The 144,179-nt window shown below is 45.3% G+C and overlaps 1 protein-coding gene and 1 long non-coding RNA gene across 4 annotated transcripts; one reads left to right on the top strand and one right to left on the bottom strand.

Annotated features, from left to right (window-relative positions):
- Positions 1-503: 503 nt before the first annotated feature.
- Positions 504-6,703, bottom strand: LOC147105086 (uncharacterized). Its single transcript, XR_015081757.1, has 3 exons — positions 6,373-6,703; positions 2,558-2,803; positions 504-1,524 (listed from the first exon to the last, which is right to left on the bottom strand). It is a non-coding gene; the product is annotated as an uncharacterized LOC147105086 (long non-coding RNA).
- Positions 6,704-59,556: 52,853 nt separating this feature from the next.
- Positions 59,557-126,361, top strand: LOC147105085 (solute carrier family 41 member 1-like). Of its 3 annotated transcripts, none has more exons than XM_086011162.1 (11): positions 59,557-59,652; positions 60,316-61,118; positions 91,281-91,388; positions 96,257-96,328; positions 98,311-98,455; positions 99,818-99,964; positions 103,529-103,676; positions 106,522-106,601; positions 109,073-109,207; positions 118,657-118,805; positions 121,757-126,361. In XM_086011162.1, the coding sequence occupies exons 2-11, from the start codon at positions 60,633-60,635 to the stop codon at positions 121,940-121,942; spliced, it is 1,656 nt and encodes a 551-aa protein (XP_085867288.1). In that variant the 5' UTR covers positions 59,557-59,652; positions 60,316-60,632; the 3' UTR covers positions 121,943-126,361. The 3 variants fall into 3 exon arrangements, with proteins under 3 accessions (XP_085867288.1, XP_085867287.1, XP_085867289.1); XM_086011161.1 differs by having other exon boundaries at positions 59,560-59,675; XM_086011163.1 differs by lacking the exon at positions 59,557-59,652 and adding an exon at positions 59,703-59,850.
- The last annotated feature ends 17,818 nt before the right edge of the window (positions 126,362-144,179 follow it).

Here is a 144,179-nt window from a genome sequence, read left to right as displayed (position 1 = left end):
GCCAAAGTTGCATCATGCGATCAGGAGAACGCCATGGAGTTCTACCTCCTACCCTCAGCCATTAAAATCACAGAATCTTACAGCACAGAAGGCGGCCATTTGGCCCATCGTGCCTGCGCCGGTTCTTGGAAAGAGCTCTCCAAATAGTCCCACTCCCCTACTCTTTCCCCATAGCCCTGCAACTTATCCAATTCCCTTTTAAAGGTTACTACTGAATCCACTTCCACCGCCCTTTCGGGCTGTGCATTCCAGATTAAAATAACTCGGTGTTAAAAAAAATTCTCACCATCTCACCTCTTAGATGCAAAACTTTAAGCTCCTCTTTGTGAGCTGGATGGAAGTTTGTGTCTGAGGTAAAACGCAGCCCGTTTCCTTCAAACTACAAATCCTACTGGAAAAAAAAATCTGAAAATGTGGGAATTAACTTTTATTACAAGATTAATTCCCAGTTTGAAACATCTTAGTTACCAAGATAGGCTCAAAGAGCTGGAACGCTAAACTTTAGAGAAGCGCAGACTTCGGGATCATTTGATCAAGGTTTAGCGGATGACGAAGAGATTAGACTGTGTATGCGCAGAGTTTGTTTCAACTAAATAGGTTAGGGAGGACCAGGGGTCACGAAAGTTACGCAAGGCCAGAACTAGGATAGGTGGTTCTTGAGAATAGTGGACCTGTGCGGTGGATACCGATTCTCCGAATTCCTTCAAGCAAGAGCAGGACCTGTATCTGGCTGGGGTGGAGCTCACCTCGTACAAAAAGGTAGGTACTGTATGACATGAATCAGGACCAAAGTGGTCTCCTGGACTCCTTTCAATCGCATAAGGGGGGGGGGGGGAGGAACGGGGAGAAATTTTTCCGATTTCCTCCCTTGATGAGCCATGGCTTTTATCTGTTTTTTCGCCTCTTTCAGGAGATCACACGGCTTTCAACCATTTCCAACTATACACTCGCAAAACACAGCTTCAATTGTGGGGTGTAAACCGGGCATCTGACCCAAACCCTGCCGGGCGGGTTAGGTGCAAATTAGGTCGTGGATGTCTGGACTTGAAGACTTTTACAGTACAAGGTGACAAGTATCAAAATTCTAATTGTTTTACCAGCGTATTTCCAGGTTACGTGAATGGAACATCCCATGTTTTGCTGCCTGTAGTTAGTCGAGAAGATGATTTACTGTTTCTTTTTATAATTTCACTTTATTAACAGATCCCATGTGGACAGAGTTATAGCAATCGTTGGGTTTGGAAACATGTCTAAAGATTTCCCAGCATCTTCCCATTAATCAGGTGCTTCGTTGGGGACATGATCCATAAGTCATCCTCGAAAGGGTTAAAGAAGGTAATGGCTGGAGCATATTTTTGGATGGTTTAGAAGTTTATTATATTATGAATTTTCCCTGAGTAGCTAAAATGGAAGAGAGCTGGTGATTGTTAGGAAAGAATCCTGATATACATGACCGTCGAGCAACACACAGCCAAGGCACAAAAACCAGAAAATGCTGGAAATACTCAGGTGGTCAGGCAGCACCTGTGGAGAGAGAGAAACAGAGTTAACGTTTCAGTTCGATGACCTTTCGTCAGAACTGGAAAAAATTTAGAGATGTAACAGGTTTTAAGCAAGTGCAGAGGCAGGGAAATGGAGGGAGGGAGGGGCGGAGGGAAACAAAAGGGAAGGTTTGCGATAGGGTGGAAGGCAGGAGTGATTATTAAATGACATAAAAGGGATGATGGTGTGAGGCAAAAGGACAAGTAAATAAACAAAAGTTGGGTCTAGTGAAGGTGTAAATGGGAATGGCAGAATCTTCAACAGCTACCGTCCAAAAAGTACTTGTGTTGTTTTCTTAAAGCCTTTCTACAGTAACTGGCAACAACAGGAACAAGCTGGTTTTAATATAATCCTCTCGTTAACGACGTGCTTACACAAGCACAATGTTTCTTGTACTTATTACATGAAACCTTCCATGAAAGAGAAAAAAAAACACCCACCGCTCATCCAAGTAACCAACAGGCCAGAATTCAGCATCAGGATTATGCACATGTGTCTTTTCAACCCAATGTTTAAAGTGGTTAAGGTTAAGGACAATATTAACCAGCGCTGTGGGAGAACAGCTCCACAAGCTGTTCCAGTCCTCTGAGAAACTGGCGAGGACGTGTTGTCCGCACATGTTACACACTTACCAAAAAAAAGGTGACAAGTGTGTTTTTGTAGCAGTTTGGTACAACGGAGCGGCTTGCTCCGCCATTTCAGAGGGTAGTTAAGAGTCAACCACATTGCTGTAGGTCTGGAGTCACATATAGGCCAGACCGGGTAAGGACGGCAGATTTTCTTCCCTAAAAAAGGACATTAGCGAACCAGATGGGTTTTTAATCTGGTAGTTTCATGGTCACCATTACTGATACTAACTTTAATTCCAGATTTATTTAATTTCCCAGCTGTGGTGGGACTTAAACTCATGAGTTCAGGACTTACTGGATTACTAGTCCTGTAACATAACCACTACGCTACTGCACCCCCTACAGTTTTCCCATTGCAGAATTGAGTATTCTTTTTCTTTCCTCACCTGAAGGTACCAACCCAAGCAAGGTTGCAGTTTGACAGGTGCCAGTTGCCACCAGATAGATCGCCAAGGTGGCCATTCCTCACGTGTGAGCCCAGAGAGGGTTGTCAGGCTGTTCAGCTGTGGTAGGGCAGGGGGACAACAACAGCGGAGCCCAATGCAGCCTTCATCCAGTGTCCACGCATGCCAGCACTTTTCAGCAGTAGACCCGGAATGAATAGCGGGAATCCTGGTCCATTTCTTCTTCTCCTAGCCAAAAGGAGCATTGAGCCAATTACAATCTGGTTACCACCATCCCGAGTTGACATGAACACAGACTGGGAATCAAACATTGGACCTTCTAGTTTAGAATGGGTAGTTCACTTCCAAACTGAATCATCAGGGGAGTCAGTCTTTGTAATTGTCTAACATAAACAAGGTAGCTTTCTTTTTTTGTCTGTCTGTTCCTTCATCGGCTAAAGTCATTAGTTCTTCAAACAAGAGCTGGGTAAATATTTAATTAGGAATGGGATTGGAAGTTTTCAGGATAGATACAGCCAGAGGTGGTCGAATATTCTGTAGAACATTTATACAAAAGCAAAATACTGCAGATGCTGGATATCTGAAATAAAAAACAGAAAATGCTGGAAATACTCAGCAGGTCAGGCAACATCTGTAGAGAGAGAGAAACAGAGTCAACATGTCAGACCTGAAAACAGATGCTGCTTGGCCTGCTGAGCATTTCCAGCAATTTCTGTTTTTAATTCTGTAGAACACAATGGCTGCTGTGTCAGTGCGACCAAGGAACTACCATCTTTGGAAAAGGCAGGACAGAAAAGTGGAGACTTGGGGGAGGGACAGATCCCCTGGATTTTTGCTTGCTCATCTTTGGGGGTCAGGGAGCTATTTGCAGAACCAGCCTCGCCAATACTGGCAATTCTCAAATGAAGTCGATATGCAATTTTCAAGTGGCAGTCTTGAAGTAGCGCCAAAGTTGAAGAGGTCAGCCCCTTTAGCTCAAATTCCATACTACCTCTAGCCTCCCTCTTGGACTCTGTCAGGACGCCCTTTGAGAATCGTGAATCTTGGCAGCGACCACAGTACTTTTCCCTCAGGAGATTAAATAAGTAGGGCCGAGTCCGTGAAAGGGCAGATTGTACATAGTCTGTGGAAGAAGCAGGCGTGACAAGCCAAATGGTCGTATCTCATTCTGTGCTCCTTTTATATTCCTTTCGGATAATGCTCTGCCGTTCTGCTTTGAATTTGATGACAGTGTCTGAAAATGCAGGCTTTTTTTTGGCTGAACAAGATCCAATCAAACTCAGCTGAAGACAGTTCAGTCTGACTGAAAACACGAACACTGGGGTGTCAACACAGGGAACCAGAAGGAAGAGCTGACCGAGTAACACCTTGAAAAATAGCATATTTGTGATCTGCTGTTAAAAAAAAACATTTTACTGAAATAAATCTATTATAAAAACAGCAGGAAACATTTTTTTGATAATGCGCAGGTCAATAATTATGGCCAATACTGCCTGGGTGATGTCACAGACCCAGACTGCCGCTTCTGTTGGAGTCATCACCATTCCGAGCTTCGGTGGGGTCAGCTTCTGGGTGGAGTGGCACATCAGCCCCAATACCACTTGGATGTTGATCCAACAATTCCACTGACTCAGCCAGCTAAGGCATCGGGCAAGGTCCGGCCGGAAAACATCTCTGCACCGAGTGGAAGAAGCTGGGCGGTGGAGGAATCGGATGGGTCAGCAGACGAACATGGAGTGCCAATCTGCTCGGCCCTTTGTCCCCAGCTACCTCGTACGCTTGCTGGAACTTTGTACGGTCAATATGAAGGTTGTAGCCTCCTATACATGATCATAGAATCATAGAATAATACAGCACTGAAGCAGGCCATTCGGCCCATCGAGTCTGCGCGGCTCTGTCGAAGAGCAATCCAGTTAGTCCCACTTTTTCCCCCATATCCCTGCAATTCTTTCTCCAAGTATTTATCCAATTTCCTTTTGAAGGCTACTATTGAATCTGTATCACCAGCCTAAGGGTGGTAGAGGCAGAAACCCTCCTCACATTTAAAAAGTACCTGGATATGCACTTAAAGTGCTGTAACCTACAGGGCTACGGACTTAGAGCGCGAAAGTGGGATTAGGCTGGAGAGTTCTTTTTCAGCCGGCACAAACACGATGGGCCGAATGGCCTCCTTCTGTGCTGTAAATTTCTCTTTCTATGATCCTATCAGGCAGCCCATTTCAAATCCTAACCACTCGCTGCGTAAAAAGGTTTTCCTCGTGTTGCCTCTGGTTCTTTAAAATAGGAAAGATGGCTCTGGAATGATCTCAAATAATGATCGGAGTCCTCAGAGCACCCTTCACCCACTGGTGTCCGAAGCTGTCCAAGTGGACGGTCAGCTCTCACTATAGTGGTTGATGTTTTAACAGGACCCTATCCCTTTCTCGTTCTTGCCATGGAAGGAGTGCAGCGAAGATTCACCAGGCTGATACCTGGGATGGCAGGAATGATGTATGAGGAGAGATTGGGTCGATTGGGCTTGTACTCGCTGGAGTTTAGAAGAATGAGAGGGGATCTCATTGAAACTTATAAAATTCTAACAGGACTGGACAGACTAGATGCAGGAAGGATGTTCCTGATGGTCGGGGAGTCCAGAACCAGGGGTCACAGTCTAAGGATAAGGGGTAGGCCATTTAGGACAGAAATTAGGAGGAATTTCCTCACCCAGAGAGTGGTGAACCTGTGGAATTCTCTACCACAGAAGGCAGTAGAGGCCAATACATTAAATATATTCAAGAAGGAGTTGGATATATTCCTTAAGGCTAAAGGGATCAAGGGATATGGGGAGAAGGCAGGGACCGGGTACTGAATTTGGATGATCAGCCATGATCGCATTGAATGGCGGAGCAGGCTTGAGGGGCCGAATGGCCTACTCCTGCTCCTATCTTCTATATTTCTATGTTTCTACGTGGTGGCCACTAGAAGGTCCAGGCAACCAGTTGCCCATTACACACTTCTTTCTGCTTTGGTTGTGCTGAGCCCCTCAGATATTGGATGGTTACTTAAAAAGGTGTCATTTATGTCCTCCGCCTCCTCCTCCTCCTCCTCCTCCTCCCTCCTATCACCAACTTCTTCCTCTTCTTCAGATTGGTGTCACCTGAAGTGCTCTCAAATGTGGAGAAGTCAAAATTAGGCACAAATTATTGAGTATTGCCTTTGGTTATTGCCACTTTACCATAATACCAGCATGACTCATTACTGTAATTAATGTATTTTATAATCTTTTTTTATTTCAAGTTTTCTTTCCCCTTCTCTCTAGAAAGAGGCAATTCCTGCCAGGATACAGCGTTACATGTGTCAGAAGTCCTCCAAAACTTCATCAAAGTGAACATTCTTCATGGGTCAACTGAAACAGCCAGTGTGGTCTTGGCAATTTGACCATGAAGGCATCACACACACAAGCCTGTCTGCCCCAATGTCCGCACGTGCACTTTTTAAAAAGTGCAGATGGATAGCAATCAAGAGCGTGAGCACAAGTTAATCTTTACTCTCCCCCGCACAGGGACCCTAACCCTAATCCAACTGCTACCCTGTCAGCGATCAACTAATTGAAACTGGAATTAAAGCAGAGCCTCCCTGAACTGTATGGGTTAGTAACACTTCGTGCAGTGCACTTACCCAGCAGAAGCCATCGGGAGAGCTACTCTACAATCTCGAAGGAGAATACATAACTTCCTGCCATAAAGTAAATTAATCAAAAATAACCAAACATTCATAATACGCATGTAACTTCTGCAAACATGAGTACTCATCAGAACCTGAGGGCCCTGTCGATATGGTCTCCTCCTCCCTCAGCATCTGGAAGCTTGAATCGACCTTCCTTTCTGAAGCTGGCCACTGATTATCTTTCTAACCAGCTGCACTCCCTTCGCCATTGCCTCTCAGTTAATTGTGCGGCCTAGCATCTCCTGCAGCCTATTTTAAGCTCTTGAGCTGCTTCCTATGGTCCTTGGCTTCCCTCTTTTGTCAATAAGGCTTTGTTTACTGTGCAGGCGATTTTTGTTTTCAGAGGCTTCACAGCTCCAGCTGCCAGGAACACATGGGATCTGAAGCCCTTGACTGCCTCTTTCCTTTTAATGAAGCTCCTGACTGAAATGTCAAATTTGATCTCCTTGGAAAAGGTCAAGTGGCTCATTTCTAATTGTTGAGTTGATAATTTGCCTGATTGCATCTTGCAATCAATTGCATGACTTAACTTACTGCCAGTTATTTTACTGCACTTGCAAAAGCTAATGTTAGTGCTTGGCACTACTATTAATTGTCCAAATACCCTTAATGCTCAACCAATGCCAAAGTCAGCTTTAAGGTGCTTCAATAGACTTGGAACTATGCAAGGGGCTTCCTGTCACTAGAGCCTGAGTAACCTTTGAAACATTCTGGGAACTACCTTTGTGTTAATCTTGTGCATCTGTTTAATCTTGTGATCATTTGATTTTCACCACACTTCTTGTATTTAACAGGAATCCAGATGTGAGCAGCAAAAAGGGTAACTAAGCATCAAACCCAGATGTTCAATGCTGTGTATTAATACTGTTGTTTATCCAGTTTAGTTTCAAAATGGCCACCAAGGTGATGCAAGGACTTCAAAACTTGATGGCCGCGACTGCTGGGTCACATGATCGAGACTGCATTGGGCAGAGCAAGGAAAGTTCAGGGTTCAACAGGAGGCAGACAGAGAGTGAGAAGCAAAAGAGAGAGAGAAAGAGAAAGAGAGAAAGAAACTAAAGCATTGGATAATCAGGGTAGAATTGAGTTGGAAATGGAACAAGCCAATTAATCTGGGCTCACAACATTAACCTGGTTATGAAATCTTCTTTGCCATTTTCAACAAATACTTTCTAACTTCTAATATTTTCAACACATATCTACAATAATGAGCTGGTGCAAAGAGTATGAGGACATGAAGCAAAAGAGATCCAGAAACACAGAAAGAAAAGCAAGAAAGTGTGAGAGAAGGAATGCGGGCAAGAGAGAGAGACTGGGAGAATGGAGATAAAGATCACAGAGATGAGGGATTTTAACCTAAAAAAAATGGGTGGGTTGGGGGGCGTGTGGGAAGTTAAAGTGTTAAAAACCTGAACCCGCCTCCACCCCGCCCACTTCCGGTTTCAACGGGGGCGGGCAGCCAATCCGCTGCCAGGAGGCGGGCCGTCTATTTAAATATTATAATGAAGCTGGAATCCTCTGCTTTTACCTTCATTTTGAATTTAACTTTAGCTGGTTGGGTTTTGCACGCCTCGTGAAACCCGCCAGCTAATGCAAGGCGAGGACTGCTGGAGCCAGCAGGTAAGTGCCTTTACACTTACCACCTGAATCCAGCGTTCCTACCGAGCCCACCCCCCATGTTCGGAGACCCCACCATGAGGCCTCCGCCGCCCCCCCAGGCCTCCGATTTCCCCCCTACGAGGCCTTCCACCCCCCCGCCCCCGCCACACCACCATGCTCCAAAACCGCCGATCTTAAACTGACAACCCCCACTCCCGTTCCTACGGCCAACCCCGTGCTGCGCCTGGCGCCCGATAACTTCAGATCGACCCCCCGGCCCCGTGCTGCTCCCAGCCCATGATCACTTAAGACCCCTCCCCCGAGCTGGTTCTGGCCTCCGATCTTCAGCAACCCCCGATCCTCTTCCAATGCCCCCCCCACCCCGCTTACCCGGCCGACCCCCCGATGTTCAGCAACCCCTGCCCCGCTCCTCCCGCCAGCCCTCTTCCGACGCCCTCCTCATGCTCCTCCAGTTACCCGCCCGGAGCCAGCCAGATAGCCTCTCAATCTGGCTGGCTGCAAGTAGGAAACAGAGGCTGCCCATGCAAATCAGGCCCTGCCGTTAAGTGTCCTAGGCCCACCCATCTTCAGCTGTTTCATCAATGACCTTCCCTCCATCATAAGGTCAAAAATGGGGATGTTCGCTGATGACTGCACAGTGTTCAGTGCCATTCACAACTCCACAGATAATGAAGCAGTCCATGCCCGCATGCAACAAGACCCGGACGACATTCAGGCTTGGGATGATAAGTGGCAGGTAACATTCGCGCCACACAAGTGCCAGGCAATGACTATCTCCAACAACCAGTGTCTAACCACCGCCCCTTGACATTCAATGGCATTAAGATCGCCAAATCCCCCACCATCACTGATGCGCTATCAATTCTAATAAGAGGCCGAGCAGAGTTCAGAACGACAGGCTTTTATTAACTACTGAATTGCACTTCAGACAGATCAGGACTATGCCTCTAGTGGACGACCGAATGCCTGGAGCTGCCATGCGGCCGTCCTTATACTCGGTAGCCGAGGGCGGAGTCAGCTGAGGCATAGTCAGACGTAACAGTGAAACAAGAGTGAACGACAACAACAACAGCAACAACAACAACAACAAGTGAACACAGTGAACTACAGTGGTTTACCACATTCACCCCTCGTTTAAAATTAAGTCCGGCGGGGTGAAGTGTATCAAAAGTTCGAGTAGGCGTGTCTGTCGGGCGGCCTCGTTTGCCGTCGAGATCTTCGTGGCGACGGTTGCGATGTTACAGCTTCCAACGACGCGTCTTGAGCGGGGTCGGGCACCGGTGTATCGTCCCCTTTGGTGTTGGGTGGGCGAGTGGACTCCGGCTGGTCCTGGGGTCGCGGCATGCCGTCTACTGGGGTGGAATGGATAGGGGTGAGAATTTGGTCTACTGAATTTTGGGCCGTGTCGAAGGGGGTCGTGGTGGAGGGCAATGGTGATGGGTCAGTGGACCCCGAGGGTGCCAGATCTCTAATGGAGACTGTATCCTCCCGCCCGTCCGAGTATGCCACGTAGGCATACTGGGGGTTGGCATGGAGGAGGTGAACCTTCTCTACCAGGGGAGCCGTTTTGTGGGACCTTACATGCTTCCTCAGCAGGACGGGCCCTGGAGACGTCAGCCAGTGTGGTAGTGAGGTACCGGATGTGGACCTCCGGGGAAAAACGAACATTCGCTCATGGGGGGTGGTGTTGGTGGCCGTACACAGCAGTGACCGGATGGAGTGGAGCGCATCAGGTAGGACATCCTGCCAACGGGAGGTCGGAAGGCCCCTAGATTTTAAGGCTAGGAGGGCCGCCTTCCAAACCGTCGCGTTTTCTCTTTCAACCTGTCCGTTCCCCCGGGGGTTGTAGCTGGTGGTCCGGCTTGAGGCAATACCTCTCATGAGCAGGTACTGACGGAGTTCGTCGCTCATGAAGGACGAGCCCCGGTCGCTATGAATATAGCTGGGAAAACCGAACAGAGCAAAGAGGTTGTGCAGGCATTTAATGACCGTAGCGGTGGTCGTGTCCGGGCAGGGGATGGCGAAAGGGAAACGGGAGTACTCATCAACTATGTTGAGGAAGTACACATTACGGTCAGAGGAGGGGAGGGGCCCTTTAAAGTCGACACTCAGGCGCTCAAAAGGGCGGGTGGCCTTGATCAGGTTTGCTCTGTCAGGCGTATAGAAGCGCGGCTTGCACTCTGCACAGACTGGGCAGCTCCTGGTCATGGTCCTGACCTCCTCGATGGAGTAAGGCAGGTTGCGGCCTTTAATGAAATGGAAGAACCTGGTGACCCCCGGGTGGCAGAGGTCATTGTGGAGGCCCCGTAGTCTATCGATCTGCGCGGTGGCGCATGTGCCTCGCGATAGAGCATCTGAGGGTTCGTTGAGTTTCCCGGGCCGGTACAAGATCTTGTCATTTTTGATTTTGCCCCTCTGCTTGTTGTTGAACATGAAAGCGACTGAACGTTGGTCAGTAAGCAGGGTAAATCGTTTTCCAGCCAGGTAGTGCCGCCAGTGGCGCACCGCCTCCACAATGGCCTGGGCCTCTTTTTCCACAGAGGAGTGTCTGAGTTCGGAGCCCTGGAGGGTTCGTGAAAAAAAGGCCACGGGTCTTCCCGCCTGGTTAAGGGTAGCGGCCAGGGCAAAGTCGGATGCATCGCTCTCCACCTGGAAGGGGATGGACTCGTCTACCGAGTGCATGGTGGCCTTGGCAATGTCGTCTTTTATACGGTGAAAGGCTGAGCGGGCCTCCGCCGTCAGGGGGAAGGAGGTGGACTTGATAAGTGGACGGGCTTTGTCCGCATAATGAGGGACCCACTGGGCGTAATAGGAAAAGAAGCCCAGGCACCTTTTGAGGGCCTTGAGACAGTGGGGCAGGGGAAGTTCCATCAATGGGCGCATCCGGTCAGGGTCAGGGCCGATGACTCCGTGTTCCACCACGCAACCAAGGATAGCGAGGCGGGCTGTGCGGAATATGCACTTTTCCTTGTTGTATGTGAGGTTTAGGAGTTGGGCCGTGCGAAGGAACTTATCAAGATTGGCGTCATGGTCCTGCAGGTCATGGCCGCAGATGGTCACGTTGTCCAGGTAGGGAAACGTGGCCTGTAACGCATTCTCGTCGACCATCCGGTCCATCTCCCTCTGGAAGACGGAGACACCGTTGGTGACGCCGAAAGGAACCCTGAGGAAGTGAAAAAGACGGCCGTTTGCCTCGAAAGCTGTGTACTGGCGGTCCTCGGGGCGGATAGGGATTTGGTGGTATGCTGCCTTGAGGTCAATGGTCGAGAAAACGCGATATTGCGCTATCTTATTAACCATGTCGGCTATGCGGGGGAGAGGGTATGCGTCCAACTGGGTGTACTTGTTGATAGTCTGGCTGTAGTCAATGACCAGGCGCTGCTTGTTGCCAGTCTTAACGACTACCACCTGAGCTCGCCAGGGGCTGGTACTATCCTCAATAATCCCCTCTTTCAGGAGCCGCGTCACCTCAGATCTTATGAAGGATCTGTCCCCGGTGCTGTATCGCCTGCTCTTTGTGGCGATAGGCTTGCAGTCGTGGGTGAGGTTGGCGAACGGGGGGGGGGGTGATTTTGAGGGTGGAGAGACTACAGGTGGGGCGCGGCGGGCAATTTAAAAACTGCTGGTTGCAGACAGTGAGCGGGGGAAGAGGTCCACCGTATGTCAAGGTGACGCTCTTAAAGTGACAATGAAAGTCCAACCCCAGCAGAACGGCAGCGCAGAGATGTGGCAGGACGAATAGCTTTACATTTTTATAAACGGAGCCCTTCACCGAGAGGGTCACTACGCAGTAGCCGCCGACGTCTGCTGAGTGAGATTTTGAGGCCATGGAGATCCGATGGCGCGTTGGCCGGACCGAGAGGGAATAATGCCGTACCGTATCAGGGTGTATGAAGCTCTCCGTGCTCCCGGAATCAAAAAGGCAAGTTGTGGCGCGGCCATTTACCTGGATGTCCATCGTGGACCTGGCTAGCTGATGGGGTCTGGATTGATCCAGCATAATGGAGGCCGCTGTGGAGTCGGGAGCGTCGCTGTAGAACCCCGGTGAGGCGGCGGTGGGTGAGTCGGGGGCCCGTTGGCAAAATGGTGGACAAAATGGCGGCGTCGGAGAAGAAGGACAAAATGGCGGCGCCCATGACGATCCCGATCCCCACGAGGCTGGAGGAAGGCAAGATGGCCGCTCCCACGAATCGCACGCGGCGCTGCTGGAGGTAGGGGTCTTCTGACTTCTGCAGACGCCAGCGTAGTGTCCCTTCTTACCGCAGGCAGAGCAGACCGCGTTTTTCGCCGGGCAGCGCGCCCTGGGGTGTTTGGTTTGGACACAGAAATAACATTTCTGGCTCGGGCGGGACATCGCTGCAGCAGTTGAGGCCGGGGCCCGTGGCGGCGCCGCGTCCCAAGATGGCGGCGGCTGCGGCATCCATGAGGCGGCCGCGCGGTCCGGGGAGTAGGCCTCCATGTTCCGGTGGGCTACGTCCAACGAAAGGGTGAGTGAAATCGCCTTCTTCAGGTCGAGCTTGCTACTTTCCAGCAGTCGCTGCCGTGTGTGAGTGGACCTGAGGCCCGCAACGAGGGCGTCACGGATGAGCTCCTCCGTATGTTCCGTGGCTGATACTTGCTTGCATTCGCAGGCTCGGCCGAGTTCCTTCAGCGCCCGTATGTATGCTTCTGTGGGTTCCCCGGGCTGTTGTTTGCGAGACCCCAGGAGATGTCTTGCGTAAACATAGTTGACCGGGCGTGCGTATTGCTCCTTCAAAATGTCGATAGCCCCCTGGTAGCTCGTAGCATCCCGGATAAGGGCAAAAGCTCGGTGGTTTACTTTAGAATTCAGCACCCTGAGCTTGTCGGCGTCGGTGGCGACGGTCTCGCCGGATGCAGCCAGAAAGGACTCAAAACAGTTCAGCCAGTGCGAGAACTTAGCAGTCGAGTCCGGTTCTTGCGGGTCGAGTTCCAGGCACTTGATCTTAAGTATCTGCAGCATCGTTATTATTATTATTTTTTTTTTTCAGTAGTTAATAAAATTGATGCGCTATCAATTCTAATAAGAGGCCGAGCAGAGTTCAGAACGACAGGCTTTTATTAACTACTGAATTGCACTTCAGACAGATCAGGACTATTGTAGGGGGTTTTTCTGCTCTCTTGCCCGTTCTGGCCCCCTGCCAGGCTTCGTGCAAGAATTACCCTTGAGTGGTTCGACCCACCCCCCCCTACGGTTCTAGACCTTGGACTTAGATGCAGAGAACAGTAGTGCAGAGAAGAGGACTCAATAGACCAGGCTGAATAGCATGAAATGGATGCTTTTATTTTTGAACAGTTTGAAGCATTACAAAATACATGTCATAGGCACAGATTAAAGTAACTACAATCATGCACAAATTTATGAACTTGACTCTATGGAAATGGGGAACACACGGCACATCGTAAAAGGGGGAACACATTACGATTTCCCTTAACTCCCTCCCCTATACCTAAACTAAGTTTCGACCTGGGGAACTTGGGATCATGCTCACCACTCTCGAAATCGCGAAAAGGGGTTCGCAGACTTTTTGACACCGCTTCCCATCGTCACGTGGATTGGAAGCTTCTGGCGCAGTCGATATTCTCTCCTCCCTCGAGGCGGTGGGGTAGACCCAGCCTCGATGAGCGCTCGTCAAGGTTGAGATCCACAATCGTGGATTTTGGTTCATGGAGTAGACCTAGATGCAGGTTATGCACATGGGAGAATCTTGTGGCATCGATCGCCGGTTCTCCAGAGGGTTTCTTCTCCGTCGGCCTGGGTCGTCGATGATCTCCCGACCCCAGTACCCAGGCCACCCTTGTCGTCTTCTCATCGTGGCCAAGCCTTGTTTGGCTGAACACCGGCCACGTTGTCCTTTTTCCGAAAACGTCCGTCTTTAAAAAGACGAAAACGTTTTCATCGATCTGCCGAAGTGGAAGAGGCGCCGATCCGGGCACCGTCCGCCCTTCGTTCGTTCCTCGTAGAAGAAAGTTCTTGAAGAAATGGAAGCCTGAAGTCGCCCAACAAGAAGCCGTAGCAGTGAAGAAGTGACTTAGATGGACTTTCAATCCATAGTTATACTCTTTTGGGACAGTCTTATCTCCCGCCAAATCATAGTCCTGTCTTTGTATTAATTTTGGCGGGCAGGAATCTCTGCAGGGGCGCTTTGTCTTGTAACGGAGCCGGTGATAACTTGAACTGGCCTTCCTGGCCGATAATGTCTGTTAATGTCCTTTGCATTGTCACCGCGGCTCGGTTCGCATATTGATCGGTCCGGACATTTTCCTTGATGGCTGCTAAACGGTTTTTCCTTTGTACGATAAATGGGTATAAGTGTTTTTACATTGTCCGCCCATATCTTGATGGGCCCCATCCTGTACTTATAATCCATTGAATATGTATGCTGTTGCTCTGAGTTTCGGTTCCCAGATACTGGCTTTCGCGGGCTCACTGTCTTCAATCCACAAGCCTGTCTGGCTTGCAGTAACAGAAATAAAATGGTTCATAAACTGATCACGGGGCCTGGCGGCCATTTTGTATGCCCTTTTATCAAAGGTTTTTCTGTGCAAGCTTACTTTGGTCAATAAACAGTCTTATTTTATCCAGTTTTCTTGCGTGATTTTTTTGCTGAAAATTGCGAATCTTATACTATGCCTCTAGTGGACGACCGAATGCCTGGAGCTGCCATGCGGCCGTCCTTATACTCGGTAGCCGAGGGCGGAGTCAGCTGAGGCATAGTCAGACGTAACAGTGAAACAAGAGTGAACGACAACAACAACAACAACAAGTGAACACTGAACTACAGTGGTTTACCACAATCACCATCCTGGGGGGTCACCATTGACTAGAAACTTAACTGGACCAGCCACATAAATATTGTGGCAACAAGAGCAGGTCAGAGGCTGGGTATTCTGCGGCGAGTGTCTCACCTCCTGACTCCCCAAAGCCTTTCCACCATCTACAAGGCACAATTCAGGAGTGTGATGGAATACTCTCCACTTGCCTGGATGAGTGCAGCTCCAACAACACTCAAGAAGCTCAACACCATCCAAGACAAAGCAGCCCACTTGATTGGCACCCCATCCACCACCTTAAACATTCACTCCCTCCACCACCGGCGTACCGTGGCTGCACTGTGTACCATCTACAAGATGCACTGCAGCAACTTGCCAAGGCTTCTTCAGCAGCACTTCCCAAACCCGCGACCTCTTCCACCTAGAAGGACAAGGGCAGCAGGCGCATGGGAACATCACCACCTCCAAGTTCCCTTCCAAGTCACACACCATCCTGACTTGGAAGTATATCGGCCGTTCCTTCATCGTCTCTGGGTCAAAATCCTGGAACTCCCTCCCTGACAGCACTGTGGGAGTACCTTCACCAAAAGGACTGCAGCGGTTCAAGAAGGCAGCTCACCACCACCTTCTCGAGGGCAATTAAGGATGGGCAATAAATGCTGGCCCTGCCAGCGATGCCCACATCCCATAAACGAATAAAAAAATAGTCAGGGCCTGTGGGTAACCGTAGACAAATCACAAATGTTTATATGAATGGGGGGTAGAATTTCGAAGCTGGGCCCAGGCTCAGCGTGGTAGGAGCAGCGCGCCCAAACCAAGAGGCCCAAGGGCGGCCCAAAATTGGTCTTGGAGCCTCATTTGCATTTTATGTGCGAGCTGCCAGCCTCTGTTGCGAATCCACAAATGGGTCATGAGTGTCGGGCCACTTGCCTCACCAGCAGTGACCCACAGGTAAGTCCCGGGAGAGAGGTTGGAGCGGGCTGTGGTGGGGAGGCTGATCATAATGAGTATACAGTCGTAAGCGCACGCCTGCTCCTTCTGGCCCCACAGGAAGGTGGGTGTTTTTAAAAATAAACTTTCCTTTCCTTGGTGGCCACGGGGGCTGCTGAAGAGTCCTGAGCGGAACAGGCCCAACGAGAAACAGGCACGACGCCTACCAATATCCACCCTTGGGTTTGCAAGTTTGCTACAATGTGTCGGGTAAATCTTCCCCCCCCCCCCCCACAACTAAAAGGCGCTGGGAGAAGGAAAGTGAGTAACAGGGCGAGAGGCCGCAAAATGTTTGTAAAGGCAGAAAATCAAATTCAAGAGAGAAAGAAACTCAAATTCAAGAGAGAAAGAAACTCAAATTCAAGAGGGAAAGAAACTCAAATTCAAGAGGGAAAGAAACTCAAATTCAAGAGAGAGAGAAAATCTAATTCAAGAGGGAAAGAAACTCAAATTCAAGAGAGAGAGAAACTCAAATTCAAGAGAGAGAGAAAATCAAATTCAAGAGGGAAAGAAACTCAAATTCAAGAGAGAGAGAAAATCAAATTCAAGAGGGAAAGAAACTCAAATTCAAGAGAGAGAGAAAATCAAATTCAAGAGGGAAAGAAACTCAAATTCAAGAGAGAGAGAAAATCAAATTCAAGAGGGAAAGAAACTCAAATTCAAGAGAGAGAGAAAATCAAATTCAAGAGAGAGAGAAAATCAAATTCAAGAGAGAGAGAAAATCAAATTCAAGAGGGAAAGAAACTCAAATTCAAGAGAGAGAGAAAATCAAATTCAAGAGAGAGAGAAAATCAAATTCAAGAGGGAAAGAAACTCAAATTCAAGAGAGAGAGAAAATCAAATTCAAGAGAGAAATACGAATCAAGAAAATGTTAGAGAAAAAAAATCAGACGAGACACAGAAAAGAAAATGAAGTCAGAAACAGTTGCGAACACATTACTTTTCCTTTCTGGTTTCCAAGTTAAACCTGCATTTCTTTTGCAGTTTACATACATGCAAGCACCTTTAGATTTATAAGTCTTTAACAACATAATTCTTCCTATCCTTGTCCAGGTGCGTTCCTACTTGTACGTGATTACAACAAAATATATTCGAAAACCAACAAGGAAATACAGGAAAACAAATTGTCGCCTGCAGGAAAAGCCTGGTCATGACCTGGGAACACTGGGCTTGACAAGCGGCTTCCTCTCAACAGCATCAGGTTCCTTTTGCGAATTGTCCCAGTCAGAATCCTGAGCGTGTCTGGAAAGAGTCAGTCACTGAATATTAGTTTGCGGCAAGCAGTAACTCTGAAACTGGTGATAGGATTGCATTACATAGAATTTTACAGCACAGAAACAGGCCATTCGGCCCAACAGGTCTGTGCCGGTGTTTATGCTCCACGCGAGCCTCCTCCCACCCGACTTCATCTCACCCTATCAACATATCCTTCTATTCCTTTCTCCCTCATGTACTTATCTAGCTTCCCCTGAAATGCTTTTCACCTCAACCACTCCATGTGGTGGCAAGTTCCACATTCTCACCGAGTAAATAATTTAGGAATATTTCACTAAATATAATAGAGGACTTTGTCTCAGGTTTTCACAATTCAGATGGCTGGAAATCATCTCTAAATCTCACCGGACTTAATAAGTCACCTTCTTTAATCAAACTCTTGATATTTTTTTTAAGCGAGCTTACTGAAAAGCAGGTACATGTCAACAAACCTGTTAATGACTAAATGCTGCAGCTGGAGTTTCTCCAAACTATAACGTGATTTCCTCTTGTGAAATTGGGAATTGCTTTTTGTCAATGGACCTGCTGGCCTGAGGTCTTTCGGTAAATTGATTTGTATCTTCGTACAAGTGCATTTATCTTCTCGGAAGCTTAAAAACAATGTTGACTGATTTTTCACCAAACCAATTGATTGAGCAAAAGCTATGCATCTGTGAGCACTGATTTAGCCATCTGATGTGTAAACCCATACTCAATTGTTTCTTTTTCTCTTGGTATTGCCTCCCCTCGGAGTTAGCACTATGAGCAGTTGGGGAGGGTGGTGCATGAGGCGGTGCTGTTTACAACTGACTTGCCTTGATGCCTTTAACATGACAAACGGCCCAGGGTACTTCATAGTTGGGTAAATGAAACCAAACCATTGGAAGGAATGACCAAAATTGAAGCCGTGGGTTGGGAGGACCTTATTGAAAAGCAATTTTCATCGCTTCGCCATCGGCGGCCATGCCTTCAGTGGCCTAGTCCCTAAGCTCTGGAATTCCCTGCCTAAACCTCTCCGCCTCTCCGCCTCTCTTTCCTCCTTTAAGACGCTCCGTAAAATTTACCTCTTTGACCAAGCTTTTGGTCACCTGTTTTAATATCTCCTTATGTGGCTCGGTGTTCAAATTTTGTTTGACGACGCTCCTGTGAAGAGCCTTGGGACGTTTTACCACATTAAAGGCACTAACACTAAGGCTGCAGATCATCTCTTGCAAGTTGTTGTTTTTGCTGGTTCTCATTGGCAAACATGTAGAAGCTGGTGTCTCTGAGAGGCAGCAAAGAGACCAAGGATAGAAACTTGGGGGAGTCCAGAGGCAATGGTGCAGGGATGCAAAGCGAAACCATTGCTGGAGTTGCTATACTGGGATAGGTAGGAGTGGAATCATGCTGGAGCAATCCCATGGAGCTGGAGAGTGAGGGGAGAGGAGTTGGTGGAGGATGGTGTGGTCGAGAGAGGTCAAGGCGGATGTAGATGGACAAAAGATAGGATAATGGATAGGATGAGCTTAGATGGGCCTACAGGACTTTCACAGAAAGAAAGGGAATATCAAGAGACATGTGCGTTTAAAGGCGCTGCACAGTGCCCGTGAATGGGCCTGTAAATTGAGGGGAGTGCTGTGGGGAACAAATGGTCTTTTTAAACCACTTCCTCCTGCAATCTACTGGGCTATCAAATGACTTGGTGGCAACTCTGTGAGCGCCACAAAAAGTGGTGCACATACGGTTAGTCTAAGATATAGAAGAGAGCGTTACTAAGTTATTTAATTTTTGCCTGCCTCCAGTAGAAGTATAATCAAAAGAAGAGCGAGTGTGGTTTGGGTGATTTTTTTTTTTCTTAGCCAACATCAAGACGTACTTCCCATTTCAAGTGGGTGTGCCGGCATTTCCGAGGATGCGAGAGGGAAGCGGGTTGGTGCTTGGGTTGGGGGCCTCTCATTGGAACACCGAGCTGGTGAGGTGGCCTGCAGCCTTGGTGTTGACCTTTTTTTCTTCCACCAGACTTCCGGGCCACTGGGGCCTGCTTCCCCTTTGTCAGTTTTCCATGCTTCCCATTCTACTTATCCATCTGCTGTTAGTCATTCGCATTGTCCGAGGTAAAAATTGATATGTGTTGCACCTTTGCTCCAGGCGCCAAGCAGAACAATTTAGCAGTGGGGTGGCCTGCACCCAAGCTGTACAGACGTTGATCCCACTGCTAAATTCGTGGGGGCACTTTTTTAGGCGTCCTAAAACAAGAATTAAGCCCTTTAAATATGTAAATGTAGGGGCTTAATGCCTGTTGATGGACCCCATAGAGCGATTGGCAATGAGTGCAGCAGGAGTTGGGCCTTCCCCACTCGGGATTCTTCAGTGGCCCCTAACTCCAGGTAAGTGGTTAAAAATGTGATCTGTCAGAAAACTCAAACTTTGGAGCCAGGAGGAGCAGGATAACTCCCCCCTCCACCGACTCCACAGGAGTCACGTTCCCCACATCCTCCCTATAGCTCACTCCAATCCCTCCCCCTTCTGGGACTTACCTGTGGGCCTCTGCTGAGAGGCTGGCAGCCCAGCGTTGATGTCTTCACTCGGGGGAGCTGCCTGTGGAGCCGCGACCAGCCCCAGCAGCTCGTACCGCGAATATTACTGAGCCCTGAGGACCGGCTTACATTGATCCTCGGGCCTCTCGATTCGGGCTCACGCGACTCACGCAGCACCAAGTCCTAGGCCCGAAAATGGGCCAAGACTAATATCTAGGCCCCTGCGTCTTGTAAATGTATTTTATTTCTTTGATTTAGCGTGCAAAGTTAAAGCACATGGGATTGGGGGGTAAGGTACTGACTTGGATAGAAAACTGGTTGGCAGACAGGAAGCAAAGAGTTGGAATAAACGGGACTTTTTCCGAGTGGCAGGCAGTGACTAGTGGGGTACCGCAGGGATCGGTCCTAGGACCCCAGTTATTCACAATATATATTAATGATCTAGGCTAGATGTAATATCTCCAAGTTTGCAGATGACACAAAGCTGGGTGGGCGTGTGTGCTGTGAGGAGGATGCAGAGAAACTCCAGTTTGATTTGGACAGGTTGGGTGATTGGGCAGATGCATGGCAGTATAATGTGGATAAATGCAAGGTTCTCCACTTTGGTGGCAAAAACAGGAAGGCAGATTATTATCTGAACGGCAATAGATTGGGAAAAGGGGAAGTGCAACGAGACCTGGGTGTCCTTGTGCACCAGTCGCTGAAGGTAAGCATGCAGGTGCAGCAGGCGGTTAAGGCAAATGGTATGTTGGCCTTCATAGTGAGAGGATTCGAGTACAGGAGCAAGGATGTCTTGCTGCAGTTGTACAGGGCCTTGGTGAGACCACACCTTGAGTATTGTGTGCAGTTTTGGTCACCTTATCTGAGGAAGGATGTTCTTGCCATGGAGGGAGTGCAGCGAAGATTCACCAGACTGATACCTGGCATGGCAGGAATGACGTATGAAGAGAGATTGGGTCGATTCGGCTTATATTCGCTAGAGTTTAGAAGAATGAGAGGGGATCTCATTGAAACTTATAAAATTCTAACAGGACTAGACGCAGGAAGGATGTTCCCGATGACGGGGGAGTCCAGAACCAGGGGTCACAGTCTAAGGATAAGGGGTAAGCCATTTAGGACTGAGATGAGGAGGAATTTCTTCACCCAGAGAGTGGTGAACCTGTGGAATTCTCTACCACAGAAGACAGTTGAGGCCAATTCATTAAATATATTCAAGATTCAAGAAGGAGTTAGATATATTTCTTAAGGCTAAAGGGATCAAGGGATATGGGGAGAAAACAGGGACAGGGTACTGAATTTGGATGACCAGCCATGATCGCATTGAATGGTGGAGCAGGCTCGAGGGGCTGAATGGCCTACTCCTGCTCCTATCTTCTATGTTTCTATTTCTCTCATCATGTCTCCTGCGCATATCACTTCTGCCAGTTAACTGCATTTAAGCACTTTACAAGTCATTCTATTTATTTTCCTGTGTGTGTGTGGCTGTTCTGTATTTCAACCCTTGTTCTGTTCCTTTTTAACTGCCGTTCATCTGTAATATCTCTCAGTTCTAAGGAAGGGCTCAACACCCAAAATGTCGACTGACTCGTGTTCTCTCTCGACAGAGGCTACCTGACCTACTGAGCGTCTCTAGCATGTTCTGGCCTCCTGAGGCAATACACAATGTTTCAACATAATTAGCGTGTCACCAAGGAGATGGTTAAGCTCCAGTTAATGTTTACAGTTGCTGATGATCAAGGTTCTTTCTACATGTTAATGTGGATTCCAAAAGTCAAACAAAGCAAGGCTTTGAGTACATTATGCACTAATACATCCTTTCATTTCACAATAACAACCACGCCATCATGTACGTTACATCTCGTCACTCTTGCCCTGTTATGAATGATGTCTGAAACTATGTTAGGGAGAGGCGAAAGGTTGTTAGCGTGAAATGTATTGCTGAAAAGATTTAGGTGTATTTCGTTCATCAGAACCAACAGACAAGTCTGACTCCCAACATATGCTTTCCAAAGCCCAATAGAGCAAGTTAGGAATAAGAACTTCTCTCATCTTCTGATTAAGCACTTTACAGCCTTCCGGACTCAATATCGAGTTCAACAATTTCAGATCATAACCTCGGCCCCTATTTGGTTTGTGCCTTTTCCTTTTTCCTCTCTCTCCCGCACGGCAGCTGTCTCTCACTCTGCCAGCGCATTTCACACGTCATCTAGAGCCATTGTTTGTTTCTTTACCTGTCCTATTACCATCTCGTCTCACCTTGAATATCTCTTAATGTCTCTTCTTTCATCCCCTCCCCCATTTCCCAGCCCCCAAACTGCCTTTTAATCTGTTTCATTTCCTGTCTTTTTTTTCTCAGTTCTGACGAAGGGTTTCGACCCGAAACGTTGACTCTGTTTCTCTCTCCACGGATGTTGCCTGGCCTGCTGAGTTTTTCCAGCATTTTCTGTTGTTATTTCTCTTGTCCCTGTTATTCTCCCTACCCTCACAGCCCATCCTCGAACAACTGCCAGCCAAAGCACCTGTAAGTGAGCAGCAAACAATTCATAACCCCCTGACTGTCCCAGATCTTTTGGGGCCATGTAGAGCCAACTTGAACACCCCAACTGCACCACTTCAAAACCTCCTGGATTCTCCAGACTGTCGGGCCTTGCTATTTCATATTTTAAATGAGTTACGAGGAGTCATAACAGCACAGAAGGAGGCCATTCGGCCCATCGAGTCCATGCCGAGTGATTAAGGAAGTTAGGCTTGATCTCTTTGGAAAAGAGGAGACTTTGAGGTGACAGAATTAAGCTTTTCAAGTTTATAAAGGGATAGATAAAGCTGATCAGGGGAAAATGTTAATTCTTATGAAGGGTTAAAAAACCAGGGGATACAGGTTACAAAATGAAGAAGTCAGGAGTGAGAAGGAAGCTAGTTGAACAGTAGCTCTTATGTCCATTAATAAATAGACATTCTTATTATGAACACAGCTAGCTTTTGCTAGACACTTTTATTGAGCACATGTGGACTAGGTACAGTATCTGTAGAGGCATCCCTCTTGACTGCTGCCTTGTGGGTAGCCTACTGCCTCATGGGTAATGTAGTCTTAATATACATACAGCTGGGTAGTGTAGTCTTATATACATACAGCTACATACAGCTCTACACAGCTCTATGGCTCCACCTAGTGCCCACTATAGAATGACATGGTATTGATCATTACATCCCCTTTCTTTGAGGTTTAACAAAATCAATATCAATCAACTTTCAAGAAAACAATAAAAATAATATCAGTAACACTTTTGTTAGTGCTCTATAAACATAAACATTTTCAAAACAGTCAACACATTTTCAAAGCTTTACATTGTACTCAAAGATTAAGTCTATCAGGCTTTTTTACTTCACGTGTGGATCTTCTCAACACTGGTAAGTCTGATGTGTTTTCATGAGATTGTTCTGGCGGTGAATGACAAGATGCAGTTGCGGCATTGTCATCAATCTGGTCTTGAATAGTCTCTTGTGTTTTTAGGAGGGAACGGCGGTTCCTCCTGAGAATCTGTCCTTCCTCAGTTCTAACAGTGTATGACCTTGGTCCTACTTCCTCAAGAACTGTAGCTTTCCTGTTCCATGCATCTGGATCCTCAATCCTGACAACATCATCCCTTGTCAATGGTTTTAGAGTTTTGGATGACTTGTCATAGTATGATTTCTGTTTCAGCTTTAACAGTTGAAGTCTCTGTCTCAGTTCCTCACTTTGCTGTTCTTTTGCACAGCAGGGTAGCGTGGTGCGCAACTTGTGACCCATTAGTAGTTCAGCAGGTGAAGAACCACAGTCTAAAGGTGAGGCTCGGTAGCTCAGCAGGGCGAGATAAGGATCAGACTTGCTTTCTGTCGCTTTCTTCAGTAGCTGCTTGAGCACTTGAACACCTTTCTCTGCCTTACCATTTGACTGAGCATACAAAGGACTGGATGTGATGTGCTGAAAGTCATAATGTGCTGCAAACTGTTGCCACTCCTTACAGTTGAAGCACGGACCATTGTCGCTAACGGCAATCCTGGGAATTCCATGTCTGGCGAAGATGGATTTCACATGCATTATGACACTGCTTGCTGTGGTGCTTGAGAGCAGCGCCATCTCAGGATAGTTAGAATAGTAGTCAATCACTATTAGATAGTCTTTACCATTTAAATGAAAAAGGTCCATACCAACCTTTTGCCATGGTGCTGTTGGTATGTCAGCTACTATCATTGGTTCCTTTGCCTGTTTGTTTTGGTGTTTCTGACATGTCTCACATTTGCCTATCATGTTCTCAATGTCCTTATTTATGCCAGGCCAATAAACAGTGTCTCTTGCTCTCCTTTTGCATTTTTCAATTCCGAGGTGTCCCTCATGAATCCTTTTGAGCATGTCTTGACGTAGAGCCTGTGGAATGACTATTCTGTTCTGTTTTAGTAATAGTCCACTTGTGACACTCAATTCTGACCTTATGTGAAAATATTTTGGACAGGAACCTTTTGGCCAACCATGATGAATGTTCTCTATTACTGTTTGTAATACTGTATCTTTTACTGTTTCTTCTGCTATTTGTTTTGATTTTGTGTCTGACACGGGCAGCGCTGCAGTGACCATACTCACATAAACATCCACGTCTTCTTCAGTAGAGCTCACATGACTCATTGTGGGTGCTCGGGATAGTGCATCTGCTAACACTATGTATTTGCCTGGTGTGTAGATCAGTTCAAAGTCATATCTTTGCAGCTTCATCATGAGTCATTGAATCCTTGGAGACATCTCATTCAGGTTTTTTTTATGATGGCAACCAGAGGGCTGTGGTCTGTCTCAACTGTGAAGGTGGGAAGTCCATATATGTAGCCATGAAACTTTTCTAGTCCAACTACCAAGCCTAGACATTCCTTTTCAATCTGGGCGTATCGACACTCAGTATCAGTCATAGACCTGGAGGCATAGGCAACAGGCTTCCAATCTTCACCCTCTGCTTGTAGCAAGACCGCACCTAGGCCATCTTTTGATGCATCCGTTGACACTTTGATTCTTTTTGTTGGGTCAAAGAAGGTGAGTACAGGTGTGATTGTCAGCACTGTTTTGAGGTTTATCCACTCTTGTTCATGTCTTTCTGTCCATGCGAACTCATTTGTTTTATGTAGCAGGTCTCGCAGACAGGCTGTCTTGGCTGACAAGTTAGGAATGAACTTTCCAATGAAGTTTATCATCCCCATGATGCGTAGCACTCCTTTTTTGTCAGTGGGTCGGGGCATTTTGAGTATGGCGTTTACTTTTTCCATATCTGGCTCTATTCCTTTACCAGATAGATTATCTCCTAGGAAAGTGACTTCCTGGACGCCAAACTGACACTTGGCTTTGTTGAGCTTCAGTCCATTCCGGCGTATGCTCTGTAGCACTTTAGTCAGTCTCTCATTGTGTTCTTTCAGTGCGGAGCCCCAGATGATGATGTCATCAACATAGACCCGAACTCCTTCCAAACCTTCAATTATGTGTTCCATCGCTCTATGAAAGATTTCAGATGCAGATATTATCCCGAAAGGCATTCTGAGGAAACAATACCTGCCAAATGGTGTGTTGAAGGTACAGTATTTGGTGCTCTCTTCATCCAGTTTTAGTTGCCAAAATCCTTGTGAGGCATCGAGCTTTGTGGAGTATCTGGCACCTGACATTTCACTGGTGATTTCTTCTCGCTTGGGAATCTGGTAGTGTTCACGTTTTATGTTTGCATTTAAGTCCTTTGGATCCATGCATATTCTTAGATCATTGTTCTTTTTCTTTACACATACCATGGAGTTAACCCAGTCTGTTGGCTCTTCGACTTTCCTGATGACTCCTAGTGTGGTCATTCTGTCCAGTTCATTCTTGAGCCGGTCACGCAGGGGTGCTGGAACTCTTCGTGGAGCATGTACCACTGGCTGAGCATTCTGCTTTAGCTGGATCTTGTAAGTGAATGGTAGAACTCCAAATCCTTTGAACACATCCTGGAAATTATTCACTACAGAATCCACCAAGTCATCTGGTCTGCTTATGGCACAGTTTATACGGTAGACTCTCTTGACCAGTTCTAAGTCCTCACAAGCTTTGTCACCCAGTAGTGAATCAAGTCTTTCAGCCACAACAGAAAACATGAGATGATGCACTTTGTCTTTGACTGTCACTTTAAGTCTGCATACACCTAAGCTATCTATTTTCTGTCCATTATAGTCCTTCAGTAGTACTGACTTTTTCTGTATTTTGGGCTTTTCTTTCATATTGTTAATGTCACTCATACTGATTAAGTTTGCTTTTGCCCCAGTGTCTAGTTTCAAGGTAACTAATGCTCCATTTACCTGCAGTGGGATCATCCATTTGTCCTCTTTTACTGCATTAACTTTATGTTCAGCATTGTCCATTTCTGAGGGCTGCACATTTTCTGTATCCTTTTTGATATTGTCACATGACACCATTCGTACAAAAAATGTCTCACTTAAATCAGTGTCCTCAATTACATTAACTCGTTGCCCTTTCTTAGTTTGTACTTTTGAAAAGCATTGTTTGGCAAAGTGATTCTTTCCATTACACTTTGTGCACATTTTTCCAAACGCTGGGCATTGTCTTAACTGGTGTTTGTAACCACAGCGTTTACAATTAAAAATGTCATCCTCCGATTGCTTTTCATTTCTGTTCTGCCCACGTTTCTTCCCCTTGTAGGACACAGCACCGACAGCAGCATTATCACTCATTACAATCGCATCATTATTGATTTCACTGAAAGTCTTCGCGTGCTTTCGAGCTAGCTCGCTGGCTTGGCATATTTTCACTGCATTTTCCAAATTTAGTTCGGTTTCTCTCAACAGACGTTCCCTGACTTTTTTATCATGAATACCAAACACAATCTGGTCACGAATCATGGATGATTTCAGCTCAGAGAAATTACATGTCTGTGCTTTCAGTTTCAGATCAGTTATAAAGCTATCAAAAGTCTCATTTTGCTGCTGTGTCCTTGAACAGAACATGTATCTTTCATAGGTCTCATTCTTTTTGGGAGAGCAATGTGCATCAAATTTTATTAGCACATCTCCTAATTTTTCTCTGTTCTCCTCTGGATTAATTACAAATGTATTAAATACCTCTATCGCCTGTGGGCCTGCAACTGTAAGCTGCAACGCTATCTTCCTTGCATCTGGCTTCGTACCGAATCCGATGGCTGCAATGTAGAGTTCGAATTGTTGTTTAAGAGTCTGCCAATTGTAGTCGATATTTCCTGTGAATTTCAAATGCTCTGGTGGCTTCAAATTCTCCATGTCGCTTTTCACAATTTTCAGCAGATCTTCACCATCCTGGTACCATCTTATATTCATTAATAAATAGACATTCTTATTATGAACACAGCTAGCTTTTGCTAGACACTTTTATTGAGCACATGTGGACTAGGTACAGTATCTGTAGAGGCATCCCTCTTGACTGCTGCCTTGTGGGTAGCCTAGTGCCTCATGGGTAATGTAGTCTTAATATACATACAGCTGGGTAGTGTAGTCTTATATACATACAGCTACATACAGCTACATACAGCTCTACGGCTCCACCTTGTGTCCACTATAGAATGACATGTTATTGATCATTACAGTAGGTGTTACATTTGTGGTTTCCTTTTCCCTTTCTACATAAGAACATAAGCATTAGGAGCAGGAGTAGGCCATACGACCCCTCGAGCCTGCTCCGCCATTCAATAAGATCATAGCTGATCTTCGACCTCATCTCCATTTTCCTGCCCGATCTCCATATCCCTTAATTCCCAGAGAGTCCAACAATCTATCATCTCAGCCTCGAATATGCTCATCCACTGCACTTTGGGGCAGAGAATTCCAAAGATTCACAACCCTCTGAGTGAAGAAATTCCTCTTCATCTCAGTCTTAAATGGCCGACCCCTTACCCTGAGACTATGCCCCCTAGTTCTAGACTCTCCAGCCAGGGGAAGCAACCTCTCAGCATCTACCCTGTCGATCCCCCTCAGAATCTTTCTACTCTAGATGCTTTTGTCTTCTATATTTCAGAATATCTCGTCGGTGCACCTTAGTTCCATATGTCCTTGAGAGTGTTTCCACTTGCCCTGATATCTGAGTAAAATATTGTATTGCCCTGAAATAATGAACAGAGAACACTTTTTTAGACAGCTTCAGCCACTGCTATTATTCTGTGCCTCCATGGGATCTTCCTTGTCTTTAAAAGTGGGGGAGTAACACTGCACCAGACTTTGTTTTCAGATTTAACTGCCAAGCAAATGTATTAAACATTAATAGAACAAGCAAATAGTAGCAGGAGCATTGCATTATTTTACATTTGTAGTAATTCTTTGTTAGCTCTTAATATAGTAGAACATAATAAATGGTTCACAACTCTACTAAGACTACGGCTGCAATTATTTTTTATGTAGTGATTCTTCAATCCATCTCTCGCCACTTATAACAATTGTCTGGCTTATCCAGTTCTCGTCAGAGGTTCCAGTCAGCTAACCTCTCGTCGAAGGCTCCAGAGTAAACTCGTTAATTTGAAAAAGGGAGACTGACAAATTCCTCTAAAACAGTAACTGGAGGCTTTGTGAAATTAAATAATTGTCTGTTGCTTTCAAAAGGTTGCCATTCAGACAGATATTTGAACAAATTACACAGCCTGTTTGTCAATCAGTTGAGTGGCTTGGCTCCTGAAGCAAACTGCCCAGAGACCAACCAGCAAATTGTCACCTCATTGCATTGAATTAAATTGGAACACAATTTCTGTGAGTGAAGCTAGTTTCTATACTCCTATGTACCTGGACAGAATTAAAGTAGTCAATAACAAGCTAAATATTAGACAAAACTGCATCATTTTTGTAACAGTAGACTTGTGGATTATATTACCAGGGAATCTTTTTGAAGCGGACTGTGTAACTAGATAATACAATAAATACAGGGATACAGTGAAATGGGTAGCTGAGATTGTCTTTCAATAAAAGGCAGGTTTACATAGAAACATAGAAGATAGGAGCAGGAGTAGGCCTTTCGGCCCCTCGAGCCTGTTCCGCCATTTAATGAGATCATGGCTGATCATCCAAATTCAGTACTCTGTCCCTGCTTTCTCACCATATCCCTTGATCCCTTTAGCCTTAAGAAATATATCGAACTCCTTCTTGAATATATTTAATGAATTGGCCTCAACTGCCTTCTGTGGTAGAGAATTGCACAGGTTCACCACTCTCTGGGTGAAGAAATTCCTCCTCATCTCAGTCCTCAGTTTCTTCAGCCTAATGATCTTTTCCGCTACTCGTGTTCCTAAAAATTGTTGGTCAGGAAATTCTGGAAGTCCTGCTCCGTCGTTGGAAGTATGGTGGGGCAGATCATTTGCCTGCATCCTGACCCCCATCCCAAATCCCAGCATCGACATTATTTGAATAACGGGGGTGAGCACCTGCGCCAGTAATGGCGATACTGAGGTGCCCACCCCACAGAGTCACATTATGCATATCTTGCCAAATTGCTTTCATAACTATTATCTTTATTTTACACATGTAATGAGATTTGCATTCACCCTTTCTCTTGGACACTTATTTAGCAGCACCTTGCCTCTCCACCGGGGAGGGCACAGGGTGGTCTGGTCAAAGTTTCAAGTCCTGGCTGATGCATTGCGCCTGGACTGTGTATTGATTTCTTTGTGGGTTCAATGATGAGACATTTATGAAAGAGAATGTCTTTTAATCTAAAGTCTGTTCAACTCTTTATACAGCTTTACAGGAGACACGATGCTAGTGATGCATCTAGAACGAAACTGAAACTAAACTAAACTGCCTTGCTTGTCTCTGTCACATGACCTCTGCTGGTCAGGCATAAGTAATCAATACATGCAAACATGCTGGTAAGGCATCATAATCAAACAGGCAAATAACATCACTGTTTGCTGATATCATTACATCTCCTTTTCTTAAAACAAAAGTATTTTACTTTTAACTAACAACATGTTTTCTTTGTATTAATCTGCATTTTAACTGTAACACTTAATGAACTTACATTATCATTATCATGATCAAGGTTTTTTAACCTTGCTTTGTGTGTTCACATGAAATATGTCAATACACTAGAACTTGAAGAAAGAATAAGATAACATTACTTCCTTCTATAACAATAGTCCTTAAATTTGCTCAATGAGTCTCTCAGGAGGCTTCACGTGTCTTGAGGATTTTTTGATTGATTGTCCTTGAATCTGAGTTGTTGCCTCAGATGATTGATTCTCAGCTGTGTGATCAGGTTGTTCAACAGTATCAGTCTTTTGACTTGCTGTGGCTGGTCCCATGAGAAGATCTCGATGATTTCTTCTCAGAACAGCACTCTCATCTGTCTGAATGGTGTATGATCTTGGTTGAACTTCACTCAGGACAGTTCCCTTCTGAGTCCATGTGTTTGTTTTGTCTTTGAACCTTACTTGGTCACCAGTGTGGAGTTCAGGTAGGTTTTGTGTTCCTCTGTCATAGTAGTACTTTTGCTTTTCTTTCTGTTGTTCTTTGAACTTCCTCACTTTCTCCCCCTCTTTTGTTTTCAGGAGGTTCTCCAGGATGGGTAGGTTTGACCTTAGCCGACGTCCCATCAGGAGTTGGGCTGGTGACTTACCACACTCGAGCGGCGTTGTGCGGTATACAAGCATGCTCTGGTAGAAGTCAGTTCCACTGTCTTTTGCCTTGTACATCAGTCTTTTCACTGTCTGGACCGATTTTTCCACCAGACCATTGGACTGTGGAAAGTGAGGACTTGACGTTGTGTGGACAAAGTCCCACTCTTTGGCAAAGTGTTGGAAACTTGCATTGTAAAACTGAGGTCCGTTGTCTGTGAAGACCTCGCTTGCCACGCCATGTCTGGAGAATATGGCTTTCATACATGTTATCACAGCATCTGCAGTGGTGGTGCACAGTCTACAAACCTCTGGATACAGGGAGTAATAGTCTGTTACTACAAGATAGTCCTTCCCTTGACATACGAATAGGTCAGCGCCTACCTTCTGGTAAGGTCTGTCTGGTGCTGGGTGTGGCTTTAGTGGTTCTACCGGATTGCTTGCTCGATATTTCAGGCATATTGTGCAGTTTGACACCTCATTTGTCACATCTTGGTTGATTCGTGGCCAGTACATCACCTCTCGTGCTCTTTTCTTACACTTTTCGATTCCCAGATGTCCTCCATGGATCCTTTTTAGCATCTCTTTTCTCAGACTTTTTGGGATAACTATTTTACTTCCTTTGTAGATGATGTCTTCGACCAGTGATAGTTCCGCCCTGCAGTTCCAGTACTCTGCTATGTCAGGTGAGCAGTCTTGCTTCATGTTGGGCCATCCATCCAAGATGCTTTTCCTCAGTCGTCTCATTGTTTCATCTTTGTTTGTCTCATTCTTCATGAGCTCCATTTTTGCATCTGCTATGGGCAGTGCACTTGTGATCATGTCCACGTAGGCGTTCACTTTTTCATCCATTGTGGTGTTTGCGGGCTCACTTGGGTCAACAGCTCTGGACAACGTGTCTGCTGTATACATCAGCTTACCCGGTGTGTACACAACATTCAGTGTATAGCGTTGCAGCCTGATCATCATTCTTTGTATTCTAAGCGGACAGCTATTTAGTGGCTTTTGGAACAATGCAATCAAGGGCTTATGGTCAGTCTCTACACTGATTGCTTGTCCTGCCACAAACTGGTGAAATCTTTCACAGGCATATGTGATGCTGAGCAGCTCCTTTTCTATTTGAGCATATCGTGTCTCCACATCTGTCATTGAGCGCGATGCATATGCAATAGGTTGCCAGTAGTCATATTGTTGCAGAAGAACGGCACCGAGCCCACTCTGTGATGCATCTGATGATATCTTGATGGGTCTCGCTGGGTCATAAAACCTCAGAACTGGTTCCTCTGTGAGCAGTTTCTTTAGATCGCGCCATGACTTCTCATGCTCATGATTCCATTCCCATTCTATGTTCTTTTCAGTTAGTCTTCTCAGTGGCGCCATCTTTTCTGAGAGGTTGGATATGAATTTACCCATATAGTTGATCATTCCATTAAACCTCTGCACGTCCTTTTTGCATTGTGGCTTTGGCATATTCTCAATGGTGGACACCTTTCTGGGATCTGGTCTGATGCCCTCACTGCTAAGGATATCTCCCACGAATGTCAGTTCTGTCACCCCGAGCTGGCATTTCTCTCTAATCAGCTTCAGGTTTGTTTTCCTTGTTGCTTCCAGCACTTTTTTCAGTCTCTCACCATGCTCAGTTCTCGTGGTTCCCCATACTATGATGTCATCCATTGATGTATCAACTCCCTCCAGGTGCTCATAGATCATATGGATCATTTTGTGATACACTTCAGGAGCTGAGGCAATGCCAAATGGTAACCTTAGGAATCTGTATCTGCCAAATGGACTGTTGAACGTGCACAGTCTTGAACTTGCTTCGTCCAATTTCATCTGCCAAAATCCTGATGATGCATCTAACTTGCTGAAATACTTTGCATTTGCAAACTGTGCCATGATTTCCTCACGTGTAGGAAGCTTGAAGTGCTCTCTCTTTATTGCTCTGTTTAGATCTCTTGGATCCAGGCAAATTCTGAGCTTTCCATTCTTTTTGTCCACTACGACGAGGGAACTCACCCACTCAGTTGGCTCATCTATCTTCTGAATCACGTTCAGGCTTTCCATCCTGTCCAACTCTGCCTTCAGTTGCTTTTGAAGAGCAAACGGAACTTTTCTGCATGGATGTATGACCGGTGTCATACTTTTATCTACTCTGATCGTGTGTTCTCCTGGAATGCAGCCTAGACCCTTAAATAGGTCTTTGTACTCTTTCATGAGTTCATCATAGACTGTCTCTCCTTCGCTTTCCACAACGAGGACTTTCTTTACCAGGTTCAGTCTCTCACAGGCTTTTAAACCTAGTATGGCTTGCACATCCTTTGGCACCACGATTAATGCTAGCGTGTGCTCTCTGTCCTTGTGTGTTACTTTGACAATGCATCTTCCTTTCACTGGTATATCAGTACCTGAGTATCCTGTCACTTTCACTTTTATTCCATGTATCTTTGGTCTGGGTCTAATTTTCTTAAAATCAGTCTCTGATATCACATTAACTTGTGCTCCAGTATCCAATTTAAATGGAATGTGTATGTCATTCACTTTTAGTATCAACATCCAGTCTCTTTCTTCTTGTTTGTTTTCAGACACAACATCTATATAGAACTCCTCTATCTCACTTTCATCTACTGTATGGACCTTGCTTTGTTGCGCTTGGTTCTTACAGCAACGGGCATAATGGTTGTTCTTGTTGCAACTATTGCATGTTTTACCATATACTGGACACTTTCTTGGTGGATGCTGTGTACCGCATCGACTACATGTCTTTCAATTGCCCCTTTCATTTTTGTTTGCTGGCCACGCCTTGTTTTTCACATTGGCGCTCTTTTTGTTAAACGGTTTGTATCCGTTCTTTCTCACTGCATCCACGTTGCAGCTACTGTCACTGAACAGCTCCTTTGCCTGCAACTTCACAGTTTCTGTAGCCCTACACAGTGCTATGGCTTTTCCCAGGTCTAGATCTTGCTCTCTTAGCAGTCTTTCCCTTAGACCATTATCTGGAATACCACACACCAGTCTGTCTTTTATCAGCGAGTCTGTCAGTCCCCCAAATTCACATGATTTGCTTCTGTTTCTCAGTTCAGTCACATACTGATCAATAGTCTCACCCGTTTTCTGTACACATGTGAAAAATCTGTGCCTCTCAAATGTCACGTTACGTTTAGGTATGCAGTAGGCCTCAAACTGTTCCATTATTTTATCCAGCTTCATTTTGTCTCCATCAGCAACGAATGTGAAGTTATTATACACCTCCAGCGCTTCATCACCCACGACATGTAAGAACAGTGACGATTTCCTTTTATTACTTTTCTCATCAGCTCCGATTGCTGATAAATACAACTCTAAACGTTGTTTGAATCTCCTCCAATTTTCAGCCACATTACCTGTCAACTGAAGCATCGCCGGTGGGAGTAAACCTTCCATTTTTCACTTCGTTAGCTATTCTCTAATGGTAAGTAACGATGTTCTCTTTTGGCTTGCTAATCTGTGGAGAGCTGATTTAACTTCAGATTTTTTCTCTTCATCTCTTTCAATCCCACTTCTGACACCATGTATTGATTTCTTTGTGGGTTCAATGACAAGACATTTATGAAAGAGAATGTCTTTTAATCTAAAGTCTGTTCAACTCTTTATACAGCTTTACAGGAGACACGATGCTAGTGATGCATCTAGAACGAAACTGAAACTAAACTAAACTGCCTTGCTTGTCTCTGTCACATGACCTCTGCTGGTCAGGCATAAGTAATCAATACATGCAAACATGCTGGTAAGGCATCATAATCAAACAGGCAAATAACATCACTGTTTGCTGATATCATTACAGGCTGGACTGGAGTTAATTCTAACTTTGGCCGATAGTGTAAAGCAATCAGCCGCCCGTTATACATCACTCCCTATTTTCATTTCTATTAGGCAAATGTGGCCATCTCACCCACAGCAAGCATTGTCACCTTAAGTTTTGGTACTTTACTATAATTAAATTATAATATGCATAATTTACCAAATTGTTTTTGTAGTTATTACTATACACGTGTAGTATGGCTTTGCATTCAACCTTTCTCTTGTGCATTTACTTCAGTCCACCTACAAGCCCCCACCCAGCTTGTCTGAAACTATTTGAAGAATTAATCCACCTTTCAGATTATATGCACACACAAAGTGCAATGGCAGCGCCAATACAGACTGGCATGAAGCAGTCGATACAATATTACGATCTTCGGACGCAGCCTCTTCGAGATCAACGCCTGCACCTGCAGATTACCCACAACAACAAAGTTTCCATTGCTACTTTTAGGTGCAAAAAATAATAATAGTTTCGATTTCCTGGCCCTCAGACACATGCAGGAAACATTTGTGACACTGTTTGGTGTGTAACTTCCTCCTAACTGACAGCTGTCATTCCACCCAGTGTCAATTGCCTTGTAGAACGAAGACTGTGTCAGAGAAATACTGACTGTGTAATTAAACCCTTGTGCTGACTGATCTGATTTTTTTTTTCTGTTTTCTTTCAATCTTGAATGTACCGTATTTTTTGGTAGGCTGAATTCTGATTAGAAATAATTGTTTTATTTCCACGTATGAAAGTTGGGTGAAAATTCATAGGCCCTTGTATATTCTCCTCCAATGCTCCTCCCAACACCTCCCCTGACTTGCGACCCTGCCAGATTCATCCACGGTGATCAAAAATAGATGTGGTTGCATTTGACAAGACTGATGATACCACACTCTGTATGATTTCCATATTTGAAGCAGGAGGAAAAGGGGGCACCACCACAAGTATCTGCCCCCACGCCACTAGAACCCAAGTTCTACATCAGACGGTGGTCAACAAGACCTTCTAACCCGAGTTTCTCCTTTCTCTGCCATGCCAAGATCCATTTGGGCTGGGCTCATACTATATATAGGGGATCATCATTTTAAATATAACCAAACACCATGCATTGTTATATACTTGTCAACTTGGCTCACTTGGATGCACTCTCACCTCTGAGCAGCAAAGTCATGATTGCAAGCCCCACCCTAGGAGTTGATATCCCAGTGTGGTACTGTGGTAGTGCTGCATTGTCAGAGATGCTGTTGTTTAGCTCGACATTCTGCCTGTTTCAGTGACTCAAGCGGTTGTTAAGGATTTCATGTTGCTGTTAGTGTAACACAAAAGGGAACACTAAAGTATTTTATAAACATATGAAGAATAAAAGGACCAGAGGACACAGATTTAAGATAACTGGCAACAAAAACAGAGGGAAGATGAGGAGAATTTTTTTTTACAAAGCACGTTGTTATGATCTGGAATGCAATGCCTGAAAAGGTGGTGGAAGCAGATTCAATAGTAACTTTCAAAAAGGAAAATTGGCAGGGCTAAGGGGAAAGAGCGGGGGAGTGGGTCTAATTGGATCGCTCTTTCAAAGAGCCGGCACAGGCACGATGAGCCGAATGGCCTCCTTCTGTGCTGTAAGATTCTATGATTCTGTGATTTGTAGAGGAGCAGTGAGTTCTCTCTCAGCTACTGCCGAAAACAGATTAACTGGTCATTCAAGTCAGGGCTGTTTGTTAAATCCTGCTATGTGCAAAGATAGCTGTCACTTTTGTCCATATATTTATCACTGAACTTCAAAGTAGTTCACTCCATATGAAATGCTTTTGAGACATTTCTGAGATGCAATGAGGTGCAAAAGAATTTAAGGCTTTTCACATTTTCACTTTGAATCATTCTATTTGAGGTCTGGTTTAATAGATGACTTGGTATGCTTGTGTCTGCTTTAATGCTATGTCAAGTATGTCAGATATTGATCAAAAACAATGAGCTTGTGCTAGTTAGTAAACTAATGCACTGTCACAGGCAGAACAAGACGCACACCACATGAAACTCTCAGTTTAGAACCTAGTGGAAATAGCACTGGTGGGCCGACAAGCAGAGAAAAAAAAACTTGATGAATATTTATGGACAATAATGCCATTCAATTTCCCTAAATTATTGCATCCTAAACTGAAAGCAGTCTGTTATATGAATGTATCACTCTGCTGAATCAAATAGTGTTCTGTGACCTTCGACACATTGTACAAGAAGGGCCCAGTTTTCCCTCAGTCCTTAGAGGCGTGATTCCTTTTGCTCTGAGTTCTGAAATCCCACACAAGGTCAGTAACCTATTAGTGCCACACAACTTTGATTTTAGCCCAGCTTTATAAATATTTATCCCATGCCGCTATTGTTGAGCACTTATTAAATCCACCTGCTGTTTTGTCTGAGCCACATTGTGCTTCCGGCCCTGATGTATTTGTTAAATAAACACTGCCTTAAAGTCCCCTAATGTTTCTATTTCCCTCAGTTGCTTCCCTTAACACCTCCACTTCCTTCCGTAATAATCACAGTATTTAATTCCGAACTGTGAGCCATTTCCTCCTCCAGAAGTCACGGCCGGGAATTTCATCAGAGGTGCTCCCGCTCCACTGACGTACCCTTGCCTGAAGTATGGCATAAACCCCTGTTTACGGCCAAGTTACGGTGGTGGTTAGGAGCAGTTTCGATGAAATTCCTGGCCTACATATTACAGTATATTATAGTTCTCGCTTTCCATCTGATGTCTTGATTCTTCCTTTAAGAAAATTTTTAAATTACAAATTCCCCATCAGTATCAAAAAAGAAAGACTTGCATTTATATAACGCCTTTCACGACCTCAGGTCATCCCAAAGCACTTTACAGCCAATGGTGTACTTTTGAAGTGTAGTCACTGTTGTAATGTAGGAAACACAGCAGCCAATTTGCTCACAGCAAGCTCCCACAAACAGCAATGAGATTATCTTTTTTTTGTGATGTTGGTTGAAGGATAAAATGTTGGTCAGGACACCCGGGAGAACTCCCCTGCGCTTCTTTGATTAGTGCCATGGGATCTTTTACATCCAGCTGAGAGACCAGACTTGGTTTAATGCCCCACCTGAAAGGCAGCACCTCCGACAGTGCAGCACTCCCTCAGTACTACACTGAAGTGTCAGCCTAGCTTTATGTGCTCAACTCTCTAGATGTGGGACTTGAACCCACAACCTCCTGATTCAGAGATAAGGGTGCCACCACTGTGCCAAGACTGACACCTTGATATGCATCATTTCTATGTAAAATATATATAGAAGCATAGTACCTCAAAAAAAGGAGGGCTAGCTTTTGCCTCCTTGGCTGGTTTACTGCCAAAATAGGACCGCATTTTTGCCTGCTTGTGTTACACGTCCCAGTCCAATATTCCTTGTGCACCTTCATTAAATGTTCATTGAGGGCTCTCAGCACTATTATCTCCCTCTATCGTGAGTTCTGGAGACAGAAGAAAATTTAGGGCTGCTGCAGTTGTTGAAAGGGTCAAGGGAGCCATTTTGTGTCTTGCTGTCGGCTGTGGCTCAGTGGGCAGCACCCTCAACTCTGAGTCAGAAGGTTGTGGGTTCTTAGTCCCACTCCAGAGATTGAGCACGTATAGCTAGGCTAACACTGCAGGGCAGTGCTGAGGGAGTGCTGCACTGTCGGAGGTGCCGTCCTTCGGATGAGACGTTAAACCGAGGCCCTGTCTGCTCTCTCAGGTAAAAAAAATCCCACATCACTATTTCGAAGAAGAGCAGGGGAGTTATCCCCGGTGTCCTGGGCCAATATCATTCAACATCACAAAAACAGATGATCTGGTCATTATCACATTGCTGTTTGTGGGAGCTTGCTGTGCGCAAATTGGCTGCCGCGTTTCCCACATTACAACAGTGACTACACTCCAAAAGTACTTCATTGACTGTAAAGCGCTTTGAGACATCCAGTGGTCATGAAAGGCGCTATATAAATGCAATACTTTCTTTCTTTGACAGTGTGGCTATTGGAATGTCCATTCTGGTTCTCCTTCAGCACACCGAGCCCACAAACCTAAAGACACTTTAGTTAAAGTCTGTAATCCAAAGCAGGGCCAAGCCTTTCAGGCCCTGAATGTTCCGGAATCCGGACACCCTGAGGGAGGCTTACCAAAAGCGCAACCTGGGCCCAGGCATTTCCGGACAGTTCCACGGTAGTAATTGAACATTAGAAGCCGTGGGAGCTTAGCGGTTAATGAATATCACAGAATTGTGCAATTGTATTGCTGCCCTACATTCACAGCCAAGTAATCGTTGATTCTTCGTAATCCATATCTTTTGATTGATTTTACTGTTATGCAGTTAGAGCAAAATCTCCAGGACTTGATGGTTTCCGCCCCAGGATATTCTAAGAAATAGGTGAGGAAATTGCAGATGCGTTAGTCATAATTTTCCAAAGCTCAAGATTGAGGAATTGTGCCTTTAGATTGGAAAATTGAAAATATCACTCCATTATTTAAGAAAGAAAACAAAAAGAAAGGCTTGCCTTTATATATCGCCTTTCATGACCTCAGGATGTCCAAAAGCACAACAGCCAATGAAGAATCAGTGAACCAGCTGGGTTTTTACAAAAATCTGACAGCTTCACGGTCACTTTTACTGACATCAGGAGGGAAAAATTTGGTGGCGCTCCCTTTGGGGTGCTAACTTCACATATAGGCTGCATAATCCAATTCTATTTGAGTTATTCTGCACTTTGTTGCATAAAATGTTCAGGTGTGAGGAATGAAGCTATTTTCCCATCAGTCCCTCAGGGCTGGATTTTCATTGAGGAGTCGGGTAGGAGGCGGGACTACAAATTTTGGGGTTGTAGTCCCACCTCCATCGAGTTCTAGCCAACCCACGCAATTTAGACTTGATTGACCTTGTTGAGGCCGCCCAGCGGGCTCAGCAGGCCAATTAAGGGCCACCCGGCAACAGGTGACGTCACAGATTGATATTTCATCTGTCAAGACCTTTTGACAGATGAAATATCAGTGTTTGACAGCTGTTTGAAGCTGTCAAACACTGACAATCTGTACGCCAGGTTAATTCCTTCCTCTCAGGATGATTTAGAGATCTCCCCGGAACAGAAAGCAGAGGCTGCAGATTTTGACAGCTGGCGGCCATTCTGCTTTCTGTACCGGTGAGATGAGGGACTCCTGAGACCTGAAGGAAGGAAGGCTGTAAAGGTAAGTAAAGGTTAGTAGAACTTCTTTAAACACTTTACACAGACCAAACACACTTACCTCTGCACTCATGCACCCATCACTCACCTGAACACCGGACATCTCGCCCCCTCCAAGACCTTCATCCCAACGGCACGCCTCGCTAATGGCGTGGTTTGGAGCCGTTGGGAATCCCACATTTCAACAATGAAAATAGGGATTAGGCTAAAAACTGCCTGTTAACTACCCTTGGGGAGGTGGATCCCAGTACGGGGCGGGTACCCGCCTCCTTTGAAACTGGCATGGAGGTTGGTTGGGGGCGGGATGGGGTCAGGACCCCCGATTTCAGGATTTTAGACCCCCACAAGCCTCCAATCCCGACTCCACGACCCAATGAAAATCCAGCCCTCAGTCTCTGTAGGTTCCACTCTTCAGAAATCACTTTTATTGTAATATTTTCATTGAAATGGTCTTGTCTTCTACTTCCATAATTCGTAACTATTCAAAAAAAATTGATATGTAATAATTCTGTGTCTTTAATTAGTAACAGTAACGCACTATTGGCTCCGGTTATCCATTTGCCATTACCAGGAAGGCTGCTAAATGTGTACTGGAGCAGAAGCGTGTCGCCACAACTAGTGATTGTATATAATTGCAGCACCAATGAGTCACAGGGCACTTGCACCATAATAATGAGTTATTAAATTGTTCTTTTTGAGGCTGCACTTGCTCAACGTTTTAACACCGATCCCCGCGCCTTGGGACGTTTTACTATATTAACGGCGCTATATAAATGCAACTAAGAAAGAAGAAAGACTTGCATTTACATAGCGCCTTTCACAACCACCAGACATCTCATAAGAACATAAGAACATAAGAAATAGGAGCAGGAGTCGGCCATTCGGCCCCTCGAGCCTGCTCCGCCATTCAATAAGATCATGGCTGATCTGATCTTGGCCTCAACTCCACTTCCCTGCTCGCTCCCCATAACCCTCGATTCCCCTGTTTTTCAAAAATCTGTCTATCTCCACCTTGAATATATTCAATGACCCAGCCTCCACAGCTCTCTGGGGTAGAGAATTCCAAAGATTCATGACCCTCTGAGAAAAGAAATTCCTCCTCATCTCCGTTTTAAATGGGCGACCACTTATTCTGAAACTATGCCCCCTAGTTCTAGATTCCCCCACAAGGGGAAACATCCTCCCTGCATTTACCCTGTCAAGCCCCCTCAGAATCTTATATGTTTCAATAAGATCACCTCTCATTCTTCTAAACTCCAACGAGTATAGGCCCAACCTGCTCAACCTTTCCTTATAAGACAACAACCACAACATAAAACAACAATACGTCTCAAAGTGCTTTACAGCCAATTAAGTACTATTTGAAGTGGAGTCACTGTTGTAATGTGGGAAAATTGGTTGTTGTTGCCATCGGAATTTTCAAGATGGCCACCAATTGCCTCACCTACAGTAACGGGGGGAATTACAGCATGTTCTGAACTTACAATGCTCCCCACTGGAATTATATAACCAGTAATAAAAACTGCATTTTTTTTTATTACATTTTATGCCCGCCTTATGGTATGAACAAAATTCTCAACTCCTAGCCGTGATAACAGTATTTATTCTATACCTGTGAGGTACAATACTTACATTGCTTACGTGTCTCCTCCATTTGTGAGTTATTTAACTCTCTTCTGGGATAAGTTATACATTCAACAGGTAAATGGTGAACATCATTTCTCTGTCACTGATATGTACGTTTGCATAAGATCTAACATTTGGAATTCAACTTCAAGGATGCCATCTAAATTTGCCAATAGTAAAGATAGCTGATGGTGAACTGAAAGTTTCGACTCCCTCAACTTGTCAATCTCTCAAAGTCAATGTTTATTCCAGGCTAACAAATTCAGCTTATTTTCTTGTTTTGTTTTATTATGTTAAAGGCGTTATATAAATATATAAGTTGTTGTTGTTTCTCTTGAAAATCAGACCTTGTGTATCTGCCCTTGATTAAGCTATTTGATACTAAGGTTATATAAATCTACGTGGGTAGAGTTATTAGAAAGCATGCAATTCACTCTAAATGCTAAATCTATATTAATATAAATTGTCATTTAAATTATCCGTAATTACAGAATCTGTGCCTTGGAGCCTGTGCCCACTCAAGCCTGATTGTGTGGATTTTGAGTTTGAAAAATATTATAGACTCTGTAAACTGCAAGCCATCTGGCACGTCATTGATGAATGAATACAAGCTTTGGGTTTCCTTTAAAGAAAGATTTTTTTATTGTTAACTGTACCTTGTTCAGAACTTGTTTTTATCACAACCATAAGTCAAAGTAAGTTATCTCTGAGCCCAGTACAACTTGTACCTGTTCATCTCAAGTAAAACAATAAAAGAAAGACTTGCATTTATATAGCGCCTTTCACAACCACCAGATGTCCCAAAGCGCTTTACGACCAATTAAGTACTTTTTGAAGTGTAATCACTGTTGTAATGTAGGAAATGCAGCAGCCAATTTGCGCACAGCATGATCCAACAAACAGCAATGTGATAATGACCAGATAATGTTTTTGTGATGTTGGTTGAGGGATAAATATTGGCCAGGACACCAGGGATAACTCCCCTGCTCTTCTTTGAAATAGTGCCACGGGATCTTTTACGTCCACCCGAGAGGGCAGACGAGGCCTCGGTTTAACGTCTCATCCAAAAGACGGCACCTCTGACAGTGCAGCACTCCCTCAGTATTGGACTGGAGTGTCAGCCTAGATTTTTGTGCTCAAGTATCTGGAGTGGGACATAAATAAGTGGAGTATACTAGACGGGTGGCAGCTGATAACAAGGCTACAATCCAATCAAGGGCTGTAGATGGCATTAAAAACCATGAGAGCAAAGCCCAAAACCAGCTTTATGTACATTTTTATAAATGCTGCTGTTTCATTACTGCATCTCTGCTGTTGGATTGATCTGGGCCCTGATAGAACATGGGGTTCTTTCATATACAATGAATTGCAAAGGACTTCATCATCCTTCAAATAGGCCAATGCTATACAACCCTGCCGATGCTCATTTATTTTCAGTAATGGTCATTGTTTTTTTGGATAAGTATACCATCTGCATTATCTGTCTCATTGTAAATGATAAATCTAGTTTTATTTATGGATTTCTAAAAGACTTGCATTAATATAGCGCCTTTCACAACCTCAGGACATCCCAAACTGCTTTACAGCCAATGAACTACTTTTGAAGTGCAGTCATTGTTGTAATGTAGGAAACAAGGCAGCTAAATGGCACACAGCAAGCTCCCACAAACAGCAATGTGATAATGGCCAGATAATCTGTTTTAGTGATGTTATTTGAGGGATAAATAATGGCCAGGACACCGGGGAGAACGGCCCTGCTTTTGAAATCATTTATGTCCACCTCAGAGAGCGGACGGGGCCTTGGTTATAACGTCTAATCCGAAAGACGGCACCTCCAACAATGCAGCACTCCCTCAGCACTGCACTGGAGTCTCAGCCTAGATTTTTGTGCTCAAGTCTCTGGAGTGGGACTTGAACCCCAAACCTTCTGAGGCAAAGGTGAGACTGCTACCAACTCAGTCCGTTCAGTCCGTAAGGATAACCCTGAGCTTCCGATCGCCTGTCATTTTAATTCACCGCCCCATTCCCACTCAGACCTCACCGTACTCGGGCTCTTGCATTGTTCCACGGAAGCTCCGCGTAAGCTCGAGGAACAGCACCTCATCTTCCGATTAGTCACTTTACAGCCTTCCGGACTCAATATCGAGTTCAACAATTTCAGATCATAACCTCGGCCCCTATTACATTTTTACTTATTTTTTATCCACACCTTTGTTTTGTGCCCTTCCCCCCCCCTTTTCTCTCTCCCACATGGCAGCTGTCTCCCATTCTGCCAGCGCATTTCACACCTAATCTAGAGCCGTCTTTTGTCTCCACTAGTCCTATCACCATCTCGTCTCGTTTTGAATACCTCTTAATGTCTCTTCATTTCTCTTTTGTTCTCTCCCAGCCTGGCCTTTTAATCTGTTTCATTTCCTGTGCTTTTCCAGTCTTGACAAAGGGTTTGACCCGAAACGTTGACTCTATTTCTCTCTCCACGGATGTTGCCTGGCCTGCTGAGCTTTTCCAGCATTTTCTGTTGTTATTTCGGATTTCCAGCATCTGCAGTGTTTTGCTAACCAACTGAGCCACCGCTGACCCCATTCCAATTCTAATCTGTCCTGCTGTTGTTTCTGACAAATTTCACTGTTAGACTATGATCAGGATGGTACTTCTATATCAAAAATCAATTAAGTCTTCAGAGCACAAGTGGCTATTGTTGATGCGTGAGACTGAATACTTAATCAATGGGCTGTTAGAGTATGGAGTATTAAGGCTGACCCTGATTCTATCTGCACCTGACATCTGCACAGTACGTGTTCCCAAGCCATAAAATTATGAATTAAAGTTTAGAAGGAAGTGTTTTATTGTTACAAATAATGTCACAAGATCAAAACGTTGCACTACAAATGCAGCAGTGAATCAGAGGGGTTGCAGCATTAGTATCCGAGGCCAGCTTGTTACTAATTCCTGCTTCTCTTCATACGAAATCTTCGACAATATTAAAGGAAGTACTATTTTAAAGTTCAGAAATAAAACATTACCAAAGCAATTGGCTGCATTTTCCTCAATTTAACAGGGCCATTGTTTCAGAACCTTAGGCTAGGTTTCCATCATGTCCTCTGTAAAAACAGGGAGATTTCCTGAGCTCAATTAACAAAAGTCTTGCTACAATTGCACAGGGCCTTGGTGAGACTACACCTGGAGTACTGTGCACAGTTTTGGTCTCCTTATCTTGTAACCAAGAAGGCATGCCAACACCTGTTCTTCCTCAGGAGACTGAAGAAATTTGGAATGGCCCCCCAGATTCTCACCAACTTCTACCGGTGCACCATCGAGAGTATCCTGTCCGGCTGCATCACTACCTGGTATGGCAACTGCACCGCCACAGACCGCAAGGCTCTACAGATGGTAGTGAAAGCTGCACAACACACTATAGGAATTAAACTACCTGCTGTGCAGGATATCTACCCCGAGAGGTGCCGGGGGAAGGCCCTGAGAATCATTAAAGACCCGAGTCACCCCAGCCACAACCTCTTCGCCCTGCTCCCGTCCGGTAAGAGATACCGAAGCATACGGTCTCGTACCAACAGGTTTCGAAACAGCTTCTACCCCCAGGCCATAAGACTCATGAACGATTAATTTATTATTATTTATTACTGTTGTTTTATTTATTATTACTGTCTTTCTATTAGTATTTCTATGAGTATTTTTATCATTGTTATGCCATATTTATTCCAATGTTGGGAGGACTCGTAAAAATCAACATTTCATTGTGCAGTACACACGTCTGCTGCATATATGACAAATAAAATTGAATTGAATTGAATTGAATTGAAGGATATATTTGCCTTGGAGGCGGTGCAATGAAGGTTCACTAGATTGATTCCTGGGATGAGAGGGCTGTCCTATGATGAGAGATTGTGTAGAATGGGCCTATACTCTCTGGAGTTTAGAAGAATGAGAGGTGATCTCATTGAAACGTACAAGATTCTGAAGGGGGATTGACAGGGTAGATGCTGAGAGGTTGTTTCCCCTGGCTGGAGAGTCTAGAACTAGGGGGCATAGTCTCAGGATAAGGGGTCGGCCATTTAAGACTGAGATGAGGAGGAATTTCTTCACTCAGAGGATTGTGAATCTTTGGAATTCTCTGCCCCAGAGGGCTGTGGATGATGAGTCGTTGAGTATATTCAAGGCTGAGATCGATAGATTTTTGGACTCTAGGGGAATCAAGGGATATGGAGATCGGGCGGGAAAGTGGAGTTGAGGTCGAAAATCAGCTATGATCTTATTGAATGGCGGAGCAGGTTCAAGGGGCCGTATGGCCGACTCCTGCTCCTAATTCTTATGTTCTCAACGTTTATAATTCTGAGGATTTACTCTGCTGGAGGGGAGAGAGCAGCTGGATGGAGGGTGAAGGAGACAATTTTAATGTTACAAAGACACACAGCCTATATGAGCATGATCTGACCTATTTTTTATATTCACGTCCAAAGAATGAGATTGTGCTGAAATCAGTTATTTTTCTGTGGGGAGATATCGGGGAGTATCTCCCAAATGGTGAAAGGAAAGCAGCTTTGGACAGATTTTATTCATTTCATTACTTTATGAAGAATTTTCTTCCATATTATCCACTACAAAATACTAAAACTCTGCAGGTAAAGAATTAAGATATCCCATCACACGGTAGCAAAAGTTGCAGTCAAGTGTCAGAACAAGCCAGATATTGCACCCATGATGCTAGAAAAACATTTCAGTCAGTGGTACTGACCAGAATATTGAGTGGAGAATGTCTAAAATACCACAGAAACCAAACTTTGAAGGCAGTGTTTTGAATATTTTGATGCAGGAGGTGACAACCAGAAGTTCAGGAATTTGGGCATCACAGACCCCGCCACCCCACAAACTCCAAAGCAAGGAGAGAGAGAGGTAGGTGATTACTAGCCACTTAAATATGAGGGCCCTGAAATTCCATCTACACGTCTTCCACCATAACTCTAACCATAAACTGGCGGAAACCCTCTGCGAGGTTTAAATGGCCAGTTACATTGTTTCCCTGGGGTTTTGCCGGCCTCTTGCTGGAGATCCAGCAGGAGACCAGTAGAACACCTGCAGAATTGTAACAGAAGAAAGAAGGTGTTCAGGAGATGCTTTGGGAATTAAATTAGAGGACTACCACAGACCCAATAAAAGAGATAGGTCATCCTTAAAGGCAATGAATACAATACAGACCAACGTATAGTGGTTTGTATAGACTGTGAATTGTTCAGTAATGTGCGACTGTGCTTATCTGGAAGGGTGTGAAGATTGTAAAGGTGGCGTGTTGACCTCCTAACTTCTCTGTGGAGATACACCTGGATCTTCTGGAATAACCATACAATCAAAGCCAGCACCTTCAGCAATACCAGCATCAACAGAGACTCCAATCCCAGATAGGCATTAATTACACAAGATGAAAAAAATCATACATGGTTTGTGTGAAACCATCATCAATGCTACATGTCTTTGTAGCATCATGGGTGCAATATCTGGCTTGTTCCGACACTTAACTGTAACTATTGTTACTATGTGATGGGATGTCTTCATTCTTTACCAGCAGAATTATGTTACCTCCAGTCTCGATTATTCCAATGCTCTCCTGACCAGTCTCCTATCCTTCAGCTCAGCCAAAACTCTGCTACCCATAGTCTATCCATCACCAGGACCAACTCACCCCATCTCTCCCAGCGTCACTGATCTACGTTGGTTTCTGGTCCCTACACGCCTCAAATGCAAAAATTCTCATCCTTGTGTTTAAATCCCTTCATGGCCTCACCTATTCCTATCTCTGTAACCTCCTCCAGTCCTACAAATCCCCTCGTGAACTCTCCATTCCTCTGACTCTGGCCTCTTGTACACCTCTCCGCCCTGTGCCCCACCATTAGTGGCTGTACCTTCAGCCACCTTGGCACCACACACTGGAATTTACTCCCTAAACCTCTCCACCTCTCCACATCCCTCTGCTCCTTTAAGACCCCCGCTTAAATCCCAAGCTTTTACTCACCTCTCTTAACATCCCCTTCTTTGGCTCAGCATCCATTTTTCTTGATTACACCTCTGTGAAGCACCCTGGGATGCTTCTCTATGTTAAAGGCGCTATATATATGCAAGTTGTTGTTGTCTGCCCCAGTAGATAGCTTACACCCGAGAGCAGTGTTGTCGTGTGGCAGTTTGTTTGAATAAATTTGGCACGGTCACTGTCTCTGTGTTTATTCCTTCAGCAGAGCATGCTCTAACCTGATGATCCTCTGAATCTTATAAGGGAGTTTACCAAATTAATGACCGCCTTACCTGCAAGGCTAGGTTCCTTTGTCGGACGTATATGTAATTACACAACACTACAGATGGATGGGAGACAATGAGCTGAGACCTACTTCTACCCAATTATCCTCCGAGCAGAAATTGGAAATAGAATTTTCTGACACTTGGAAGACTGGCCCATTATCTTTCAGGGTTAGTCGTCATCCATTGCTAATGGAAATCAAAAATCTTTCTGGATCCTCAAATGAAAAACTAGTTAGATTAGTGATAATCGCAACATTTCAAAGGTAGTGGTTGAATCATACAGAGGAGAACCTAATCCTCAGAAAATGTGAATACAGAACATTTTGAAGTGCCTATTGTTGAATTGCTTTGGGAGTTCTTTGTCATAGGGTTCAATCAAGTTGCCCAGGATGGATTGAAAGTGAAACGAGAGAGAGCAAAACAGAAAACTCCCAATTGGCACAATTCTTCTACAGGGATCGTGTCTTCTCGTGGGCCTGCTCCTGGGTCTTGCTGGACTGCCTGCCTCTCTTCCACGGCATTATCCGTGCGCGGTTGGTATGTGATGTCGCTTGAGGTGTTCCGCAACTGGTGGGCACCGTAGAGTATATAGAATATATTTTGGATAGCCGTAACAATATTATAATTTCATTGTTTTGTTTTCTGTTGCTCTATTGTACATGTTTATTTATTTGAACCTGTGGTTTGTTTATTGTACTGATGGTGCCCTAGGGCACTTACCATATTGATTGTACGTTTCCGTTTGGTGACACTGTGCAATTTAGTGTCACCCCTACAGGTTGATCAAAAAAAGGCCTACAGGGATCACAGCTGAAAGAGGAAGGCCCATCATTTCCGATAGGAGGCTTCCTGCGTGCGGATGTCTCCTATCGGACTTAGCTGAGGGCTTCCGAGGTCCGGACACTTCCCATCCTGTGCCTCTCCATGAAAGAAGGGAATCCCCCTTACACAGCGCGTACACACACCCGTAGGGATTGGGAAAATACGGGCCGAAATGTTCTCCCCTGATCTCAGCCAACTTCAGAAGGGGCAGCTAATAGAGCGGATGTCCTTTTCCAGCAGGATGTAGATGAAACTAGGAGATGCAGTCACACACCTCTTAGAGCAGCCTGCTCCTCAAGGCCCCACAAAAAGAAAAGAAGAGAACTGGGGCCCTTTTGTTGAGAGGCCACCAACAGTTTCTTTAAGGACCACCTGATACAAACGGGCAGAGTGTGCACCAGCCCCGGCAATGTGTATTTTAAAATTGCAATCAGGGTCGTACTCGTACAATGGTGTACAACCCTGATTTGCGTATTTAAATAGCCTCCCGCCTGAACTTGTGGGTGTGCTGTGCACCCATTGCAGGCAAGAAACGGGTGGGCAGCAGTTGAAAATCGCCCCCGTGCCCTCTCGTTATCAACTCACTAATAAGTGGAAATAATTATTCCTGATTTACTCTATCAAAGCCTCTCATAATTTTGAACATTTAGATTAGATCTCCTCTTACCCTTCTTTGTTCTAATTAATAAATTCCCTTTACTTGATTAAAATGGACTGCTGAATGTTTTGTGCTAACTCAGAACATGACATTTAATTAATGGTAATTAATGGACTTTGCATTCCATGACATTCGCAAACTGCTATTCTGTTCTCTTCATTCAAAAAATGAAACTGTTCCAAAAAAACATCTTTCTGGTGATGTTGATAAATATTTTGCTTATCCTTAAGAATCGATGACATCATTGGGAGAAGTGTAGTAAAGAAGTTTCTGAAGCTGGCAGCGTGACTGAGCAGAATTAGCACCAGCAGAGAAACAGGCCAAAATTATCCTGTCTGTTGTAATGTTGGTACACACTGTATGGCTATTTTGACAGTAACATAATCTGACAAAATCACTACAAATGTGCATTTTCCATGGTGCACTGTGACTGAACTCGTTTCAATTATCTAAAAGAAGATTGAGAATTAACATGAACCTTTAAGATGCTGAGGGATAGCATAGATATAAGTAAACTATTTGGACTATGAGATCAAAATTAGAAGATGCAAGTATAATGTTAACAAGCCTGAAGCAAGGCTGGAGATTGGAACAAACTCTTTTTCCTACTGGTGCTGACTATATACATCAGACTCCCAGCAAAAACCATTAACATAGTGTTAATTAATTCCTCCAAAGAGCAGTTGAATAAATATTTGGTTCGGAATAAGATTGAAGTTACCCTGATGGTTCAGCGAGTAAACATCCTAGGGGGCTAGAAATTCGTCTTGGGAGGTGGCTCAAAGCGGGCAGTATCGGATTGGCTGTCTGTTATATACAGCACCTGATAATCAGTTCCATTGCAGCTGTGGCTCAGTGGGTAGCACTCTCTCTCACCTCTGAGTCAGAAAGCTGTGGGTATCAAGTCCCACTCCAGAGACCTGAGCGCAAAAATCTAGGCTGACACTTCAGTGCAGGACTGCAGGACTGCTACACTGTCGGAGGTGCTGTCTTTCAGATGAGACATTAAACCGAGGCCCCGTCTGCTCTCTCAGGTGGACGTAAAAGATCCCATGGCACTATTTTGAAAAAGAGCAGGGGAGTTATCCCTGGTGTCCTGCCCAATATTTATCCCTCAACCAATATCACAAAAACATTATCTGGTCATTATCACATTGCTGTTTGTGAAAGCTTGCTGTGTGCAAAATTGGCAGCCGCATTTCCTACATTACAACAGTGACTGTACTTCATTGGATGTAAAGCGCTTTTGGGCATTCGGTGGTCATGAAAGGCGCTATATAAATGCAAGTCTTTGTTTTTCAATGGAACTGAATGTCAGGCGCTGCGTATAACGGGCGGCCAATCCGATTCCGCCTGTTATGTGTCACCACCCGAGACAGATTTCTAGGCCACTGCCGTATGTGGTGCTGCTCAGGAGGGTTCCAGACTCGGTTCCCTGGTTCATGCTGAATTATCTAACCTCAGCCGCGATGGTGATTGGAATGCTATTGTTCACCTTAGCATCTCCAGGTCAAGAAGAGGAAAAATTTGACAGGGTTCCTGCTGCTGATTGCTGCCCATTGACCGCCACCCGCCCCCCCCCCCCACCCCACCCAACTAGAAAGTGTGCACAGACATCAGATAAGGCCTTAGAGAGGGTGCAGAAAAGATTTACGAGAATGATTCCAGGAATGAGGGAATTCAGTTACGTTGATAGACTGGAGAAGCTGGGGTTGTTCTCCTTGGAGCAGAGAAAATTGAGAGGAGATTTGATAGAGGTGTTCAAAATCATGAGGGTTCTGGACAGAGTAGATAGAGAGAAACTGTTCCCATTGGTAGAAGGGTCGAGAACCAGAGGACACAGACATAAGGTGATTGACAAAAGAACCAAAGGCAACGTAAGAAAAAACTTTTTACGCAGCAAGTGGTTAGGATCTGGAATGCACTGCCTGAAAGGGTGGTGGAGGCAGACTCAATTTTATCTTTCAAAAGGGAGTTGGATAAGTATCTGAAGGAAAAAAATTGCAGGGGCTGCGGGAAAGGGCGGGGGAGTGGGACTAGCTGAGAGTCGGCATGGGCTCGATGGGCCAAATGGCCTTCTTCCATGCTGTAACCATTCTATGATTCTATGATTCAAAGTGTAAGATTGTCTTTGTAATATCTTACTGTCAAAACTGATTTGTACAGAGAGGGGAAAAAATGACAAAGCGCCATGAAGGCGGGGGAAGATTTCAACTGGGTAACAAAACCATTGCACACTATGCACAGAAGAAATCAGCGACAGGAACACGTTTGAACATCTGGAGAAATAAATGTCACCGTGGATCAGTAAACAGGCACACAATCTTGATTAAAAGCAAAATGTTCAGCAGAACCTCAACCTGTGCTAAACACAACAGAAAATGTTGGATACACTCAGCAGGTCAGGCAGCATCTGTGGAGAGAGAAACAGAGTTACTTCTGCTGAAAGGTTATCGACCTGAAACGTTAACTTTGTTTCACTCTCCCCAGATGCTGCCTGACCTGCTGAGTATTTCCAGCAATTTCTATTTTTACTTCAGAGTTCCAGCATCCGCAGTATTTTGCTATTGTTTCACTGTATTTTATATGTTGTGTACTATGTAACATGCTTTGCTATTTGTTATATAATAGCTGAACTCCTGTGGGGTGTGAAGCATAGTCATAATGCTTAGCTGCCAACCTATGCTGTCCCTTTAAGGCTAATGGTAAGATACTTCTGAAGTGGTCTGACTAGGCCCTGAAGTCAGTTAGAGGCGGACGCTGTTATTGAAAGTTTCTGAAGATTGTCAGCTGCTTGGCTCCTCTTCTTACCTCTCCAAGGTCAGAGGAAAACAGCAGGGTTTCTTTCTCGTTTGGAATATTACTTTAAAGATTGTTCAATTGTGATTTGTTGGTGTTCAATGCAAGGTGTGATGCCTGGTCTGTGCCATATAATTTCAGCGCTGACAGCACATTAAGGAATGAAATGAAGTCATAGCAGCCTTAGTTAGTTTAACCAGTTTTAACTAGTTGGAAATTGAAGTCTACAGTTACTGTGCTCCCATGCAGCCATGCTGATACCCCCGACAATTGTGCGAAACAAAATCATTACTCAACAGCCTCTTTCTGCATTATTGCAGTGGCCCCAAAGTACCTCAGCAAAAGCAAAAACGAAAGACTTGCATTTATATAGCGCCTTTCACGGCCTCAGACCACCAGCGAAGTAATTTTTAAGGTGTAGTTACTGTTGCAATGTAGTAAAATCACTTCTATGGTACATTCTGTCTGCTGCTCAATAAATCTTAGCTTCTTGGATCTCTGGAGTGCAGATTATGTAGCGACATTGTGTCTGAATTACTGCATGGAGATTTTTTTTTAATCTATACATCGGGAAAACAAAAATGGAAACTCTTTGTCTTGAAACTTCTTCCTACGCTACTCCTCTCCTTCAAATGCTGGATAACAACTGATACCCATGGGATCGTACCCCAGCAAGGAGTCAAGGACATCAGGCTTGGAGAGTAAAGGACAAAACTTGGTGAGGGAAGAATAGAAGTGCATTACCATCAATATAGAGCGTAAGAAATTGCTCAGATGCACTGCAGTTTCAGACATCGCAGATCAGGGCTACAAGCATTTATTTTTCTCACCAAATGTGTCTAATGCCCTCCTATCCTTAAGGCACTCACTGCTTGTGAGGACCAGTTCCACAGATGACACGTCATCCGACCATTATTCATGTATGAACTTTGACAGCGAGTGTCGCAGGCTAATTGACCATCAGGGACAGTACAGGCAAGCTTGATCCCACCCTCCCCGAGGTTCATACGGTACACCTCCAGCAGAATTTGCTGGATAGTGATCAGGAGCAAGAATGCTGCCAGATTTCAAACTATTTAAAGGAAAAATTAAGACTGATATCAGGACGTTCTTCACACAAGGAATGGATTCAACACGTGGAATGGATTCCTAGATACAGTGGTAGGGGTGAAAACCATACAAATCATTTAAGAGCCAATTGGATGCTGTAATGGTAGGATGGTGTGGAGATGCCGGAGTTGGACTGGGGTGGACAAATGTAAGAAGTCACACAACACCAGGTTATAGTCCAACAGTTTTATTTGAAATCACAAGCTTTCAGAGCACTGCTCCTTCGTCAGGTGAAGTGGAGAGATGCATAAAGACACAGCTTATATAGTCAGAGAATAATGCCTATAACCTGGTGTTGTGTGACTTCTTACAGTAATGGTAGGACTCATACCTAGACTGAGATCAACTAATGCAGCACAGAGTGATGGTTGAACCTGGATCTTTCCTAATTTGTTTGGTTCATTGGATCAGTTTGCTGAACCAATACAAAATGTATATTACAGCCATTGAAAGGATACAGAAGATAGCAACCAGAATAACTGAGGGGATGAAGGATTGGATTATGAGGTGCGATTATGTAAATTGGACATGTTCTCACTGGAAAAGCAAAGGTTGAGATGTGATATGATTGCTGTTTTTAGGATCCTAAAGGGACTAGATAATGTAGACCACAACAAGCTCTTTCAGAACAGAACAGTAGAAACAGAGGATACGTCGTGCTCTTGAAGGAGGGTAAATTCTAAACTAATCTGCAGAAACAAATTGGGCCCGATTTTGTGGATTGTGTGGGAAATGGTCGGATTCGCCGAACGTGGGGTTCTGACACACAAAAAAATGTGTCAGCCAGCTGCACGCAATTTTCCCTCAAGTGGCCAATTAATTTCCAGCGTGTGGACAGCCTTGCTAATTGTCCATTTCTAGTCAGAAAGCCCCACAGTATGATGTCATCATTCGTGGTGCTTTCAAGGTCCACAGCAAGCATTGCTTCCTCTGTTGGCTTCCAAACGAACCATACAGGATGGCAGAGGAGCCTGCAGCAGCTGTGGCCAGTGATAGACCCCGAGCTGCCTCCAAATTCGACAAAGCTTCACTGCAGGCATTATTGGATGGGGTTAGGGCCCACAGGGAGGTCCTCTTCCCTAGGTCAGGCAGGAAGAGGCCTTCCACTGAGACCAAGGCTGCATGGATGCAGGTGTCAGCAGATGTCAACTCGAATGTGCATGTAACCTTGGCATCACATCTCTAACTCCTTCCTCTACTCCCCCACATGACCATCCAGAGCCCCCGTCCCCACTGTGGAGGAGGAAGAGGCTGTGCAGCCAGACTCCTCAGAGGAAGCTCCAACCTCTGAGGGTGCAGTGTCAGCAGAAGTAAGCGCACCCAGCACCAGCGCAGACACTCACACCTCGGGGGGACCTTCGGGACAGAGAGTAGTGTTGTCACCTGGTGTTTCGCAGCTCACGAGTGAGCCTCAGCAGATTCTGGAGACAGGGACAACAGTGGAGAGTCCTCGTCGGAGGGTGCAGGACTTTGCCAGCTCAGCTCAGCAGCGCTGCATGTCGAACCTCTGCCTCTGGGTCCATCCGCAAGAGAAGAGGTGATGGATCTCCATGCACAGATGCAGGAGTCTCTGACAGGTTTTGTCTCCAGGGTCGCTGCGAGTGTGGAGCGAATGGAGGAGTCCATAGCGACCATGAGCAGAGCCTTTGTGGAGTCATTGGCGCATAAATGCATCACCATGGAAAGGTTGGCAACCTCCATGGAGGAGATAACTCGCCAGGGTACAGAAAACATGGTGAGTGCTCATAAGAGAATGACATCTCTTGAGGAGCGTTGGCCATCTGTTGAACAGAGAAACCAGACCTTCATAGAAGTCCTTCTGAGTAGGACTGCCAGTGCAGATACGGGTCCCCATGGCCCCCTAAAGCGCAGCAAGGTGCTCTCAAGCCAGTTCCACGCGCTGGCCCCTTCTGGCCTGTGCAGCTTCAGGTGAGTGAGCAGCAGCCTGGTGCTCCTGGTGCTCATCCTGCTGTTCCTGGTTCTGCTGCTGCCGCCTCTGCTGCTGGAGATCCTCTAATGGCAAGAAGGGAAGGAAAAAAAGGCGTCCCATACTTCTGGTAGATGCCTCCGCTGAGGAAGCGCTGAGTGAGCGTGCCGAGCGTTGCTTCCCAAGAGATCACATTGGAGAAGTGTGTGAGGCTCCAACCTTCCACAGCTGTGCCTAAGCCTTGAAGAAGTAGCCCCAAGCCTGCAACAACAAGGTCCTTCAACATACAAATGCTGTCCCTTTAAATCGCAGCTTTCCCGAGTGACCTGCAGCTGAGAGCAAGCAAGCTGGCAAGCTTCACGCCAGGTTTCATCAGCGGGGTTCCCCGCAGGCGTGTTTAGCATGGGGAACCCCTGAAAATCAAAAGGGCACCCTAAAATGGCATTAAACATGCCAATAATTGGTGATCAGGGTCCCGACGGCCAGTCCCGCCAGCGGTGGGCGGGACTGAATTGGCTCGCGGAGAAACGGCGGTCTGAAAGTCAGACGGGGTGGGGAATCAGGGGAGGGGGGGGTCGCGACCCCCTATTTCGGTGATTTTCAGCCCCCGCCCGCCTGTAAAGCCGCCCGATGGCTGGCAGAAAATCGGGGCCAATATTTCAGTGAGCGAGTGGACAATCTGAGTACAGGAGTAAAGAAGTCTTACTCCAACTATATAGGGCCTTGGTGAGACCACATCTGGAGTACTGTGTACAATTTTGGTCTCCTTACCAAAGGAAGGATATACTTGCCATAGAGAGAGTGCAACAAAGGTTCACGAGACTGATTCCTGGGATGGCGGGACTGTCGTATGAGAAGAAATTGAGTAAATTAGGCCTGTATTCTCTTGAATTCAGAAGAATGAGAGGGGATCTCATTGAAGCACACAAAATTATTACAGGGCTTGATAGGGTGGATGCTGGGAGAATGTTTCCCTTGGCTGGGGAGTCTAGAACCAGGGGCCACAGTCTCAAGATAAAGGGTAGGCCATTCAGGACTGAGATGAGAAGAAATGTCTTCACACAGAGGGTGGTGAACCTTTGGAATTCTCTACCCCAGAGGGCTGTGGAGGCTCAGTCATTGGGTATATTCAAAACAGAAGTCAATAGATTTCTGACTAGTAAGGGCATCAAGGGATATGGCAATAGGGCCGGTGAATGGAGTTGAGGCAGAAGATCAGCCATGATCTCATTGAATGGTGGAGCAGGCTCGAAGGGCCGAATGGCCTACTCCTGCTCCTATTTCTTATGTTCTTATGTTCTATGCAATGGACATCCTAGTGATCAGTCAATGGACATCCCAGTGATCACTCAAATGCAAATTAGATAGATTTCTTTCAGAAAATGATATTTTGGGACACAGTAATTGGAGACACGACATTTGGTAAGTGTAGCATGTTTGGCAGTAAAAATGTGACTTATGGATTAATAGTTCCCAAAGCTTTCCTCTACTGGGGGGTTTTTCTCATGCCATTTCTGGGTCTGCTGTAGACTAATTGATAGAGCTTGATCGCTATGATTGGTCGGCAACTCCATTATTATTGTATCGTGCAACTACGAACTAAATGAACCGTGGTCATTTTTCGTCCAGCAGTTCCTAACCATTGGAGAACACCTTCTGCCCGCTTTGCTTCTAGGTTTTGCTTATTGTTTTATGGTGAAATAATGCTGACACAGGAAAGCAATTTTAAAAAGTGGAAAAATTAGGTGGGAAAATATGAGAATTCAAATTTCTGCTTCAGTGTTTTTCTGTATTACTGGATGAACTTGGTGTATCTTTGTTCTGTAACTCAACCAGCCTGCAACCAACCAAAACCATGGGGGCACATTCTAATCTGATGTCTTGGTGTTAGTCAAACAATATTTTACAAAGAGGTTACAGTTTTGTTAAAACATTAGCAAGAAAGGAACATTAATGTGTTTGGTTAGTTGGTGGCCAGCAGTATGGAAACAAAGTCCAACTCAGGTTTCCTGCTCTGATTATTTACTATGCTGTAAGGGTGATTGCTGAACCCAAGTGACCTAAGTAGAACAATCTGTAGTTGGTCAGATTTAGATGTGAACAAAAATAATGATCTGTGCTTATTCAGGCATGCATCCTGTGCATGTACATACCAGTATTGTCCATGTCCTATTATTGCCTCATTTTGGCAAAGAGGGTCATTGTTTCACAATATCCATGCACAAGGCCATTTTGCTTGCCCTTGCCATTAGTTCCTGCTTTTGTGGTATAGGTAAAGGTGCTGTCTATGGCTGGAGCCACAGCCAGAAAGATGGGTATGGTGATTGCCATTTTATTTTTTAAATACCATAAGGGTACCTAATCCTTGGTGGTCTAGTATGGGAGTGTCCTGGTCCTTCTCATTCTAGTGATGGAATATGCATCTCAGCTCTTTCTACTAAACTGCAGAGATGAGAATGCATCTTTATTTCTTGCCAAGCACACAAGAGTATATGATACGTATACAGTATTGTATGCATACATTATATAAGGCTTGTGCATTCTCCTTAATATTACATTTATTTCCACAAGCATTGGCTTTCTTTTGTTAATTGAGAGTGAATATTACTTTTGTCTAATTTTGTTTTCCATGGGCTTCATGAAAATAAGGGGGGATGGTGGGGGTGGGGGAGATCCAGCAATGTAACCATAAAAATCAAACCTTTTTTTTCAACGTTAAGCCAAATTAAATTTTCTTTCAGTGGCCCTTTGGTACATTGGCCAAGTGGCCATTTGTTTGCCATTTCTCATGTGCGAGTCTAGGAAGTGAGACTATTTGACTGTAGGGAGCATTACAATCAAATCCAATCTCATCCAACATCCACATGCATTTAAAGTAGGGGCCACTCAATTGCAATGAAGAGTGGAACCTCTGGTTGATATTCCCTCCTATGGGAAGGGGAGCTGAGATCAATTGTAGGGCCACTGCTGAGATGGGCTAACCCAGCACAGGCCAGGGAATGAAATTGGGACGTCCTGGTCTCTATGGCTCAGTACAAAAACCAAATGGTGCACATACCAACTAGACTGCTCCTCACTCATTTGGAGTGAGATTCAATTAGCTCATTTTAAAATTGCCACTTATTTTGACAAACCTTTTACAAAAGAAGATTAAAATAAAAACAGAAAATGCTAAAACAAAAAAATCTCAGCAGGTCAGTCAGCATCTAACTCTGTTTTTCTCTCTCCACAGATGCTGCCAAACCTGCTGAGTATTTCCAGCATTTCCTGTTTTTATTTCAATTTCCAGCATCCGCAGTATTTTGACTTTTGTAAAAAAAAGTTTAAATGGATTACACAGGATATACAGCACAAAAACAGGCCTTTTGGCCCAACCAGTTTATGCTCCACTCAAGACTCCTCCCATCTTTCTTCATCTAACTCTGTCAACATAACCCTCTATTCTCTTCTCCCTCATATCCCTTATCTAACTGCCCCTTTATTGCGTCTATACTATTTGCTTCAACCACTCCCTGTGGTTGCGAGTTCCACATTCTCACCACTCTCTGGGTAAAGAAGTTTCTTCTGAATTCCCTATTTGATTTCTTGGTGACTATCTTATATTGATGGCCTCTAAGTTTTGTTCTTCCCCACAAGTGGAAACACTCTCACTGTATCCACTCTATCAAAACCTTTCATAATTTTTTAAGATTTTTGGTCACCCCCCGGACTTCTCTTTCCTCTGACCCAGCCTGTTCATCCTTTCCTGAGAGGTATACCCTTGCCTTTCTGGTATCACCCTTTGCAATCTGCCTAACTCTTTCCCATTATAAATCCCAATCCTAATATTCCCCCCATACAAAAACAGAAAATGCTGGAAATGCTCAGCAGGTCAGGCAGCATCTGTGAAGAAAAAAGAAAGACTTGCATTTATATTCACAACCACCGGACGTCTCAAAGCGCTTTGCAGTCAATGCAATACTTTTGAAGTGGAGTCATTGTTATAATTTGGGAAACGCGGCAGCCAATTTGCACAAAGCAAACTCCCACAAACAGCAATGTGATAATGACCAGATAATCTGCTTTTGTTATGTTGGTTGAGGGATAAATATTGGCCAGGACACTGGGGAGCAGACAGGGCCTCAGTTTAACATCTCATCCGAAAGACAGCATCTCCAATAGTGCAGCGCTCCCTCAGACACTGCACTGGGAGTGTCAGCCTAGATTTTTGTGCTCAAGTCCCTGGAGTGGGATTGGAACCCAGAACCATTACTGACTCAGAGACTGATACCTGGGATGGCAGGAATGACGTATGAGGAGAGATTGGGTCGATTGGGCTTATACTCGCTGGAGTTTAGAAGAATGAGAGGGGATCTCATTGAAACTTATAAAATTCTAACAGGACTAGACAAACTAGATGCAGGAAGGATGTTCCCGATGGCGGGGGAGTCCAGAACCAGGGGTCACAGTCTAAGGATAAGGGGTAAGCCATTTAGGACTGAGATGAGGAGGAATTTCTTCACCCAGAGAGTGGCGAACCTGTGGAATTCTCTACCACAGAAGGCAGTTGAGACCAATTCATTAAATATATTCAAGAAGGAGTTAGATATGTTTCTTAAGGCTAAAGGGATCAAGGGATATGGGGAGAAAGCAGGGACAGGGTACTGAATTTGGATGATCAGCCATGATCTCATTGAATGGCGGAGCAGGCTCGAGGGGCCGAATGGCCTACTCCTGCTCCTATCTTCTATGTTTCTATGTTTCTAAGTGTGCTGCCAACTCAGCCACAGCTGACAGCTAAGACAGAGAGAGAGTTAACGTTTCAGGTCCATGATCTTTCCTCAGAACTGATTCTTTCAGCATGCGCAGTATTTTGCTTTTTGCACTAATATTCCCCCATCCTCCTCTTGCTTGGGTGATAGTCCCACAAGCTGAGCCAGGAAGGGGGTGCGGGGGGGGGGAAACATGAATGAATTGGATACACGTTTTGGATACAGAAGAGCTCCGCTCCTCTGTGACGTGAATGGGGGTGGGAAGTCGCCTTTTCCACGAGGCGCGGCCTTGATTGGTCGGCGCGGCTGTCAATCAGGGGCGCGCGGCGTGCCAGCGGCGCCCGCGGCTTGTGATTGGCGGGTGATGATGTCATTCAGGGCGCTGGGTGGGCGGGGCCGGGGGATTGAAGGCTGCTGGAATGCGGCGGCGGAGGAGGAGTGAGGGAGGAGGAGGTTCGCTTTGGTAAGATTTGCAAATGGGAGTCGATTGAAGCTGGGGGCCTGTTGCAGTCGCTGCGGTTAATGAGTTACCGGCCGCCATCAGGTAACACTTGAACCGAATAAAAGGTGAGGAGGGGGGAAAAGAGCGAGGTGTCTTCCCCACCCCTGGGCAAGGAGAGAAAAGCTAAAAAAGGAAGGAAGAGAGAGAGAGAGAGACACACACACACAACACAGAGAGAGAGAGAGAGAGAGAGAGGAGACTGCAGGCTGCACTCGTCCGCTCAATCCTGCAGCTGACAGGGTAAAGCGGGGCTAAATTAATGTCTCTAGATCTCGCAAAGAGGGAACTTTGCAAAGTGTGTGAGAACTGTTGAGAAAAACCATTTGACAAGATTCTCTAAATGTGATCCCGAGGAAGTCTTTTTGAAAGGGCACAGCAGAACTGACAGTTCAGCTACAATTGGGAGCTATGAGTCGATTTTCTTTTTTGCCCAGAGTTTCGTCAGTAGAGAATTATAAAGTTTTTTTTTAATCATTTTTTTTTTTTGGTCGCCACAATTTTTATTTTTTGCATCGGAGTGGGCGAAGTAAAACGTGGTGAAAATGCTGGCCGCCGGTTACATCAGTCACTTCCTGGCTCACAGTTGAGTGATCCGGCTGGTTTAAAACAAAATGCAAAAAAAAAGTCCCAAGTTCGCCCCCTTCTCTGTCTCCAAAGATGGGATTTTTTAATGAGGTTTTAATGTATCTCCTTTTCTATTCACAGAAGCGAACTTCTTGTATCCATTTCTCACGTCAGACCGACTCACTGGAAGAGCCGCTCGCCTTGACTGTTTCCGTTATTAAAATTGTTTTTGCCACGTCCTGAGAAGGTGCCACATTTCCTTCATGAAGGTGGTCTTGTGGAATGGCATCGAATCCTGAAGGAAATACAGTTCTACCAATTCCAGCTGGGAACTAGAAGCTGAAAAGGATCTTATCACCTAAATCTTACAGTTCAGTTTGCAAAAAAAAAACCTACAAGGAGCTAGCTTACCTTTTTTATTTTTTTTGGGGGGGGGGGCAGACATTTATAAGCTTTTAATGTTTGAAACAGATCAAGAGGAAAGAAACCGAGGAGACACATTATGGTATCCCGAAGATTGTGAATACGCAATGTCTAACTCCAGGGAACAGAAAGAGGTTGGCCCACATAACCATGCCAATGGAAATGTCTACCCTATTGATGCCAGCTTGGATGAATTTACCATTTCTATAACTCCTAGTTCCTCCAAGGAGCTGGTGGAGACAGAAAGCTCAGACTATTTAACAGAGGAGAAAGAAGAGGGTGTAAGGGTGGAGGCTGTAGTGAGAGACTCCTGTGCCAATGCCAAGGGTTTGAGGGAGGAAGATGCCCTTCTGGAGAATGGCAGTCAGAGTATCGACAGTGATGATATCAGCAGCAACCCAAGTCGGGGTCCCGATTTGCTTAAAGAGACCTCTTTCTCTATAGGACTGCAGGTTGTGTTCCCATTCCTGCTGGCAGGCTTTGGGACAGTGGCAGCTGGAATGGTCTTGGATATTGTACAGGTAAGTGTGTGCATGTTTGTTTGTTTCTGAGCGGGTCTGTACACTTGCCACCAAGCAGTCTCCCCAGACCAATGATTGCAGGTAGAGGACCCAAGTCTTCCCCAAACCGGTTCTGAACCAGCCGCAGGAAGATGGATGAAAGCAGCAGGACTCCCTCTCCCAGAGCGGGAAGTAAAGGTCCTCTACTTAGAACCTCCACCAAGAGTGACAGCTTGGCAGTGTGTGAAATCTTGGCAGCAGACCACCCTACCACTCTGTACATTTGGAGCACTGCAGTGCCCACTTAACTTTTTTTTCCCCCCTGAAGAAAATGTTGTAATTTCTTCTTTAAAGTTTGCTTTGTGTTTCCCATAAAATGACTGTATAGCTTTGAAACTGATTCTCTTTAAAATGGAAATAAGTAGAGTGCACATGACCTGCATAAAAATGGCTCCAAATTTACTTGTGCAATGTATAAACCCCCTTGAGAAGAAAAAGCTGCCTCGTGTGACTTGTACTTGCATAATCCACCAGAAACGCTAAGTGTAATCTTTGTGCACGTGTAATATTCAGTGGCAACTGTGAAATATCGCATTTGTTCCTTTTTTGTGGGGAAGAAACAATTCGGTGGCAAGTTTCTCCATCATTCTCATGGGATAAATGATTTGTTCTAGCTTTCAATTCAGTGTCTTCTACAAAACCTTGATATTTGCTTTGTAATATTTGTTTGACGTTTTACTATACCACTTAATTCCGGCCCAAAGTAATGATCAGTAGCATTAGATCCACTCTCGCAGAGGAATTTACAGGAAATTTTATTTTTCGTTCCTCCTTCACCCCCCCCCTGTTTTTATTTAAATGTGATTTTGAATTAATTAGTGTTGGCATAAATATTTTTGAAGCTGGCTGACTGTCAGTGTTCTTTTAGAATATTGGCTTGGACGTGCTGTTTAACACTTTTCTCCTTAGACTCCTGTTCAGTTTGTTCCTTTTTGTAGTATGGGGAGGGGGGAACATCTTGTTTGAGTATTGGCAATCTGCCATAATTGGACTGCCTAATGGGGGAAATCGCTTCAACAGCAGTCTGCAATACCACTGTGGGCATAACTTAGTAGTGGCACTCGCACCGTGATACGTGCGTTACCTAGGTGTCTTAACTCTACAACTGAAGGGTTTCTCAGCCTGGATTGGCACATCTTGCAATTTGAATACAACAGCAGGGAACGATGCCACACTACTTGTAGAGAATCGCCCTCCAGTTTGTGTTGACTGTGAAATAACTTGCATTACCAATACTCAATGCTCGGAGAAGATTTTTTAAAAAACGGGGGTGGGGGGTGAGAGGGGAGGAACGTAAAGTAAAATTTCCCATAAATTCCTCTGCGAGAGTGGATCTAATGCTACTGATAATTTCTTTGGGCCTGAATTAAGTGGTATAGTAAAAGGACAAACAAATATTACAAAGCAAATATCATTTAAAGTTATAGAGGAAAATATCCATTGAGGCTTAGAGCCTGGTGGGCGAAAATATCATACATTATCTTTTAACCTTTGTGTTTGCTTAGCAGAGCTCTGAGAACGTTTCTGTTAAATCTAGCATTTTTGCCAGTTTGCCGTTTATAAATAATGACTAGAGAGGCAAGATGTTATTTGTTCATTTTCCGTGTGCTCATGAAAACTATAACGTAGAGTAATGCTTTCCTTGCCTAATTTCAACTTACTGAATAAAGGGAGAATTAAAACAAAGCATTGGTCGAGATTAATTCTGGATTGACATTCTCAGTGGCTTGTAGCCTACAGGCAGAAAATGCACCCAGTTCTGTTCTTTTGGCTGTATTCATTGATGTATTTCTATTGCACTGTCAGCTGTGGCTCAATTGGTAGCATTCTTGCTTCCTGAGTCAGAAGGTTGTGGCTTCAAGTCCCACTCCAGAGACTTGAGCACAAAAATCTAGGCTGACACTCCAGTGCAGTGCTGAGGGAGCGTTGCACTGTCTGAGGTACCGTCTTTCAGATGAGACGTTAAACCGAGGCCCCGTCTGCGCTCTCAGGTGGGCGCAAAAGGTCCCATGGCACTATTTCGAAGAAGAGCAAAGGAGTTATCCCTGGTGTCCTGGCCACTATTTATCCCTCAATCAACATCACTTAAAAAAAAAACAGATTACCTGGTCATTATCACATTGCTGTTTGTGGGAGCTTACTGTGTGCAAATTGGCTGCTGCATTTCCTACATTACAACAGTGACTACACTTCAAAAGTACTTCATTGGCTGTGAAGTGCTTTGGGACGTCCTGAGCTCATGAGAGGCGCTATATAAATGCAAGGCTTCAAGAAGACATAGGCTGGTGAAATGGGCGGACATGTGGCAGGTGAACTTTAATGCAGAAAAGTGCGAAGTGATACATTTTGGTAGGAAGAATGCGGAGAGGAAATATAAACTAAAGGGTACAGTCCTAAAGGGGGTGCATGAACCGAGAGACCTGGGGGTATATGTGCACAAATTGTTGAAGGTGGCAGGACAGGCTGAGAAAATGATTTAAAAAGCCTATGGGATACTGGGCTTTATAAATAGAGGCATCGAGTACAAAAGCAAGGAAGTTATGATGAACCTTTATAAAACATTGGTTCGGCCACAACTGGAGTATTGTGTCCAATTCTGGGAAGTGAAGGCCTTAGAGAGGGTGCAGAAAGGATTTACGAGAATGATTCCAGGGATGAGGGACTTCAGTTATGTGGATAGACTGGAGGAGCTGGGGTTGTTCTCCTTGGAGCAGAGAAGATTGAGAGGAGATTTGATAGAGGTATTCAAAATCATGAGGTGTCCAGACACAGTAGATAGAGAGAAACTGTTCCCATTGGCGGAAGGGTCGAGAACCAGAGGACACAAATTTAAGGTGATTGGCAAAAGAACCAAAGGCGACATGAGGAAAAACTTTTTTACGCAGCGAGTGGTTAGGATCTGGGATGCACTGCCTGAAAGGGTGGCGGAGGCAGACTCAATCGTGGCTTTCAAAAGGGAGTTGGATAAGTACCTGAAGGAAAATAAATTGCAGGGCTACGGGGAAAGGGCAGGGGAGTGGGACTAGCTGAAGTGCTCTTAAAGTCATAGAGTTGTACAGCACAGAAAAAGGCCCATCGTGTCCGAGCCGGCCATCAAGCCCCGTCTATTCTAATCCCATTTTCCAGCACTTGGTCCATAGCTTTGTATGCTATGGCGTTTCAAATGCTCATCTAAATGCTTCTTGAATGTTGTGAGGGTTCCTGCCTCTACCACCCTTTCAGGCAGTGAGTTCCAGATTCCAACCACCCTCTGGGTGAAAAAGTTTTTCCTCAAATCCCCTCTAAACCTCCTGCCCCTTACCTTGAAACTATGCCCCCTGGTTATTGACCGCTCCACCAAGGGGAAAAGTTCCTTTCTATCTACCCTATCTATGCCCCTCATAATTTTGTGCCCCTCATAATTTTGTACACCTCAATCAGGTCCCCCCTCAGCCTTCTCTGCTCTAAGGAAAACAACCCCAGCCTGTCCAGTCTCTCTTCATAGCTGAAGCACTCCAGCCCAGGTAAAATCCTGGTGAATCTCCTCTGCACCCTTTCCAATGCAATCACATCCCTCCTGTAGTGTGGCGACCAGAACTGCACACAGTATTCTAGCTGCGGCCTAACTAGCATTTTGTACAACTCCATCATAACCTCCCTGCTCTTATAATCTATGCCTTGGCTAATGAAGGCAAGTATCCCATATGCCTTTTTAACCACCTTACCTACCTGTCCTGCTGCCTTCAGGGATCTATGTACATGTACACCAAGGTCCCTCTGATCCTCTGTCCTTCCTAGGGTCCTACCATTCATTGTGTATTCCCTTGCTTTGTTAGTCCTTCCAAAATGCATCACCTCTCACTTTTCAGGGTTAAATTGCATTTGCCACTGTTCTGCCCATCTAACCAACCCGTCTATATCGTCCTGTAGCCTGAGGCTTCCCTCCTCGCTATTTACCACTCCACCAATTTTCGTGTCATCTGGGAACTTACTGATCATACCTCCTACATTCATATCTAAATCATTAATGTACACTACAAACAGCAAAGGACCCAGCACCGATCCCTGCGGTACACCACTGGTCACAGGCTTCCAGTCACAAAAGCAACCTTCGACCATCACCCTCTGCCTCCTGCCACTAAGAAAAGTTTGGATCCACTGTGCAAAATTGTCCTGGATCCCATGGGCTCTTACCTTCTTGATCAGTCTCCCATGCGGGACTTTGTCAAAAGCCTTACTGAAGTCCATGTAGACTACATCAACTGCACTACCCTCATCTGCACACCTAGTCACCCCCTTGAAAAATTCAATCAAATTGGTTAGACATGATCTCCCCCCTGACACAGCCATGCTGACTATCCTTGATTAATCCTTGCCTCTCCAAGTGGAGACTAATTGTCAGAATTTTTTCCAATAATTTCCCTACCACTGATGTTAGGCTCACTGGCCTGTAATTCCCTGGTTTATCCCTACTACCCTTCTTGAACAATGGTACTACGTTAGCTGTCCTCCAGTCCTCTGGCACCTCCCCTGTGGCCAGAGAGGATCTGAAAATTTGTGTCAGAGCCCCTGCAGTCTCCTCCCTTGCCCCACGCAACAGCCTGGGATACATCTCGTCTGGGCCTGGGGATTTATCCACTTTTAAGCCCGCTGGAACTGCTAGTACCTCTTCCCTCTCAATACTAATTTGTTCAAGTATATCACAATCCCCTTGCCTGATTTCTATGCTTACATCGTCCTTCTCCATAGTGAACACATGCAAAATATTCATTTAAAACCTCACCTACATCTTCCGGCTCTACACACAGATTGCCACTTTGGTCCCTAATGGGCCCTACTCTTTCCCTGGTTATCCAAGGTTATTGCAGAGAGCCGGCATAGGCTCGACGGGCCGAATGGCCTCCTGTGTTAGAATCATAGAATTGTTACAATTGTTGCAGGTGCAGCAGGCGGTTAAGAAGGCAAATGGTATGTTGGCCTTCGTAGCGAGAGGGTTTGAGTACAGGAACAAGGATGTCTTGCTGCAGTTGTACAGGGCCTTGGTGAGGCCACATCTTGAGTATTGTGTGCAGTTTTGGTCGCCTTAGCTGAGGAAGGATGTTCTTGCCATGGAAGGAGTTCAGCGAGGATTCACCAGGCTGATACCTGGGATGTTAGGAATGACTTATGAGGAGAGATTGGGACAATTGGGCTTGTACTCGCTGGAATTTAGAAGAATGAGAGGGGATCTTATTGAAACTTATAAAAATTCTGACAGGACTGGACAGACTAGATGCAGGAAGGATGTTCCCGATGGTCGGGGAGTCCAGAACCAGGGGTCACAGGATAATGGGTAGGCCATTTAGGACAGAGATGAGGAGGAATTTCTTCACCCAGAGAGTGGTGAACCTGTGGAATTCTCTACCACAGAAGGCAGTAGAGGCCAATTCATTAAATATATTCAAGAAGGAGTTGGATATATTTCTTAAGGCTAAAGGGATCCAGGGGTATGGGGAGAAAGCAGGGACCGGGTACTGAAATTGGATGATCAGCCATGATCGCATTGAATGGCGGAGCAGGCTCGAGGGGCCGAATGGCCTACTCCTGCTCCTATCTTCTATGTTTCTATGTAAGTCTTGTTTTTATTATGGGCAGCACGCTGGACTATAAACAAGGGGCCAGAAATTGCTGGGAAGTCGCGCCATAATGACGTATTAACGTCATACGCATTATTTGCTCATTTTAAACAATCCCATCAGTTCACGGTGCAAATATAGTGCAATGTTTATGGTGAGCTTAAAAGTCCAATAAATGGCATGCACCGCCAAACCTGCCATTTGAAGCGATTGCAGGCCCAGAGGTGGTTTCACGGTGCAGCTGGTGGGAAAATGCTCACGCCGTCAATTAGAAAGCGCTTCCATCATGTGGTAAAACTGCTTGTGTCTTTAATTCGCCCTTTTTATAGTGCCAATTGTTTGTAAGCCAAGTTCACAGCTTCACAAATTTCTAGCTACAGATTCCACCTCCCCAAAGTCAGAAGGTGGGCCTGTATGGGCATCACGAGAGCTCAACTGGCTGTAGGCAGGACCCAATGGTGCCCCTCAACGCCCAGTACCACCACCAGAGTCTGCCCGCACTTTGCCTTCCAGCAGCGTGGGCAGCCACTACCTGCGCCAACCATTGGCTAGACCGCAGTTAGAATACTATGTCTAGTTTTGAGCGCCCTAACGTAAGAAGGGTGTTAAGGACATGGGGCACATGTAGCAGGTGTGACCAGTAATGAAAGGCTTTCGTTATGGGGAGAGGCTGGAGAAACAGTTTTTTTTTCTTTTAGTAGAGCAGAGCAAACAAAGAGAAGATCTAATCGAGGTGTTCAAAATTATCAGGGCTTTCGTTGACGTAAGTCAGGAAAACCTGTTCCCATTGGCCGATGAGTCGGTAGGTAGCAGACAGAAATTTATGATGATCATCAGAAGAATGAGGGGAGAAGTTAAGAGATTTTTTTTTAATGCAGCAAGTTGTTGGGATATTGAGTAATGGCAGCAGGACAGTATAAGCAATAGCATTTAAGAAAAAAGAAAGACTTGGATTTCTATAGCGCATTTCATGACCACTGGATGTCCCAAAGCTCTTTACAGCCAATTAAGTACTTTTTTGGAGTGTAGTCACTGTTGTAATGTAGGAAACATGGCACCCAATTTTCATACAGCAAGCTCCCGCAAACAGCAATGTGATAATGACCTGATAATCTGCTTTAGTGATGTTGATTGAGGGATAAATATATCCCCAGGACACCGGGGAGAATTCCCCTGCTCTTCTTCAAAATAGAGCCATGAGATCTTTTACATCCACCTGAGAGAGCAGACGGGGCCTCGGTTTAACATCTCATCCGAAAGACGGCACCTCTGACAGTGCAGCACTCCCTCAGCACTGGGGGTGTCGGCCTAAATTTTTGTGCTCAAGTCTCTGGAGTGGAAGTTGAACCCACAACCTTCTGACTCCAAGGCGAGAGAGTGCTACCCACTGAGTCATGGCTGACGCATGAGGGAAGCGAATAAAAATTTTAAGGTATGGGAAAAGGGCTATGCTAAGTGCAAAGTTCTTTCAGAGAGAGGGCATGGGCGCAATGGGATGATTGGCCTCCTGTGCTGCAGGTTTCTCTGATCCTATATCCCCTGACGTGTGCACTGCAGGAGCACGAGCAACACCTTTTTGATATTGGAGCTACAACAACAACTTGTATTTATATAGCGCCTTTTAACGCGCGCTCTCTCTCTCTCACACACATAGTTGCTCAACTCACGAGACATAGAATCTCATAAATTTACAGCACAGAAGGAGGCCATTCAGCCCCTCGCGTACATGCCGGCCGAAAAAGAGCTATCCAGCCTAATTCCACTTTTCAGCTCTTGGTCCGTAGCCCTGTAGGTTACGGCACTTCAGGTGCACATCCAAGTACTTTTTAAATGTGATGAGGGTTTCTGCCTCTACCACCCTTTCAGGCAGTGAGTTCCAGACCCCCACCACCCTCTGGGTGAAAAAAGTTCTCCTCAACTCCCCTCTAATCCTTCTACCGATTACTTTAAATCTATGTCCCCTGGTTATTGACCTCTCTGCTAAGGGAAATAGGTCCCTCCTATCTACTCTAACTAGGCCCCTCATAATATTATACACCTCAATCAAGTTTCCCCTCAGCCTCCACTGTTCCAAAGAAAACAGTCATCAAATACATCCTTGAGAAACAATGAATACTCCTTCCGCTTTTGGCCCAGCTTCTCGTTAAGCTGACCTGAAATCTGGTCCCCTCATTAAGATGCCAGTGCTGGACCTCCATCGCCCTCGCTCATTCTAGTAACCTCTTGCTTTTAGGTAAGTGGAATTACAATAACTCTTCACATGAAGGGGAACTCCAATGACTGCCTCCCCTTCTGTCTGATGTACAGTCGTTGAAGATAACTGAGGATCTTGCTCTAAAAGTTCACGACGCAGTCAACGTGAATTGCTAAATTATTTCCCCCCGCAATTTCTCCTCCTTTCCTGAGTTCTTGCTGGGCTGCAATTCCACTCGTGCCAGAAATGCACCGATACATTGCCAAGTTGCTCTTCGCACGCGAGCTTGGGTAGTGAGTGCTGATTGGTTGTAGCACCCTAGGTGGTGTCCTGCCTGAGGTAATTTTTTTTTACAAGTGTGTATGACACAAATATTGGTGAGATTTGTCGCAGATGTTCTACCTCTTGGTGATTGCTCACATTAGCACAGTTTTCTTCCAGTGGGAAGGACGGTTGGTCTGGGGTAGACTCCAGGGAAACACGTCTGTGCTGCTGTGATGGTCTGACGGGGTGTAATCTTGATCAGACTCTCAGACTGCTTCTGGTTTCCCTCTCTGCCTACGATCTAAGGGTAGATGCTGAGAGGTTGTTTCCCCTGGCTGGAGAGTCTAGAAATAGGGGGCATAGTCTAAGGGGTCGGCCATTTAGGACTGAAATTAGGAGGAATTTGTTAACCAAAGGTATTAAGAGATATGGGACAAAGGTGGGTACGTGAAGTTAAGTCGCAGACCAGCCATGATCTCATTGAATGGCGAACAGGCTCGAGGAGCTAAATGGCCTCCTCCTGTTCCTATGTTTCACTCAGGGTTGTGAACGTTCTATCCATTAACTTCCTCTTGGTTATTGTAGTATCTATTGTCTTGTATCAGAGGGTTGTGAATCTTTGGAATTCTCTACCCCGGAGGGCTGTGGATGCTGAATCGTTGAGTATATTCAAGGCTGAGATCGATAGATTTTTGGATTCTAGGGGAATCAAAAGGATATGGGGATCGGGCGGGAAAGTGGAGTTGAGGTTTGAAGATCAGCCATGATCTTATTGAATGGTGGAGCAGGCTCGAGGGGCCGTATGGCCTATACCTGCTCCTAGTTCTTATGTTCTTAAGTTCTTTAAATGTGAGTCTTCACACAAGAGGTTGCAGCCTGACTTGAGAGTTGACGCCACCCATCCAACCTGAGACAAACAATTCAAGTGTTGGGCAGACCAGGGACTTGAGCTCTTAACTCCCAAACCAGATGGTTATGAGTCTCAACAGCTTGAGCTACAAAGCCCAACAACTTGTTTTCAGAGGCTTGTGTAACCTTTTCTGTTACAGTTTCGGTTGTGTGCAAGACGACTGCTTTAACCTTTTTTAAAGCGGCAGTGATCCAAAATAATGAAGATTTCAAAATCTTAACCGTGCTCCCTGTGGTTTGCCAGTACGCCAAAGATTGTCTCTCTCCTGTCTCTCGGCCTCTTGCAGCCACCGCCTCCACCGCCCCTCCCATCCCCTTCTCTGCAGTTCAGTCTTTGCTTGTGCTTCCAGTACCCCCTTGGTCGTCTGGCTTGTCTCCAGCCCGGTGGCAAGAGCAGAAATGGAACCATTTCCAGCTGCAATTGAATGTGGCCGAGCAACCCGGCCCTTTTTGGAAACTGTCTGATCGCCATATATAGCACAAATGAATCCTCCGCTGAATTACCCGTGCTTGGGTGGCTCTTGATCAGCTCAAAGAAGGGAGAGCAAGTAAACTGCTCCCAGAGCTATTTCAAATGGAACAGCTGAGTGAATCGGCAGCTCTCTGAGACAGGAAAATAAAATAAAAAAATTCCACATCACTGACATTGCTCGGATTGAGCATAAATGATCCCCAAAAACATAAATGTTCAAATATCTCCTCACGCGCTTGTACCTTTAGTAAACCCCCCTGCTTCACTTTAACCATCCAGTAAGTACATATTCCCACTCCCTCCAGAAAATAAGGCCTATTCCTCCTTTAAGTTAGAATTAACAATATGACCTATGGACGATAATGTTTTCAAGCCCCGAACGTGTTGGGTTGTTCAATGTTGTTCTTGGCGATCTCGCTGTGTGGTTAAAACCATTTGCTCAATAGGGAAATCTACAAGCAAATAAAATTAGCTTTCAGTTTTTTATCGTGTTGCTCCGCCAAAGCTAATTAATTGCTGGATATGTCTGTAGTCGCATGAAGGCTTTTGGTCTGTTCTGGTTGTGCGTGTAACAAGATTGGACTGTAGTTTATTTTTAAATCCGTACTCTCTGTCTCTCTGCAGTGGCAAATAACAATTCATTCAGAGAATAGAGAATTGCAATAAAAAGAGAGACTTGCATTTATATAGCGCCTTTCACGACCTCAGGACATCCCAAAGTGCTTTACAGCTAATGAAGGACTTGTGAAGTGTAGTCACTGTTGTAATGTAGGAAATGGGGCAACCAATTTGTGCACAGCAAGCTCCCACAAACAGCAATGTGATCATGACCAGATGATCTGTTTTTGTTATGTTGATTGAGGGATAAATATTGGCCCAGGACACCGGGGATAACTCCCCTGCTCTTCTTCAAAATAGTGCCATGGGATCTGTTACGCCCACCTGAGAGAGCAGACGGGGCCTCGGTTTAACGTCTCATCCGAAAGACGGCACCTCTGACGGTGCAGCACTCCCTCGGCACTGCGCTGGAGTGTCAGCCTAGACGTTTGTGCTCAAGTCTCTGGAGTGGGACTTGAACCCACAACCTTCTGACTCGGCAAGTGCTGCCAACTGAGCCACAGCTGACACCAGATTAAAAGCCAAATTCTTGTTAAAGATCTGTAATTTTACTTATAAAATCTGAGGGGGCCACAATAGTGGTTCACGTGTTGATAGCTGGCTGGTTAGGATTAACAGTCAGCCTCCCTTTGGGTAAGATTCAACCCGCTTGGACCCCCAGCACAAATTGAGCTTACTTAAAAGCAAATGTTTGTCATCAAGATTTTTTTTTGTTTTAAGATGTATTTGTCTCCTCTCAATTTGTGTAATTCTTTGTAAGGTAGCACAAAAAGCCCATCCCAGCAGCATGCAGTCACAGTTTCTATGCTTCCCTTCACTCCTTCAGCAGAGCTGTGAGCCAGTCATAGAAATACATAGAAGTTACAACACGGAAACCGGCCATTCAGCCCAACCAGTCCATGTCGGTCTTTACCAGTAAATAGTCCTAATCACATTTATCCACCCTGTTCCCTTATCCCTTCATCCCCTTTCCCTCCTCCGCTCGTCCAAGCTAACCCAGAATGTTGACATAGCTTCAGCCTCCATCACTCAATAAGAATGTAGAATTAGTGCGGTCCACCGAGGCTTCAACTTTATTATGGAGCAGATCATTCTTTTCGTCTCCTATGTCAACGAAGCCAGGCTGTCATCTGTCTTTTCAGACACAAGACTATCGACCATCCGCTGCTGCAGCCACACATCCTCCAGAACTCCTCCACTTCGTTCACATTGCTTTGTTTGGTCCAATTCTTCTTCTTCTTCCTCACAACTCTTTTTGTGTGAAGACGTTTCTCCTGCCCTCTGTTCTAAATCTCTCTCATGTAATCTTCTATCTGTGGCCCCTTGTTCTAGACCTCCTCGATGACTGGAAACAGTCTGCTTCTATCTACCCTGTCCCACCCTTTCATAATTTTAAACACTTCTATCATATCGTCCTGTAATCTGCGATGTTCCAACGAAAAAAAGTGCTTCTGAAGAGTAGTCACTGTTGTAATGTATCATGGCCATTGGTGAGTCCCATTAAATGTCAGTTGTACTTTCAAGTCTGTTCTGGAGCATATCACGAAAGAAAGAAAGAATTTAGATTTGTATGGTGTCTTGTTACATCCTCAGGATGTCCCAAAGCACTTCACAGTCAACGGATCAGGTTTTTGGGCGAGGTTACTGTTATTATGTAGGCAAAACCAGCAGACAGTTTGCAAGGTCCCTCATGCAGCAAGTTAAATACAAGATCAGTTTTTGGTGGTGTTGCTTGAAGGAGGCTAAGGGAGCTCCTTGTTCTTCAAATAATGAAAGAAAGAAAGACTTGCATTTCTATAGCGCCTTTCACGACCACCAGATGTCCCAAAGCGCTTTACAGCCAATGAAGTACTTCTGAAGTGTAGTCACTGTTGTAATGTAGGAAACACGGCAGACAATTTGCACACAGCAAGCTCCCACAAACAGCAATGTGATAATGACCAGATAATCAGTTTTTTGTGATGTTGATTGAGGGATAAATATTGGTCAGGACACTGGTGATAACTCCCCTGTTCCTCTTCGAAATAGTGCCATGGGATCTTTTACGTCCACCTGAGCGAGCAGACGGGGCCTCGGTTTAACGTCTCATCCGAAAGACGGCACCTCCGACAGTGCGGCGCTCCTTCAGTACTGTGCTGGAGTGTCAGCCTAGATTTTTGGTGCTCAGGTCTCTGGAGTGGGACTTGAACCCACAACCTTCTGACTCAGAGGCGAGGGTGCTGCCCACTGAGCCACCGCTGACACAGGTGGACGTGTTTGCGACATCTTCTGTTTTAGTTTAAGATTTTGAGTGTCTGCAGCTTTTTTTTGCGCGACACTTGCACAGAAGTTGGTCTCGGACTGTGATATGCATTACTATCAGCACATAGTGCCACTCAAAAAAAAAAAAAAAAAAAAAAACAAGATTTGACCCCATTTGCTGATTCCACTCAAACGGAACTGTCCCCAATTAAAATTAGCATTAACAAACCAATGACTTCCTTTGGTCTCCCCTTCTGCCTGCAGTGCAAGCTTGGCACCACTTCTCCATTCACCTCGCACTTTCCTCCTACTCTGCAGTGTTGGTGAGGCCTTGCACTGTGGACCTTGGCTCTGCACCGCGGCTTCTCAATAAGCTGCACACTATTTGTGGAAGCAGAATTCAGGCCACAGGCTCCTGTGTTCGATCACGGGCTTCCAAAACGATGCCAAGACCAAACGCGCAGGCCTCAAACAATTAAATAAAGTACTTGCTGTTTTCAACATCGAACGGGAACAAAAGATATGCAGGCCTGCCCAATGAGTAATGCAGCAGCTTACCTAAAGTTATTTACTTTGTCACAAAACCCTTTTCACTTCTGACTGAGCTGGTGTGAACGAGATCGGTTGTCCACAAACATAATTGAAATAACAACGTTGTGTGTGTGTGTGCCCCCGCCCCCCCCCCCCCCCCCCCCCCCACACTGGCAGGAGAGGTCGGTACCCAGAGGACACCGAGTTAAGGGAATTGGCAAAGGAAGCAGAGGGGAGGTGTGGGGAATTTTTTTCTCGCTACAAGCTGCTGCGATCTGGAACGTGCTGCCTCAAAGGGTGGTGCAAGCAGATTCAGTAATAACCTTCAAAAGGAAATTGGATAAATATTTGAAACGGAAAACTTTGCAGGGCTATGGGGAAAGAGCAGAGGAGTTGGGAATAACCTCCTTCTGTGCTGTACGATTCTATGAACACTATTTACGTCATGGCAAATCATTGATACTGGATATGAACAAAGTCGAGAAACGGGAAGCTGATTCACTATTTTTCCACCTGCATTGCTAACGGCATTAAATGTGCCAGTTTAAAAGCTGCTGAGAATTTCCATCATAATATTGGCAGTGCTCGGTGCCTCAGTCTGCGGGGAGGCAGGGCGTGGGCATGCAGAGAGCTTCATGCAAAATAGGCAGCATAGTTTTGTTTCTCTCGCTCGAGTGTTGCTGATTTTAAGAGGACTTGCATTTATATAGCGCCGTTCACGACCACCGGACATCTCAAAGGGCTTTACAGCCAGTGAAGTACTTTTGGAGTGTAGTCACTGTTGTAAGGTGGGAAAGGTGGTAGCCAATTTGCGCACAGCAAGCTCCCACAAACAGCAATGTGATGATGACCAGATCATCTGGTTTTGTTATGTTGGTTGAGGGATAAATATTGGCCAGGACACCAGGGATAACTCCCCTGCTCTGCTTCGAAATAGTGCCATGGGATCTTTTACATCCACCTGAGAGGGCAGACAGGGCCTCGGTTTAACGTCTCATCCGAAAGACGGCACCTCCGACAGTGCAGCACTCCCTCAGTACTGCAGCACGGTGGCATAGTGGTTAGCACTGTTGCCTCACAGCGCCAGGGACCCGGGTTCGAATCCGGCCTCGGGTGATTGTCTGTGTGGAGTTTGCACATTCTCCCCGTGTTTGCGTGGGTTTCCTCCGGGTGTTGCGGTTTCCTCCCACAGTCCTAAGATGTGCGGGTTAGGATGATTGGCTATGATAAATTGACCCTTAGTGTTAGGGGGATTAAATACGTGGGGTTACGGGGATAGGGTGGGATATGTGTCGGTGCAGGCTCGATGGGCCAAAATGGCCTCTATCTGCACTGTGGGGTTTCTGTGATTCTGTGAACCCTCTGACTCGGAGGCAAGAGTGCTACCAGCTGAGCCACAGCTGACAGTTAATAAAAGCAAGCAACCGCTAAAAAGGCTCCAAATGTAGAAGGCTGTGTCGCTCCTAGCGTGAGTTGCGGTCACAATTGCAGTTTCCAGACTTGCTTCTCGGGCAAGTTTTACTGATTCTAAAACTGAATCACCAGATGAGCTGTAATGTAGTTCATCTGGATTGGGCAAGGACGGCCCGAGGAATTTGCAGATGCAGATATTCTGCATCAGTTGATCATGCTTTCCATTTCAGTTCACAGTGTTGCTTCTTAGTCCTCTGCTCACTTATCTATGGCCGTTTTTTCTTGCATGGAAACACTTCAAGTAGAAGTGGCTCTGTATTTTTCTGCTCCCTGGGGGTTGGAACCCCGCCCCCATCTGTTGATAATGTGGGGCGGAATTCAGAACCCCAGTGGCAACACGCAACAACAAAAATACCGTCTACTGTGGAACAGACGTCTACAGATCAAGAAGGTTCCACCTTTTGGAATAGAGGAGGCTGAGGGGGAGAACTAATTGAGGTGTATAAAATTATGAGGGGCCTAGATAGAGTGGATAGGAAGGACCTAGTTCCCTTAGCAGAGAGATCAATAACCAGGGAGCATGGATTTAAAGTAATTGGTGGAAGGATTAGAGGAGAACTTTTTTCACCCAGCGGGTGGTGGGGGTCTGGAACTCACTGCCTGAAAGGGTGGTAGAGGCAGAAACCCTCATCACATTTAAAAAGTGGATAGGCACTTGAAGTGCTGTAACCTACAGGGCTACGGACCAAGAGCTGGAAAGTGGGATTAGGTTGGATAGCTCTTTTGCAACCGGCACAGACACGATGGGCCGAATGGCCTCCTTCTGTGCCGTAACTTTCTATGTTGAGTTAGATGATTTCACTGGGGTGACGGTAGGACCTCTACAGTTGGTCCCCGTGCCGTTTGGTTGAGATTCGGCCAATTAGCCAAGCTTCCTGCTCGTCTTGCTCAGTGTGGTTTTGAGGCGAGGACAAGCCTAAGTTCGGCCGTGATGCTCTCTGATAGGCAGCCGGTGTCCGCTCAAACGTTACACGTGAACAGCCATGCGAATGAGGCCCCCTGGATGCCGGTGGATCCGTACTCCAGCATGAATTGACATCTGCAGGAGAAAAAAGTGTGGGAGTCTTTTAAGAAAAAAAGGCCCCTTGAATTAATGTCAAAAAGCCATAGAGTGATACAGCACAGAAGGAGACCATTTGGCCCATCGTGCCTGTGCCAGCTCTTTGTAAGATGATGGTTCCTTTCTATTCTGGCTGCTCACCTCCCCAGTGTTGACATAAAGTAAGGCTAAAGCTGACTTGTGACAGTGCTCGGCCTGTACACAGTCAGAAATCCTGGGGCTGCTGTACGTCTAGCAATGCAGGGAAGAATATGTTTATTGTCTTGATTTGCAATCTTCCCTTCGTTGTATTATTGAAAAATGAATGGAGTACATTCAAATAAAACCTACGGGTGCGATACCTAAGAGGTGGCAACTACACAAGAAGCTTCTGTCTCACAGCAATGACCTTTTGGGAGTGGGGATCTTCAGGAAACCCATCGTGCAAGCTCTGTTGAAATAGTGCAATTCAGCAGAAAATAGAGAACATAAGCGTCAAAATCCAGGGCCAACACAAGTGACTGTGTTTTGACCATTACACTTTCTGTTTTCTGCTGGATTAAACTATTTCAGCATAACAAGCGTGCCGGGTCTTCCAAGGTTGCATGAATGAAGTATGGAGAATGTCCTCGACCAGTCCATCAACTTCTCACGGGCACATCTAAGGAAGTTCTTTTAAGCCAAAAGAATAAGGGACCTGACCAACGCAATACATTCACAAGAATTTGACAGAGTAGATCGGGAATTAACTTGTCTGCGGTCAGACAATCTAAAACAAGGGGACATATTATAATCTGAACTAAACTGATTACAAGTTAATACAGAAAAATAAATTGCAATAAAAAGATTGTGAGAACATGAAATGTAGAATGCACTGCCCCAGAAAGCCACCGAGGCAGAATCAATTGGGGTATTTAAAAAGAGAGATAGATCCTCACTTGGGAAACAACGATTCTTCTAAAGGGCATGAAGAAAGGGCAAAAAGCTAGGATTAAAAAATAAGAGCCAGCAAACACTAATAAAATAACAGAGTAGGCTCATAGGGGGAGGGGTGTTATCTCAGGAATTGCATGTTTAGTTCCTGCAGAGGGTTGAGAGAACCCTATTTCTGAAATTTGAAGGACTTGCCCCTTCCCCTGTCCTTCCTTCCACAACCCCCACCCCCCTCTTCCTCTTCAGCAGTGCAGATATGGTGTAACAAGTCCAGTCACTGGAGTTTGAACTAAAATATGTGATCAGTTAAATTCATCCTAGCTGTATGAATACATTCTGAGTCACTTGCAGTTTATATTCAAGTTAATTCAGGTAACAGATTAACAGTTGTATACAATAAAACAGTGTTGACGTTCTTTGAATTAGGTCTGCCTTCTCGCCGATTGTATGCTGGTTGCTGCAAATAATTGACTTAACCACGATAATAACTTGCACACACCCTCAGTTCAATTTATAATAAAATCCCGATTGGCTCATCACGTTATGAGGAAGTCCTTCTGCTTGCTACTGATTCACACTCTGCACAGTTATATTAATTAAACTGTCATTACCTCACTGCTTATTTTCGCAAATAATTGCCAACTAAGAGAAATATTATACTCAATAGTGTCGTTCAATAAAAACAGTGTCATTCCTGTGTAATTACTTCTGATCTGTTAATTATCACCTCTTCTATCCCTTATTATCTTCACCACCTGTGATTCTCTTTCTGGTACTTATCTTTCAATTCTACTGCTCCCTCCCCTTCCTGCTCCGTAATAATGCTTTTTATTTTACCTTTCTTAGGCACATTCAGACTTTTCCCCTGTTTTTATATTCGCAACAACCTCTCTCTCAGTCCTCTCTACTTGAAGAAAGAACTTGCATTTATTTGGGACGTCTATCGTAGCCGATTGGCACGAGAAGATCCCATCAACAGCAAATGACGGGAATGACCAGCTCTTTTTTTTGTGGTGGTGGTCATTGAGGGTGGAGTGTAGGCCAGGGCAAAGCAGAGAACTCCATGCTCCTCTTTTAAACAGTGTCAGGGGAACTTTTACACCCACCTGAACAGGTAGACGGGGCCTCAGTTTAACATCTCACCTGGAAAGATGGCACCTCCAACACAGAGAGCTTGCATTCACATAATGCCTTAAACAACCTACGCACATCCCAAAGCGCTTCAGGTCCAATTAAGTACTTCAGCAATGTAGACGCTGTTGTTTAATAGAAGGAAATGCACTGAAATAAATGACAAGATCATTTTTTTAAATGTTGGTTGCGGGAGAATCCCCTGTATGTAACGATGCAGCGCACTCTTAGTACTGCATTGACGTGTCCACCTAGATTATAGGCTCAAGTCCTTGAACCACAACATTCTGATTTGGGCAAAAGTGCTACAAATTGAGTCAAACTGACCCTGTTAATTCTCTTATAACTGAATCTTCTACTTTGTTTATTCATGTTCATTTTTACTTGCATTAATTTTTCCCTCTTGCTCTCTTCAGTCTTTCCCTTTTGACTTCTGTTCTGACTTTAACTTTGTGTCCTCCACCTTCCGCTTCACCTTTTTTGTTTTCCTCCTCGTGGTTCCCCAATAGCCTCGTCTCCTCTTTCAGCTCTCTACATTCTGCCATTTCTAAATGATGTATGCTGCCGTGTGTTACTCATACCGACTTTCTATTCCCAGCTGCCTATTGAAAAGCACAGCCTCCAGACAGCTGAATCACTCATCTTACTTCTTTAAGACTCCATCATGTGGAGAGCTTGCTGCCCACTCCTGTATTGTGGCTTGTCTTCTCAGTCTCCCGAATCACAGTCTGCTCTCGTACCGCAGAGAGATCAAGTGTAGAGGTGCAAAATATACCTCCAAATCCTTATCTGCTCTATACTCTTGCTTGAGACATCTCCCTGTTAATTTTTCTATGTATAGTCTATTCCACATTTTTTTTCCATTCTCCCGTGTCATTGCGCACAGGGAGCCAAGACCAAGTGAAGTAGGGTCAGAAGGTGAAAGATAATTGGACCAGGGTGTGCAGACATAATTCCATCATTATTTTTATATAATACTTCAAACGTTATTATTTGTAGTTGAATACTCGAGGTGTTCAGCGCCGAACACCTCGAGTCTCTTCGCCGGGAGCAAGCGGAAGCCAAGCGCAGGCAGTGCAAGGAGCGCACGTCAACCCAAGCACCCCACCCACCCGCCCCTTCAACCACCATCTGCCCCACCTGTGACAGAGACTGTAGGTCCCGCATTGGACTCATCAGTCACCTGCAAACTCATTTTTAATGTGAAAGCAAGTCAGCCTCGGTTCCGAGGGACTGCCTAAGAAGAAGAAGAAGTTGAATAGCAAAATTTACAGGAATTTGGGATGCTGCGAAGTAGAGTTGGTTGGAGCGTAGGTTTTTCAACAGGCTGAGGAGCTGGGAGGCTCGGAACTGAGGCATTACAGTGCCACTGGCGGGAGGGTGCAATTACACAGTGACAAGATTGCACGGGCAGCTCCTACTGTAAAGGTGGACACGGTCTCTTAAAATGGATTAGGTTGACGCAGATGTGTGACAATAGGAAGTATGATTTTTGCAGGCAAATTTTTAATGTATTATAGATTTTGAAAATAGCTTCTCTATACAGCACTACTCTCTAATGAGAGTTGGCTATTTTGAATTTGACTTGAAAACAAATTTTTCTTTCCCTCTTTCAGTGTTCCTCTTTGTGGTTCTCAAATTTCATGGCATTCGGCGGTTGTGTTGTCACATTAACAATGCTGACTTGATGTAGACATGAGTATCGAAACTTACCTGGAATGGTTATCTGTTGACAGAATCCTCCCGGGTCTCTCTCTCAGCTTGAGCCTCTCTGTTGAAATGTGCAAAAATTGCTTTATTGTATTTGCGAGGAGCATTTGTGTTTATTTATTACCTTCTGGCGAAGAGCTTGTGTTCTGACAACGTTCCCTGAGTGACGTGAATCAGCATGTTACGGTTCCATAGCTGAGCACATCATGTTCCTAAGTGCCACTTCCACCATCTACCTTGCAGGCTTGTTTAGAAGATCCCTCTTGTGATGTCCTCAATGCCTGGAATCTTAGTGATGTCTTTACTGACTTGTAGCCTTTTCAGTTAAAGACTGCAGCTAAGGAAATTGAAACTTGTAGTTCAGGCCCAGCTGGAGTATTGTGTCCAATTCTGGGCACCACCCTTTAGGAAGGACGTGACGGCTTTGGAGAGGGTGGAAGAGATTTACTAGAATGGGTCCAGGGATGAGTGAGTGCTGTTACATGGATAGACTGGAGAAGCTGGGGTTGTTCTCCTTACAACAGAGAAGGCTAAGAGGAGATTTGGTAGAGGTGTTTAAAATCATGAAGGGTTTAGATAGATTAAATAAAGAGAAACTGTTTCCAGTGGCTGAAGGGTCGATAACGAGGGGGCACAGATTTAAGGTGATTGGCAAAAGAACCAGAGGCGAAATGAGGAAAAACTTTTTCACGTAACGAGTGGTTAAGATTTGGAATGCGCTGCCTGATAGTGTGCTGGATACAGATTCAATAGTGGCCTTCAAAAGGGAATTGGATAAATACTTGACGGAGAAAAAAGAGCGGGGGAGTGGGACTAACTGGATTGCTCTTCGAAAGAGCTGCGCAGACTCGATGGGCCGAATGGCCTCCTTCTGTGGTGTACTATTCTATGATTCTAGTTAAATTCCATTGACTTTGAGAGTGCAGGTCGCTTTAATTTTTGGGGGGGGGGAAACTTCTTAGCGTTTTGGTATTGGTTTATAATTCTTTATGATGTTCTCTGATGTTAGACTATTAACTGGTTTGTGCTTTTAATTCCCGCGTGGAGGTTAAAGTCCTACCAAAACTTGATTTAATAATCGGCTAAAACTTATAGCAGTTGACGAGTCAAAATGATTGTGCTATGTTTGCCCCCTGTTTTGGCAGAAGGTCTGTGCGCACTCCTTTCTAAGTGGCATTAAAAAAAAAAAATTACTTTTAAAAAGGGATCTGGCATCTGATGCAACTGTTGCAGGAGTCAAGTGCTTGCCATCCAGTTTAAATGCTTAGAATTTCTAAAAGGCTGAGGGAGGTGACGTCTATATAGATTTGCAAACCTGCAACATCCCTCCCCAGGATACACATCCCAGCTACAAGTACTGGCTGACATTTAGTATTGGGTTACCGGGCAAGCTGTAAGTGAAATATCAGATGCCGTCGTTTTGATCGTCTGCAGCTCAGAGTCTGGAGATGATTGGTCTGGGTTTTTTTTTCCCCTTCCTATGTTTCCACCACCCCCCCCCCCCCCAACACCCATTTTCTCAGTTCCTGTTCTTCATACAGTGATTCACACTGGGATCTGGTTCTACAGATGGTAGCAGCCCTCCATGACTTTGCCCCAAATGTCTCTTCTTCAAGCGTGAGCCTAAAGGATTGGAAAGGACTTGCATTTATATAGCGCCTTTCATGAAGGAGTTGGATATATTTCTTGAGGCTTAAAGGGATATGGAGAGAAGGCAGGGACAGGGTACTGAATTTGGATGATCAGCCATGATCTCATTAAATGGCGGAACAGGCTCGAGGGGCCAAATGGCCTACTCCTGCTCCTATCTTCTATGTTTTTATGACCTCGGAATGTCCCAAAGCACTGTGCAACCAATGACGTGCTTTCAAAGTGTAGACACTGTTGTACTGTAGGGAAATGCGACAGCCAGTTTGCGCACAGCAAGGTCCCACAAACAGCAGTGAGATGGTGACCAGATAATCTGTGTTACTGATGTTGATTGAGGGGTAAATGTTGACCAGGACACCGGGGAGAATTCTCCTGCTCTTCGAATAATGCCATGGAATCTATTGGGTCCACCCGAGAGGGCAGACGGGGCCTCGGTTTAACGTTTCATCCGAACGGCAGTGTAACACTCCCTCAATAATGTACCGACGTGCCAGCCTAGATTATATTCTCAAATCTAGAGCATGGCTGTTAGTCGGATATTCAAACACGGGGTTTCACAACTGGCACCGATCCTACCCTCACCCAGTGCCTACACACACGCCTTCCAGTAGTGGTCATGAGCGAGAAACACTGGTGTTTATTTTTCCCTGTTCCTCTTTCCTCCCCCAACGCAGGGACACGGTGGGGGAAAAATTCAGTTGGTAGCGCCTTAAGAGGGCGCTAAGTGGGGCGCAAACCAACTAGCGCCCGGGCACAGCACTGCCCACACCTCCCGCAAAATTCAGCGAGAGGTTAGTGGTGGCGCTAACTGGTAGCGCCCTGCGGCACTGCGCTGCTGGCGATGATGTCATTGGTGTGCGCAGCGCCCCGCTCACGCCCCAGCCACGATCTTCGGGAGTGCCCCTTGACTTACCGCCGGACGCTATGTCCGACAGGGTCAGAGGGGCGTACCTGCAGCTGGGAAGGCGCAATTCAAAGGCGAGGTGCGGGGCAGCCATTTTTGTTGCTGGCCACCTGCCTGCGCTCCCGTCCCTGGCCGCCTGCGCTCCCGTCCCTGGCCGCCTGAACCCCCCCCCCGCGGAGTGCTGGCTGCGCTCCAAGAGCCCGGCACTTCTCTTGGGTGCCGGGCTCTTTTGCCTGCACTCCCGATCCCCAGGGGCCCAGCTGGGCCCCAGGTCGCACTGCACAAGGCCCCTCCCCTTTAAGAAGGGGAGGAAGGCCTGCAATACCGCAGCGCGCTGCGGCACGTAGCACCGCGATATTCACTCACAGCGCCCCAAGAGGGAGGCGGGGCGCTTCCAGTAGCGCCTCGCTTCCCTCTTGGGGCGCAACCACTCAATTTCCGGCGCGGGGGCACTAATTTTTCTGGGGCCCGGCGAAGTTAGTGCCTCAATTGGGGCGCTACTCAATTTTTAGCCCAGTGTCTAATGGCAGCCCTGCACTGCCATTACAGAACGATCCTGGGTCAGCCCTGTCTGCATGGCTCAGTACCACACCATGCGGTGCGGTCATCCACTGATTCGCGATGGGACGAGTCCGAGTCAGCGTTCCTGTTAATTTCTGCGCGGCCCATTCACAATACCGCGCGTACACTCTTTTCCCCATTGAAAAGCCGGCGACCCGGCTGCACGGGCGGTTGAGAGAGCTGTGTGGCCGCGCAGCTTAAAGGGTACATTGGTCATGGTTAAAAAAAAAATTCCCCCCCCCCCCGCCTGCTGGGGAACTAGAAACACAAAGCAAATGAAGAAAGCACAACTGGAGCTCAGTGTCAATTTTCCATCTGATTTGAATGGAAACAGAACAGTGTTCCTGTGTGTAAGCACAGACTGTGAGCTTGACATTCAACCAGCAACATGCTACGGCGGTTTTGTCAATTACATGCATATGTTTTGACAAGAATTAATTTTACGAGAATATCCTCTCCTTCCCCGCCGTGGCTTTCCCGTCATTCGGCAGAATTGACAGCAATGCTCAGTACGCTGGCAAACTGTTTACCGCACTAAAAATAAATGGAACCAGTCTGTCCATCCAGTGGAGCTGAACTTTATATCTGTCCGCTAACTATATTTTGTTACTTGAGCCACACGTCCAGGAAAGGTAATGGACTTCTGTGAACACTGAGAAGTGCTTTAATATGCATTTGCAAATCTTGACGTTGAGGCTTCCTTCACGATGCACTAGAAGTGTGTATAGAAAGAAAGACTTGCATTTCTATAGCGCCTTTCATGACCTCTGGACGTCCCAAAGCGATTTACAGCCAATGAAGTACTTTTGAAGCGTAGTCACTGTTGCATTTATATAGCGCTTTTTACGCCCCCCCGGACATTGCAGAGTGGTTTACAACCAGTGCAGGCAGTGGTTTGTAGGCAAATGTGGCAGCCAGTTTTCACACAGCAAGGTCCCACAGACAGCATTTATCCTTCAGCCAACACCACCACCAACAATCTTTTGCCGCTGTTGGTTAAAGAAAGAATGACTTGCATTTCTATAGCGCCTTTCACGACCACCAAACAACCCAAAATACTTTACAGCCAATGAAGTACTTTTTGAAGTGTAGTCACTGTTGTAATGTGGGAAACGCGGCAGCCAATTTGCGCACAGCAAGCTCCCACAAACAGCAACATGATAATGACCAGATAATTTTTTTTTTTAGTGATGTTGCGCGAGGGATAAATTATTGGCCAGGACACCGGGAAGAACTCCCCTGCTCTTCTTTGAAATAGTGCCATGGGATCTTTTACGTCCACTTGAGAGGGCAGAGACGGCACCTCTGACAGTGCAGCACTCCCTCAGCACTACACTGAGATGTCAGCCTAGATTTTTTTTTTTTTTTTTTTTTGTTCTCCAGTCTCTGGAGCGGGACGTGAACCCACACCCTTCTGACTCCGAGGCGAGGGTACTACCAACTGAGCCACGGCTGATACGGCTGAAGAATAAATGTTGGCTAGGATGCTGGGGAACGCCCCCGTTTTTCTTTGAACCATGCTATGAGATCTCTTGCGCCCACCTGAGAGGGCAGACAGGGCCTCGGTTTAGCATCTCACTTTTTGGAAAACATTTTTTTAACTGAGAATAGCATCCTGACAACACCAGTTTTCCCCCCTTCCTAACACCAGTTCTGATATTAAATTGAGCTGGAGTCCAAAGGTATAACAAAACCAATATTGACTCTAGTTTTTGGCCAAAACAAAAACCACCTTGAGATACAGAAATAACTTTGGGTGTGGAATAATTAACAGCCTCTGGATTTTTCAAACCCTTGGGACAATAGTGACGCCAATTCCTATTCAGTTAGACAGCCTGCTTATCAGAGGCCCTGTTTGAAAACCAAACTGTTGTGGAAAAAGCAATAATATCCTTTTAGGTTTTTTCTCGTGGCCTTTCGATGTTCTTCAAAATGTTTTTGCATCACTGGGATTTTCCAGATCCTTGCTGTGATCAGGCGGCACAGCCTCCTGTTGGCCACCACTCTCCTACTGAGCACCACACACCACACCAGAGTACTAGGCCATAGTGGATGCCTTAAAAGTACAAGCACAATCGACCGCTATAATTTATCCAAATGACTTTAAGTCATATAATAGATGACAGTGTAACTTGGGCAATAAATATAGTTTAATTGTGCAGTCAGTTTTAAGTAGAACAAAACTTGATTCGTCTAATGGGAATACAGTGGGTGTAGAATAGATTTTAATTTCCAATTTCTATTCACATAAATCAGATCTATAATGAGCTGTCCATAACTGTTATTTTCGTGAGGGTACAGAGCACTTGGGGAAGGGGAATGTTACAAATTTCCATTCTGCGTTAGATATTCACATGGGCTCAGTAGCGCTGGTCACTCCCACAAGTGATCCCTGCAATTTATGTTCAGGAGTGCGCCTAATATTTAATATGGCAGCAGAGCCCTGTGTGATTGAACTAGGTGTTGTATCTTTCGCACGTGCCTTCACGTACACTTTTCCAATCCGTTAGTAGACCTACTGAGGATGTCTAAGTGAGACGAGGCCAGATAAGAATCGTTGAGCTGCTTTCTTTTACAGACAGCAAGTGAACGTACAGAATAACTGTTCCCTCCTTGTGAACAACAAAAATAATTAAAAATGTGCCACACTGAACCTTCTAGTGGGCTAAAAATCATTCATTTTTCTTGAACACACTTTTTTCCCCCCTTGGAACCTTGCCAGATATCTAAGACGAGGCTGGCTTTCTTATTAAAAGGACACCTGCTTGGACCTTACTGACCTCCCTCTCAGCAGACCTCCCCAACTGAACTCCCCACATGTCGGTCTTTGTTCTCTCGTTTCCTGCCCAACAGGAAGTTGGGTCTTCGTGCCTGATCACTTTTCCCTGGCCTGAGATTGGCCAGAAGAGCCGCCAATCAAGCCTACTACCATTTCCCTCCTCCCCCCGCACCCCCCCCCCCCCCCCCGGGTGTGACACTTAAACATTCCGCAAACTGGTCTGTGTAGTTTTAATGTACGTTTCTGTTCCCCAGCACTCGGGCTGCTGTTGTAATTTAAATCTCTTGGGAGCTGTATTTAACTTAAAGGTAAGGTTTTCTTAATATAAATAATACCAAGATCCTTCCATGGCAGAAATCCTGAACCGTGACAGGGCGTTAATCCTCCAAAAGCATTTAGTATCATTTTCTACAATTTCTTCTTCTGAATTTTTGCAAGCACAATTCAATAAGTCAAAAAGTGACTCAACAAACAGAAATCATGGTACACCTGATAATATCTGAAACCCAAACCGTCCTGCCGGCTACCGAGACAAGTTAAACAAAAACCCTATCTGGAGGAATACAAGGAGCTGATGTCGGCCTTTGCTTTTTAATGCAGCCATGATCTCATTGAATGGCGGAGGTGCTGACTGGCCAACTCCTGTTCCTTTGTTCCTGTTTACCAACTTCTGAGTACTCGGGCATTGCTGATTACACGGCACTTGTAAATACATTAAGAGTCTTAATTTGGTTCACACTTCATACCAGCAGCTCTTTGCTTCCACCCCTTGCTCTGCATAAAGACTACACTTATGAAGATGTCAATTACAGATGCCCTTAAGTGGAGTTGGAGCTAGCTGTCAGTTTGTGTGTGTGTGTAGCATTGAAGCACGCCCTCTGTACTCTCATTTATTGTGCTGATGAGCAGCCCTTTAACTGAAGGCTCTGTAACATTAGACTTTCTTGGCTGCATTTGGTTTATAGCCAGTGGAACAAAATGAGATGCACATGGATGCCTCGTATGGATCTTTCCAAACAGCTGTCGGATTACTTGCATTCTAGTTTATCCTTTAAATAGGTATGTTTTCCAATGCACAGATGCCGGGGTAACATTCCAAAGCATCCAGTTTTACCCTGCTTACCTAGGAAATGAGATGCAAAGATACGGAAAAAAAGCTGAATTCACATTCCCAGTACTCTTGGAAGCTGTAGCTCGGTTGGCAGCACACTCGCCTCTGAGTCGGAAGGTTGTGGGTTCAAGACCCACTTGAGCACATAAATCCAGGCTGACACTCCCAGTGCAGTACTGAGGGAGCGCTGCACAGTCGGAGGTGCCGTCTTTCGGATGAGACGTTAAACCGAGGCCCCGTCTGCCCTCTCAGGTGGACGTTAAAGATCCCCCTGGCACTGTTCGCAGAAGAGCGGGGGAGTTCTCCCCGGTGTCCTGGCCAATATTTATCCCTCAATGAACATCACTAAAAAAACAGATTATCTGGTCATTTTCACATTGCTGTTTGTGGGAGCTTGCTGTGCACAAATTGGCTGCTGCATTTCCTACATTACAACAGTGACTGGTGAAAGCTGCACAACATACTATAGGAATTAAACTATCCGCTGTGCAGGATATCTACCCCGAGAGGTGCCGGGGGAAGGCCCCGAGAATCATCAAAGACGCGAGCCACCCCAGCCACAACCTCTTCGCCCTGCTCCCGTCCGGTAAGAGATACCGAAGCATACGGTCTCGTACCAGCAGGTTTCGAAACAGCTTCTATCCCCAGGCCATAAGACTCATGAACGAATAATTTATTATTATTTATTACTGTTTTATTTATTATTACTGTATTTCTATTAGTATTTTATCATTGTTATGCCATATTTATTCCAATGTTGGGAGGACTCGTAAAAATCAACATTTCATTGTGCAGTACACACGTCTGCTGCATATATGACAAATAAAATTGAATTGAATTGCCTACAATTCAAAAAAGAACTTCATTGGCTGTAAAGTGCTTTAGGACGTCCTGAGGTTGTGAAAGGCGCTATATAAATGCAAGTCTTTCTTTTGGATACATAATCATTGGCTCTGGTTGGTTTGGTCTTGGATATTTCAGTAATTGTAGGGCTGGCTGTTAATTGGCGACTTGTGTGTTTTTTGGGGAATGCGCCCACTCACCGTACAATGAACCATTCCCAAGCCTGTGACTAAGCGTTTGATTTGGTGTAAGAGCACCTTGGAGTAATTTGTGTTTTAATTCACTGGGGTGGACCAAAAGCGGATTGAACACGCGGTGAGTGAACATCTGGCACCAGGAGTGTCTAAGCTTTTAGTTTTCATGGGCTGCTTGGGTTTGTACTAAGAAGCCTTGTGGGTCTCGCACAGTTGGAATCCATGTTCCCGTTAATGTGCATTTTATTTCAAACTGCTGATAGTAATAGATCCTGATGTTCAGATTTAGGATTGACAAGCACAAATGGAGCGGAGTTGCGTCCCGAGCTGGATTGCCAAGGCCCAAGGGCCCTAGATAGGACATGTCTGATGTAGCCCTACTCTCTAGCTCATGACAGCCCAGGAGCTTTACAAATAACGTCTGTCAATCTTAAACCTCCGCTATTTTCTTTTTTAAACATTTTGATGAGAATGGTCGCTCGCCCAATACCAATCACATTAAACATCATCAGAATTCTTCAAAGTTAAATTTGGGCAAAAATCAAACACCGCCTAAAAAGTTTGACAACATTGTACTTTTGGTGCTATTTTGCTAAATAACAATTTCTGATTCTTAGCTAGTTGTTGAGTTACTTTGTACGGGAATATAAATCCTGGCCTTCTAAACCAAGTTCCCAAGTTGAGCTGCCGGCATCTGCCCCAGAAGAGGACTGGCCCGGACCTCCTGAGGAGGTGTGGTGTGGAGAAAGGGAGCCAGGGTGGGGGGTTGTCTCTGTGCAGAGCAAATTTCAAGCTCGGCTTTCCTGTCCAACCATCTCTGAGAGATCCAGGATCGTTGGAACATTGCTGTTGACCTAGTTGGAACTGGCTGGGAGAAGTTACTAAGATCATCAGTTTTAAGAAACTGCATTAACACCACGAGAAATCCAAACTTATGCTAGGTTGCTTCAACACTACTGGCATTCAATAGTGTTCATTTCATTCAATGGTGCATGATACAACTCCCTCATACTATTGGGTCCATTGGCTCATATGAGTTGTTTGCCATTATTTTGTCAATGCTCATTTAAAACTGTTTCACTTCAACATCTACCTGTAGACCAAAAATAATGGATTTGATTCCAATTCCTTGTAAATCTTTTGGTGTCAGGGAGTGTATTGATGGTGAAACTCCCTCATGAGTACAGATCCTATGGTATTGGTGAGACCGCACCTGGAATACTGCGTACAGTTTTGGTGTCCATACTTAAGAAAGGACACACACACTTGCTCTCGAGTCAGTACAACGAAGGTTCACTCGGTTAATCCCGGGGATGAGGGGATGGACATATGAGGAGAGGTTGAGTAGATTGGGACTCTACTCATTGGAGTTTAGAAGAATGAGAGGCGATCTTATTGAAACATATAAGATTGTGAAGGGGTTGGATCGGGTGGATGCAGGGAGGACGTTCCCGATGATGGGTGAAACTAGAACTAGGGGGCATAGTCTTGGAATAAGGGGCTGCTCTTTCAAAACTGAGATGAGGAGGAACTACTTCACTCAGAGGGTGGTAGGTCCATGGAATATGCTGCCCCAAAAAGCTGTAGAAGCTACATCATTACATAAATTTAAAACAGAAATAGACAGTTTCCTAGAAGTAAAGGGAATTAAGGGTTACGGGGAGCGGGCAGGAATTTGGACATGAGTCTAGGTTCGGATCGGTCATGGCCCTGTGGGTAGCGGAGCGGGCCCAGGGGCCGTGTAGCCTGATCCTGCTCCTATTTCGTGTGTCTAATTCTGTTAGATTCAGGAGATGGTTCTGTGATAGTGGATTGGCGGTTAGGATCAGATCAGCCATGATCTTATTGAATGGCGGAGCAGGCTCGAGGGGCCGATTGGCCTACTCCTGCTCCTATTTCTTATGTTCTTATGTTGACTATTAACTCAAACTAGCCTACCACTATTTGGCATGTCTAGGTTGCCATATTGAGCTCTAGAAGTGAATGGGCTGGAGGGAGTATCTGGATGGAAGAGAACAATGGAAAGACCATTTTATCACAAAGTAATAACAGATGAGGGAGGCCATTTGGCTCATCTCAGCTCATCCATCCAGAATGACCCTAAAATCACGCTCATTGCAACATCCATTGGTTTCTTAAATGACTCCAGTCCATATCATGCATTTCTTAATGCTCAAATCATACTACCAGTTGGTGATATTGATGACTATCTCGGCTACATTTTGTATAACATGTCATTTTCTCCTGGCTTGGAAGCAGAAACTTGATGATGGGTGTCTGACGATAGGGCGGGGGAGGTACATCTTAAAATATTATTCAAATGGTACATCTTAAAATATTATTGAAACGGTACAGCTGGGCAGTGCAGTCGTATTCCCGAAGGTTTCCATACAGTACTACAAATCTAGTGTTATAAATTAGAAAGGATTGGATGATTAGTACAACAGTTTCCGCAAATATCACAGCAAAATATAACCTTGTTATCAATAACTATAACAATAGATGCATAATCATATATTATACACATACAATAATTTCCATTTGTGGGGAAGAGTAAAACTAGAGGCTATCAATATAAGATAGACACCAAGAAATCAAATAAGGAATTCAGAAGAAACGTCTTTACCCAGAGAGTGGTGAGAATGTGGAACTCGCTACCACAGGGAGTGGTTGAAGCGAATAGTATAGATGCATTTAAGGGAAGCTAGATAAGCCTATGAGGCAGAAGGGAATGGAGGGTTATGCTGATAGTTATATGAGGAAAGATGGGAGGAGGTTCGAGTGGATCATAAACGCTGGCATCGACTGGTTGGGCCGAATGGCCTGTTTCTGTGCTGTATATTACAGCAGGACGACCTAAGTTGGCCTTGTGACGAGTTACCATAATATCAGCATTGATGTCTGCCGACCCTTTTTATAAAATCCTCTCACGTATACACTCATCCACTCATTTCTCTTTCTTTCTCTTCCAGCACTGGAATGTGTTTAAGGAGGTGACCGAGGTTTTCATTCTCGTCCCTGCTTTGCTTGGTCTCAAGGGTAACTTGGAAATGACCCTCGCCTCCAGACTCTCTACTGCGGTGAGTAAATTGTCATTACAGCTACAACAACAACCTGTACTTGTATAGCGCCTTCAACGTAGTAAAACGTCCCAAGACATTTCACAGGCGCCCCCAAGTGCAGTGCCCCTAACGCCACCCCGACTAAAATTCACTAACTCAGGACAGACTTGGGGAGTCAAACCTGAGACCTTCATGGTTTCGTACCACAGTCAGCAATGCAATTACCTGCTAGGCAATCACTCACATTTTCTTGTACAGTACATTTTTTTTTTTTAATTTAAAAATGTTAACAAAATATTTTTAAGATACAGGGAAGTAGCATCTGCTGCTGAAGTGCTTAGTGTACAGTTTGGAGAGACTGTTTGCCTGACCAAACAAAAGGTTTTACATCTAGCATACTGATTTCCTGAGCGCCTTCCAGTGGACATCGTAAAATTCTTTGTTCCGCTTTGTCTTTGCAACCCTCACACCTGACCCCTCCCCACAAAAAAAAATTGCTGGGGCGTGCATAAGTAGCAGTGAGCTTAGGATTGTTGAAAAAAAGTGTTCAGACTTCTAGTAAAAAAATTAGTTGGTGGATTTGTCTCGAACACAATCTGATGAAATTCTGAGCTCAGCTAAGGTCTTATCTGTTTTGTTGGTTTTGGCTCAGTGTCTGGCTTTGTTTGTCAAAACGACCTGAAAATCCAAATCAAGGCTGTCGTTTGTGCAATCATGTTGAGGTGGAGGACTTGTCATTCGCTTCTTTCAACATTACATATTCACAATAAAGCCACCAGAACTACATTGACGCGACACAAATTCAATTTTTTGCAAGTTGTACTCCTTAATTGCCTTATGTTCTAAAGAAAGAAAGAAGAACTCTCATTTATATAGCGCCTTTCACGATGTCCCAAAGTGCTTTACAGCCTGCGTACTCTCTGGGTAACCATTATAGAGTTACGTAAAGCCCAAGATTGTAACGTGTAAATCTATCATTCACATCTTGGACAACCCAAGATCTTCCATAATTAATAGTGTAATTCTTTCCATGTGTATCCTTTTTGTTTATTTCACTTTGCATTGCGCTTTACTTTTGAAGTGTAGTCACGACTTCTTGATGCATGGACTTTACCCCACAGGTTTTCAAACTGGGGTCTCCAGACCCACAAAGTAAACGGGGGCAGCACTAAAATTGGACTTCTGCACTTGTCAACTTCGTAGCTCATTTTCTGCAATTGTAGATTTATTTTTTCCACCGTGGGTAACTGATGTCGCCTTTTGTAATTGAGGGCAAGGCGTCCCCAGTTATGTCCCACACCCAGAAAAGTTTTAAAATGCCAATTAAAGAACAATGCTGTGAACTATAATGTAGTCGTGGGAGGGGAGATTTTGCTTAAAAAGAAAATTAATTCACTGCATTTTCAGAAAACTTGCTGATTTGGTGTGAAACAATCTTTTAAAGTTTCTAAATGGACCACATTTTTTTTTTTAATGGAAAGTTGTGCACACAAGTTCTCATTAACAATCTGAAGCTTCCTTCATGTTGGTTTTTGGCCGCTGTAACATTGTTCTCGAGTAACCGGGTTTTTTTTTTTAATAAAGACCCGTGGTCAGGAAGACCTATTTTCTACTAACGTGCAGTGGTCAAAATGTCACAGCCACGATGCGCTGAAAGGTGGCGCCCCCACAATGCCAGAAGCTGGCTGCATATTACAATAGTAAATGTGGGAGAGCGGTGCAGCCAGCCCTACCAAGACTCGGTGTGCAATGTAAAAGCAGCTCGAGCTGTATTGCAGCTCCAGCCCTTTTGGTTTTTTACCATGGCACTCATTTGCGCCTTTTCAACCTTGCCCTATGACCCCCCCTGGCCATACACCTTGGTTCCTCGATATGTAAAAATATTGTTGCACAGATTTGGCGCGTAGAGCGACGTGCACTTGGCCTTTTACTTTGAAGTGTGGCATCACTAGCAGCTTGGCACATGGCCGTGAACTCGCTTCACACAACGTGATTGGGACTGTTTGCTCGCATGGAGGGTAAACACTGGCACGGACTGATTGGGCCTCAGGCCCTGTTTCCGTGTTTTAACTTCTAGGTAATTCTATGAATACACGTATGGAGCTCATTAGCCTGGGAAGACACGTAGCACCTACACCTGGAGCAAATGCACTTTACGAGCCACTTCTGGGAGTGCTGGCTCTTTGATCAAGGCTGTGGCTGTGTTCGCTCCTCCTCATCCACATCATTCGGTGGAGTACTTCCACATTTTGCAGAGAGCATCGTCACCTCTTGTATGCTGAAGAAATTAATCCAAGCCTTCCACCCTTGGATAATCTTTTTGAATTAATAATGGACCTTGGGTAGAAACACCTGCTATGAAATTCAAACAAAATCTTAATTTTGTCTTCCCTCATAATTTGCATAAATGCCGTGATATTTAAAAATGGAAACTTTTGCAATCAAAGCGCACAATGTGCGCTCCTTATTTTTTTTTAACAAACGACTAGTGTGGAAACTGCTTCAGGACTTCATTCTCTTTCTTCTGGCCTTCCCCCACCCCTTTCCTCCCTGGACTTTCTTTTGCTGGGACTTGTGTTGCCTCCAATAGTCCTGACCATAGATTGGGCAGCAGGGGAAGCACACACAGCCCTTCGAAACCCGGTCTGGCAATGCCTCGATTTTTAAAATTCTCATCCTCGTTTTTAAATCCCTCCTTGGCCTCACCCTTCCTTATCTGCGTAACCTCCTCCAACCCTATAAACCTCCGAGATATCTGCACTCCTCCATTTCCAGCCTCTTGCGCATCCCCGATTTTTAATCGCTCCACCATTGGCGGCCGTGCCTTCAGCTGCCGAGGCCCTAAGCTCTGGAATTCCCTGCCTAAACCTCTCCGCCTCTCTACCTCTCTTTCCTCCTTTAAGACGCTCCTTAAAACCCACCTCTTTTCTGCCCTAATATCTCTTTACATGGTTCAGTGTCAAACTTTGTTTGTAAACGCTCCTATGAAGCGCCTTGCGATGTATTACTACATTAAAGGCGCTATATAAATGCAAGTTGTTGTTGTTTAGCCCTTCCTGCACACTACATGAAACTGTGTGTGCCTGTGGTTGGGCAAATACATCATTAAATCAAAGTCACTAAACACTGCAGGTCCAAACAAAACAAACATGTACATATTGTACCTGAGTTTCCACAGTACCCAAGGAAGCTCCAGCTACAGTGAGCGATACAGAAACCTAACTGTAACCCTGACCCATAACCGTAAAATCCTAACCCGAAACACTAACGTAATCCCTAACCCCAACCCATAACTGTAACACCCTAACCATAGCCCTAACGTCTATCACTAATCCCTAAAGTTTATGTTAATTGTATACGTTTTCAATTCCCTCCTTGGCCTCACCCCTCCCTATCTCTGTAATCTCCTCCAGCCTTGCAACCCTCCGAAATATCTGCGCTCCTCCAATTCTGGCCTCTTGAGCATCCTCGATTTTAATCGCTCCACTACTGGCAGCCGTACCTTCAGCTGCCTAGGCCCTAAACTCTGGAATTTCCTCCCTAAACCTCTCTGGTTTTTAAAACCTATCTCCACCTGTCCCGATATGTGGCTCGGTGTCAAATTTTGCTTGATAACGCTCCTGTGAAATGCCTTGGGATGTTTTACTAAAGAAGGACTTGCATTTATACCGCGCCTTTCTCGACCTCAAGATGTCCCAAAGGGCTTTACAGCCAGTTACGTACTTTTGAAATGTAGTCACTGTTGTAATGTAGGAAATGCAGCAGCCAATTTGTGCTCCGCAATCTTCCACAAATGGCAATGTGATGATGACCAGATAATCTGTTTTTGTTATGTTGATTGAGGGATCAATATTGGCCAGAACACCAGGGATAACTCCCCTGCTCCTCTTCGAAATAGTGCCATGGGATCTTTTACATCCACCTGAGAGAGCAGACGGGGCCTCGGTTTAACGTCTCATCTGAAAGACGGCACCACTGACAATGCAGCGCTCCCTCAGCACTGCCCTGGAGTGTCAGCCTAGATTTTTGTGCTCAAGTCTCTGGAGTGGGACTTGAACCCTAAAGGCACTATATAAATGCGAGACGTGGTGTTAGGGTAAACCCTTTGTTAAACAGCATTTCTAGATTCACCTTGAGAGCAACAAAAAAAAAAGCTCCTCTCTTGGGTTGGTTGTTCGGTCCTCTCCCTGTTGTGAATTGTAACATTCTATAATTTTTTTAGGCAGTTTCATCTCCCTTGAGAATTGCTGAAGAATGAAAGTATCTTTATAAAAGAAAATTGAATGCAACTTATAAACATCTGCTCCTACTGGCATTTGCCTTGAGGAATGGAAGAAAAAAAAGCTGTCATAGAAAATGCCATAGAAATCTTCAAAATTTCTTTTGGCACGTGCAAGCGAAGGGTTTGGTTCATTAACAAACCAGTCCAATTACAGGAAACTCTCTTTTTACCGGCACCTAAATAACCGGAAATCTCTCTTAACCGGCAAAATTCAGGAGTAGGTTCAGGTAAGTTTTATTTCATATTAGTGGCCGTGTAACCGGGGTTCCTGGATCTGTGGCCGTGTAACCAGGGGTCCTGCACCTGTTGCCATGCAACAGGGACGCTTGGATCTGTGGCCGTGTAACCGGGGTTCCTGCACCTGTTGCCATGCAACAGGGACGCCTGGATCTGTGGCCGTGTACGGGGCTCTCGTACCTTGGTAAGTATACCTCTCTGTAATCCGGACTTTTTGATCAACCGGCACCACGCCGGTCCCGTCGGTGCCGGATAAAGAAGAGTTTCCTGTATTGTGTTAGCACAAAGTGTGGAAAAAGTACTGAACTTAAGACCTCATCTTTTGACGTGCTTACACGTTTGTGTTCTGTTGTTTGTTCTTTCACAGGCCAACATTGGGCAGATGGATTCAGCCGCAGAGCAATGGAAGATGATCACAGGAAATCTGGCTCTAATTCAGGTGAGTGAGCAATGGAGCTACAACCCTTAGTGGGTTGACTTTACTGGTAAATATTGGGAATGCAGGGTAACCCCGAACTTAATTTTTTTTAAGATCTTGCTGTGATGAAAGAATTCTTCAGGTTGTTCGGATGTACGTGATAGGTAATCGCTTCTTTAAAAGAAAGAAATGCCCCAACAATGTGCCTCAGCCCCACCCTCACAAGAGCAACCCCCATCTCCACCAGGGTGATGTGTTTTCCACAAACACTTACATACACAATGGATACATGGGATTGGTTGGAAGTTATGAACCTAATCAGAGGATTAATATGAACTTTGCTTATGTAGTTACTGAATTTGAGCACTTTATAAATATTGTCTGAATTGGAAAGTTAATTACTGTCTTGCAGTTATTCCAAGATATCCTTATTTTGCAACGGTTGTGGTTAATTTAAAAAAAAAAAAAATTCCCATTCTATTTTATGTTCTGCTCTTCTCACCGGCTCATGCTCAGGTATGCTGCCGTGGGCAGTGACTGTCCTCCAGTACCTATTGCAAGTGGCCAGTCTTTGTGTGGGTCCAGGTAGTGTACAAGCTATTGCAATATGCAGAACAAAACAGCCCTGCTCTCACTGGCCATGCACTCGTGCCAGCAAGGGTCACTGGTTTACATTCAGGAGTGGGAGCGCTAACTGCTTTCCAATTCCTCTCCTTCCACCACCCACCCACCCACCCTGTCTGACCGAGGCTGGAGACCCTAAGCCCAGCGTAGTGGCTCACTACTATCCCAGCTAAGATAAGCCAAGGGTTATGGGGAGCGGGCAGGGAAGTGGAATTAAGGCCAAGATCAGATCAGCCATGATCTTATTGAATGGCAGAGCAGGCTCGAGGGGCCGAATGGCCTACTCCTGCTCCTACGTCTTATGTTAGTCATAGAGTTATACAGCACAGAAAGAGGCCCTTCGGCCCATTGTGTCTGCGCCAGCCATCAAGCCCTATCTATTCTAATCCCATTTTCCAGCACTTGGCCTGTAGCCTTGTATGCTATGGCGTTTTAAGCACTCATCTAAATGCTTTTTGAATGTTGAGGGTTCCTGCCTCTACCACCCTTTCAGGCAGTGAGTTCCAGATTCCAACCACCCTCTTATAAATGTGCACAGACCAAAGATTGAGTTTGTTTATTGTATCACACCAGGTGGTGCATTCACATACTAAGTCAGCATCAACTGGTTCGATTCCAGTGTATTTTATTTTACATCAACAACGATCAATGACTTGACATTGTTCACAATCTGGATGAAGCCATTACTTGCAGTTTAGTGAGAAATAGTTTGCAGTTGATTTTACTGGGAAACCACATATATACACTATTGTATATAATAGTTCTAATAAATTTTAGCATTTTTAAATATAATCAAAAAAGGTGGTTTAGGTTTTTCAAAAGCAAACGTTGGTGCTATGTAGGGATTGTTCTTGGAGCCCACATATTGTGTAGCTGAGGGAGGGAGGTTTAAGTAAGGATCGACCGTCTGTAAATGCACCTAGTACAATGAATTAAGGGATTCTGGAGCTGAAGGATGATTTCAGAGACGGTTGATTCACATTTAGACTCTCCCACTTTTCAGTGACGTGGAGCCCATGATTACTCTTTGGTCAGAAATCAGGAGAAAGCCTGTTTTTCTCCATAAATAACAATCAAGTGACAAAATTGCAGGGACGTGTGGTTTTGAAATGTGCAATTTCTGAGAATGCAATTTTGTTGGTTAGTTGTTAGAGAAAATAGGCCATTTCTCTGCTTTGTTTAAAGCAGAATTTCAGACCCATACAATGTTACTGTACAAACCTTCTGTCAACAACCAAAAATAAAATGGCCATGTAACCCTGTCTGGGTCAGAGACCTGGAAAGTTTGTGTTTGTGCTTGTCCCAACCCAATAACTAAAGCTTCCTTGTGAACAGGACTTTTCGACGTTAACTTTTTTTTGGTTTTTTTCCCCTCGTAGGTCCAGGCAACGGTGGTTGGTTTCCTGGCATCCGTGGCTGCCGTGGTGTTTGGTTGGATTCCCGAGGGCCACTTCCGATTGGATCACGCTGTCCTCCTATGTGCCAGCAGCATGGCAACAGCGTTTATAGCTTCCCTCATATTGGGTAAGACGGGTGCTTTGCATCACCCTGTAACCAAGAGTGTCTTTTGTTTGGATGCCATTTCATTCGTCCACTGCGCTGCTTATCTTTCCCCTGTGGGCACCAATCTACAAATGGGGGCCGATTTCACGGACCTGTTTTAGCTTTTTTGCGCAGCTAATTTTGCTTCTTTGAACATTGAATACATGAAGTACACATCAAACTGCTAATATTATCAATATGGACCCAAAACTAGGGGCCATAAATATAGGTTAGTCACTAAGAAATCCAATAAATAACTCAGGAGAGACGTCTTTACTCGAGAGTGATGAGAAATTTGGCACTGGTTACCACAGGGAGTAGTTGAGGCGAATAGCGTAGATGCATAAAAGGGGAAGCTAGATAAACACGTGAGGGAGATAGGAACAGAGGTTATGTTGATAGGGTGAGATGAAATAAATAGAGTGGGAGGAGGCTGGTGCGGAGCATAAAAATAGTTTAATCTCTTTCATTTCCTGCCTTTTTTTCTCAGTTCTGTAGAAGGGTTTCGACCTGAAACGTTGACTGTTTCCTCTCTCCATGGATGTTGCCTGGCCTGCTGAGTTTTTCCAGCATTTTCTGTTGTTGTTTTGGATTTCCAGCATCTGCAGTTTTTTGCTATTATACACATAGGCCAGTTGGGCTGATTGGCCTGTTTCTGTGCTGTAAATTCTATGTAATGTGATATAAGTTACAAGCCAGTTGGAATAGTGGCGAGTGTCTTGTACAAGAAACGTAAACAAAGTATGGACCGAGTAAACGTAGTTTTGGATTATTTTCCCCGCTCCCACTCCCCATGCCTTCTTACTAACCTAGTTTTGTGACACAGCGTGCAAAAGTTCATTGTACAGTCCCCACCACTTGTACCATTCACACTTACCACGGGCAGCTGCCTATATTGGGCAAATAGCGATAACCATTTGCCATAAGAGTCAATTTACAAAGGCAGCGCCTATGACATGTCCAGCTATTTCGGACAATAAGTTCTTCGCACCTTCGTTATCTTAGTTTATATTTAAACCCCGTTGTGAATCATTCTGTGTTTGTTGTGTGTGTGTGTGTGTTCCCTGACGGCAGTGAAATTGACACGAATCAACTGAGCGGCCTGCGGGTGGCGCTATCCAGGGAGAGTATAAATACTCGAGCACGGGCCCAGCTTGTGCAGGACATTCTTAACAGGAACTCGAAGACACAACTGGACTTCCATGTTGTAAAACAGTTGATTAAAGCTTTGTTTAACGCTTAGACCAAGTGCCTAGTAGTTTTCTTGCATCAGAAATATTGTTAGTCATCTTGTATTAACTTGCGTAGGAAAAATTACTAATTTTATTGTGGTTTCCCACCCAGGGGTAATCATGGTCGGTGTAATTATTGGCTCGAGGAAGATAGGTATAAACCCTGATAATGTTGCCACGCCCATTGCTGCTAGCCTTGGGGACCTCATCACATTGGCACTGCTGTCTGGAATCAGCTGGGGTCTCTACATACAGCTACGTAAGTCATATTGAAAAATGCAATGCTCGCTATTATTTTGCTTGTTGCCACGGTGGTAACTTTTTTTTTGCGAATAGGGTGCCTGCAGCAGATGCAAATGTGGAGCTCGTCTACCAGAAATAATTACGAACGGGATTGATGTGACTAGCTATACGGTGTACAAACTCTTGGGGTAATCTGGCCGTGGTGGGGGTGGGTGGTTCAGTAGATCAGTGTGTTGCCCCTCGCCCTCCCCGGCCCAAAGAAGCAGAATTGATACATCAGCCATCAACTTGAATATAACCTCAAAACTATATGTGTTGCAATGACGTTCCTTGTAGAGCAAGACCGGAATTTTGCCGGCACTCAGTGGACGGGACGGGTGATGGGTCAGCTGAGCAGACCCAACGAGCAGTGGCGGGGGAGGCAATTAAAATCATTAGTGGCTTGTTTACAGCCACTTATCAATTTTTTTCCCCAGCTTTTTGGATTTGACAGGTCACCCACCGGTTTCCCGCTGTGCCTAGACCTTGTCTGTGAAGCTGAGGCGGGAGGTCAGTGGCCATTGAATCAGCTGATGGGATGACAGCTTCAAATGTCAAGTCAAAGCTCCTAACTGATTGAGATATGTTCCCTTAACCACTAGCTTCTCTAAACTGCATTTCCACTACAGATTCAGGATGCTGCAAGTCTTTACACAAGTCTCCATCCAGTCTGACCTTATTACCTCTCCCACCATTGACAGACCACTTCTGTAATCCCTACTTCACCTGCCATCTATTCCGTCAGCATGATTGCCCTTGAAACTCTCTCACCTTGAACCTCAAAATCCCACCACAATCAGCCCCAACACCAGCAGCGCCAACAACACCACCAACTTTCTCAGCAATCACCTGATGCTGCACAGGACAGAGGGCATCAGCACCCGACCACATTGCTGCCAGGGATGGCCTCACCATAGCAAGATTTACTTCACAGCCAGGTCCTCCTGACGACATCCCTGCTTGTGCCCTCCTGTGCAATGTGCAACCAGGCTGCGTTGATGTCCTGGGGAGGTCTCTTCCGCCCATGGGTAGGGAAGAGAACCTCACTGCGTGCTGCGACTCCCTCCTTAAGCATATGGAGGGAGTCATGGGAGAACCTAGGTGCAGCCGTGCACCTCTGTGCAGTGCTTGTCAGTGTTTGCAGCACCTTAATGCTGTAGAACACTGACAGCGCAAATGTCAAACTAAATTTGAGGAAATGGCTGATGACGCGTGGTAAATGATCTATCATGAGACCCGCTTCCTTCAATTGGCTGGGAAACTCGCTGGGCGGGCTTAACAAGCCCAATCATTGGAAAGTCATTTCGGAGGCTGGGATGGAGCCAGCAGCGGGGCCGAGACCCGCCACTGACATCACCCGCCGAGGTAGGGTAAATCGCGGCCCTAGTGTCCTGTAACGTCGTCCTGAGAACATTGGGAGGCAAGGCTTAGTTGCCTTGATGGCATTCTAATTAAGACCCTTGCCATGTACAAGTATTTGTAAAAGCTGAAAAATTATGGGTCATGTCGTACTTTGTAGCAAATCTTAACTTTTATGGGAAAAGTACCAGTTGCTGTCTTTTGGTGGAATATAACCTTGATACAATGACCACCCCATCAGTCTACTCTCAATTATCAGCAAAGTGATGGAAGGTGTCATCGACAGTGCTATCAAGTGGCACTTACTCACCAATAACCTGCTCACTGATGCTCAGTTTGGGTTCCGCCAAGACCACTCTGCTCTTGACCTCATTACAGCCTTGGTCCAAACATGGACAAAGGAGTTGAATTCCAGAGATGAGGTGAAAGTGACTGCCCTTGACATCAAGGCAGCATTTGACCGAGTGTGGCATCAAGGACCCCTAGTAAAACTGAAATCAATGGGAATCGGGGGAGAAAGCTCTCCACTGGCTGGCGTCATACCTAGCACAAATAAAGATGGTTGTGGTGGTTGGAGGTAAATCATCACATTGCTGCAGGAGTTCCTCAGGGCAGCGTCCTAGGCCCAACCATCTTCAGCTGCTTCATCAATGACCTTCCCTCAGAAATGGGGATGTTCACTGATGACTGCACAGTGTTCAGTGCCATTCACAACTCCTCAGATAATGAAGCAGTCCATGCCCGCATGCAACAAGACCTGGACGACGTTCAGGCTTGGGCTGATAAGTGGCAGGTAACACTCGCACCACAGAAGTGCCAGGCAATGACTATCTCCAACAAACGAGAGTCTAACCACCGCCACTTGACATTCAATGGCATTATCATTACCGAATCCCCCATCATCAACATCCTGGGGGGTCACCATTGACCAGAAACTTAACTGGACCAGCCACATAAACACTGTGGCAACAAGAGCAGGTCAGAGGCTGGGTATTCTGTGGCGAGTGTCTCCCCTCCTGACTCCCCAAAGCCTTTCCACCATCTACAAGGCACAAGTAAGGAGTGTGATAGAATACTCTCCACTTGCCTGGATGACTGCAGCTCCAACAACACTCAAGAAGTTCGACACCCTCCAGGACAAAGCAGCCCGCTTGATTGGCACCCCATCCACCACCTTAAATATTCACTCCCTCCATCACCGGCGTACCGTGGCTGCAGTGTGTACCATCTACAAGATGCACTGCAGCACCTCCCAAACCCGCGACCTCTTCCACCTAGAAGGACAAGGACAGCAGACGCATGGGAACACCACCACCTCCAAGTTCCCCTCCAAGTCACACATCATCCTGACTTAGAAGTATGTCACTGGGTCAAAATCCTGGAACTCCCTACCTAACCGCAAGTTGGGAGCACCTTCACCACACTGTCTGCAGCGGTTCAAGAAGGCGGCTCACCACCACCTTCTCGAGGGCAATTAGGGATGGGCAATAAAATGCTGGCCTTGCCAGCGACGTCCACATCCCATAAAAACAAATCAAAAAAGAAATTCTGAGTCTGATTTTCCCCCAATCCCTTTTATTATCTCCTTTTTCTCTCACCTCTCCCAAAGGTGCTGGCTCTTGCTGGGGAATGGTTTTACCAGCACCAGAATGTCACCACCACCGCCTCCACAAATGGCCACTCTTCCACGTGCGAAGTGAGAATCGACAGGCAATGCAACTGTGGGAGGCATCACAACTGACCCCAATCTTACCCTCTCCTGGTAGCCACACCTCCACGGTTTCCAGCAGGGGCCCACTGGATTGGAAGCTCCCTGGTGTGTGTAACTCGGCAGCACACTGGGTGGTGCATTTTCCCACTAAACCATCAGATCGATTCTCAACATCGATCAGATTTTGCGAGTGGTGTTTTTAACACACTTGCATGTATGGCCTGTTTAGGGATTGCTGTTGTGTTGCTGATGGGAAGAGTCATGCTGCTGGATTAACCAGACACGGCTGAACCATGGGTGCAGTTAGTGAACAATAAAAGCGTTCCGGCTATTATCCTCATAATGGATCAAACACTTGGCTTGAACAAAAGCTTTTACATGAATTCAGACTGAAAGTTTGAGACCTATTGTAGGTATTGCTGGAAATGTTATGTTTGTATTTAAATGCTGTGACTATTTTTGTAATTACAGAGGCACATCCTTACATCAACCCACTAGTGTGTGCTTTCTTTGTGGCTCTGGCTCCTCTGTGGATCATTATATCAAAAAAGAACCCAGCTACACGAGAGGTGTTGTACTCTGGCTGGGAGCCAGTTATTATTGCCATGACTATTAGCAGGTACTGACTAATAAAGCTTTACGATCCTAGCTTACTTCACTTGCTAGTTCTAGTGCGCACAAGTTTTGCTTCGAATTTTATTTGCTTTTTCGTGCGCCGTGGCCATTACCAATTTGGGTCTGCCGTAAGTAATTTCTCGGGTGTAGAGGCATCAGTCGCCCCCTTAAGAAGCATGAGGGTCTTGCCTTGATGGGATCACTGCTCCATATCTACTGGCCTGACAGCCTGACCAGGGAGGGGGTATAAGAACATAAGAATTAGGAGCAGAAGTCGGCCATACGGCCCCTCGAGCCTGCTCCGCCATCCAGTAAGATCATGGCTGACCTTCGACTTCAACTCCACTTTCCCGCCCGATCTCCATATCCTTTGACCCCCCACCCCCCCTAGAGTCCAAAAATCTATCGATCTCAGTCTTGAATGTACTCAGTGATTCAGCATCCACTTTGGGGTAGAGAATTCCAAGGAAAACAATAGCACACACCCCTTGTGACCTGCACTGGATATTCGTGTCTTTCTCCCGTGCATTTCTTCAAACTCTCCAAAGGCAGACTGAGCAAAGACTTGGTGAGTCGAGGCTTGATGTGACTCGTTAAAATGCTTTATTTCGCAGCTCATAAACATAGAAACATAGAAGATAGGAGCAGGAGTAGGCCATTCGGCCCTTCGAGCCTGCTCCGCCATTCAACGAGATCATGGCTGATCATCCAAACCCTAGCACCCGATCCCTACACCGACAGCCATCCCACCCAAACCCTATCCCCGTAACCCCACGTATTTAATCCCCCCTAACACTACGGGCCAATTTTTTTTATCATGGCCAATCAACCTAACCCGCACATCTTTGGACTGTGGGAGGAAACCGGAGCACCCGGAGGAAACCCACGCAAACACGGGGAGAATGTGCAAACTCCACACAGACAGTCACCCGAGGCCGGATTTGAACCCGGGTCCCTGGCGCTGTGAGGCAACAGTGCTAACCACTATGCCACCGTGCTAAACCTACAGAACAACCGTTATGATCAGATTCACTCGTTTTTGTCAATAAAACTCAATATAATATAAAAATAATGAAAATAACACACTACCCCACTTCAGTGGGTCATCTTACTTGATTTAAAACTAATTTTGTCCCTTCTTGCCACTCTCCCATCTTTTTTGCTTTTCTGCCTACTCCGCAACCTGTCTTCGTAAAGCCCCTCACTTTTTTTAATTCTCTTCCTTTTACAGACTGAGATCGAAGATTTTTTTTTATGCAATTAGTATGATTGTGTCCTTTTCAATTACCCGGACCAGCTAATGAATTTCTGATTGTTTAATCTCCGGTGAAAACAACTTTGAATTAGCATATTAACTACCTTTCATCTAGGAGTCCTTTTATTCCTTAAAATTGAGAATACATTTTTGCTTAAAAAGAAAACTCAGTTTTAAAAGTAACTCATATTTTAAATCCTACCTCCGGAGAAAAATGGTCAAATGATCCCAAACTGTGACAATGACAGGTTCACAATAAAGGTCTGTTTGAGGTTACATGTGACATTTGCTGAACTTGGCAACCAGTAGTGAATATAATGGTTGTGAGAAGTGTGAACAACAAGGAACCGCATCAGCATTCACCCAGACTTCTGATGAGCGAGATCTGTTTTGTTCAGTCAGGAACAAAGGATTCCATTTTCCCAAGTTTTTTTGTTGGAAATGACTAACTTTTTTTTTCAAATCAGAAAGACAAATGCTATTAATCTTAACAGCAAAGCTAATTTTCCAGTAAAAAAGCCCATCTGTACCCAAGCAGTGAGTGGGAGGAACCTAATGAAACGTCAAGCTTATTACCTTTAGCTAAAAGAGCATGTCTGAAGGTATTTATAAAAACTATCTGTTTCTATTGAGAATGGGCCTATATTCTCGAAAGTTTAGAAGAGTGAGAGGTGATCTCATTTAAAAAAAACATATAAAATTCTTCGAGGACTTGACAGGGTAGATGCCGAGAGGTTGTTTCCCCTCCCTGGGGCGTCTGGAACGAGGGGTCACAGTCTCTGGGTAAGGGGTCGGCCATTTAGGGTGGAGGTGAGGAGAAATTTCTTCACGGAGGGTGGTGAATCTTTGAAAATCTCTACCCCAGAGGGCTGTGGATGCTCAGTCGTTGAGTATATTCAAGACACAGATCGATAGATTTTTTTTGGACACTAAGTGAATCAAGGGATTTGGGAATAGGGCGGGAAAGGGGAGTTGAGGTCAAAGATCAGCCATGATCTTATTGAAAGGCGGCACTGGCTCGAGAGACCGTATGGCCAACTCCTGCTCCTATTTCTTAATTTCTCATTATGTTCTTACTAAACCAATTTGCAGCCTAGTTCATAGTAAAGTCTCTGAGTTTACACTTGCAAAACTTTTCTTGTCCATTTGTAAATCTGCTGGGATCTTAACCTGGACTGCCATCGTTGTCTTCAACTTGTTCATAAGAAGAAAGACTTGCATTTATAGAGCGCCTTTCACGACCACCAGACGTCCCAAAGCGCTTTACAGCCAATTAAGCTTTTTTTTGAAGTGCGGTCACTGTTGTAATGTAGGAAACGCGGCAGCCAATTTGCCCACAGCAAGCTCCCACAAACAGCAATGTGATGACGACCAGATCATCTGTTTTTGTTATGTTGATTGAGGAATAAATATTGGCCCCAGGATACCGGGGATAACTCCCCTGCTTTTCTTCGAAATAGAGCCATGGGATCTTTTATGTCCACCTGAGAGGGCAGACGTCTCATCCGAATAATTTAACGACAACTAACTTTGAACATATTACAAGATGTTTATTTGCGCTGTGCTGTAACTGTGTAATATGATTGTATTTCAGTGTTGGTGGACTGATTCTAGATAAAACTGTATCCGATCCAAATTTTGCAGGGATCGCTGTTTTCACTCCAGTTATCAACGGCAAGTACATTTATTCGTCTGCTGTGCATTTTTGTCATACTATGAGGCTCAGAAAAAATAATATATGAATGCGAGGAAGTCAGTTTTAACTTTTGGTGGGAAAAAAAAACAGGTTACAAGAAAAAATACAGGCAGAGATGGTACGGAATGGTGTGTGGGCTGGGGGTGTGTATAACAGGTTATGCCACATCCTGCTTATACAGACTAAAAGGGAAAAGAAAAACATTGTTTTCAATCGGTATGTTGGAAACATTTTAAGGATGTGGATTTTACTGAAATTAGACTCTCAGAGCTTCAATAAACAGACAGCAATGATGTTTGGTAGATGAGTGGGTGGCGCCGGAGGTTGAAAATCACAGGTTTCTTCCACTGTGTGCTCTGGCATCAGAATGCGCAGTAAACATTGTGGGCCCGTGATTATCCGCACATCTGTTTATCTGCATTCTCAGTTATCTGCAAATGTTTTTTTGCAGGGGTTGGGGTGGAGGGGGGGAATCCCTGCAGGAGTTGGGGTGGGAAGGGGGGGGATCCCTGCAGGAGTTTGGGTGGCGGGGGGGAATCCCTGCAGGAGTTGGGGTGGCGGGGGGGAATCCCTGCAGGAGTTGGGGTGGAGGGGGGGTGGGCGGGAATCCCTGCAGGAGTTGGGGGGGGGGGAATCCCTGCAGGAGTTGGGGTGGGAAAGGGGGGGGAATCTCTGCAGGAGTTGGGGGGGGAATCCCTGCAGGAGTTGGGGTGGGAAGGGGGGGATCCCTGCAGGAGTTGGGGTGGGAAGGGGGGGGGATCCCTGCAGGAGTTGGGGTGGGAAGGGGGGGGATCCCTGCAGGAGTTGGGGTGGGAAGGGGGGGGATCCCTGCAGGAGTTGGGGTGGGAAGGGGGGGGGGAATCCCTGCAGGAGTTGGGAAGGGGGGAAACTCTGCTTTCAAGTTTTTAGGGACCGGCAGGTCTGCTCTATTTGTCCTGTTCAGGATTCAGACAAACTGGCCCTGTGTTTGGCTGATCGGTGAGGGGGAGGCATTCTCTGGACCCTGCTATTCTGTGAAAGTTGCAAACTCTCAATCTTCTTAGGCGCCATCTGATCCATTAAGCGCCTATGTAAAGTTGGCAGGCTGTAATTTACCACTGCCGCCAGTGATGGCGATGTAACATCCCAATTTCATGTCTCCTGGCCTATGCAGCAGTGAAACTCCCATGCTCCAAACAACTCTGTACTTCTCAAATTGCCATAGATTTTGCTATTTAACGATAAATAACAAACTCAAAGTGTATAAAAAATAAGCACGAATGATTTTTAAAATGGGGACTGAATTGCATCTGAGCACCGAGGTCCAATTAACCTCAACCTCTAGCCCCTCTTCACCTGAAGACTACACTTGGCCTTGACTCCCTGTGAGCAAAGCTGTAAGAGGTTGACGAGTCATATATTAAATTTTTTGTGTATAGCATGCACTTCGTGCAAGTTTTGCACTTAACAGCAACAATAAAAACTTTCATTTATATAATGCCTTTAAGGTAGTAAAACGTCCCAATCAATGAGCCCCGTGAGCTGCACTTTGTTCCGCGTGGCCGGTTTCTTTTAATGCGCGGTCCCTTTAAGTTTCTGCGCAGCCGCGGTTTTTACAGTGTAAAAGCCGGCGAGAGCAGCACCTTGCAGATTGCTGCGCGTGCTCGCACCTTAGCGAGAACATTGGTCACCAAGGCACACGGCAGCAATGATTATTAAACATAATTTGACACACAGCCGCCGTGTAAGGAAACACTAGGACAGGTGTACAAAAGCTGGGTCAGAGAAGTAGGTTTTTTTTTAAGGAGTGGCAAGGCTTACTTCCTGCATCACTTTCCCTTGTCACGTTTCACCCGCCACATTTTGTTGACGATGAGCCTATTGTTAGAAAACATCGTATCCTCCAACTCACGGGTGAGCAGTGATCGCCCAGCATAAGGATGAAAGTTAGACTGTTCAGTTGAACAAAAGTTTGAAAAAGCAGCAGTTTTTTTTAATGTAATTTTTCTAAACAGAGTAAGATTTCTCTGAAAAAAACGAGATGTGTTGTAGTCCTTTGTTTACATAGAAACATAGAAGATCGGAGCAGGAGTAGGCCATTCGGCCCCTCGAGCCTGCTCCGCCATTCAATGAGATCATGGCTGATCATCCAAATTCAGTACCCTGTCCCTGCTTTCTCCCCATATCCCTTGATCCCTTTAGCCTTAAGAAATATATCTAACTCCTTCTTGAATATATTTAATGAATTGGCCTCAACATTTCACCTCCACAGGTTCACCACTCTCTGGGTGAAGAAATTCCTCCTCATCTCTGTCCTAAATGGCTTACCCCTTACCTTTAGACTGTGACCCCTGGTTCTGGACTCCCCCGCCATCGGGAACATCCTTCCTGCATCTAGTCTGTCTAGTCCTGTTAGAATTTTATACATTTCAGTGAGTTTGATCTGTGTCATCTTCTCCTTCTTCCTCAGGTGTTGGTGGCAACTTAGTGGCAGTGCAGGCCAGTAGAATTTCTACCTACCTCCACCTCTCCAGTATGCCTGGTGTTCCGCCGGAAAACATGCACAAGACCTGCCCGAGCCCTTGTCGCACTTTCTGCAGTTCAGGTGAGAGCCCCTCCTTGTGCAGTCAATAAGCAGAGCAATTAAAATACAGGAAACCTTGTGCTATCCGGCACTGACGGGACCGAGCTGTTGCCGTCCCATCAAAACTGCCGGACAAACCAGCGCTAATGTTGAAACATACGGAGATTTGGAGCTCCGTATCTGGCAACAAACCCTGCAACAGCTTCTAAACAGTCGGCCGTACCTTGCAAGTGTCTCTGTAGCTTAGCAACAGCTTCAGCGAGACCTTGCAGAGCCTGACTGGTGGGGGAAAAAAAAGCAACGAAAACGAAACGTCTCCTGATTTTTGCCAGTGGCTTGAGCATTCCGGACAGTTAACCTCTGGATAATCCAAAGTTTCCTGTACCAGCTTTAGACCTCACGCGATCCATGGTTCATGAGTGAGTGTGTGTGTGTTTACGAAGCCCAGGTGAAGGGCCAAGGCCCTTGCGAAGGACATCAATCACTAAAGTTGAAAATACTAGGAGATAAGGTCATGTAAATTGATTAGATGTTGTCGAGCTCGGGTTTTATTAGTCTGTCGGTGAACGAGAGGGGAAAGAGTTGCCACAGTTCTGAGAAGAAGATGGTGTAAAGATCTTGAGGTGATGATGGAAAAACAGTCCTTCATACCAATGAGAAACGAGTGAGCAGGAGAACACTGAACAAATCACGATGGTCATTTTTTATTTTCACTAAAGCAACAAGTACCACAAAACGAAGTGAATTGGTCAAGTAATTTCTTAGTGAGCTTTTTCTACCATGTTTTCCCTCTTTACTGAGGAGGGAGAATGTGTAGAATATCAGCGCTAAGGAGCACCCTGGGAAACTTCCATTTTCTGTTGAATAAAGTCCTGGCCTCTCCTCATGCATACAACCAGCAAATCGTTTTACGGGGAGCTAGCTGTGAATATAAACCCCATATCCTGTCACTCAATGGCACAGCTCGTCAGTTCTGCCACCTCCCTTCTGAGACGGGTGCTTGGGTAAGGAAATCACTTGATGTAAAATGTGTCCTACTAATTAAGTATTAATTTTTAGGAGTGATGAATTTCTAGAGCTTGATTGTTTTTAGAAAGTGGTAGCCTCATAGCTAACCTGTCTAGCTCAATCATCTGTGACATATTTTAAACAGTTGGTTCCTGTGTACTGGAGAAACCCTGCACTACAACCGAGCATTATTTAATTTTACCAGAAGGGGGCACCATTCCTTTCGGCTTCCCACATTGTCTCCTGGACAATGACGGACTAATGCTTATCTTGTCTCTGAAGTTCTGCTGTGCATTTTTGTGTGGAATTTTAGCAACTATGTGAAGCAGACTATTTTGATACTTTCCTTCATCAAATACGATTTAACAGCATTCCAAGTTTTGACATATGAAAGAAAGAGAGACTTGCATTTCTATAGCACCTTTCACGACCACCGGACGTCTCAAAGCGCTTTACAGCCAATGAAGTACTTCTGAAGTGTAGTCACTGTTGTAATGTGGGAAACGCAGCAGCCAATTTGCGCACAGCAAGCTCCCACAAACGGCAATGTGATAATGACCAGATCACCTGTTTCTGTTATGTTGATTGAGGGATAAATATTGGCCAGGACACCGGGGATAACTCCCCTGCTCTTCTTTGAAATAGAGCCATGGGATCTTTTATGTCCACCCGAGAGCAGACGGGGCCTCGGTTTAACGTCTCATCCGAAAGACGGCACCTCCGACAGTGCAGCACTCCCTCAGCACTGCCCTAGGAGTGTCAGCCTAGACTTTTGTGCTCAAGTCCCTGGAGTGGGACTTGAACCCACAACCTTCTGACTCCAGGCAAGAGTGCTACCGACTGAGCCACAAAATCAAATAAAAGTATGAGTAATGTTGACTGCTGGAGGCATTGGATGGACACATAAGATCTGCAGCAGTGGACTTAGTGAACTGTGACTTTATTGTACAAGAACCAATTAAGGGCAGTAACTACAGCCTCAACTTCTATTCACGCCACTAGCCTAACCAGAAGCCACATTTGTCTTAATAAATATATATTTGTAATCAACAGTAGACTGTTCTTCTTTTAGAAGTGTGGTAATGTCTATTGATAGCTCCCTGCGCTCCCATCATGCACTGTTTCTAGTCACTCACCAAAGACATTTGAGAACTAACAATTATAAATTATCCATCTATATAATTAAATGTTGTACCTGGTGCCGGCCTATCACGTAGCATCTTAAAGGCATCGCACCAAAGCACCACAAGTGAAGAGTGATTGGCTGAAATGAGAGATTGGCCCAGAAATTCGGGTCGGGGGCTTCCCGCGGGTGCAAGCCCCCGACCTGCACTTACCTAGCGCGCCGGCCGTTGAGCTGTGGGCCCGCGAGGGATTCCGATCCTGGGCCTCCTCCAACTGTCAGCGCGCAGTGCTTGTGTATCCCAGGGGCGCAGTTAGTTTGAAGCGTCCCCTGGGATCACGTGGGCCATGGAGAGCCAATGGTAGCAGGGAATGATTCATTCATAAGTTTGACAGGAAGAACTGTCAAACCTATAAATACTATAAGCCCCAAAACATCAAATAATTTTTTTTTTAATCACATTTTTAAAATAACTATAAATTACATGAAATAACTATTTTAAACAATAATTTAAATTTTTGAAAAAATTAATTACATTTTCTAACGGGGCTAAAAATAAACTTACCTTTCTTTAAAGTATTTAAAAATAATAAACCTGTGGAAAAAATGTTTTAATTTTAATTAATTCATCACTTACCTTGTTAAAAGCAGGCCTTGCACCTGCTTTTTAAAAGTGTAACTGCTGGAGACTTACCCTCCCGGAAAAACCTGGAAAAAAAACATAAGTTCAATGCGTACGTGCTGCCTCTCCGGCGTACGCGTTCGACCAGTGAACCCCTTCTTTCAGGGGAACGGAAGTGCCGGTTTCCCGCGCATGCGCAGTGCATGCACGAAACCGGCACTTTCGTTGGGCCTACGCGTGAGTACCCCATGCGTACTCACGCATTGGGACCCGAATTTCTGGGCCATTATCTGTTAAATTACCAAACCGATATGCAAGAAAAGAAAACTTGCATTTCTGTAGTGCTGTTCATGACCTTGGGACATCCCAAAGGGCTTTACAGCCAATGAAGTACTTTTGAAGTGTAGTCACTGTTGCAATGTAGGGAAACGTGGTGGGCAATTTGCACACAGCAAGCTCCCACAATCAGCAATGTGATAATGACCAGATAATCTGTTGTTAGTGATGTTGGTTGAGGGATAATTATTGGCAAGAACACTGGGGAAATCTCTTCTCTGAAATAGTGCCACGGGATCTTTTACGTCCACCTGAGAGAGCAGACGGGGCCTCGGTTTAACGTCTCATCCGAAAGACGGCACCTCCGACAGTGCGGTGCTCTCTCAGTACTGCACTGGGAGTGTCAGCCTGGATTTATGTCCTCAAGTCTCTGGAGCGGGACTATGAACCCACAGCCTTCTGACTCCAAGGCGCGAGTGCTACCCACTGAACCAAGCCTTAAAATATGCAGTTGACTAAAGCTGAACAAATAAAAAGTTCAGCTCAGCCAATGACCACCAACAAGGAATGAGTAAGTGGGAGAAAATGGAGGAATCGCATTGGTCAGGTTTTCTTTCCAAAGCCCCTTTTCACGAAACAGCAAGTACCACAAAACCGACCAACTTGCTCAGATAATTTCCTCTTGAGTTTTTGTCTGCCATTCTGACGTGAGTATGTACTGCTAGGTGTATCATTAACCGCACAGGAAAATTACACTACACTAAAAATATATATATAACTCAAATAGCCCCAAAAATTGTTAATGTATATTAAAATTACCTGTGATACTTTTCTCTCTGATATCCTTGCCCTTCTGTCTAGAGCTTGAGTTAGAAATTTCACCTTTTGGTGTGTGTGTCACTGTCCCCTCCTTGGAGCAAGCTCTCTCACAGTTGGCAGATCGCTTCTGTCATCTCAACTTCAGCTGCCATCTATTCCAGCAGCATCGGTGCCCTTGGAAAAAATCTCACCTTGATCCTCCGAATCCCACCATGATCAGCCCCAACACCAACATCACCAGGCTCACCAACATCACCAGCAACAGCACCAACCTGCTCCACAATCACCTGATGCTGCACAGGACATCAGCACCCGACCACATTGCTGCCAGGGATGGCCTCATTATGGCCAAATTTACTTCACTTGAAGTTGCACAACCTGGCTTCCACATGATGCGGCAGGTTGGCACACCCAACACCATAAAGCAGCCCTACAATGCCCAAGCCATTCCTTTCACACTCATCACCATTGCGGGGGGTACCCTTATGCCTCGCCATTCAATGGAACTCACTAAGCCACTTCCAAAGGTGCACACAAATCTGTCAAAGAAGGCAAAGTGTTGAAAATAAAGATTTCAATGTTTGGCAACACATCAACAGAAACTTTACATCAACATTGGTGGAAACACCCAAGTGTCCACCCTTGTGTGTTGTTAGTTGGTATGATTGGACAAGGATGAGGATGAGTGTGAGGGGTGGCTAGTGAGATGGGGAAGTGATCATGTAGATAGAGAGAGAGGGATAGGTGGAGATGCAAGGTAAGTTGGTGAGTAAGGATGTGCAGGAGTAGGGTAGGGAAGGCAGAGTGATGGGGATGTGATGAGTGGCACAGCAGGATGAGGTTGAGTGTGGCTTTGCAGTAACGTTTCGTGATTCACTGAGATCATTGAAAGCTTTGCGCCACTGCAGCCTGGTCCTCCTGATGACATCCCTGCTTGTGCCCTCCTGTGCAATGTGCAACCAGGCTGCATTGGTGTCCTGGGGAGGTCTCTTCCGCCAATGGGAAGGGAAGAGAACCTCCCTGCATACTGTGACTCCCTCCATAAACATATGGAGGGAGTCACAGCACCTCAATGCTGTAGAACACTCACAGCACAACTGTAAAATGAATGTGAACATGGCCCCTTTAAGAAAACCGGCTGATGACGCTTTTAATTGGCCGGGAACCTCGTAGGGCGGGCTTAACAAGCCCAATCAATGGAAAATTCTTCTCTAAGAGCGGGATGGAGCCGGGAGCGGGATCCCAATCTGCCACCTACCTCAGCCACACTGAGCCCGCCTCAGTAGACAAAATCGCGGCCACAAAGTTCAAATGGAAAAAAATAATGGCATTTATATACCGCCTTTCACGACCTCAGGGTGTCCCCAAAGCACTTTACAGCCAATGAAGTACTTCTGAAGTGTAGTCACTGTTAATGTTCCCTCTTTTTTTGGTACTGAGCGGGCCACAAACTCCTTTGAACGCGACCTTTTCGTCCGTGAGCAAATTTTACAGCAACAACTGTTACAACAACAACTTTTACAACAACCACTTAAAAGCATATATACAGTAATGCCATATTGCCACCCCACCGTCTCAAATCATGAGACAATCAGACAAGATTTTAAACAAGTTTAACATAACTTCTCTGCTTTTGAAATGAACCCCAGTGCTTTATTTGCACTTTTGAGGCTGTTTTAACCTGCGTTGCTACTTTTTAATGATTTGCAAATCTATACCCCAGATCCCTTTGCAACTCTACCCCAGTTAGACTCTTTTCCGAGGATTAGGTAGCCTCCTACCAAAATGCACCACCTCACACTTATCTATATTGAAATTCATTTGTCATTTACATGCCCATTCTGCAAGTTTGTTTATGGTAGAATTAATTAAAAGCTTTTAGTTCATCATGTAAAAACTCTATTTAAAAAAAAAAAAAAATACTTGTCAGAAATGACTGGGATATAAAAGAATTGCATAATAATGCATTAACACTTCAGAAACGTCACTCAGTTACACGGTTATGTATCGACAAACAATCCAAAAGGTCATGGTGAGCTGAAAGAGGCATATCTATTCGTGCAATTAGTATTAAATTTTAAAGTTTTCAAAGTATTAGGCCATCCCTCATGTCAATATAGCAATGGCTTCACAAGCAGCAGGAACAGCGACTTTCCTATGGTGCTGATGTGTTGTACATCCACGTAAGTAATTAGAATATTAATCACTGCAACCAGACAACCAACTGATATAAAGTTTTGCAGTTCTTTAGTTCACAGTCTTAAAAAGAATTGAACAAAAGCAGGTATCTGTATTTTCAACTTCAATCACTTCCATTAATAAACATTGTCTTCTTGAACCAGCACCCCCCACCATGTAACATGTCAGAAATGCAGCACTTATTCACAAGTGCAGAAAAACACATGCACAATTTGCGTCACCGAATTAATAATAAAAAGCAGGAAAAGCTATGATTTAACAGAAATAAACATTCATCTTTCTTCCTCGATAGGAGAACCAATCAGATTGACTTGAAAACTAATATGGTGATGTAAACATGTTAATTTACGAATTTTGCTTCTAATGTTTTTCTCTCACATTCTCCACAATATTAATCACTTCTTATCACGAAAAGTGTTGAATTATTTTAGGTACTTTGCAATTAAATAGCAGGAAACAAACTTCATTGTGTACTCAATTTTTAATCTCCTATTTCAAACATTTATACCAAATCGAAATTCTGCATTATCAGTCTAATCAAAGTATTTTCTGTGTCTTTCTCAATAAACAAATACAGGAAACTTTCTGCTATCCGGCACCGACGGGACCAAGCTGGTGCCTTTAGATCAAAACTGCCGTAGAAACCAGCGCTAATGTTAAAACATACGGAGCTCAGGGCTCCATGTGAAGCAACAAACCCTGTTGCTTAGCAACAGCTTCAAAACAGTCGGCGCAGCTTGCAAGTGTCTAGCTGAAGCTGTTGCTTAGCTACAGAGACGCTTGCAGAGCCAGGACTGGAGAAAAGAAGCAACGAAAAGAAAAAAATTATCTGAACCAACTCCTGAATTTTGCCGGTAATAGAGCTTTCCGGACATTTAACCTCCGGATAAACGAAAGTTTCCTGTAGTGGTTTCTTCTAAAGTAGCTTCTTGCAATTTTTATACATCATTACATAACTCTGGTTTCTATTAACACTCCACTAAACGTTTAAGAGGAAATCTATATTTACATTATTCCTGGGATTTGTTCAGACTATAGAATGACAGACAAAATAAAATGGTTTGCCTTTTTCCCGCTTTTTGGTTCTCTTCCGAAACATCTTACTTTTTATTGACTTTTAAAAAAAATATTAATATGTTACTCCTTAAGGGCTCCCAAGTTGAAAATAGCACGTGTCATAGAAACATAGAAGATAGGAGCAGGAGTAGGCCCTTCGAGCCTGCTCCGCCATTCAATTAGATCATGGCTGATCATCCAAATTCAGTACCCTGTCCCTGCCTTCTCCCCATATCCCTTGATCCCTTTAGCCTTAAGAAATATATCCAACTCTTTCTTGAATATATTTAATGAACTGGCCTCCACCGCCCTCTGTGGCAGAGAATTCCACAGGTTCACCACTCTCTGGGTGAAGAAATTGCTCCTCATTTCAGTCCTAAATGTCCTACCCCTTATCCTTAGACTATGACTCCTGGCTCTGGACTCCCCGACCATCGGGAACATCCTTCCAGCATCTAGTCTGTCCAGGCCTGACAGAATTTTATAGGTTTCGATGAGATCCCCCCTCAATCTTCTAAACTCCAGTGAGTATAAGCCCAATCGATACAATCTCTCCTCATACGTCATTCCTGCCATCCCAGGTATCAGCCTGGTGAATCTTCGCTGAACTCCTTCCATGGCAAGAACCTCCTTCCTCAGATAATCTGAGGTGAAGTAAAACTCCCTCTACATTGCATTTCCTGCTGCACTAGTGACCTTCCTCTCGTTGGCCATCCTTGTGAATCAGATTGATAATTGGTGCCGAACAGTGGGCAGTTCTGTGCTGTGGACTCGTGCTTAATTGGAATCATCCAAGCTCGTTTCAGTTCCGGCCACAAGAAACTAATCAGTAAAGCTGGTTTAAGATCTCTGAGGTTAGAGATAGTGTTCTTTGTCCCTGTGTCGCCCAAGTCCTTCTGAACTGAAGTCTGTGTAAAATTTTGTCTGATATCGCTTCAGCGAAGCGCCTTGGGGCGCTTTACTATGTTAAAGGCACTATGTAAATGCAAGTTATTGTTGTTGAAAAGGCTTAAATATTTGAATGCATTTATCCATTTGGGGCAGATTCTAAATGATGCTTTATGATGTTGGTGGACAGCAGGCGTTACTCCTGCCCTCTTGTCCATTAGCGGGCAATGGTGTATGGACATGGACTGCTTCTGCAGCCAGCCTCAATTAGCATTTCAGTCCCAGGATAGTACAGTATAATGTATTACATTGCTGCTCCTTCAGTGGACTCGAGATTTGATGTGGTGAGAGAGTGTCACTAGTGTAATGTTAAGTGAATCATCACCTGCAAGGCAAACTGACAGCAGAAAAACTTGGGACTTTTCAGCCTTTAAAGGAGGCCAATGAGAGCAGATCTTAGAAGGTAGGTAACATACTCAGTGGAATAGAAACGGTTAATCCTAAGCACAATTTCAAGTCAAAATCACAACTGCAGAACAAGAGGACATAAATACAAACTGGAAAAAGACAAGTTCAGGACTTATCTCGAATCATAGAATAATGTAGCACAGAAGGAGGCCTTACGGCCCATCGAGTCTGTGCCGGCTCTGTCACAGAGCAATCCAGTAGCTTGTGCCCTTCCCCCTTTTTCTCTCTCCCACACGGCAGCTGTCTCTCACTCTGCCAGCGCATTTCACACCTCATCTAGAGCCATCCTTTGTCTCTTTACCTGTCCTATTACCATCTTGTCTCGCCTTGAATATCTCTTAATGTCTCTTCACCTCTCACAGACCTTCCCTTTTGTTCTTTCATCCCCTCCCCCATTTCCCAGCCCCCAAACTTGCTTTTTAATCTGTTTCATTTCCTGCTTTTTTTCTCAGTTCTGACGAAGGGTCTTTGACCTGAAACGTTAACTCTGTTTCTCTCTCTGCGGATGTTGCCTGGCCTGCTGAGTTTTTCCAGCATTTTCTGTTGTTATTTTAGTTCTTTTGCCAGTCACCTTAAATCTTTGCCCTCTGGTGATCGACCCATCAGCCATTGGAAACAGTTTCTCTTTATTTACTCTATCTAAACCCTTCCTGATTTTAAACACCTCCTATCAAATCGCCTGTTAGCCTTCTCTGCTCAGGTAGCACTTCTTTAGACAGAATGAATAGCTGGAATCATCTCCTGGGTTGCGAAGTGGAGTGAAAATCTCGGAGTCATTCAAGAGGCAGTTAGATGGTGTGATTGGGGGGGGGGGGGGTGGGGGGGTGGTGTAGGTTTCTTTGGCAGGATGAGCTGATTGGTCTCCCTTATCCAATGCTTGTTTATGTGATCTTTATGACGCCTGGAGTTGCATTTGCTTTTTCACTCCAGAAATACAAACTCTCGTATTTAATCATGTACGGTGCCTGTAAGGAAAACATTATTTATGTGTGTGTTATTTTTCTTTTGCAGATTTGAACTCGCGATCATCTCGCGTCTTGTTCCTTCTAGTTGTCCCCGGACACCTAGTCTTTCTGTACACCATTAACTCCATGCAAGGGGGACACACTACTCTTACGCCGATATTTATAGCATTCTACATGATGGCTGCTTTACTGCAAGTATGTTCCTTTTTTAAAGTTGAAAATCCTTTAGGGTTTTACTGATTACGGACTGTTTGCAAAGCACTGCTTTGGAATGTTGCTGTTATTCTAAATTGCCCCAGGAACTATTAAAAGCCAGACCTGGTGGTGAACCAGCTGCGAGTTACTAAACGTTGGGATGTGGGTTCTGCCATTTGATTGCACATTTAAGGGTTACCAGTTTTAGCCAGGCTGTTTGTGCGAGGTGGAAGTAAAGGCAAGGAGCTCCACCAGAGACAAGAGTCCACCTGAGGCGCATTCTGGGGCCTTTTAGCATCCAGTGCTGCCTGTTCACTCTTTTAGTGCATGGTATTGCAAGACCTAAAGAGAGAAACATAGAAGATAGGAGCAGGAGTAGGCCATTCGGCCCCTCGAGCATGCTCCGCCATTCAATGAGATCATGGCTGATCATCCAAATTCAGTACCCTCTCCCTGCTTTCTCCCCATATCCCTTGATCCCTTTAGCCTTAAGAAATATATCCAACTCCTTCTTGAATATATTTAATGAATTGACCTCTACTGCCTTCTTTGGCAGAGAATTCCACAGGTTCACCACACTCTGGGTGAAGAAATTCCTCCTCATCTGTCCTAAATGGCTTACCCCTTATCCTTAGACTGTGACCCCTGGTTCTGCACTCCCCGACCATCGGGAACATCCTTCCAGCATCTAGACTGTCTAGTCCTGTTAGAATTTTATAAGTTTTGATGAGATCCCCTCTCATTCTTCTAAACTCCAGCGAATACAAGCCCAATTGACCCAATCTCTCCTCATACGTCATTCCTGCCATCCCAGGTATCAGCCTGGTGAATCTTCGCTGCACTCCCTCCATGGCAAGAACATCCTTCCTCAGATAAGGCGACCAAAACTGCACACAATACTCAAGGTGTGGTCTCACCAAGGCCCTGTACAACTGCAGCAAGACATCCTTGTCCCTGTACTCAAACCCTCTCGCTACGAAGGCCAACATACCATTTGCCTTCTTAACCGCCTGCTGCACCTGCATGCTTACTTTCAGCGACTGGTGCACAAGGATGCCCAGGTCTCGTTGCACTTCCCCTTCTCCCAATCTATTGCCATTTAGATAATAATCTGCCTTCCTGTTTTTGACACCAAAGTGGATAACCTCGCATTTATCCACGTTATATTGCATCTGCCATGCTTCTGCCCAATCACCCAACCTGTCCAAATCATACTGGAGTTTCTCGGCATCCTCCTCACAGCACACACGCCCACCCAGCTTTGTGTCGTCTGCAAACTTGGAGATATTACATCTAGTTCCCTCGGCCAGATCATTAATATATATTGTGAACAGCTGGGGTCCAAGGACTGATCCCTGCGGTACCCCACTAGTCACTGCCTGCCACTCGGGGGAAAAAGAGCCGTTTATTCCAACTCTTTGCTTTCTGTCTGCCAACCAGAGAGACCAAAATAATATTCAATAAAGCTATAGTACATAGTTGGAGAGAGTGGCCGGTAGCGGTGGGGCGGGGGGCGGGGAGGGAAGAAAAGAAAGAGAACTAATATAGAAAAACATGTTAAAACTGAATACTTCATTTGGAAACTGAGGTTAAAAGTGATTGATCTGGGCTTGGAGATAGGTTCCTTGTCGGACTTCTCAAAGAATGACACACATGAATTAGGAGCAGGAGTCGGCCACTCGGCCCTCCTAGCCTGTTCCGCTATTCAATAAGATCATGGCTGATCCGATTACTCCACATTCCCGATAACTTTTCACCCCCTTGCTTACCAAAGACATGATATGGGGAAACTAGACCAAGGGCAAAATAAAATGCTTTACAGAGTAACAGCGGGTGGGGAACGAAGAGATTGATATTAGAATATGCTTTTTGATAAAGGGATTGATAATTGAGCCTATTTTATGGTTAATGTAGCGCTTTTTGAAAAAATTGAACCTGTAATTCAGGTGAACAAATGTTACAGGGATTAAAACTTTCTGTTACTAGATGACTAACCCCATCGCATGCAACAAGCCTGTCACTGCATGTTGATTTATACTCTTCTCAAAGACTTCCTTCAATTTCTGAATCTAGGAATTAGCAGGGTTGAAGTGTTGTTCCTAATTTTAAAGATTAACGGTTGTGTGGCCAAAATTTATCCCTCAGCCAAAACTACACCAAAAAAAAAAATTTCTGGTCATAGACCTCAGTTGCTGTTTGTGGGACCTTGTGATGTGGTGGGACCTTGTGATGTGCTGATTTGCTGCAGTGTTTGCCTACTTTATAACACTTCAAAAGTAACTCTCATTGGCTGTGAATCACTTTGGGACATCCTGAGAACATGAATGTCACTATATAAATGCATGTCCTCTTTTTCTCGCTTTATCTTTTCCTTTCTTTCTTTCTCGATTTCTTGCATTCTATCCTTCCTTCTTCCAGCTGATGTTAAAAACAGTCCAGCCTCTTGTGAATAAGCCAAAATGTCAAGCTGATTCCAAATACAGGTAGACTACCCTTTATCCGAACTTCCGAAAACCGAAACCCTCTAAAAACCGAAGGTTTTTTCAGTCAGCGTAAGTCGTGCGCACGACATGACCAGAGTGGCGCACGACTTCCGCTGAGCAGAGGGTCAGCGTAAGTCGTCCGCACGACCCCCCGCGGACCCGACCCCAGCCGACCCCCGCCGACTTACGCTGAGCAGAGGGTCAGCGTAAGTCGTGCGCGCGGGCCGACCCCCCCGCGGACCCCCGACCCCCGCCGACTTACGCTAAGCAGACCTGTTGGTGGAAATGCGGAACTTCATTGCATTCCAGGCTAGCAGCGACAGACAAGCCACTCCCGGTCAAGTGTGATGTAGACATGACCGATCTGGAATAGTTTGGGTTGTTGAAATGTTTATTTTTGAAGGAATTCTGAAATACGGCGGTCTGATAAAACAGGATATGTGATTTTTATTTGCTGTCGTAATACAGGTGCTGATCCTGCTCTATGTTGCCGATTGGATGATTCATTGGATGTGGGGGCGTGGCATGGATCCGGATAATTTCTCGATTCCTTATCTGACGGCACTGGGCGACCTGCTGGGGACAGGATTCCTGGCACTCAGCTTTCACATTCTCTGGTTGATTGGCGATCGAGACACAGATGTTGGTGACTAAAATGAAGATTCTCCCCCCCCCCCCCCCCCCCCCCACCCCCCCAAAATTGGGGGAGTAAAATCAGTAAGTGCAATTCAGTGAAGATGACCTTAATGAAACTTTACACAATGGAGACTGTTTCATGTGCAGCCCATGTGCAGCAACCAATGGGGATACCTACATAGACTACAAATACTGCTTAATCAGATGTCGCAATGGAATCCCTGCTGTGTGTTAAAACTGGAATCTGCAGCAGGGCAACACATAGTAAACTGGACATTGACTTAAGAACTGGAAGCTGCTAATTTGAATTAACGGCCGTTTTTTTTTGTACTGGGGATGTAACCTGTTATTTGAACTTTGAGAAGTATCTGCTGTTTTTTTTCTTAAATGCAAAGAACAATCTTCCTGAGATCCTGCTGTCTCAGTTGATCATCTATGAGGGGGTATTCTGGAATAACAGGGTGGGAACTTTATTTTACACTACTTTTTAAAAAAAAAAAAGGACAATTATGAGAATTCACTGAGCATGGTCAGTGTCACGGTGCATTGTGCAAGTGTGCTTCATCTACATTGCTGGATGTGGAAGAAGAGCCTATAATGTATCAAGTTTATTTATTTATATATATATATTTATTATTTTATTTATATATATAATAGATATATATATATAAATTTTCATTGCCTATTGTTTGCTGGAAACTACCAGATCTGAAGTAGGCAACATTTAGAGTGATGTCTTTGTTCCTAATGAATTATTTACCTCAAATCCACATCTGACCAACTGTCCAACGTGAGCCTGTGGTTGGGGTGGATGGAGAAGTTCCCCCTGAATGCTTGGAACACCTTTTGTTCCACTTCTGCGCGCTTAAGCATAGTGGTTATGTTACTGGACTAGTAATTCAGAGGCCTGGACCAATGATCCGGAGACGTGAGTTCAGATCCCACCACAGGCAGCTGGGGAATTTAAATTCAGTTAATTAAATAAATCCGGAATAAAAAGCGAGTATTAGTAATGGTGACCATGAAACTACCGGATTGCCGTAAAAACCCAACTGGTTCACTAATGTCCTTCAGGAAAGGAAATCTGCCATCCTTAACTGGTCTGGCCTATATGTGACTCCAGACCCACAGCAATATGGTTGCATCTTAACTGCCCTCTGCCACTCGGTTGTATTCAAGAAGGCGGCTCACCACCAACTTCTCAAGGGCAATTAGGGATGGGCAATAAATGCTGGCCTTACCAGTGACACCCACATCCGGTGAATGAATTTAAAAAAAAAGCCGGGGCCTTTACCTCTCTTGAAACGCACCCAACCCATCAATGCTAAAGCAGAAAATAACCAGCTGCAGCCGGTCGGTTAATTCAGGCCAGGGCTTTGGGTAAGAAAAGCGGGGCCCCACTCAAATTAGTGGTTGAGCCCATGTTAGGTATTGAACAATTGCAAAATGGTTTAATTTGTTTTGTCATTAAGATAATTTAATACAGGAAACTTTGTGCTATCCGGCACCCACGGGACCGAGCTGCTGCCGTTGCCTCAAAACTGCCGTACTCTCCAGAGTTAATGTTGAGAGATACAGAGATTCGTCTCCGTATTTGACAACAAACACTGTTGCTTAGCAACAGCTTCTAAACACTCGGGTGTGGCCCTAAAGCTCTGTAGCTGAAGCTGTTGCTATAGCTACAGACCTTGCACAGCTTGACTGTTCAAACAAAGCAAAAAAAACAAACAAAAAGAATTAAAAAACGGCTGCTGATTTTTGCCGGTGGCTCCAGATTGCCGGATAGCTCACCTCCGGATAGCACAAAGTTTCCTGTACCCTCCTTGGGCTGGACTCTAGGTTCTGGTCTAGATTTAGAATTTTAGGACAATACTTTTATTGTGAAATTACTTTGAACGTTAAAGCATTTAAGCAGTAAGTGCACAGTAAAATATTCACATGTCTGTTTGTCTGGAGCCAGAGTTGCCACTGCTGGCTGCCGCTGGAGAATTGTGCTGCACACTGCTTTTAATGAATGAGTGGCAACTTATGCCGTTCAGCTTCTCTATTGACCTAGATTAAGTTATTTAATTTCTCACCTGCACAGAGTTGGCCTTAGAGGCTCTTGATTTTAAAAACAAAAAAAAAATCATTGGTAAGCCAGCCATATTACTGACTGAACAAACTAGTTCGAATGCTTTAGCTATCTTGAACCTATCCGCGACCCGTTGTCACACTGTGGCCTGACTGTGAGGTATTTCTGAATCAAGACTTCTCTTAAAAACTGACGAAACATTGAAAATCATTCAACGGACCAGATGAGTCCCTTGAAATAGGCATTGTTGGTCACATGACCAAAAATTGTACCACAAACTGACTTGTTACTTTCAATAGGAACTGAAATTCTCAATGAAATATATCCTGAGCCAATGACTCTGCACAGTGGTCCGTTGATAATTGAGCCAATGGAGCAGCTGATTTTACTAAGTCTAGAATTGACCAAAAATATGTTTTGGCAGAGACAAATAAAACTCTTAAAATTTTATATATATCTCTCAGTCTCTGCTAGAACACCCATTGTTTAAGGGATCGGTCAGAGAACCCGTAAGAGACCCCTTTGTAACTCATCCCTTTTTTATATTGCACTTTTTCCTTATAGCTCCCAAAGATTATTATATAAAGGGTATTTAGCATGTCGTGGAAGGCATAAAATGAGAATAGCCCATGGAGTTTCAAACATAGTCTTTAAGCTTTACAACTTTTCCCCACTTTCTTGTCTGAAATGATGTGCGGTGTTGATTGTAGACCTTTGCTCCGATACTTTAGTCAAGATAGTAGAATGGTTTAGCTCTGATTTCTCCAGTGACCCCCCCCCCCATCAGTTTCTCTGTCCTTGGTTGATGTGCACTTCAGTTATGCAGAGAGTGATTTTTTTTCCTTTAACAGTTTTTGCTGCTTAGAGTCTCGTCTCGCCTCTCCTGGCTGAGAGTCTAACCGTCTGGATCGGAAACCAGAAGGCTACTTCCAAAATATTCCGTTGACTTTGAGCATTTTAACCGCTTAAAGACGTGAAAATTTTTTTATACAAAGTCATACCAAAAATTCCATGTAATTATTTCTATCATACCCTGGCTTTTTTTTAAAAGAGATGGTAACTCCTATTGAAAGTAATCCAATTTTTCTAAATCATTGAACGACTAAATATAATGTCACTGATGTGTGTATTCAGGTTATCATAATAAGCTGGAGCTGCCTGGGCTGGATGTTGGTATAAACGGGGTCACAACTACAGCAGTGTGCTCTCAGATCCAAATGGCCCAAGGTTGCCCCAACCTCCGTGGTAACCTCAACCCATTTATTGTTGAAAGCAGCATTGGGTGTCGTCCCTACTGCAGTTCATCTTTGGTCGGATTGTGTCAGGTGACTCTTAATTTCAGCTGTGCACAAAGATATGGACCATAAGAAACAACTTTACGATGCCTATATATAGTGATGGGTTCATTTTATTCCCAGCTCCCAATTGACCTAGACACCTTTATTTTTCTTTAAAAAAGTCAAATATATTAAACCATGATAATAGTTCTCTTCCCATTTTCTGAACAAAGCTAAATTATACTGAAATGTGTGCATGTTTCTCTTAGATATTTTTTTTTAAATGTGACAAGAAACATGACCCTAGGCATCTCCTTCCCCAAAGTGCACTGCGAGTGTCTGTGACCATACTGATGAGCACCCTGTATAATACTATATTTAAGTATTTTGACAACTGTTAAATCTTTATTAAAGAATTGAATCTATATAATGAACGACTGCACACTCTATGTGAAATGATCATAATGAAGGGTTTAATTATTTTGTTTTGCAAGACCAGAATATATATTAAAATTGTTTTGCTATGTGCTCTCCTTGGCTTTTTGACTGCTGTATTAAGAGAGAGAGAGAGAAAATTGCCAACTTGATTCTGTGATTCTTCTGGTCATTGGCGACAGCTGATCAACCCAAGATGAAGAACATCGGGACAACTGCGCTGAATCTGCTAGTTCACCACTGTTGAAATGCTCAAACAGAAAATGTAAAAAGAGTGCAATCGTTGAGTAGGTTTCCCCTGGGGGAAAAAAAAAGTCACATTTCGTTATCATCCATTTGTCATCTGTTGCATTTTTTTTTTGTGTGTGCACGTGTTACTTTTTTCTGTGGCATGTGATCTAAAATGCAAAAAAAAAAGTGGCCTAATCGCAATGTTTGTACCGAGAGCAGGCTGTGTTTGTTTAGTCCTAACTTCATTCTTGTAACTGTGAATGGAAATTCTTCCAGATCCAGCCTCCTTGTGCTCAGTGTTCTGACCCAGTTTTCCTGCACAGTATGTCTAAAATTAATATTTATATTCTAAATTGCCAAGGTGTTGTGAACATCCCGGGAGTCTGTATTTGATAAAATAAAATGTCATACAATGATGAACTGCCTTTATTTTTTGCCTTTTTTTTCCCTCTCTGCCACTTTTAAGATTGGCGCATAGACATTGAATAATTATTAAACCTTCTGGCGTTCGGGCGTGCAAGCTGGAAATCCCAATGTGTAAACCACGCAAATGCATTTTGTATCATGACCAGGGAAGTCCAAGAATAATTAGTTTTAGGTTGCCAGGATTCTGATAGATATGCACATTGGAATTTGTGCGGTCTCTCTTCTTCCTTGCAATTTCCCTCCCTCTTTTCTCGAAGATGTTGTCTTCCAGTAGAGTATGGTTCAACTGCTGCTAACAACACTGTCCAGGTGGCCACTTTTCACGTGTGAGGCTAGACAGCGCGTGTCACCAAGGTATGTTAGTACAATTGGAGCTTTCAAAACTGAAATTGATAGCTTTTTGTTGGGTAAAGTTATTAAGGGATATGGGGCAAAGGCAGGAAAATGCAGTTGAAGTGCAGATCAGCCATGATCTAATTGAATGGCAGAACTGCTTTTTTTGATATATATATAATATAAATGACCTGGATATTGGAATACAGAGTAGAATTTCTAAATTTGCCGATGATGCCAAACTTGGGGGTGTGGCAAACAGTGATGATTCCAATCAACTGCAACAGGACATATAAAGGCTAGCAGAATGGGCAGACAAGTGGCAGATGGAATTTAATACAGAGAAGTGTGAGGTGATGCATTTTGGCAGAAGGAACAAGAGGCGGCAATATACACTTAATGGCACAGTTTTAAAGAGTGTGCAGGGACAGAGGGACCTGGGAGTTAAAGGGCATCGGTCCCTGAAGGTGGCGGGACATATTGAGAGAGTGGTTAGCAAAGCATATGGGATCTTGGGCTTCATAAATAGAGGTATTGAGTACAAAAGCAGAGAAGTTATGCTGAACCTTTATAAAGCGCTGGTTAGGCCAGAACTGGAGTATTGCGTCCAGTTCTGGTCGTCACACTTTAGGAAGGATGTGAAGGCCCTTGAGAGGGTGCAGAGGAGATTTACCAGAATGGTTCCGGGGATGGGGGAATCTTAGCTACAAGGACAGGTTGGAGAAGCTGGATTTGTTTTCATTAGAGCAAAGGGGGTTGAGAGGTGACTTGATAGAGGTGTAGAAGATTGACAGGTTTGGATAGGCTAGATGGGGAAAGGCTGTTCCCACTAGTTGATGGTACAAGGACTAGGGGACACAGATTTAAGGTTTTGTGCAAGAAATACAGGGGGGGACGTGAGGAAAAACTTTTTTACGCAGCGAGTGGTGATGACCTGGAATTCGCTGCCGACGAAAGTGGTGGAAGCGGAGACACTCAATGTTTTCAAGGGGAGACTGGATAGGCACTTGAGGGAAATAAACTTGCAGGGCTACGGGGATAGAGCGGGGGAATAGGACTGACTGGATTACTCTAGCACGGACTCTATGGGCCGAATGGCCTCCTTCTGTGCCGTTATGACTCTATAACAGGCCCGAGGGGCTGAATGGCCTATTCCTGTTCCTATTGTTAAAATGTGTTTACCAACCAAGCCAAATCCTGTCTTCCGCTAATGTCCATACATGTGCATCTTTCAGCAAGACTCACAGGATAGCAATCGGGTATAGTAAGCCTGGCTGAATTCTTTTCACCCCTATCCACAACAATGCCAGTTGTAGCACCCCTTACTGCTAGCATAGCTGAGATCGCACAGATTGGACACTGAACATTCTGATTTGTATGGCTTAATACTGCACCAAGTGTACCAACCAAGCCACTGGGGGAACAGCTTGTGAAGTCTTGGGGAAGCTGCTGCGCTCCTCAGTACTGGAAAAACAAATATTAATTGCAATATTTGTTACAAAGGGACTTGGGTGTCTGTGTACATAGATGATTAAAATGTTATGGATAGTCATAGATAGTTATACAACACAGAAAGAGGCCCATCGTGTCCGCATCGGCCATCAAGCCCTGTCTATTCTAATCCCATTTTCCAGCACTTGGTCCATAGCCTTGTATGCTATGGCGTTTCAAGTGCTCATCTAAATGCTTCTTGAATGTTGTGAGGGTTCCTGCCTCTACCACCCATTCAGGCAGTGAGTTCCAGATTCCAACCACCTTCTGGGTGAAAAAGTTTTTCCTCAAATCCCCTCTAAACCTCCTGCCCCTTACCTTGAAACTATGCCCCCTGGTTATTGACCCCTCTACTGAAGGGAAAAGTTCCTTTTTATCTACGCTATCTATGCCCCTCATAATTTTGTACACCTCAATCAGGTCCCCCCTCAGCCTTCTCTGCTCTAAGGAAAACAACCCCAGCCTGTCCAGTCTCTCTTCATAGCTGAAGCGCTCCAGCCCAGGTAACACCCTGGTGAATCTCTGCACACTCTCCAATGCAATCACATCCTTCCTATAGTGTGGCGACCAGAACTGCACACTGTGTATTCCAGCTGTGGCCTAACTAGCATTTTGTTCAGCTCCCATCATAACCTCCCTGCTCTTATATTCTATACCTCAGCTTATGAAGGCAAGTATCCCATATGCCTTTTTAACCACCTTATTTACCTGTCCTGCCTTCAGGGATCTATGTACATGCACACCAAGGTCCCTCTGATCCTCTGTCCTTCCTAGGGTCCTACCATTCATCCATTATACCCCGGAATATTGAGCTGCCAGTCCTGTCCCTCCCTCTACCATGTCTCTGTGATAGCAACAATATCATACTCCCATGTGTTCAACACCTTCAATTCATCTGCCTTACTCGCAAGACTCCTTGCATTAAAATAAATGCCATCCAGCCTTGCCATACTCCCTTGTGCTGTTACATATTTGCTCTGCCTTCCAGGCTGACTTGTTTTTTCCTCTACATTTGGCTGTGCATCACCCCCTACTATAGCTCCACTCCATATCCCATCCCCCTGCCAAGTTCGTTTAAACTCCTCTCTCCCCTCCCCACCACCCCCCCCACCCCCCACAGCACTAGCAAACCTCTGCGCACACCCCCCCCCCCCCACAGCACTAGCAAACCTCTGCACAAGGATGTTGGTCCTGTTCCAGTTCAGGTGCAACCTGTCCGACTTGTACAGGTCCCACCTTCCCCAGAAGCAGGAAATAATCAAAAAGTCGAGTGGAATGCTGGCCTTTATATCTAGAGGACTAGAATACAAGAGGGTAGAAGTTACGCTACAGCTATACAAAGCCCTGGTTAGACCACACCTGGAGTACTGTGGCCAGTTCTGGGCACCACACCTTAGGAAGGATATATTGACCTTGGAGGGAGTGCAGCGTAGGTTTACCAGAACAATACCCAGACTCCAAGGGTTAAGTTACAAGGAGAGATTACACAAACTAGGGTTGTATTCCCTGGAATTTAGAAGGTTATGGGGTGATTTGATTGAAGTTTGCAAGATATTAAGGGGAACAGATAGGGTAGATAGGGAGAAACTATTTCTGCTGGTTGAGGATTCTAGGACTAGAGGACATAGCCTAAAAATTAGAGCCAGACCTTTCAGGAGTGAAGTTAGGAAACACTTTTACACACAAAAGAGTGGTAGAAGTTTGGAACTCTCTTCTGCAAATGGCAATTGATGAGAGATCAGTTGCTCATTTTAAATTTGAGATTGATAGATTTTTGTTATGTAGGGATATGGGGCAAAGGTGGATATTTGGAGTTAGGTCACAAATCAGCCATGATCTCATTGAATGGCGGAACAGGCTCGAGGGGCTAAATGGCCTCCTCATGTTCCTAATATTGGTAGGAGTATGGGTTTACACTGGGTACAAAGCAGCTAGGCTGCTGTTTTCTTCCTGTTGCTGAGTGCCCTATAGTTTCACGGGGGGGGGGGGTGTACGGTGAAGTATTGACAGCAAGAGGGTAAAACTGATTGCACAGAGTTGTTTTGAAGAGCAGCTCTGCCATATCTGAGTTGCTCACTTCACACTGTCTCATGAAACAGATGGGCACAGAGAATAATTTACAAAAAGCACAAATTGCGATTAATGAGCTCTGATTGCTGTGAAGCAACAAGAGCTGCTCCGATTAGAGGTTTGAATGTGCATTCCGCCACTTCATAATGGTGTGCAGTGGGGCCCCAATGTGCTGGAGCACCATACAGCTGTAATGTTTCATTTAATTTCTGTGCCGAGGTGATCTTTGTAGATTTTCTTCAACAACTTGTATTTATATAGCACCTTTAACGTAGTAAAATGTCCCAAGGCGCTTCACAGGAGTGTTATAAGACAGGAAATGAAGGCAGATGACCAAAAGCTTGGTCAAAGAGGTAGGTTTTAAGAAGCGTCTTAAAGGAGGCTGGAGAGGTCTAGGGAGGGAGTTCCAGAGCATAAGACCTCAGCAGCTGAAGGCATGGCCACCGATAGTTGAGCGATTACAATCAGGGATGCTCAAGAGGGCAGAATTTGAGGAGCGCAGATATCTCGGGGAGTTGTGGGGCTGAAGGAGGTTACAGAGATAGGGAGGGGCGAGGTCATGGAGGGATTTGAAAACAAGGATGAGAATTTTGAAATCGAGGCATTGCTTAACCGGGAGCCAATGTAGATCAGCGAGCACAGGGGTGATGGGCGAACGGGACTTGGTGCAAGTTAGGACACGGGCAGCAGAATTTTGGATGACCTCAAGTTTACGTAGGGTAGAACGTGGGAGGCCAGCCAGGAGTGCGTTGGAATAGTCAAGTCTAGAGGTGACAAAGGCATGGATGAGGGTTTCAGCAGCAGATGAGCTGAGTTAAGGGTGAAGACAGGCAATGTTACGGGGGTGGAAATAGGCGGTCTTAGTTATGCCGCGGATATGTGGTCGGAAGCTCATTTCAGGGTCAACTATGACACCAAGGTTGCGAACAACCTTTATATTTTCTAATATAAAGACACAAAGGGCTTGATTTTAACTCCGCTGTCAGGCGGGCTTTGAGGCGTGTGGGGGGTTAAAATCGCAAAACCTGGGGGTCGGGACGCCCCCCGCCTGGTTCCCGACACCTAGCCATTTTAACCCAGGCGTGTCTGATGGTCCCGAATCAGTCTGGGACTGGTCTTTAGGGCCCTTAAACAGCACCCATTGGCCTTTATAATCCCATTTTAACAGGCCCTTGCCTGTTTAACCCTTTTCCCACGTAAAACACACCTGGTGGGGATCACGCCTGTGAAACCTGGCGTGAATACTATTGGCTTGCTGACTATCAGCTGCAGGTCAACCATTAAAGAGGAGATTTGATCAGCCATCATTTGCAGGTGGCAGGACTTTGTTGTTTCAGGCCTGGGGCAACTTTTACCAGGCTTAACCACACCTGTGGAAGGTTGGAGCCTCACATACTTCTCCAGTGTGACCTCCTGCAAAACCCCTCTCGCCACCCTCACTCAGCGCTTCCTCAACTGAGGCATCTACCAGAAGCATGGGAGGCCTTTTTTTCCTTCCCTTCTTGGCATTAGAGGACCTCCAGCCCCATTCGTGAAATGACACACGCCACAACTGCAGAAGTTGCCATCAGAATTTTTATTCAAAACAAACTGATAGCATTTTTACAGAATACACATTTCACCCAAGTGACTACCCTTGTGACTATTTGTGCTTTATTTTCCTCTTACGCGTGCTCCTACGTAGTGGTTCCCCTGTGGCTTCAGCAGATGTGGAGGCCCCTTGCTCACTTTCCTGCTGCTCCTGTCTCGACACCTTTGGCGAGCGTCCTCTGGGGTGGCGAGCCTGTGAGGGCTCGTCAGCAGTCTGCTGCTCCTGCAGCTGTGGAGTTGAGACGTCTTTCTCAGTTGTGTATGGACTCAGGTGGGGCTCTGACCGAGGGCTCTGCAGTGGCATGGAAGTGTGAGCGCTTGGAGTGGAGCCCCCACTTCCTTGAGGGCTGCCACCAGCCTCCCTCTCATGGGTCAGGTCCCCCTCAGTGCCTGCAAGTGGCTTGAGAGCACCTTGCTGCACATCAGGGGGGCCATGGGGACCCGTATCTGCAATGGCAGTCCTACTCAGAAGGACTTCCATGAAGGTCTGGTTTCTCTGTTCAATAGATGCCCATCGCTCCTCAAGAGATGTCATTCTATTCTGAACACTCACCATGGCGACTAACCTCCTCCATGGCCGTAGCCCTCCTCTCCTCTACCGTAGCCAGCCTTACCATGGAGGCAGCAATCATTTCCATGTAGGTAGACATCCTTTCCGTGTTGATGCGTTCATGTGCCAATGGCTCCACAAAGGCTCTGCTCATGTTCGCTATGGACTCCTCCTTCGCTCCACACTCACAGCGACCCTAGAGACAAAACCTGCCAGAGACTCCTGCATCTGTGCCTGGAGTTCCATCACCTCTGATCTTACGGATGAACCCAGAGGCAGAGGGTCGACATGCAGCTGAGCCGAGCTGGCAGAGTCCTGCACCCTCCGACGAGGACTCTCCACTGCTGTCCCTGTCTCCACAATATGCTGATGCTCACTTGTGAGCTGTGATACACCAGGTGATAACTCTACTCTATGTCCCGAAGGTCCCACCGAGGTGTGAGTGTCTGCGCTGGTGCTGGGTGCGCTTATTTCTGCTGACGCTGCGCCCTCAGAGGTTGCAGATTCCTCTGAGGAGTCTGGCTGCTCAGGCTCTTCTTCCTGCACAGTGGGGATGGGGGCTCTCGATGGTCCTGTGGGGGAGTCAAGGAAAAAGTTAGAGATATGATGCCAAGGTTACAGGCACATTGCATTTTGCAGATGATCATAAGTCCTTATGATGTAGCTTCAGAATCATTATCAGCGACTCATGCAATGCCAATGAGATGGAAAACTATTCTGTCGCCAGCTTGCGGGGATGCACCTGTCTCTCCTTCCCCAACTCCCGCATCTATGTCAGCCCCGACAATCTCCAGGACGCCTTCCTCCCAGGGGGTGAGCTGGGCTAATGAGGGCGGCCCTCCTCCTGCCCTGGCTCGCTCTCTCCTGTTGTGAGCTCTCTTTTCCTGCAATGAGGGAGACAAGTGGAGGTTGAGTGAGAATGAAGGAGTGAGTGCAGAGATTGCATAGCATAGATACTTAAAAGGAGACAAAGATGGAGTGAGGTTGCAAGACCAAGGGCCCTCCCTGTGTGTTGTCAGTTGTGTTCAAAGCATCAGAGTGAGAGGGAGTGTGAGGGCTGCATGGTGGAATAGTTATGTGAATGTGAGCATAGAGAGAGAGGGAATGGGTAAGGGTGCATGGATGTGAGTGTCAAGTTGGATGTGGAGGAAGTGATTGCTAAAGCTGAGTGCTGGTGAGGAAAGGCAATGGGGATCAGATTGAGGGTGATGGAAACTTCATACAGTACTTACTTTTCCAGTGCGATGAAGGTCATGGAATCTTTTCCTGCACTGCATCCAGGTTCTTCGTGTGAGCCCCAAGGAGTTGACTTCCCCTGCCACCTGTAGCCACACAGCCTTGGTCTGACTGGGAGGCCTTTTCCTCCCTGAAGAAGGGAACAGGACCTCCCTGTGGGCCCTAGCACCATCCAGCAATGCCTGGAGTGAAGCCTCATCAAATTTGCGGGCAGCTCTTGCCCTCCCGCTGGCCGTTGCTCCTGTGCCATCTCAATGGTGAAGTTTGGAAGCCTGCAGAAGAAGCAAGGCTTGCTGTGGGCCCTAAAAGCAGCTGCAATGATGACGTCATTGTCTTGTTTTACACACTTTGTATAAAAATAATAAATTGCAGGACAACAGAGTATTACAGTTTAACTCTTTTATTAAGCATTAGGTCTGATCTTACTCATAGCAGCATCAGTGGGGAAAAGCCTGGCATTAGGACCCCTAGCCTGGGTCTTCCAAACAATAGTAGTCCTTACAGATGCCTGCAGGCCAATGACAACTCAGCATGTGATCACACGTGAATATAATAGGTATCCCTTACAGATGCCTGCGGGCCAATGATAATTCAATATGCAAATGTTACAGTCATATTCTGCAACTTTCTGACTGGAAATACTCAATTTGAGTGAAAATTGCATCAATCTCACAGACCCATTTAGATTCGTGTGGGAAACACCAAATTCGGGAAACCCGACAATTCCCCGCACCTGAGTTAAAATCGAGCCCAAAGTCTTGGAAATATGAGGCAGATCTGTTGGCATCTGAAGACAGAAGTTAACACTTTTGGTTGAGATCTTTTATCCGAACTGGAAGAGGAAGACGCAGAGCTTGTAAAACGTTAACCTGTTGTCTTTGCAGATGATAACGGGCCTGCTGTGTATTTCATGTTATCATTTAAGGTTCCCCGCATTTATGAGATTTTACTTTTTCAGTTTTGTATTCGGCTCCAGCTGTTCTTGCAGCGCAGTCATGGAGCTGCTGCTGGTGTTGCTTTCTCCTTTGCTGCTGCAGATCCCTGCATCTGTAACACAAACGCAGCTGAAAACACAGTGGCCACCCGGTGCGGAGGGGAGTGGGCAAGTCGGAGGACCTCCTCGTGGGTCTGCTCCTGGGCCTGAGCAAGGTGGCCATCCACAGGTCCAGGTTGGACGCGGCTCTTGGGGGCACTTTTGTTTGGTTTAGGATTGATGACACTGGGGCAACCCAGTGTCTCCTTATTGGTTTATTTAGAAAAGGCATACCTTTGAAGCTTTATAAAAAAAAACATTGACAACAGCTTGCATTTATCTAGCATCTGTAAAATTGAAAATTGCTCCTAGGCGCTTCATAGAGGCATAAGGAAGATTGGCTGCTGAGCCAAAGGAGGAAAGATTAGGAGGGCTGACAAAAAGCTTGGCAAAAGGTAAGTTTTAAAGGGGGACAGAGAGTGAAGAGGTGGAGGAATTTAGGAAGGAAATTGCAGAGCGTGGAGCCTGGTCATGAATGAGGATTTCAATGCCAGATGGGCTGAGGTGGAGGGAGGTGGGTGATGTGATGGATGTGGTACTAGGCAGTCCTTGTGATGGAGAGCATATGAGGTTGAAACCACAGTTGAATAGAATGTTGAGGTCATGAAAAGTCTGGTTCAGCCTGAGACAATGGCCAGGTAGGGGAATGGAGTAGACAACGAGAATAGGGAGTTTGCACCGGGGACCATAGTTGATAGCTTCAGCCATCCCAATATTTAGATGGAAGAAACTATGTCTCATCCAAAACTGGATGTCAGACAAGCGGTCTGACAGCAAAGAAGTAGTGAATGAGTGATCGAGATGGTGGAGAGGTAGAGCTTGTGTCACATCATTGTACACGTGAAAGTCGGCTGACCCCATGACTGTGAGCCTGGGAAGAGAAGCCATTGCTGGAGATGCTGTTGCTATGATAGGTAAGAGTGGAATGGAGCGAGGGCAGTCCCACTGAACTGGACAACAGAGAGGTGTTGAAGGGTGATGTCACTTACTATGTTGGAGGTTGCATGGAGGGATAATGCACCATGGTCACAATCATAGTGATGTTTGTGAGGAGTTAGGGCCATTTCAATGCTACAGGAGGGGCAGAAAGCTGATGGGAGGAATTCAAACAGAAGCTGCGGAAAAGATATGCATGGATCTGGGAAGTAACAATAGGTTCAAGGACCTTGGAGAGGAAAGAGCGGTGGAGATGGACTGGTGGTTAGCACGGATGGAGGGGTCAAAGGTTGGTTTTTGAGGAGGTGACATGTACAAGGAACGGATTTGCCATTAAAGATTTGGTACTGAAAAATTTTGCTAGCAGAAAATTACCAGGCTCACTAATGTGTATGTGTTTAATTTGTTTATTAAAAACTATTGCACAGAAGTTTGTGACATTTTACACTTTAACACTTTTTTCACCAGTCCTGTTCACTTTTGGTGACTGGCTGTCATAATTTGAATTATATGAGTCGAAATCTATGTTCTTATTTGTTTTATCTTCTGTCTCTTTATTGTATAACTTCCTTTGCGATACTGCTGTAAGTGAAACTACTTTGTGCAGATGCAACACCGTTTTCACACTGTAATAAACAGTAGGAGTGAGAATTATTGTTATTTAGAACTAATAAAGAGGATACATTGGAAGGGCAGATATAAGATAAAAGAATGCCCCCACAACACATCAGTGAATAAATGAACCTTACAAACCCAGAAAAGGTTTGAGGTTCAATCCTTGGTCTGTGTTAGGGGGGTTATAGTACAGGCCCGACTATTATATAAAGGATATAGAGGCATTGGATATGGTGTAAAAAGTATTCGCAAGGATGATACCAGAACTGAAAGGATATGCCTGTCAGGAAAGGCTGAACAGACTGGAGCTCTCTAGAGGAGAGCAGGCTGAGGGGTGACCTGATTGAGGTCTTTAAGATTATGAAAGGGTTTGATAGACAACAACAACGTCTTGTATTTATATATCATCTTTAACATAGTAATACGTCCCAAGGTGCTTCACAGGAGCGTTATCAAACAAAATTTGACACCGAGCCACGTAAGGTGATATTAGGGCAGATGAAGAGGTAGGTTTTAAGGAGAGTCTTAAAGGAGGAAAGAGAGAGGGGCCGAGAGGTTTAGGGAGGGAATTCCAGAGCTTAGGGCTTCGACAGCTGAAGGCACGGCCGCCAATGGTGGAGCGATTTAAATCGGAGATGCGCAAGAGGCCAGAATTAGAGGAGCGCAGATACCTCGGGGGAGTTGTGGGGCTGGAGAAGGTTACAGAGATAGGGAGGGGCGAGGCCACGGAGGGATTTGAAAACAAGGATGAGAATTTTAAATCAAGACGTTGCTCAACCGGGAGCCAATGTAGGTCAGCGAGCACGGGGTGATGGGTGAACAGGTTTTGATGTGGGTTAGGACACGGGCAGCAGAGTTTTGGATTAGTTCAAGTTTATGGTGGGTGGAAGATGGGAGGCCAGCCAGGAGTGCGTTGGAATAGTCAAGTCGAAAGGTAACAAAGGCATGGACGAGGATTTCAACAGCAGATGAGCGGAAGCAGGGGTGGAGTCGGGCGATGTTACGGAGATGGAAGGAAGCAGTCTGAGCGATGGCGCGGAAGCTCATCTCGGGGGTCAAATACGACACCAAGGTTGCGAACAGTCTGCTTCAGCCTCAGACAGTTGCCAAGGAGAGGGATGGAGTCAGTAGCTGGGGAATGGAGTTTGTGGCGGGCACCGAAGACAATGGCTGCAGTCTTCCCAATATTTAGTTGGAGGCATTTTCTGCTCATCCAGTACTGGATGTTGGACAAGCAGTCTGACAGTTTAGAGACAGTTAAGGGGTTGAGAGAGGCGGTGGTGAGGTAGAGCTGGGTGTCGTCAGCGTACATGTGGAAACTGACGCTGTGTTTTCGGATGATGTCGCCGAGGGGCAGCATGTAGATAATTGTACCCCTTTAAAAAGTGGGCACGTGCTTAACTTTAAACAGGCACCAGCCTGTGATAAAGAAAGATTCAGCATGTAGATGAGAAATAGGAGGGGGCCAAGGATAGATCCTTGGGGGACACCAGAGGTAACGATGTGGGAGCGGGAAAAGAAGCCATTGCAGGTGATTCTCTGGCTACGAATGGATAGATAAGAATGGAATCAGGCAGGTTTGGGCCGGATGGCCTGTTTCAGTGCTGTAGATGCTCTGTAACTCTACGTAGCTACAATTGGCCTTGTGCCTCTGGATTAAAGAATGGGAAATCAGTCAGAGTTCCTATCTTGTCCAGTGACCTGTGTGTGTGTGTGTGTGTGTGTGTGTGTACAGGAAACTCTCGATTTACCGGCACCTAAATAACCGGAAATCTCTGTTAACCGGCAAAATGCAGGAGTAGGTTCAGGTAAGTTTTACTTCATATTAGTGGCCGTTTCTAGATCTGTGGCCGTGTAACCGGGGTTCCTGCACCTGTTGCTATGCAACAGGGACGCCTGGATCTGTGGCCGGGGTTCCTGCACCTGTTGCCATGCAACAGGGACGCCTGGATCTGTGGCCGTGTACGGGGCTCTCGTACCCTTTAGCTTTTCCTCTCTGTAATCCGGACTTATTGATAAACCGGCACCACGCCAGTCCCGTCGGTGCCGGATAAAAAAGAGTTTCCTGTATCAGGTGAGAACAGGATTAGGCTTAACTCAGATCCTCTATTACCACCACTAATTACAACAGAATCACCTGAAGATATTGACAGTCAATGCTGACAGCACCTGAATCACAGCCACATGAGGCAGATACCAGATGCTGATTGTGGGAATGTACCCCAGCAAGGAGTCAATTTCTTTAGCAGAGGAAGGGAAGGAATAAAATTAACAAGGAAAAAAATGATGAAATAAATACAAAAGCAAAATACTGCGGATGCTGGAAATCTGAAATAAAATCAGAAAATGCTGGAAACACTCAGCAGGTCAGGCAGCATCGGTGGAGAGAGAAACAGAGTTAACGTTTCAGGTCGATGACCCTTCGTCAGAAATAAATACAGAAGGGATAAAAGGAAGCAAAAACGTTGCCACAAATTCAATGATGCCCAAGACTGCATGACTTGTTGCTGTGGAACCCACACCCTAATGAACAGTGGTAGCTAGGGTGTCATTTCTGGTATGGTAATTGTGGAGACAGGAATCGTAGCTATTATCTGCTCCTTGTCCTGCACCAGTAACCTTATTCACGCAGATCAAATGGTTACTCATAGACAAACGTATTAATTACATAGATAATGTGCTGACAAAAAACAAGCAAAGGTTTTTTTTTATTGCCAGCCAGTTAGTAACTGAACCAAAATAAAAACAAAAAGTGCTGGAAATATTCGGCAGGAGCTGTGGAGAGAGAAACAGAGTTAACGTTTCAGGTCTATCGCCTTTCATCAGAACTGGAAAAAGTTAGGGATGTAACAGGTTTTAAGCAAATACAGAGGCAGGGAAAGTGAGGGGAGGATTGGAAAGAACAAAAGGGAAGGTCTGTGATAGGCAAGAGTGATTAAATGACAAAAGGTATGATTGTACTGAACCATCCATCCTAGAAATACCTGCACAGCAACTGACCATACTTTACAAGGATGAAACTACAGAATGGAATTTCCCTGGGGTGAATCATGTTTTCTTTCCCAACTTTCCTGACAGCCTCTTCTCTTCTTCTTAGGAAGTCCCTCGGAACCGAGGATGACTTGCTTCCACATTAAAAATGAGCTCGCAGGTGACTGATGAGTCCAATGCGGGACCTACAGTCTCTGTCACAGGTGGGACAGACGGTGGTTGAAGAGGCGGGGTGCTTGGGTTGACGTGCGCTCCTTTCGCTGTTTGCGCTTGGCTTCCGTTTGTTCCCGGTGAAGAGACTCGAGGTGTTCGGCGCCTTCCCGGATGCTTCTCCTCCACTTTGTGTGGTCTTGGGCCAGGAATTCCCAGGTGTTGGTGGGGATGTTACACTTTTTCAAGGAGGCTTTGAGGGTGTCCTTGAAGCGTTTCCTCTGCCCACCTGGGGCTCTCTTGCCGTGCCGGAGCTCCGAGTAGAGCGCTAGTTTTGGGAGTCTCGTATCGGGCATGCGGACAATGTGACCCGTCCATCGGAGCTGATTGAGTGTGGTCAGAGCTTCGATGCTGGGGTTGTTGGCCTGAGCAAGAACACTGACGTTGGTGCACCTATCCTGCCAATGGATTTGCAGGATCTTGCGGAGGCAGCGTTGGTGGTACCTCTCCAGTGCTTTGAGGTGCCTGCTGTACATGGTCCATGTCTCTGAGGCATACAGCAGGGCAGGTATCACTGCTGCCCTGTAGACCATGAGCTTAGTGCCGGGTTTGAGGTCCTGGTCAAGCAAGGCTGTGTCATCGCACCAACGCTCTTCTCAATCTTCTTTGCTGCAATGCTCCATCTCACCCTCAGTAAGCTCCCCACTGGAGTGGAGCTAATTTACAGAACAAGCGGGAAACTGTTCAACCTCCGTCGCCTCCAGTCCAGATCCAAGGTCGTCCCATCCTCTGTCGTCGAATTACAGTATGCAGACAATGCATGCGTCTGCGCTCACTCGGAGGTCGAACTCCAAACCATCGTAAACACCTTTGTAACATTTGCATATCGAATTATCATTGGCCTGCAGGCATCTGTAAGGAATACTTATTATATTCACATGTGATCACATGCTGAGTTGTCATTGGCCTGCAGGCATCTGTAAGGACTGCTATTGTTTGGAAGACCCAGGGGGTCCTGACTCCATCGTGTCCACACGGTGCTGTACTGCTGTGAGTCAGATCAGACCTGATGCTTCATTAAAAAGAGTTTAAACTGTAATACTCCGTTGTCTTGCAATTTATTATTTTTGTACCAAGTGTAGCAAAACAAGACATGGTGTCGGAACAGGGATTTGAAATGGACATCATTGGAGCTACCTTACCTCGAATGAATTGGGAATCTTTGAACTTACCTAGAGAATGGAGCAAGTTCAAGCAACACGTGGAGTTAATGTTTTCGGGTCCACTGAAAAGCAAAGGGGAGGAAGAAAGATGCAGTTACCTACTCCTGTGGATCGGAGAAAAAGGGAGAGACATTTTTAAGACATGGTCTCTCACCGCGGATGAAGCAAAGGTACTGAAAAGTTATTTTGACCGTTTTGAAGCATATGTGATGCCCAAGACAAATACGATATTCGCTAGGTACAAGTTTCAGGAGAAAGTACAAGGAGCTAGTGAGTCGTTTGAACAGTTCGTGACTGAGTTAAAACTGCTGGTAAAAGACTGTGTATATGCAGATAAAGATGAGATGGTCAGAGACCGCATCGTGTTTGGAATACATTCAGCTAAAGTGAGAGAGAAACTTTTGAATGTTGGGTCCGGGCTAACGCTGGACAAAGCTATGGACATAGCTAGATCGCACGAGGTAGCCCAAGCACAGTTGAAAACCATAACCGGCGCCACGAGCAGCTCGAGTGAACAGGCAGTGCACGCAATTAATAGATACACACCAAAGAACACTGCCCAGAGAGCGTGTTTCAGAACAGAAAGAACAGAGAGAGTTCTAAAAATGGGCGATACAGACATAAAACGCTTCAAAAACTGTGGATATTGTGGAAACAACTGGCATGGAGAAAAGGAGTACTGCCCTGCCAAAGGAAGGCAATGTACTAAATGTGGTAAACGGAACCACTTTGCTAAAGTTTGCAAGACTGTTTTCGGAAAAGCAGTACACACAGTGAGTGACAGCCAAATGCCAGATAGAGAGCCAAATGCAGAGGAACTGTTTATTGATTCTGTGTCACAGAAAAAACAGATTTCAGAGACTGAGCAAGCTTATGCCGATATTGAGATAGGAAAACAGGGCAAAGAGCTTAGGTTTAAACTAGACGCTGGATCGCAGGTTAATGTAATTCCTCTGAGTGAGTATCACAGCTTGAAGGATGAGTGTGAGCTACAGCCCACCTCATGCAGACTGACCAGCTATGGGGGTGAGCAGCTCATTGTAAAAGGCACATGCGTGATGAAATGCAAGTACAAAGAATGTGACATGATGCTGGACTTTTACATTATTGACACTCAAGCACCTCCAGTGCTAGGTCTAAAGGCATGTTTAGACATGGACCTCGTCAAGCTAGTGCTATCATTGACAGCACCAGTTGAGAAGCAGACAGTCATGGAAGAGTTTGCTGACGTTTTCAAAGGAATCGGACTATTCCCAGGTGAATGCACTATTCACCTTGACCCAGCAGCAACCCCTGTGGTTTGCCCACCGAGAAGGATACCCCTTGCTCTACGTAATCGCCTGAAGGAGGAGCTGCAGAGCATGGAGAATACAGAAATCATCGTCCGGGAAACAGAACCGACAGAGTGGGTCAACGCGTTAGTAGTGGTTGAGAAACCACGTACAGGCAAGCTCAGAGTCTGTCTCGACCCCAGAGATTTGAACAAGGCTATCAAACGCCCTCACTACCCTCTACCAACGCTAGATGACATCACACCCAAGTTAGTGGGGGCACGTTACTTCAGTGTAATGGACGCACGATCAGGATACTGGACTATCAAGCTCACGGAAGAGTCATCTAAGCTAACAACGTTCAACACACCATTTGGACGCTACCGATTTCTGCATTTACCATTTGGTCTTATCTCAGCTCAGGATGAATTCCAGCGGAAGATCGACGAAACCTATGAAGGCCTCGACGGAGTAGTCGCAATCGTAGACGACATCCTCATCTATGGCAGGAGTAGAGAGGAATATGACAGGAACCTCCGTGCGATGCTACAAAGATCACGGGAGAAAGGTATCCGGCTCAACCCCGAGAAAAGCATAATCGGATCCACCGAGATCAGTTATTTCGGGCATCGCCTCTCAACTGATGGCATTAAGCCGGATCCAGAAAAAATCTCCGCCATCAAGAAGATGGAGCCACCGAAGAACCGCGCAGAGCTAGAGACAGTACTAGGCATGGTTAACTACTTAGCCAAGTTTGCCCCGAGCCTCTCCGAAATCAACGCACCCATGCGTCAGTTGCTCAAACAATCCAATGAGTTCCTGTGGGACAAACAACACAACACAGCATTTCAGAAAATGAAAGACCTAATCACCAGAGAACCAGGACCAGTTCTTGCCTACTTCGACCCCAACAAAGAGCTCAAACTACAAGTCGATGCGTCAAAGTACGGACTAGGCGCAGTATTACTGCAAGAAGGAAAGCCCATCGGCTATGCTTCCAGATCTCTCTCAGACAGTGAAATCAACTATGCTCAAATTGAGAAAGAGCTATATGCAATTCTGTTTGGATGTAAGCGTTTCCACCAGTACATCTATGGCCGACAAGTTATTGTGGAATCCGACCACAAGCCCCTCGAGTCAATCATGAGGAAACCATGCAGCCCCACCAAGGCTACAGAGAATGATCCTTCAGCTACAGAAGTACGACTTCACAATCATTCACCATCCAGGCAAAGACATTCCTGTCACAGACACGCTCTCCAGAAAGTCTCTTAGCTACCAGGACAGCAGCCTCAGTGAAGGCATGGATGTGCAGGTGCACATGGTGTACAACAGCTTACCTGTGAGTGACTCAAAACTGAAGGAGATCTGAGCAGAAACAGAGAAAGATGCACAACTCACACTGCTGAGCAAAGTCATACATGAAGGATGGCCTGAAGAAAAGAGGAAATGCCCTCAGAGCATATCTGAATTCTGGAACCACAGAGATGAACTGTCACAAATCAACAGAATCGTCTTCTAAGGGGAGAAAATCATCATTCCTACCAGTCTCAGAGAAGAGATGTTGACAAAAATTCATGCTGGACATATGGACATGGAAAAATGCAAACAAAGAGCACGTGACATTATGTTTTGGCCCGGAATGTGCAAACACATTGAGGACATTGTCGGAAAATGTTCCATTTGTCTAGAACGCCGCCCATCAAATGTCAAAGAGCCCATGATACCTCACCGTATCCCAGACCGCAGACTTCGCTCAATCCTTCCAAGCACCAACTAGCAGCTGCAGCCAGAGGTCGTCAGCTGCAAGCAAGTGCATGCAAAACGTGTACAGAGACAGCAACACCAAAAGAGATACTATGACAGGTCAGCTAGACTACTGCCGCCGCTGCACAATGGAGAATCCGTCAGAATCCAGGAGCAAGACTACTGGAAGCCAGCAGTCGTCATCCAGCCAGCTGACACTGAGCGATCGTATCACGTCCGCACTCCAGAAGGACAGGTGTACCGCCGCAATCGCAGGCACCTCCTGAACACCAAGGAACAACACCGTCATTCGGGACGAGAGGTCAAGCCTAGAGTTATCCTTGACTTGTGAACTGTCAAAGGATGTAGGCGGATCGCTGCCCTAAAAAAATAACTGTACATCGTTATTGAAACGTTGAGATGTTTTCAGTGCTAGTTAAATGTTGAGTTTACTTATATGTTGATGCTACTGAGAACATTATGTAGAAGAAAGGTTCAAAAGTAATGCATAACATTTTTCTTTTAAAAGGGATGTAACATTTGCATATCGAATTATCATTGGCCCGCAGGCATCTGT

Source organism: Somniosus microcephalus, chromosome 18, assembly GCF_052327205.1.
Source record: "Somniosus microcephalus isolate GS21.2 chromosome 18, FLI_Smic_1.0, whole genome shotgun sequence".
NCBI lineage: Eukaryota > Metazoa > Chordata > Chondrichthyes > Squaliformes > Somniosidae > Somniosus > Somniosus microcephalus.
The sequence above is the reverse complement of the archived record's forward strand: the minus strand, read 5'-3'. Positions and strand labels throughout refer to the sequence as shown.

Excerpts from the sequence above, each read along its gene's own strand:
- LOC147105085 (XM_086011162.1), top strand. The coding sequence starts at position 60,633 with ATGTTTGAAACAGATCAAGAGGAAAGAAACCGAGGAGACACATTATGG. Across the intron at positions 109,208-118,656 it reads TCGCACTTTCTGCAGTTCAG|ATTTGAACTCGCGATCATCT; the intron begins GTGAGAGCCCCT and ends TTTCTTTTGCAG. Across the intron at positions 118,806-121,756 it reads TGATGGCTGCTTTACTGCAA|GTGCTGATCCTGCTCTATGT; the intron begins GTATGTTCCTTT and ends GTCGTAATACAG.